This window comes from Taudactylus pleione, unplaced genomic scaffold (assembly GCF_031769625.1).
Source record: "Taudactylus pleione unplaced genomic scaffold, aTauple2 ptg000485l, whole genome shotgun sequence".
In the NCBI taxonomy this organism is placed as follows: domain Eukaryota; kingdom Metazoa; phylum Chordata; class Amphibia; order Anura; family Myobatrachidae; genus Taudactylus; species Taudactylus pleione.
In genome coordinates this window covers 1963277-2107455 of record NW_028284887.1, presented here as the reverse complement: position 1 = coordinate 2107455, position 144179 = coordinate 1963277, and the positions used below count along the sequence as shown (strand labels likewise).

The following is a 144179-nucleotide window of genomic DNA, read 5'->3' as shown; positions in this document are numbered from 1 at the left end:
TTCGCAGCACTATAGCCCTCCCAGACACTGAATCTGGGAGGTTGATTGTAGTGAAAGGCGCAGTGAGTATTATCTTCCTGCATGGTATGTGACTTTTTGCTAGTGCTGCCTGTCTGTGCTAATTTCTGCTGACTGTCATCTTATACCTATCCCTTTCCTTCTCCTACGGCTCGGCAGGTGTGTGAGGGAAGGGCGCTTTTCTGTGAACCTCACTTATATAAAACAAAGTATTTGTGAGGTCAGTCACATACAGTGGTGTGCTACTCAGTACCATTTTGTGGGCTGTTTGTGTTGCATACTTGGGAGTGCGCAGGTGTTATACGCCTCACCTCTTCTTGGTGATACATATTTATTGAAAATTTATTGCCATGTCTGATGAGGAGGTTGAACTCTCCGTGGCTCCTGTGTTGTTTTCCTGCAGACGCTGTTCTGCAGGGGTTGATATGGAGGATTTATCACAGGATGGTCTGTGCGGGCGGTGCCAGCTGGTGCCTGACCCCTCTAAACCCCCTACGGCGCAGGATCCTCCTTGGGCGATGTTTTCGCAGGTGCTGGCATCAATCGCGGACCGTTTAGCAGTCCTGACTGCAGTCCCTACTAGGACGTTGCCCCAGCCTACCGTCCCCCATTCCCCGGGTATTCCGCAGTTATTGCAGTCTCCCCCCGGGTCTCAGACTGGTCCTTATGCGGGGTTGCCTGTGTATGTTCAGTCTCCCCCAGTGACGTAGCAGTCCGTAATGCCCTTTCAGGGGTATCCTCAGGCAGTCCCTCCGCCCTGGGTGGATGTACTCTCCAGCTCTGTTCAGAGTTTGGCGGCCTCGTCTTCGGCTTTTCAGTCGATGTTAGTGACATGCCCCCGAAGGTGTCCAAGAGCCCCGTTATGGCTTCACTGGCTGCGCAGTTAACGGACATGGACGTGTCTTCAGATGACTGAGAAGTACATGAGGACACTGACTCGGAAGCCATGGCACAGGAAGTGGAGACTAAGTCCTCCATTAATGTGCCAGCATTGGTTAGGGCGGTACGGGCCACCCTTCACATAGAGGATGATGTACCGGCTCCTAGGTCAAAGTATCCTAATTTTAAAAAGGCTAAGGTAACTTTGAATGTTTTCCCCCTGTCTGACCAATTGACGGATCATATGGCGGGGGCCTGGCAGTCGCCCAGTAAGAGATTCCAACCACAGAAACTGTTGGCGTCCATTGAGGCTCATTGCAGGAAATGGGAAACCCCACCAGCGGTGGATTCCCATGTCACCCGCTTAATTAAAAGCGCTACATTGCCATTACCGTCTATCTCCTCTCTGAAGGATCCCACAGACAGGAAAGTGGAGACTTGTTTAAAGTCCATCTACTCTCTCTCAGGGGCAGTGGCCCGTCCGTCCATGGCCATCTCTTGGGTGGCTAAAGCCATTGAGAGCTGGGCCAACGCATTAGAGGATACTTTTCCAGACGATGCTTCGGATATCCAGAGATCGTTAATAGGACAGATGAGAGATGCGGCTTCCTATATTGGGGAAGCGTCGTTAGATGCCAGCCTGCTGACCTCTAGGGTTTCAGCTGCAGCTGTGTCGGCTCTTCGGTCCTTGTGGCTGAGGTCCTGGAGAGCAGATGCTAAAAAGGGCCTGAAGGCCTTATGGGGAGTTACTATTTGGCCCAGACTTGGACAAAATAGTGGATACTCTGGCTAAATCCAAGTCAGCCTTCCTCCGTTCGGCTTCAGCACCTGCTAAGGTGAGGAGCTCTGCCTTTTGGTCCTTTCAGGTTCAGGGTCAGTCCTTCCTGAGGCAGCCGGCGACCAAGGCCGCCTCTAAGCCCAAGAAGCAGCCTGGAGTGCGAGGCGCCCTTCTTCCAAGCAGGAGGATAAACCTGCCTGATGGGACGGGCCTCGCTCTGGGGGACCCCAGAGTGGGAGGCTGACTTCTTCAATTTGCCCAGTGCTGGCACAATACCACCACGGATGCCTGGGTTCGAGAAGTGGTCTCCCAGGGGTACGCCCTGTCTTTTCGGCACAGACCGCCCCACCAGTTTTTCTGCACGAGTCGTTCTCAGGACAAAACCAAAGCTTTGCAGATTCAGGCAGCTATAGAGTCCTTGCTGAAAGCAGGGGTCATTGTTCCTGTTCCTCAGTCACAATGAGGGACGGGGTACTACTCGACTCTGTTTCTGGTGCAGAAACCAAATGGTTCTCATCGCCGTATCCTCAATTTGAAGTCTTTGAACAAATTCCTCAGAGTTCCCAAATTCAGGATGGAAACGTTACGTTCCATCATTCTGGCGATGGAACCTGGGGATTACATGGTCTCCCTAGATATCCAGGACGCCTACCTCCATGTTCCGATAGTACCTTCGCACCAGCGGTATCTGAGGTTCGCTATCCTGCAACATCATTACCAGTTTCGGGCGCTACCCTTTGACCTCTCCACGGCACCAAGGGTATTCACCAAAGTGATGATCATGGCCGCCCATCTTCGGAGCCAGAATGTACGGCTGCTGCCGTATCTAGACGACCTCCTTTTGCTGGCGAGCTCTCTGGAGGTGCTGCTTCAACATCTCCACCTGACTATCGGCTTGTCTGCAAGCGCACGGGTGGTTGATAAATTGGAGAAAGTCCTCCCTGATTCCATCACAGCGGATGGTTCATTTGGGAGCCCTACTAGATTCTCATCAGCAAAGGATCTTCCTGACTCCAGAACAGGTCTCCTCTCTACAGCTGCGGATACACAGTTGCCTGAGCAGTTGCCGACTGTCTGTCCATTCGGCAATGAGAGTTCTGGGGTCCATGGTGTCGGCATTCGACATGGTGGAGTTTGCCCAGTTCCATTCCAGACCCCTGCAGGGGCTGATTCTATCGGAATGAAACGGGTTAACTCACCGGATCCGGTCTCAGATGCCGGTCTTGTCCCCGGAGGTTCGGCAGTCTTTAGCTTGGTGGCTTCAGACAGCTCATCTGGTCGAGGGGCGCACCTTTTGGATCCCGGACTGGGTCCTGCTTACAACAGATGCCAGTCTCCGTGGTTGGGGGGCAGTGACAGACTCGTCACTTCAGGGACGTTGGACTGTGAAGGAAGCACTTCTCCCCATCAACATCCTGGAACTGAGGGCCATGTACAGGGCCCTGCAGTCGTCCGGCACCGCTCTTCCAGGAATAGCGGTTCAAGTTCAATCCGGCATACATCAACCACCAGGGAGGAACTTGCAGTCGGGCTGCGATGTCGGAGATGTCTCGCATCCTTGCTTGGGCAGAGTGCCACATTCCAGCAATCTTGGTGGTCTTCATCCCCGGAGTCCTCAATTGGGAGGCGGTCTTCCTCAGCAGTCACGACGTGCATCCCGGGGAATGGTTGCTTCACCAAGAGGTATTTCAACTACTCGTGGACAGATGGGGACTGCCGTAGCTGGATTTGATGGCCTCCCGTCACAATCACAAGTTCCCCCTGTACGGGTCAAGGACAAGAGACGCAGGCACAAGTCTAGTGGACGCGCTGTCTATGAAATGGACGTTTCAACTGGCGTACCTGTTTCCTCCGATATCCCTGCTGCCTCGGGTCCTGAGTAAATTCAAGCAGGACGGCGGCACGCTCGTGCTGGTGGCTCCAGCGTGGCCAGACGTCCTTGGTACTCCGATCTGAGGAGCCTCTCCATCGACGCTCCGTACCTTCTTCCTCAGTGTCAGGACCTATTGTCTCAAGGCCCTGCCTTTACCCGGATCTGGGTCAGCTGTCTTTGATGGCGTGGCTCTTGAGACAGCCGTCTTAAGGTCTCAGGGCTTCTTGGGTTCGGTTATTAGTACCATGCTCAGGGCACGCAAGCCTGCTTCCGCACGGATTTACCACAGGGTGTGGCGCACTTAGTTTCTGGACTCACACCACTGAAAGTATGATCCTCAGGTGTTTCTAGGATCTTGGAATTTCTTCAATCAGGTTTGGACCTAGGCTTACGCCTTTCCTCCCTGAAGGTTGATGTGTCCGCGCTGTCCGTGTCGTTCCAATGAAGGATCGCTACACTGCCAGATGCTCACGCTTTTTTTCCAAGGTGTTCTCTGAATCCAGCCTCCCTTCGTGCCTCCTGTGGCTCCTTGGGACTTGGCGGTGGTTCTTCAGGTCCTGCAGGGTCCTCCTTTTGAGCCTCTTGAGTCGGCAATTGCTTCTGCCAGGAGGGTGTTGGAATTGGGGGCGCTTTCCTGTCGTCCCCTCTTTCCGATTTTTCACTAGGACAGAGCGGTGCTACGCACTTGTCCTGAGTTTTTGCCTAAAGTGGTTTCTAAGTTCCACATTAATCAGGAACTTGTTGTGCCAGCTTTTCAGTCTCCTGATCTTTCAGCTGGTGAGGCTTTCTTGGATGTAGTCCATGCTCTCAGAGTTTATGTGGACCGGACTGCTTTTGTTAGGAAGTCTGAGTCTTTGTCCTCTTTGTTGGTAGGCCAACCCCTCCTGTGAAAACCAAACAAACATTAGCCCGTTGGCTTTGTTCTGTTATTTGTGAGGCTTATGCACAGGAGGGTTTACGTGTTCCAGCCTCTGTTAAGACTCATTCCACTCGTTCTGTGGGTCCTTCTTGGGCTGCTAGACGTGGCGCCTCTGCTGTTCAGCTATGTAAGGCGGCCACCTGGTCTTCCATTCAGACGTTTTTGAGGTTCTATGCATTTGACACCTTTGCATCTCAGGATGCATCCTTCGGATGCCGGGTTCTCCTTTCTGCACAGGAGTGTCCCCGCCCTTAGTTGAACTGCTTTGGGACATCCCCAAGGTCAACCCTGTGGACCCCCTATGGACCCTGAAGTAGAAAACAAGAGATATGGTAAGAACTTACCTTTGTTATCTCTGTTTCTACGAAGTCCATAGGTTCCACAGGGCGCCCGGCCTGACGCACCTAGCTTCATATGGGCTGTGTGGCTGGTCACCGGTTTTCCATCTCTCATTTCTGCGAGTATGGTTTCTTGTGTGTTCCAGTTTTCCTTCTCTCTGTTTAGTCTCCTCCTCTGGCCTTGGCTGCTTACCAACTGCGGTGCCTGTGGCTCGGGGACGGAGTATAGAGGAGGATGGACCCAAGTGCATCCTGGGAGCAGCAAAAGCTTTAACTGCATGGTGCCCGTGGATCCGGCTATACCCGAAGGTCAACCCTGTGGACCCTTTGGACTTTGTAGAAACTGAGATAACAAAGGTAAGTTCTTACCATATCTCTTGTTATTACATGCAGGGAATCAGTAACTGCAGCACATAACATGCACAGTTACTGATTTGGCAGTTATCCTTCCACCCCAAGTCCAGTAAACAAGCCAAGATCAACACAGGCAGTGATAAGAAAAGAGTCCAATAAACAGGCCAATCAGAATAAACAAGCAGCGATCAGAACAGAGTCCAGTAAATAGGCTGAGGCTAAAACAGGTAGCGACCAAAAACTGAAATCCAAATACCAAGCTGAGGACAAGGGCAGGAGAGAGCTGTAGAGTCCAATACACAGTCCAGGTCACAATATGATTCATACAACAACAAAAAATATTCAGCCTACTGGTTCATTACGCGTTTTGGGAATCACTGTTCACTTCTTCAGACAATTCTTTTGGCTCATTTGAGGAGATATTTATAGTGTATGCTTGCTTAATTATCAAATTAATGTAGGGGTTAATTTCATTACGTAAATATAATTTTTTGAAAACAACAATAGAAACTTACAGAGTTTATTAAAAAGGTTAAAAATATTTCATGCTGTTAAACTGGTATATACGATAATATAGCAATGCCTTTGATAAAGTCACAATCACGTGATGAAATATATGTTAGACATTTCAATAGCTACACCACCACAGTACGGCTGCCACAAGCTCTAGATCAGAGGTGGCCAACCAGTCAGAGGCAAAGAGCCCAAAAATATCTGTAGGTATGTCAAAGAGTTGAGATCATACGCACGCCGAAGGTGCATGTGCAAAAAAACTGTTATGATGTTTGTGTGTATGCGCTTTTACATGCTTCTACAATCATCGTGGAGGTAACTATTTAAAGGGAAAGAAAAAGCCAGAACAATATAAAAAACATTGAAAAAGCCAGATCTACATAAAATACACTGAAAAATCCACATCCACAAAGAATACATTGAAAACAAAAAAACAGATCCACATAATTCAAGCCAACGCCCCCTGGTGTCACTTTAGCTGTCTACTTGTCACTTCAGCAGCGCCCCCCAGTGCTTACCCTGTTGTGACTGTCTGTGTCACACAGGTAGGCTCCGGCGTCTGTGACCACATCCTCCTCGTGGCTGCAGGTTCAGTCACAAGTTGAGCTCTGCCTTCTGTTTGGAGGCGTGACATCAGCACATCGCCCATACATGTCTCCGGAGTGGAACAGACTGCTTCTTCAAAGGATGTGCCTTCTCTGAACAGCTGTGCGCCTATCAGAGGACGCAGTCAGGGGAGCTGCATCAGAACAATGGAACAGCCGCATGTGGCTCAAGAGCCACAGGTTGTCCACTGCTGCCCTAGAGCCTGCACCTAACATTCTATGTTTCGGTTCCCGTCAGGAGATCGTATGAGCTTACTCCACGAACAGAACTGGTTCCAGCAATTCACCACCAGGGACTTATTATTTCATTGGAGCCATTTGTCCGTAGAATATTTCTTATCTGTAAATGTTCTGCACTGTACTACTATGACTGATCTCAGAGACTATGGATATATAATCTGAACCAATGGAGCAAGTTTCCTCTACTGCTGCCCCTCAGCTTAGATGATTAAAAATATCAGCTGGGTATTACAATGTGATGCCTGAAATGTACGATGAGACCCTACAAAAAGACATGAGTATATTTTCTATTCACATTTACTTATGTACTGTATACTAGAATTGATTAATGTTTCTAGGGCACAGGCATCTCCACTTACTTTCTGACACATGGATAGGTCAAATTATATCTGACAATGTCCTGATCTATTTTGCTATATCTGTAGTTGAATCTCCAAACAGGGACTGGACATGGTGCCTGAATGCGCTCCTCTTAAAATATTTTCGTAAAAAAAAAAAATTGAAGATGCTGAATATGCTTTTCAATGATCATACAGAAACCTTCACAGTAACAGTGTGAGAGGCACAATAAGTGCATATTAAGGAAGAGTGGGTTATTCAGTTAGTTCCTTAATACACAAAAGGAGGAGCAAAAAGAAGCCTTGTTACTTACAATTAATCCATAAGACTACCATGTATGAGGTGATGACGTTAGGAGCTCTGAATAAGCATATTGGATAATGGGGCAGATGTATGAAGCTCTGGAAAGTGATAAAGTGCAGAGTGATAAATGACCAACCAATCCGCTCTCAACTGTCATTTTTCGAACACAGTCTGTAACATGACAGCTGGGAGCTGAGTGGCTGGCCGTTTATTACTCTGCACTTTATCACTTTCCAGAGCTTCATACATCTGCCCCAATAAGAGACAGTTGGTCTTCTGCAAGTGTAGGAATACTTTCTTTGCAGTTAATAAGACAGGTAGGATACTAGAGAGAGACCGTAGGGCCCAAAGATCCTTAATGTATAATAAACAATAAAGCATTAAAACGGAGATTCAAAGTGCTTTTAACAAGTACTACATAAAGTGGTACAACATCGCATAGTCTCTCTCTCTTGGGAGGAATGTCAAGCTAGGGCAATAAAGAATCTGATTGGTTGCTATAAGCAATAACTCCACTTCTGAAAACCTGCACATTAGTAAATACTGTATACCCCCAGGTCTTTCCTAAGATCTTGGAGGATGAGCAAGTAACCTTAAAATAGGCCTCACCTCTTGGTAAGAGCCCTGGACAAGTACATACACATTAGTCTCCAAGTTTTCATTGAGGTCTCTGATGATTCACACTTTTTTAGGCAATGCTGTAGACTCATCGCAGTGTTTCCTAACAAAAGGAAGGACCTTACTCTGTGCTTCAGCTACAAATCTATTCCCCTTTTAAATATTGGTGTTCTATTGTATGCAAATTCATTGGCAATCATCTTAAAACACTCCTATCTGTTTTAATAATGACCAGGTGGATTTTGTACCCAGCTGAGAAGCTAGTGATAACACTGCAAAGGTTTAGCTCTCATGCAATACATCTCAGAACATTAGACACAAACTCTGTTACAGATGCAAAAAAAGGAGATTCATGTTCTTACCTGGTTATATCCTTTTTTTCAAAATCCATAGGGGACCCAGGCTTTAGACAGTGGGTGTAGGCTGGAGTAGGAGTCTGGTTAACATTTTTCTACCAGCAGCACAGCCTGCCTTCTCCCCTAAACCCCAGGAAGGCCAATTAAGATAGTAAGCCCAAGGCAGGAGTGAGAAGGGGGAATAGGAAGACCGGCACACACCTGGAATATACTGACAGGAACCGGAAGCAGAACAAAAAAAACACGTAAACCAGATGCATCAGGGTGGGCACCTGTGTCCCGTATGGAATCCGAAGAAAAGGATTTAACCAGGTAAGAACATAAGTCTCCTTTTCTTCAACTGTTCATAGAGGCCACAGACTTTAGACAGTGGGACATCCCAAAGCTATTCCCTAATGATACTGGATTAGAACCTCTATACACTCATTCCTATACCTTCTAATATCCTGCCTATACCTTCTAAGGATGACGCTAATTTGCTTACGCAGTTTATAAAGTAAATAAAGACTCCAGACTTGGAACGGTGGTTCCAAAGCAGAAAGTATTATTCAAGTAAAAGTACAGTCAGTTACACGCTACTGATCCATACAGAATTCGGCGTAAAGGAATTATACAGACCCAAGTACAGTATACATACGCAGCGCTTCCGGACCGGATCTTAGGCATCAGCAAGAAACCCTTCATCAATCAGCATTCAGCATGAAGACTAAGACCCAGTGTTGGAGCACACATATTTATACCCCCCAGAAATAGACAACACAATAGAGAAGTTTGTTGCTGATGCCATTGGTCCTCAAGGGGGATGCATCTGTTACAGAGCATTTAACAGGCTGGTTCAAATAGACACAACCCAGCCTCCAACAACTGAGGGTCTCTGGTTCCCCGCCCCATGCAACATCCTAACAGTTGTTCATATAATATACATTTTGTTGCTTGAAGTCTCTGCGGTCCATAAGTTGAGAATGCATGATGCGATCTCCACACCGATAATACCAGAATTCTGTTGAAAGAGTACGCATCAGTACAAAACCAAACACGGCTTACTTAGCATGTATAAAACCTTAGTTACCAAATAATCTTTATTTCACAGCATTTATACTAAATGCACAAACTTAAATCTTATCCCTTAAAGCTTATGGAACCTTGTATACGGATATTTTAATGTGTGAGTATGCGGGGTTTGATATAAAAATGCTAGTTAACTTGGAGCAGATGCGTGCGCATAAAGCTAATGAACAGCGTTTTCATATAGGATCTTATGCATTCACTAATATACGATTAGTTACCAGCGCAATTGTGCGTATTAATGTGTGTATGAGAAATGGTGCACTTAAATCTCACTTACTAAGTGAACACCTAGCAGTGTGGAATGCTGAGCTTTATAGTTCCACACGCCCCCTCTCTCAGCAGCCCCCACCCTTCCCAGGCTCAAAAGTAACGTCCTTTGTTCTCCCAGACTCTTGTGTAAAATGCAAATTAGCACAGCTACAAGACCCAAAACCTAAAATAACACTCTTGGCTTTGAAGGTATTTTATTGCAGGAAGCCTGCTAATGTAAGGTGTGTATTCGAGCAGGGCCACCTGGAGTGAGAGCAGACGTTATATTCAGGAATCTTGTCTACAAAGGCTAGTTGTCACGTGGCCATTTGCTCTGTTTAGCTAATGCAATATTTCCTTTAGGGGAATTATAATAATATACACTTTATCCAGAGCACCCAAACTACGTAAAATCATGAAATGGGCTTTTGGTGAATAGCCGTAACTTATGGCGATGGTCACAGATGCAATCGCATGATGCTAATAGTATTATCGCCACATGTACTAAAGTGTGAGTTTATCTAAAATGGCGCTTAGGCGGCCATTCGCAAAATGGCGTCTTGCGGCTAGTCGCAAGATGGTGTCGCTGCGATTCAATTTTAAACTGATCTTGTCTCAGCCAATAATCCAGCTTCGACACCCCCTAAGGAAGCGGGCGCTCCTGAGCTGAGCTCCCTTTGTCCGATATCCACATCTGCGGAAGCAAAGGTGTCAAATTAATAAAATTTGAGAAAACATAAGGGCAGACGACCATGAGGCTGCTTTACAAAGCTGCTCAAAAAGTACCCCTTGACCTGTCACCACTATGTGGCAGGAAGGTCTGCTGCAACATAAGCATGAGAGATGGTCAGACGCATCCATCTGGCCAAAGTCTGCTTTGTAACTGGCCAAACCCATTTGTGAAGTCATAGAGAACAAAAAGGGACTCCGTCTTATGTAAATCCCTATTCCTGTCCACATATATCAGCAGGAACCACGACCTTAGGAAAGTAGCTCAGTTGTGTCAGAGTGAAAGACCAGAAATGGGGAGCGACAAGACAATGCTCAAGTCTGATACTCGTCAGGCCGATGCTATGGCAAATAAGACAGTCTTCCACATAAGCCAATGAATGTCCACAGGGTTCAAGGGCTCAAAGGGTGATTATTTAAGAGCCCAAAGCACCAAATACAAGTTCCATAGAACCACTGGAGGAACCAATGTTGGCTGTACATGGAGGACACCCTGCAGGAAAGTCTGTATATCATGCATCAGAGCAATCTGTCTCTGGAAGAGGAAAGATAGGGCAGAAACCCAAATCCAGATCAGGGGGAAAGATGACATGAGATGTCATCCACTAGAAAGGCTCCCACATAACTGGTGTGAGAACAGTACTGTTCGGCAGCTGGTGGTTGTGCTGAGACGCCATCAAGTATATGTCCAGCAAGCCCCAGCAAACAACTAGGAGCTGAAAGGCATCTGGATGAAGCACCCACTCACCCGAGTGAATTTCCTGGCGGCTGAAGAAGTCCACTTCCCAATTCTGGAATCCGAGGATGAAAACCACTAAAAGAGTTGAGAATGCGACTCACCTGGGAGTGCCACACTGATGGTTTATGTAGGTGAAGGCTGTTGCATTGTTGGACTGTACCTGAACCGGACAATGCTGGAGGAGTAGCAGAGATAGGCAAAGAGCTCTGAAGATCGCTCAGAGTACCAGAATGCTGATCGGTACCCAACTCTCTTGAGCCATCCACCAACCTTGATTGTCTGTTGCAAGTCTTTCCGGGTGGTAAGCGGTAACCTGTCATCGGTAGTGAGGAGGACCCAGTCCTGAATCCAATAGGGATGGTCCTTGCCCAGGCGGGGCCCCTGCAGCCACCACAAGAGTGAGTGTCAGACCTTCTAAGAGAGGATGATCTTTTGTGTCTTTAGCTGCCAATGTGACTTGTTCCACTGGGACAGAACTTCCACATGAAGAGACTGGGAGTGAAACTGGACATACTCCACCATAGAGCTCCGGATCTACATGCAAGAGTTTATTGACACTCGGCAATTATGTGAAATCCTGGCCTATAGATCCCAAAGTTTTCCCGCCAGGAGGAAGAACCGCTGAATTGTGGAGTCCAGCAAGGCCCTCTGATGGCACATCTCCTAATATGGAGTCAAGAGGGATTTCTTCTAATTGATGATCCATCCTTGGCATTGAATAAGGTCTATCGTGAGATGGATGTGCTCCTTGAGGACCTCCAGTGATCGAGCGAGGATCATTAGGTCAACCAGATAAGGTAGAATCCTTATACCCCGCCTGCAAATGAGTTGCCATGATTGCCATGACCTTCGTGAAGGCACAAGAAACCGTGGAAAGACTAAGGGCCAAATGTAATAGGGTGAGAGTTTCTGACACTTTTTAAACTTTGTCAATGTAATAGAGTCCAAAAACAAAGTAACAGAGCGAACTTGCATGTTTTTTTAGACTTAGAAAACTCTCACGAATTCAAATCTCATTCAGATGTTTTCCCATTTTGAAGATAAAACTCAACCAATGTGAGAGTTTACTGCTAAACTCTCACATTTTCTAAACTCTCACCCTATTACATTTGGCCCTAAATGGCAATGCCCAAAATTGGAAATGTTCCTCCTAGACCACAAACCTGAGGAAGTGCTGGTGACTGAGCCGGATAGGAAAATGCAAATAGGCATCCTGAATGTCCAAAGAGGTCATGAAATCCCCCGCCTCCAGCACCAGAGTTATAGAACATAGAGACCCCATGCAGAATCTGGGAACCTGCAAGTACCTGTTGAGGGTCTTCAGGTTGAGAATTGGCCAGAAGGAACTGTTCGGCTTCTGAACCAAGAAGAGGTTGACATAAAAGCCCTAGGGGTAAATTTACTAAAGTTCAATTAGTTTTTTTGTGTGATTTGACATGCAATTTGCATTCGATTTTCATTCGATTTTGCAGTTGGAGATTTACTAAAGGCAAAATCGAATGTAAAATTGAACATAAAACTGAATTTCACTCAAATCCCACTCAAAATCGAACCTTGGAAAAATATCAGTGCTTTTACATAGACCAACACACAAATCCCTCATTTACTATTATTCTATTTGATATCGAACGCAAAATCGAACACAAAATTCCCAAATGAACAGAAATGCTTCATGCTTTCGATTTTAGCATGAGCAGGTCGGATTGACACAGATACATGCATCAGTGAGATGCATGCATGTATCTTACTGTAAAAAACTTAGAAAGAGTTACATTTTTTTTTTAAATTACGTGGGGTCCCCCCCTAAAACAGAACCAGCCCCAGACTTTTCATAGCCAGTCCTGGTTGTGTAAGTACAGAGGAAAAATTGTGTAGGGTTCCCCCTGTACTTAGCACAACCAGCACTGGGCTCTGATACTGTCCTGGTTCTGGAATTACAGGGGAAAAAATGCGAAGGGTTCCCCTGTAATCTCCAGAACTAGCACTGGACACTTTCTTGCAGGGGGCTGATGCCAGAGTCAGATGAGCTCTTTCACCAGGCCCCTCAGCCAAAGCATCAGCCCTGACCGCTAGTCAGCCCAGGCCAGGGATCTTGGTGTGTGTGTGTATTGTGTTTATTTAAACATTTTTTTACAAGTGAACTACAGGTACCAGTGGGCGCTTAATGCTCTGCATGCTTGTACTTGTGGTTCTCCAAGTACCAGCATGTGGGGGAGGCTTGCTGGGACCTGCAGTTCTACTGTAAAGACAATGTTTATACTCTTATTTTTTTTACACTAGACCTACACTATCAACCCACTGCCCAGTGGTGGCAGCGATAACCCTCGGGCTACCAGCCTAGGCCAGGGGTGCCCTGGAGAGGAGGACCCCTTTATTGGGGTCCCAGAGATCCCTGCCCTGGGCTGACTAGTGGTCAGGGCTGATGCTTCGGCTGGGGGACCCGGTGAAAGGGCTCCCCTGGCTGTGGCATCAGCCCCCTGCTAGAAATGGTTATGCTAAGTACAGGGGGAACCCTACGCAATTTTTTCCCTGTACTTACACAACCAGGACTGGCTATGAAAAGTCTGGTGCTGGTTCTGTTTTAGAGGGGGACCCCATGTCCTTTTTTTTTAATGTTAACTCTTTCCAAGCTTTTTACAGTAAGATACATGCATGCATCTCACTGATGTATGCATGTATCTGTGTGAAAACTAAATGCTCATGCTGAAAATGAAAGCATGAAGCAGTTCTATTGAGTCGGGGCTTGAAGTTTGTTTTGAAGTGGGATTTGCTCTTTAATTTGTACATGAACAACATGCCAAGTCAAACAGCAAATCACTGTTCTAAACCGCACCAAATCGAATTCGATTTAGAAAATGCTTTTAAAATCAAAGTTTAGTAAATGTGGGATTTGTATTTTCGATTTGAGGTGAGTTAAATCGAACATCACAACAAAAGTAAAATTGAACTTTGATGAACTGGAACAATTACTTTATGACTCCTGCAGAACTTCTGCTTTGCCTGGAATCATCATAAAGCCTGCAGAAAAAAATTGGTTCGGAGGCCACTCCCAAAAGATTAGGGCATGGCCAGGGAGACAATAGCTTGTACCCGGGCATCCAATGTGGTCGCTATCCAGGTCTTGGAGAAAAACAGAAGTCTGCCTCCCACGCTGGGATCCGCCTGTCATTTGGCAGGCTTGGTCGCAGGGCGTCTGGTAGACCAGAGCCGTTTAGCTCGGGACTTGGAACCCTTGCATAAGTAACCCTGGAACCCCAGGAAAGGCTTGCCCATTGCTTTTCCCTGCAGACAAAAGGAGAGAAAATTAGATGTTTGCAACCTAGGAGCTGCCACAGAAGGGAGGAAGACAGACTAGGACGCCGCCACGATCTTGTCCAAATCTGGACCAAAGAGAATGTCCCCTGAATAAGGAAGAGCATCCAGGAAAACGTGAACTGTGTGGTGTCCTGAGGACCGAGTTTGAGAACCACTGGTCTAGTGTGTACCCAGCCTAACACTTCCTGGTGGCTTTCTATAGGGTAGAACATACCACACACAGAGACGTTTGACAAGTGTTACTGCAATTTCTTAAAGTAGCGTTGTCATTTTCTATTTGTCTTATTTGTCAGTGTTATATGTGTGTGCCTGTGGTGTGTAGTGTTAGTGTAGGTTTTATTTTTCAGTGTTTGTATGTCTTATCTGTCTTTTGTTGTTCATTTAGATGGAGGGGGAGAGGAGGAGCAGAGGACCCACACACACAAAACCTGAGGACCCATCCCCAGCCTCAATTCCTAAAAGGAAACGATAATGTCCACTTATTTGCTGACATAAGTTTACATTTCAGCATACTTACCATTACAATATTTGTTTATTTATTGGTTATGTGAAAATAATATTTTGTAAACACCAAGGGGTCAATCCAATTAGGTGCAAGTTGCAAGTTTGTTTCATGAAACTCGTAGAGTTCTCACAAATATGCACAGCCGAGAATTCTCCAATCCAATTAAAAATGCCTATTCACGGTACTCGCAGTGGGGGTTTGCGATTTGTCTGCCAAATGCCATGTGAGAGATGTGCATGAAAAAGTGGAATGACCTTTTTGGACCCCCAAAAAGCTGACAATTTCATTTGCAGAAGGCTCTTAGGAGGCATAAGAAAGTACTGGGAGTATTTAAACCCAAAACAAACGCTTAGTAAATTATTGCCTAAAGTGCCCTATACATCTGCAGACTGTTTCCCCTATCGGACCAGAACCAACGTTAAGTGGCCATCGATGATCACCGATCTGTCGGGAATCTAAGAAGTTCATAATGATTTGCCAATCCCAATTCAATTTTGATCAGATGCCCCAACCCCAGCGTCTGGTGATCAAGGAATTGGCCCAATCCATCACAGATGTATAAGGGTCTTTAGACTCCTTACTAGTCATACATTATCCAAAATCTGTGTTCTTTTGCTCATTTTAACTTTCTCTTCTATTTGCTAGTTTCAAATATGGCTTTTTCTATACAACTCTACCTAGAGGACAAGCCACAATGTTCCTTGCCCTTATAAATGGCCTTCCATAATCAAAGTTATGTAATCTTGGATATTCCTAGAAAACTTTGAAGGACATCCAAGGTATTACAAATGATGCCCACAGTGGAAACTTTACTTTTGAAAGTACGTTCTGCCCCATCCAACCACTGCTTGTCCTTTAACTAGATTATTCAATAATTTTTGACGTTTTGTCAAGAGTGACAAAGAACTTCTAGCAATAGATGGGAAGTCTGTAATCCCCTGCTACATAAGGCACAGAAAAAATGAGAGTAATTTACCTTTGTTAACTCTCTTTCTTCAAAGTCCATAGGGAGATATTAGGTGGGACCTGGAGGACTGGACACCAACATTAAAGCTTTTCAATCCCAGGATGCTCTGGTCCTTCCCCCTTATACCCCGTCCACAGCCTGAGGGCACTTCAGTTTTGTTAACAGGACAGGATAGAAGGTAGACTGGCACACTGAAGAATCACACTCTCACACAGAGAAGAAAACAAGTGACCAGGAGAAAAAAATCCATAGAAGCCAGGTGGGTCAGAGCGAGTGCCCTGTGGACCCTACGGCCTTCGAAGAAATAGCGTTTAAGTTTTAAAAATAACTAAAATTTTCTCCTTCAGGATTCATAGGGTTCCACATGAAGACATTGGGGATGTCCCAAAGCAGTTGTACAAGGGTGGGAATGCTCATGAGCTGATAGGATGCTTCCTTCGGGCGTAGGGTTCTACTGAGAGGCAAATGAATCAAAGGCATAAAATCTAAGAAAGGTGTGGCCAGAAGACCAGGTAGTCATCTTGCATAGCTGTTCAGCCGAGGCGCCACGCTGGGCTGCCTCCAAGGGACCTACAGAGCGAGTAGCATGAGCAGAGACTGTAATCGGCACAGGAAGGCCCATCTGCATGTAAGCCTGTGAGATAGTCATACGACTCTATTTGGCCAGAGTCTGTTTGTTAGCTGGCCATTCCTTCTTGAGGAATTCATATAGAACAAAGAGGGAGTCTAATGTCCACATAGATCTTTAGATCATGGACCACATCCAAAGAGGCCTCACCTGCCAAGAGGCCTGGTGAATTACAGGCCGGAACCACATGTATTCAGGTGGAAGTGAGAAACTACCTTAGGAAGGAAGCCTGGGCGAGTTCGAAGAACAGCCCTATCCTGATGAAATATCAAAAGGGGGAGTGGCATGAAAGCGCCCCTAATTCTGATACCCTACGGGCAGATGCTATAGCCAGAAGAAACAGAGTCTTCATAGTGAGCCATTTGATATCAACCGATTCCAGAGGTTCAAATGGAGGTTCCTGAAGTGCTTTGAGCACCACTGACATATCCCATGGAGCCACAGGAGGGACAAAAGGAGGTTGTAGAACACCTTGCATGAAGGTGTGGATATCTGGCATAGAGGCAATCTTGCATTGAAACCAGATAGACAAAGTGGAAACTTGCACTTTGAGAGATGCTAGACAGAGGCATAGATCCAGTCCAGCCTGAAGAAAGGCAAGAATTTGAGAAACTCTAAAGACCCGAGAGTCATAGTTTTGAGTAACACACCATTGGAAATATAAATGCCAAATTCTGTGGTAAATCCTAGCTGAGGCCGGTTTACGTGCTCTAAGCATGGTCTGGACCACAGAGCTAGAAAATCCCTTAGCCGTTAGGAGGGAAGTCTCAAGAGCCAAGCTGTTAAAGATGGGCTAGGACCGGATGTAGACAGGGACCCTGAGACAAGAGGTCTACTCGTAGAGGAAATTGAAGAGGAACGACTATGGAGAGTCTTAGAATATCCGAGTACCAATGACGCCTGGGCCAAGCCGGAGCTATTAAAGGGACTCCTTCCTGTCTGAATTTCCGAAGCACTTGAGGAAGTAGGGATATTGGAAGAGATATGCCAACTGGAAAGTCCATGTCACCGACAAGGCGTCTATAAAGGCCATATCGGGGTCCTTTGTTCTTGCTCCATAAACTGAAAGTTTGTTGTTAGTCTTGAGGCCATGAGATCCACTTCTGGAAGACCCCATTTGTCCACCAGAAGCTGAAAGACTTCTGGGTCTAGAGACCATTCTCCTACATGCACGTCTTGACAGCTGAGGAAATCCGCTTCCAAATTGAGAATCCCCAGGATGAACACTGCGGAGATGGCTGGGAGATTGCATTCGGCCCATGTTAGAATGTGGCACACCTCCGTCATTGCTGATTGACTTCGAGTGCCCCCTTGATGATTGAGGTAGACCGCAGCCGTGGCGTTGTTGGACTGTACTTGTACTGGCCTGTTTTTCAGAATATTCTGAGCCAGAGCTCTGTATATGGCTCGAAGTTCCAGGATGTTGATTGGCAACATTGACTCGATTGGGGACCATTGGCCCTGGAAGGAGTGATGGTCATTTACTGTGCCCCACCCTTGGAGGCTTGCATCCGTGTTGAGGAGAGCCCAATCCGGGATCCAAAAGGGATGACCCTGGTTCAAATGGTGAGTCTGTAGCCACCAGGCTAGGGACAGGAGAACCTCTGGGAGGAGGCTCATTGTCTGGGATCTGAGCAGATGAGGTAGTCCGTTACACCTGGAGGGAATCCGGTGTTGTAGGGGCCTGGAGTGAAACTGGGCTAACTCCACCATGTTGGAGGTGGATACCATTGATTCCAAGGCCTACATTGCAGAGTGAATCGACAATCTGTAACTGTGAAGCAGTCTGTGTAGTCTGTACTGTATCACTGAAATCTTGTATGCCGTCAGGAAGATTCTCTGAACTCGAGAGTCCAGGAGGGCTCCCAAATATACCATCCTTTGAGAGGGTGTCAGGGAAGACTTCTTCCAGTTGATCAGCCAACTGTGCATGTGTAGAAAGGTAATGGTTACCTGCAGATGGCGTTGAAGAGTCTCTGGGGAGCTTGCCAACAGCAAAAGATCATCCAAGTATGGGAGCAGTCTGATCCCTTGACAACTAAGTGAGGCCTAAACTAAATGACTGCCATGATCTTGGTAAAAACCAGAGGGGCCGTTGAGAGGCCAAATGGTAGAGCCTGAAATTGGTAATGTAGGTAATGTTGCTGCAGTGTAGCAAACTGGAGATATTGTTGATGAGAAGGCGCTATAGGCACATGTAGATAAGCGTCCTGAATGTCCAGGGAAACCATAAAATCTCCAGGCTCCATAGCTAGGATAATAGAACAGAGAGTTTCCATACAAAACTTGGGCACCCCTATAAACTTGTTCAGAGATCTGAGATTGAGGATAGGCCTAAGAAAAGGGTAGAATAATAGCCCTTGCCCCATTGTAAGGAGGGATCCCGAACTGTTACTTCTGAATTCAGTAAGGACTTAATGGCTTTGTGGAGCAGCAGGGCCTTGGTTGAGTCCAATGGAGGAACTGTTGCAGGAGTCACCTCAGGAAGTAGAGGGTGTATCCGTGGGAGACCACTTCTCCTACCCAGGCATCTGACGTGGTCTGATGCCAAACCTGGGCAAATTGAAGTAGTCGGCCTCCTACCCTGGGAGCCCCCAGGGAGAGGCTCGCCCTGTCAGGCTTGTCTGTAGCCCAGGCCTGTTCGGCCCTAGGCTTGGAGGCCTTGGCTGATGTCTAGTGCCTTGGAAAAGATTGACCTTTGGCCTTTCCTTGAGGGCGAAAGGATGACGTCCAAGGCTTTGTATTATATGCAGAGGGCAGGAAAGCCATCTTGTTAGCCGCCAAGGTAGTCAAAATTTTATCTAGCTCTGGAGCAAATAGGATGCCCCCCGAATAGGCAAGAGACTCCAGAGCCCGTTTTGAATCTGAATCTTCTTTCCAGGAACAGAGCCAAACAATGCGGGCCACTACCGAAGTGGCAGATATCTTGCCTCACCTAAGTAGGAGGCTGCATCCCTAAAGTGAGATACATAGGAGAGTTGTTCCCGTGGAGCATCAGAGGGAAGTGTTTCATTTAGGGCTTTTGCCACCCAGGCCGTAGCCCTAGCAGGATGAGTAATAGCTCCTGTAAGAGACTAAATAGATTTATGACAAGCTTCTAGATGTCTGTCTGTAGTCTCCTTCAAGGAGTTAGCAGTGTGAATGGATAATGTGGCATTTTTAACCAAACGAGTTACATGAGAATCCACCGTTGAGGGAACTTCCCATTTAGTGCAATCAATAGCTGGAAGAGGGTACAAGGAACTGAATCATTTTGGGATTTGAAACCTTTTATCAGGCATGATCCATGCTTCACTCATGTGATCAGATAGCTGGTCTGTAAAACTACCGTTTGTCATTTAAAAAATTTATTGGGCTCATCCTCTTCAAATTGTAAAATGGATTTTACAGCTCTAACAACAGCAGGTATATCTAGCTTAGAGGGTGGCTCCTCTTCTCAGTAGATGGAGTCAGAGTGAGAGAGGTCTGCATCTTCCGCCTCCCCAGATAATATGTCAGAATCAGATAATTGAGTGGACTGGGAGGAAAACAGAGCTCGTTTAGAGGGTTTGGTAAGTAAAGGCTTTTCCTTGTGTAGCAGTTGCTGCAAGGCTGTAGAAGTAGTAGCCAAACTCTGTCTGAGGTAGACAGCATGTCTACCTGGGGAGGGAGGCAAAGGATTTGCAAGGAGTACCAGTTGTGACCATCCCACAGGGGGAGCCACTACGGGGACCTCTCTCTCTGTTCCAAAATTTTGCCAGCATTTGTGAAAAGGCAGCCCAGGGACTGTGTAGCAATTAGTGCAAAGCCCATCCTGAATAAAGCCCCCTGGGGCCAAACCCATTGAGTAGAGTTAACAGAACAGAATAGAGGCAGGATCCTGAGGCTATTTATTATTCTTATCTCTGCCTGCCATAGCACGAAGTAGTATGCAACGCTACATATGGCACAAGTTAGTTGCAAAAGTGCTACATCTGAGAGGGGGGGGAGGCGAAGAGCGCCTTTTTCCCTGGCTGACATTAACCACCGGGTCTCCTGGCCTTAATTATACCTCTGTGTCAGTATGTTAATGACCTGGTGGTCTAGTGAAGTGGTGGGCTGCCTCCCCAGTGTCCACATCTGCACTATTATGTGGGTCCACCTTACCTGTCCCCTGGATTCCGGGCTGCAGTCTGGAGGTCCAGGGAGCTTGCTAGTCTCCCTTGGAGCCCCGCCAGTAGTACCTAGCACAGGCTTGTAATCACATCACCATGGAGGGGTGGCAGCACAGATATCCGAAGGACAGTCTAGTGCTGCGCACCTTTTTGTTAGAAATAAAATAAAAGCTTGGGCTGCATAAGGCAGCCCCCATAGAATGGTGGTCCAGCTCCTTGCCAGACACCAATGGAACTGAAGTCCCCTCAGGCTGTGGGCGGGGTATAGGGAGAAGGACCAGAGCATCCCGCGGTCCTCCTGGTCCCACCTACACCCCAATGTCTCCCTATGGACCCTGAAAAAATCAGAAATTAAATGGTCCAGACAGAGGTTACCTATCATAAAGAGGAAGGACACTTTTGTAATTTAGAATTGAATGCTTAGGATGAATGGCATGCAGATATTTGGATGTTGAAAATTTCTTTACACATCCACATTTGGGAAATAACTTGTCAATTATGCACCATTACCTGACTGACATATATGATAACGTGTCTCTGTGCCTGTTATATTGGAAAGAACATGACACTATGGCAGACTGGTATACAGTAGAGGGCAAAATATAGAGTTATGGTAGACTTACCTAGATAACTCCTTTTCTTTGAGGTCCAAAGGGTTACCATGGGGGATATTATGGTTGGAAAACCAGGCACCAAACAGTTAAAGCTTTGGTTCCTAGAATGCCCTGGATCTTCCTCCATATATACCCCACCCCTAGCCATAGGACTTCTGTTTAGCTAACAAGCCTAAAGGCAGGAGAAGGAAAGAGAAGGAAGAACAATCATACACCAGAAACTTACACAAGATGAGGGAATCTGTGACCGAAAGAAAATCACCCAATGAAGCCAAGTGCATCAGGGTGGGTGCCCTATGGACCTCGAAGAAAGGGGTTACAGAGTTATTGTAGACTTACCTAGATATTTCTTCTTAGGGAGCCATAGGGATACCATGGAGATGTCCTAAAGTAGTTCCCCTAGGGTAGGGACACTCCTGAGCAGAAAGGTGAACTTGTCCCACAAATTAAGCATCCTGGGAAGCAAAAGTATCAAAGGCATAAAACCTAAGAAAAGTGTGGACAGAAGACCATGTGGAAGCCTTGCACAATTGTCTAGTAGAGGCACCACGACTGAATGCCCACGATGGCCCTACAGACCGAGTAGAATGTGCTGTCACCATGCTTGGGACAGGAATATCAGCCTGTGTGTACAACTGATAGTCATGCATAGCCATCTCGCCCGTGTCTGCTTATTAGCTGGCCATCCTCATTTGTGAAAACCGTATAATACAAAAAGACAATCTGATTTTGAATTTGTACGCTTCACATAAATACAGAGAGCACAAACTACATCCAGGGAGGCTTCATCTACAGAAAGGTCTGGAGCCTGAAAAGCTGGAACAACAATTTCTTCATTCACATGAAAAGTGGACAGCTTAAGAAGAACAGCTTTATCTTGGTGTAAAATAAAAAATGGGGAGCGACAAGAGAGCGCTGCCAAATATGAGACTGCGAGCAGAAGCGATAGCAAGAAGAAAAAGTGTCTTTGCTGTCAACCACTTCAAATCTAGAGTCTAAAGGTTAAAATGGGGAAACTTGTAGCCCCTTAAGAACCAAAGACAAAGTCCACGGTGTTACTGGTGGAACAAAAGGAGGCTGAACTCGCAGAACTCCTTGGGAAAAAAAAAAAATCTAACATATGGTAATGAAGCAATGTCTTCTGGACCCAGACTGACAGTGCAGAAACTTTCAAAGCGGCCAGGCGGAGACCACTTTCTAACCCTGCCTGCAGAAAAGCCAATATCCTGGAAATCATGAACACCTAAGGATCATATTCCTTATGGGAACACCATTGACCAAAAGAATGTCAAACTCTGTAATAGATGCGGGCAGAAGCAGGCTTCCTTGCCCTAAGCATCATCTGAATTACAGAACTAGATAGTCCCTTCACTTTTAAGATGGAAGATTCAAGAGCTACACCATCAAAGTCAGACGGGGCAAGTCCGGATATCGACAGGGATCCTGCCACAGCGAAAGAGTATACAGTCTGTCTACTGACAGATTCTGTATGTCGGTAAACCAATGACGTCTGGGCCAAGCCGAAGCCACCAGGGATCTTGTAGTTGTGGCATGACGCCATGAGATCTATCTCTGGTAGACCCCATTTGTTTACCAGGAGCTAAAACACTCCCGGATGGAGAAACAACTCTCCGGCGTGTATGTCCTGGCGACTTAGGAAGTCTGCTACCCACTTGAGTACTCCTGGCATTAATATTGCCAAGATGACCAGAAGATGACATTCTGCCCACATGTCACTTCCTTCTTAACCGCATAACTTCTTGTGCCTCCCTGATGATTGAGGTAGGCCACTGTAGTCACGTTGTCGGACTGGATCTCGACAGGCCTGTCCTGGAGCAGGCCCTGTGCCCTGACAAGTGCTTTGTATACTGTGATGACCTGTCACTGACCCCCATCCTCGAAAACTGGCATCTGTGGTGAGTAGCATCCATTTTGGAATCCAGGACGGGCACCCCTTGTTTAGATGCTCCTTCTTTAACCACCACAGGAGTGACAAACTTCTGGAGTGAGAAAGATCATCTGGGACCTTATTAATTGATGTTGTCCATTCCACCTGGAGGGGATCAACCTCTGCAGAGGCCTGGAATGGAACCATAGGCGGTAATACTGGGTTTAGGATGCGCTTCAGGGTGGTGGTGGTATGGGATATAGGGGGTTGGATGGTGGAGGGGGGTGAAGGTGTGAGGACAGAAAGAGGGAGGGGGAGAGGGGGTCCAGGTGTGGATGGTAGGGAACCATACAGTAGGGGGTACCTGATCCTACTATTGGATAGATTTGGTAAGATTGGATGGTACGTGTGCTCCTTGGTTGTGTGTGTATTGGTGGGGAGAGGAGGGAAAAAAACGGGGGAGCAGATGGCTGTGTGTTGTGGTGGATGTGTTGTGGTAGAACAGAAATACTGGAGGCTGGATGGATGAATAACAAATACGTTTATTTGTATCTGTGTGTGCACATAGAGGGTGGTAGTTGCTCAGTAGGAGGCACAGTGCTTCTGGAAGATAAATGTCTCTTAGATGGTTCGTGTCAGCACACACTGCCCAGTTGTTGGTGATTTGGGGTAACAGGGCGTATCCAGTGTGGGGAGTAGGGTCAACTCTTTTAGGGGGCTCCTTGACATGCGGTCCTGACTACTGCATGCTTCCCTGCTGGACCTATGGTCGACAGACTTTTGAACTGGGATGCCTTGTTTGAGGTGATCAGGGGTGCTTCCACTTTGTGGCGTCCCGCACTGGTGAGAATAGGTGCTGACCTACCGGTAGCTGCCCATGTCCGTTGGTGTGGGATCAGTTCTTCTCAAAGTCCAGTATGATGCCGCGATGGGGTACGTGCACTGTTTCAGTGGCTCACATCAGTGAATGCAGTGCAGGTGAAACCTGTGCTGCGTGCGGTGGTGTGATGAGCACGTGCAGTGCTGTCGCTTGGCAGAGGCTGGTGTGAGTGGGGACCAGCGTTTCGGCACAGGTGCCTTCTTCAAGGAGGTGTGCTGCACTGCACCTGCACTGCACCCACAGACGTGAGCCACTGAAACAGTGCACGTCCCCCACCGCGGCATCATACTGGACTTTAAGAACTGATCCCACACCAACGGACATGGGCACTTACTGGTAGGTCAGCACCCATTCTCACCAGTGCAGGACGCCGCAAAGTGGGAGCACCCATGATCACCTCAAACAGGGCATCCTAGTTCAGAAGTCTGTCAACCATAGGTCCAGCAGGGAAGCATGCAGTAGTCAGGACTGCATGTCAAGGAGCCCCATGAAAGGGTTGACCCTACTCCCCACACTGTGGATACGCCCGTCACCCCAAATCACCAACTGGGCAGTGTGTGCTGCCACAAACCATCTAAGAGACATTTATCTTCCAGGAGCACTGTGCCTCCTACTGAGCAACTACCACCCTCTATGTGCACACAGATACAAATAAACGTATTTGTTTCTTCATCCATCCAGCCTCCAGTATTTCTGTTCTACCACAACACACAGCCATCTGCTCCCCCAACCTCCCCCCATTTTTTTTCCCTCCTCCCTCTCCCCACCAATACACACACACACCCAAGTAGCGCACGTACCCTACCATGGAACCGAACATACCCCACCATATCGAAGGTGGATACCATTGATCCCAGCACCTGCATTGCAAACAGAATGGATACTCTTCGCTTGTGTAGCAGCTCGTGTATCCACATTGTTAATGCCGCAATTTTGTCCTCTGGCAGAAACACCCTTTGTGCCTGAGAATCTAGAAACGCTCCCAGATGTACTATCTGCTGTGTTGGAGAAAATTATGATTTCTTCCAATTGATGATCCAGCCGTGCCTTTGTAGGCAGGGTATGGTCAGTTTAAGATGGTGCTGCAAAACAACCAGTCTGTGCCAATATCAGATGTAATCCAGATGTGGCAGTATTCTGACTCCCTGATGCCTGAGATAAGCCATCATGACTGCCATTATTTTGGTAAACACCCGGGGGGCTGGAGACAGGTCAAAGTGTAGAGCCTGAAATTGGTAATGTTGCTTAAAGACAGCAAACTGAAAAAATTGCTGGTGGGATGGGATAATTGGAATATGCAGATATGCATCCTGAATATCAAGGGAACCCATTTAATCTCCCGGCTCCATAGCCAAAATAATTGACTGGAGGATGTGGAATGTGGGAACATGGATAAACCTGTTGATGGTTTTTAGATTCAGTATAGGGCGATATGTCCCATTTGGTTTCTGAACCATAAATAGATTTGAGTAATAACCCCTCCCTTGTTGTGACACAGGCAGGGACTGGGTACCCCTGCCTGTAGCAGGGAGTGAATGGCTTCCTGAAAGGCTAAGGCCTTGTCCACATCCGATGAAGGCCTTGTGGGGAAAAAAAAAAAACTTCTGGTGGGAATGTCTCCTGAAAGTGAGGGCATACCCCTGAGAGACACTTCTCTGGCCCAGGCATCTGTAGTTGCTTGATGCCAATAATCCACAAACTAAAAGTCTTCCCCCCCCCCCCCACCCTGGGATCCACCAGGAGGCCCACTAGCTCCATCAGGCCGAGGGCTTGTTGTTCGCCTTAGAAGCTGAACGTCTTGCCTGGCTAGACCTCTTAGTTTGTCGCTTTGACTTACAATAACTAGTCAGCCTAGAGGAAGCCTTTCCTTTAACTCATCCCTAAGGATGGAAGGACTGAAAAGAAACCTGCCTAGATTAACTATTTGCAGATGGCAGACCTGCTGACTTTGAAGCCGCCAGAGTAGTAATTAGGTTATCCAACTCTGCTCCAAAGAGAACCTTTCCATGGAAAGGCAAGATTTCCAGTGTTTACCCTTCTTTTTCAAGACCTCTGAATTTGCCCTGGCATGCTGTCAATCAACTTCTGGGCCACATACTGATTGATGGCTGGCCATTCTTGCCTAATCAATGCTTGGAGTCTGTCAGAATTTGTGGGTTTTTGTATGCTTCTTGACGATTGACCGCAAGTTCTCAATGGGATTAAGGTCTGGGGAGTTTCCTGGCCATGGACCCAAAATTTTGATGTTTTGTTCCTTGAGCCACTTAGTTATCACTTTTGCCTTAGGGCAAGGCGATACATCATGCTGGAAAAGGCATTATTAGTCACCAAACTGTTCTTGGATGGGTGGGAGAAGTTGCTCTTGTTTTGGTACCATTCTTTACTCATGGCTGTGTTCTTAGGCAAAATTGTGAGTTAGCCCACTCCCTTGGCTGAGAAGCAACCCCACACATGAATGGTCTCAGGATGCTCTACTGTTGGCATGGATGGCCTGGCGTCAAGAAGGGCAGCAAAGAAGCCACTTCTCTCCAGGAAAATCACCAGGGACAGACTGATATTCTGCAAAAGGTACAGGGATTGGACTGCTGGGGACAGGGGTAAAGTTATTGCCCCTGATTAATCTCTTTTCAGATTGTCTGGGACATCTGGAAAAAAGATTGTCCGGAGAAGGAAAGGTGAGCGCTACCAACAGTCACATACAATGCATTTGTAATATAATTACAATTGGCTCTAAATCAACTACAGCAAAGCAAAGGAATGGTAGGACCTAGAGCACCGTATACCTTAACCAAGAGAGGTAAACAAGGATACTGGCCCAGACCCTCCTAAGACCAACAGCTACAGGGCACACTGAGCGTGGACCGTGAGCGTCTCATACATGTGGAGGGTAGGCGGAGCAATCCAGCCATGCAAAACCCTTCGTAGGGACTGCGTCTGGGTCAGAGCTGCCAGGGGAGCGCCTACCTCCCCTAAGCTGCATTAACCAGCCAGATACACTGGCCTCGTGGCAGCAGATATGCGCTTGCTGCCGAACCCCAGCGTCAGACGATATGGCCCCGGTTGGTGTAGAGAGGACACTGACAATCGCTGGTCCTGACAGCAGCAGCTTCTGGTGTGTGTCTGGCATCAGAAGGACTGTAGCACACATTTCCCCATGAGCGGAGTTGTTACCGGACATCTCCAAGCATCCAATGCAGTCCGTCGCAGCATTGCTGCTAGCTAAGCTCAGCCGCGACTCAACACAAAAATCACCAGCACAATTACTGATGTTGTGGCCCGGTGGGGGTAGATGGAGTCACAGTATGTGCGTCTTAATACAGACACTCAGTACTGTCAACTCAAAAAACTTAAAATAAAACATTCAAATAAAAGCTTAGGACTGTATGAGCAGTCCCATTACAAAAGTGCGATTGAATCCTGCCGCACCAAAATGAAAAACTGAAGTCCTATGGCTAGGGGCGGGGTATATATGGAGGACCTAGGGCATTCTGGGAGCAAAAGCTTTAACTGTTTGGTGCCTGGTATTCCAACCATAATATCCCCCATGGTATATCCCTATGGACCCCAAGGAAAATACTGATCAGCCAGTGACAAGACACTTTGCACAGTTTAGGCACATGCATATTGTTTTACGCTATAAAATGATTGACCATATACCCACAGATGTTAGAAAAGACCGCAAGCAATCTGCTCCAATTGGGAGCAAAATGGACTGAACGAATAGCTGGGATAAAACTGCCTTTACTCTTCTGTCATGGTTCCTACATCTGCTCTTTCCTAGTTATGTTTTAGATATTAGTCCTAGAGGTGGCCCCTATAGCACTAATGTTACTATTTCCATTCCTTGTGGCTAGGGTCTACCTACATGTTGTACTTTTTCAGAGGTTGGGTACAGGATTCCAGTGGTCAAAATCTTGACAGGTTTAGGATACTGACACCGGTCAGTAGGTATCCTACTCCTCCCCCCCCAGTGCCTAAACCTAACCTTCCCCTAACCCCGATACTTACCTTCGGGATGTCGGCGCCAGGATTCTGACAGGTATCGTGATTCTAAGTGCTGACATCCCATGAGCCAGGCTATTGACTGGATCCCCTTTTCATTGATGTTCATTAGTCATTAGAAGTCTCTTTTATATTGCCTAAGATGCAGTGCCTCACCAATCATGATGTAGTGTCATGTGCAAGACATAGGTCTATTGTTTCTACCTAAATTACCTCTAATCTACTATATATTTAACATATTAGGATATAGAGTGAGCTGAGATGGAGGCATGAAAACAAACTATTAGGTGACAATAGCCCTACCCACTTATTAGTATATCACATGACCCTACACTATATTTATAGTCTTTCCTAGGTTTTCCAGTTCCCAGTGGGAGTGCACTTTGAAATGTGCTAGGTTTGCAAGCAGGTTACTATTCATGTAGAATCTGTAGAGTCCCACAGGGCATGTTTTTTTGTTTTTATTTAGTTTGCGCCTCACTGCACTGAAACCATTGGCAGCGGCTTCTGATGGGCATAGAGGAAAGGAAAATCACAGAGCTCCAACATAATCAAGGAAGCCATGAATATTGTATTTATCATATATGAAAACTGCAATTTTGGTGTTCTTTGCCTTAAAAACAAACAAGTGATAGAAATTAATCTGCCGTTGCATCAGTAGTGAAAGTAGACAAAAGGCAACCATCTAGTTTTATATGCATTTAATAGTTTACCAATTGGTACAATAAGATTTTTTTGTTTTTTAATATGCAGAAAACATGAATAAATTTTGTTTTACACAGTCTGAGAGCAACAAATCTTACTGTAAAACACAGAGCAGTATTATATACATTCCTTTACTGAATTTTATATTCGTCTTTTAATTGTGTCACTTTCTTCTCAGTTCACGCTTAGAGTCTTAAAAAAAAAAAAGTTTCCTCCAAAATAAAACCTTTCCGCTTTTCTTATGAAAATGGACACTTGTTTTCATGTCTGTGTCAAGGGTCAACTACGCTGAAGATCAAATGTTCTTCAAAAAACGAACTCAAGAAAAGGTGAGGAATGATGTGTGGGGTAATGGCAGCCTGTTAGGACAAGATAGTAGCCACATACATGATGGTGTGGGACAGCTAAAAATAAAAAGTCAGTTAAAGACATTTCAGTTGTGACTTGTAAATCCATAACCCCATGTACAAGAGGAAAACACATTTCTACAAACGCCCCAGAATTTACATTCGCCACACAATTTAATCTGTGTGTGTTTTAGTAACTGTATCTACAGCTTTGACAGATAGTGTAAGTGCCAGTTATTTGATTATATATATTTTTACCCTACATTTCCATCATTAAAAATTGCCAGGATTATCAAGTCACCACTGAACACCACAATCTCTTGCAGAGGGCACTAGTGGAGTGCTAGTTAAAGGATGAAAACACCAGAGGTTTCACATAGAGCAAGAAAGAGGTAAACAGAATAAAGGAGGAATTGACAATTAAGTGGACTGGGCTGTGTGGGTCTAGAGTCAGGTTCTTATCTACAGTGCTCCACGGCCCTGGACAACTTGCTAGTAACTAGATATTGTTTGATTAGTGCCTGGGCACATCATTGGTCACACCACACAAAAGCAGGACGGCTTAAATTTCTAAAGTGCAAGATACTATTCAACGTCAACTTTGCTTATAATTCAACCTCCCCACATTGCGGGGTATTGTTAGCACACATCTGCACTCCGAGGCGTAACTAGGACTAAAAGTGAAGTTTAGGTAACACAAGGCAAGCAAACGTCTGTCAGAAGGGAAACCGCTTAGAGGTGGGGCTTGCTGCCGTCGTAGGTGGCCATGGTAATCTTCAGGCTGATCACTGGAGAGACACTGGCAGCAGAGGTTCAGTGTTGCTGCAAGATAAAGGAAAAGCTAAGCGTCCATCTGAAGCACAAAGTCCATTTCTGTTCCACTTAAGTGTATAGTGCAAAAATGTTTGTTTATTTTTTTTTAATTTTTTTTACAAATAAATAGGTGCTGATGCTCTATACCACTAATGTGCTAATTTCCTTATTTATCTTACAATTTGAAGTCACTGTCCTGACCTAGCTATGTATTATTTCGTCACCCGATCTTCTTTTCCCTTCTCGTGCCTTTTGTCGCCATAATGCATCTCCATAGTCTTGTGATCTGCTGTTTGCCAGACACTATATTCCTTTTACCACAGGGAGCAGAGAAAAACATCCAAGTGACCCAAAAAGCAACAATGGAAGGAGTGATTTTATTTAGGATATGGAATTACCTTCTGGTTCTAGGTATCTAAAGGCATTTTCTGCAAGCTTAAGCCTTCAACTAAGCCTCTGCAGTAATGGTAAAAGACTGGCACTGCAAAGCAGATGATTAATGCTTCAACATACTATATAAAAAGTACCAATATATAAGTAAAGAGGCAATAAGGCACACTCACATTTGCCAATCATCCAGCACTAACATGACAGCTTACTGTATATTTGAACATCAGCTAAGGAATCCATTACATAGTATGCACACTGCTGACAACCTAAAGGCATTCTACAGGAAAGTATCCATTCGTACATTTCTGTATGTAAATGGAGAGCGAGAATAGCTTAAGAACATTCTTTTTTTTTTTCTATACAAAATGTATTATACAAATATTGGTAGCACAAATTGGACCTCATTCTTTCCATTAATGAAACGAACATACAATGATGCTGCATAAACCAGGATGTCAAAAGAGCTTTTACTGCTATTTGGGGGTAAAACGCTCACATAGGAATTAGTACTAGCTTTATTATCTCAACATTAGGCAACGGAAAAGGACTGTAGTGTGGGAAGGAGTCTAATTCCATAGCTGGATACAACAGGCCAGGTCCCCACTAAACATAAAGCCATTGTGCAATCTCTGGTGTAATGTTAACATTCACACTTAAGGGAATGCAGACAGTCCATGGCAGACAACTTATAACTGCATTAATCCAAAGGAAGATACCTGCCTGCAAAGTTATTGATCAAATCTGTAAAAAGCTATTTTAAGAGATATTTTAATTTAATAAAAACAAAGAAAGTCAATAGAAGTCACTTGAAAAAAAAAAAAAACCCTACAAAAGTGAATTTTACATTGTTCTAGTTATGGCCATGGTGCTGAAGACGTAATTTAGGATAATTCAACTGCTAGATACAGGAGATACTTTTTGAAAAGCAAAAGCTAGATCTTGTGTTAGGAAAATGGGACAACATTTCAGACCATGTACAAATATTTACTTCCCTGACAGTGTTGGTCCAGCATTACTAACAAGCTTATTAGCTCGATGATAGTAAATATTCTATACTAGCCATAAAACTAAATAAATATTCATTTTATGCCTTCTACAAGTTTTCAGTGTCACAAAGAACAATTGGAGAAGTTTATCCAAAACTACAAGGGAAGATTTAAAGGTTTATGGCTAAGCAGCAACAGATCAAGGGTGTAAAAGAATGATAAATGTAACACAGTCTGCCTGCATGTGCCGACAGATCAGTCCCCGGACTGTGGGCGCAAAGTGCCAGGAAATACAAGGCATTTCTCAGCAATGTTTGGATGGATTTAAGGACTAGGGCTTCAAATAAAAATGCCTTCTAAACAAGGGTAACCTTAGGTCACTTCTAAAATCTTTAAACATTTAGAATGCATTGCAGACCATGTGTCTCTTCTCATTAATTGGGACAGATAATTATAGGTAGCCTTTGGCTCTTCAGCTTTTTCTCGAGCGCCAGCTACAGACAATTTCTTAGGCTAACGGGCTGTGGAATAGAGCAAATGGCAAACTGCCAGCCACACGAGTGTAAAGCTTCTACCTTATGCCAGGAGTGGACTACAGCACGTTTCTAGATTATAAATGAGGCAGTGTAACAAGTGTTAGAAGGCAAGTTAAGGCGTCATGAGAGCACACACCTACCAAACTCAGCTCTATTACCTCATTGCAATAGCCAGGCTGGTATTAACTGTGGGGGTGATTATTATTAGTCACCTGTCACAAACTTCTATAACATTGAACCAGTAGTGCTAAAAACAATGAAGAATCCCCAAAATGTTGTCTTGGACGCTGGCTGTGTTTGAAATGAGGATGCTCACAAATCAAATTTGCGCCTGTCAGGGAATTTTCTATCACGGACAGCTTTCAGAACCTCTGCTCTAGATGACGGCATAATGGCAGCTAGTCCTGAGGCACACAATGGTGGATTGACGCAATAAATGAACAGATAAGACGTTACGCTGTTTTAAACATGCAGGTGGTTGTAATAATAAAGATCAAAACAATTAATGTAATTTTGACAATCTTGTTGCATAATTCATTTTTTTACCACTGATGAGAAGTCTTTGGTTACCATCCAACAATCTCCTTAAAAGCCATCAAGTGTGTAATGCCCCTGAAAGAACCCTAGGTGGCGATTATTAGACACTAATCAAACTGTTTAACATCCAAATCCTTAAAAAGGAAAAAAAAAAAAAAAAAGAGAAAAACAAAAACACGCATGTTGTGGGAAGTTTAATACCTGCAACAAAATATTTAGTGCTATGTCTTGCAGTAATTTTTTACATACATAAAAGACAAGTGCTGCCGCGACACAAAATCCGATTCTGCAGGCACTCCAACGCGAAGTGTACAATTTTAAAGCTCACTAAAATAGTGTAGTAGATCCACATTACTTTTCAAAAAAAAAAAAAAAGCCCCACAAAGATGTGCTTCTGACGTGAGCCCACTGATCCAGGGAACCACAAACGGAGACAGCGTGACAGGCACAATTCTGCAGGTAGAGTAAGGGACACCCCAGAATTACCCACTGCTTGCCTGTTGGGTCTGATGTGACCAATGCCTGCCCATGTTCTTAAACCTATGGTACTTCTAGACAACGTATGTAAATTTACAGTATACAATTTGGATTCACCATGCAGGAATACTTTTTGTGTAACATTTAATAAGCTCAATCTACATCCAGAATAATTTACATGAAAGGACAATAGGTATTTAACAGAGCTCAATGGGTAACCATGGTATCTGAGTGCATCCAGAGGAAAGGGGAGAGGCGATGGGTGATCCAAGGTGAATTCAAATCAACGGCACTCCCACACTTTTACTGTTTGATCTACGCTTCCAGTGACCACATACGGTGCAGTCTTGTGGAAATCTAAAAGGAGAAATAAAAGGAAACTCTTATTAAAGTATTAGTTCCTACAAAATAAAATAAAAAAAAATTAAAGTAAAAGTCACACAATTCTCCATCTATATAATTTACAGTGTGCACTCAGCCATGATTGTGTGAGAGATCAGGGTAGAAGGTTACAACCGGGGGGAAAAAAAAACCCTAATCGTAAATTTAGTACAAAAGAAAAATGTGTTTAAAGAGCAACTTGAGTTTCATAAACAACCTAATCACCTTAGATCAATGTTTCTTAAATTTGGTCCTCTTGGAACACTAACAGTGCATGGTTTCAAGGTATCCTCAGTAATAATTAGTACCACATGTAGATCTAATCTGTTATCCTAGTAACATCTATTAAAGTGCACTGTAAAAGTGGATACACACTACACCACAGAGGTTAAAAAACAAGGTCCTCAAGTCTCCAACAGTTCAGGTTTTAGAGATATCCATAGTTAAACAAAGGTGACTTAATTAGTACCTCAGTCAATTTCATTTAACCACCTGTGCTCAACCATGGATCTCTCCAAAACCTGAACTGTTGGGATGCCTTGAGGACCGTGTTTGGGAACCTCTGCACTATACAATATGTTGTGCAATCTTTGTAGTTTTGACCAAACTGCACAACCGTCATATAGTGTGTGCAACCAATCTGCAGTTAACACTAGTAGTTCATCCCATCTGCTGTGCTGCACGTGCAATGGGACGATGCGATGTATGATGTGGTGCACATTGTATAGTGTGTAAGCATGACTGCACAGGAGAAACCATTGGATACAATCCCCCGACAAGATATACGCATCGTCCTTCCGAAGACTCCAGAGTGTGTACTCTCTATACTGTGTGTTCTGGGATAGTAGGATTGTGACAATATTTCAGAAAACGCTCCAGTTGTTACATCATTCATCATGTGTACCTAGCTTTAAAAGCTGGCCACACATAAAAATTATTTTCAAACAACCAACCAGTTAGGTGGTTGGAACAAAAATCGAACATAATTCCATTTCATTGTGTTGATCTATCATGACCAGGAAGAAAATCTTGAGTCAATAATAAAAAAATGTATCCAAGCTTACCCAAAGAGGTAGCAAAATGTAGCGATGCTTACCCAAAGAGGTAACAAAATGTATCCAAGCTTACCCAAAGAGGTAACAAAATGTATCCAAGCTTACCCAAAGAGGTAACAAAATGTATCCAAGCTTACCCAAAGAGGTAACAAAATGTAGCCAAGCTTACCCAAAGAGGTAACAAAATGTTCATGCGCATTTAGGGTCTTCATGCAGCGCTTGTTCTTATAGTCCCAAATGCGAAGGGTCTTATCATCGGCACAGCTCAATATAAATTTTCCTCCTGGGTGAAACTGAACGCCACGTACCCAGTTATCATGGCCAACCTGGTGAGATAGTCAATTTAAGGTTTCATCAATGCAGCTAGTCAATAAAATAAAGGTTACTATAACATGGCAAGTACAAGTATTAAAATAATGCAGGAGTCTAAATGTATTTGTGTGTATTCACATTCCAAACATGATTATATACAGATCTGTAAAACTATATATATCACTAAAAGCAGTAGCACAGTACTACACTAGAAAGTTAAACAGCTCACTATTTCAGACAGCTGAAGACTTCCTACATCTTTATAGCATTGTACATATAATTCTAAAACGGGTCAAATGCTGACACTACAAAGCTAGTCCGCAAGGTTATCAGTCAGTCGGGGGGAATTCAATTCAGTGCGATGTTGAAAAGCCTCGGGGAGCGAGCTCCCGAAGCCAATCAATACACCGTGCTGTTTGGGCGGGCAAAGTATTTCTACTCGCACCACCCTGGGGATGTCAGGAGAAATCTGACAAAAGTGCCAGACACGCAGCTGTTTTACTGCTTAGCGAGGCGCTTTAAGCCGTGCGCCCGGCACTTTAGTCAGAGAATGCAGGTTCTTGTGCCTCACCACCCTTGTTAAGTCACGAGAACTGTCATTCTCTGACATAACAGCGCACGGAATTGAATAGCTCCGGTAGAACCCCCCAGTGCTATTCAATTCACGTTGAATTGAATTCCCCCTTTGTCTATTTAGCTAGAGGAGTGCCCTCCACATCCAATCTACACAGAAACCTGCTGCAGAGGTATAATAGCACATGGTGGACATATTTAGTTAAGCATGACACTACAGTTAAATTTAATCATTATCAGATATGCAAAATATATACTACATATCAAATAGTGTTATTTGCCATATTATATATATATATATATATATACATACATATATATATATACATATATATATATACATACATACATATACATATACACACACATACACACACTTCTACTTGTTAAAGCGTCCATACAATTATGGCAGTTGGGATTGGGCTTTAGTACAAATCATTGTCCACCTGCAGGGTCTGAAAATGACAATCTTGTTACTAGTGAGGGGAAAGTCTTCAATGTGAAGCAATGATATGGAATTGTTATTTGACATCCGTAAGTAATGGGCGTCTGACAGGCGATAATTAATTTGTCGATGGGAGGGGGTGCCACCCATTAGTCATTGCGCATGTCAAATACAAATGCACCTGTATTAGCTGAAGATTGGATTATAGGCGGGCTAAGTATTATCATCATGTAGAAGTTTCTTTTTTCAGTGGATTCTCTTCTGGTAGAAGGTGGATCCACAAAGTTTTTGAAACAATCTAATATTTTAAAATCCACGGGAAGTGGCATAAACCCTCAGAAAACATCTCTGCACAAACTCAAGTCATGTGGGCTTCCAATAAGAGTAATGTAACAGATACTTGAAAGGAACTTTTTGCATTAGCGCAACTAACACAGGGATAAACCAATGGGTGATAACCAGTTCCACTTACAAGGGTCATTAGGCACATGCCAGTACTGATATCCCACATCTTAATAGTCTTGTCTCTGGATCCCGATAGCAGAAAGGGTCCTGGCTTACCACTCTTCTTAGTCTGTGACAAACAAAATATATTGCAAAACACAGAACTTAAAAAGTGAAATCTACATCCGCTAAAAACCGTAATCTGAATAGAGCTTCACATAAATTTAGTCATGCTCACCAAAACCAGATACATGGAGCTGGCAAAGTGCTACTTCTACAGTAATTGAGGTTTTATAAAGAGTTTCTTTAACTTCAAAATACATTGCACTTGGCAAAGATTAATAGAACTCAAAGCAATTAATTATTAACTTAAAAAACAAAAAACAATGTTCACTATGAAAATGGTCAAAAAGAACCACAATTATTGTGGAGACTACTATGGACATTACAGAGTTGATGATGAAATAATGTAATGAGAGGATGCATTTACAGCGAAAGCAGAGTCTGTACCTCAGATCCTGTGGCATCCAATACAGTGGAATAGGAGCTTTCGGGAGCCCAAGAAATACACTCTACAACATGTTCGTGTTCTCTAAGCTCGGCTTTGCATTCTTTTGTTGCTACCACCCAAACGCGTACTGTTTGATCATTAGAACAGCTTGCAATCAATGTACCATCTTGGTTGGGCCTCACCATGCGGACCCATTCTCTGTGCCCTGTGAAAGTCTTCACACAATACCTAGAATGAAAACAACGAAGCCAGTGTCACTAGTGAAACAATTTCATACTTTACTGTTGCCACCATTTTATAGTCATTTTGTAGGTTTCTATTTCATTAACTTCTAGAAGAAAAAACCATCACTTACCCGGTCTGTACCTCCCACATCTTAATGGTTTTATCCCTTGAAGCAGACACTATATGATCTCCATTAGGCATTATAGCTACTGAAGACACATTGTGATCATGACCTTAGAAGAAGAAAAAAAAAAAAAAAAAAAAACACATTAAATATAATATGCTTGCACCCTGTAAATTTGAGCGGTGTTTGTATATCACCACTAGAGTTCTCAAAAAAAAAAAAGTTAAGATTTCCACCTCCCATAAAAAAAAATAAAAATAAATTTAAATTAGTACATAAAAAGGTTTTTGTTCTGGATAATACAAATAATGGGAGGGAATTGTCATGTGGTGAGCAGAAATGTGCGAAGAGTCCAGGACTTTCTACGTGTTTAGCCGCTATTCATGTCTAAACCCGGTTTGTTTAGGCGCGACAAGCAAAATTAATGGGGGCCAAAACAGTTTAAATACTCCAAGCGCCCATTAATTATCGCGCTGTCCAAAACAATTGACTTCCTCTGTGTGTGTCACTTATTACAAACCATGAGGGTGATTCAGTTCGGAGAGAGGGGAATAGCGTCAGGAATAGCTATTCAATTCACCACGCAGTTTAGTCCAACTACAATAAGTCGGAGAATGCTGGTTCTTGCAACTTAACCTGGTGTTTAGTTGCGAGAACTGGCAATCTGACTAAAGGTTGACCGAAAATAGCCTTGCAGCCGGCATTTTAGTCGGATTGCTCCTCACACCCTCAGGAGGGTTGTCTCCCTAAAAGCGCGCTAAATTGAATAGCTTCGGGATTTCTCTCCCGTAGCTAACAGAGCACTGAATTTAATCGGCCCCATGTCTTGAATACATTCATAACTCTATGATGCTATAGATTTCCAGGAACCTGCAACTTATATGTACCCTCCAACGCCTTACACATTTTAGGACTTCAACTAGGTGCTAGATACATATTTAACAATAAATCAAAGAAAAAAAATTATTAAATTTACAAATATGTAGTATCCAACGTAAAAATATAACAGTAGAGCATCCTGAGACCATTCATGTGTGGGGTTGCTTCTCAGCCAAGGGAGTGGGCTCACTCACATTTTTGCCTAAGAACACAGCCATGAATAAAGAATGGTACCAAAACATCCTCCAAGATCAACTACTCCCAACCATCCAAGAACAGTTTCATGACGAACAATGCCTTTTCCAGCATGATAGTTATCACTTTTGCCTTATGGCAAGGTGCTCCAAGTGGTTCAAGGAACAAAACATCGACATTTTGGATCCATGGCCAGGAAACTCCCCAGACCTTAATCCCATTGAGAACTTGTGGCCAATCCTCAAGAGGCGGGTGGACAAACAAAAACCCACAAATTCTGACAACCTCCAAGCATTGATTAGGCAAGAATGGGCGGCCATCCGTCAGTACGTGGCCCAGAAGTTGATTGACAATATGCCAGGGAAAATTGCAGAGGTCTTGAAAAAGAAGGGTCAACACTGCAAATATTGACTCTTTGCATAAACGTAGTGTAATTGTCAATAAAAACCTTTGGCACTTATGAAATGCTTTTAATTTTACTTCAGTATACCATAGTAACATCTGACAAAAAGGTCTAAAAACACTGAAGCAGCAAACTTTGTGAAAACCAATACTTGCGTCATTCTCAAAACTTTTGATCATGGCTGCAGACTGTGCCACAGGACAATTAAACTTATTTCAGCAAATACACAACTGAGTGATGAAGAAAAAAAAAAAAAAAAGACAGACTAGGTTTTTGAAGGGCCAAGTTAGAGTCCAGACATCTACCCTATTGAGATACTGAGGACCTGAACAGATGCATGCATAAATAAATGCCCTCAAATATCAATGAGCTGAGCAGTGTTTCATTACGTTTGAGATATTTTTTTCCCCCTCTGCAATACAGGACTGAAGCCCAGAGAGAAAACTCAAGCAGTTGCTGCTTAAAGGTGGTTCTACAAGCTACTGAATCATTGAGTTTACCTATGTTTACACATTTCTTCTCCTTGTTTGCTAAATTACACCTGCTAAATCTGTCTAAAGTCCTGATAAGGGTGCCCAAACCACAGACTTTCCTACATTTCTGCTCACTCCCTCAGGAGGGTAAGAGCAGAAATACCTGCGTATCGTGTCCATACGAAGCAACAATTGAAGTACTCCATTGGGCGCGCATCACTGACTGCTGCCAGCGCAACAAATTAAAATCCCCCCTAATTTGTGACAAACACCACATTGCAGATTTGCTTCGACAAGCCAGCCTCACAAAGGCCTAAAATGCAGCTATGTCCAGATATGCAACAAACTTTAAAGAAGGTATATACTACAGTGGTGTCGTCATGGGAAATTTAACTAGCGGAAGGACTTACTGCGGGTGTTTAGCTCCTGGAATAAGTGCCCGGGAGGTATGCAATTGCCGCCCATGGTAGCATCGTGACTAGCCTCGGAAGCACTAGTTGGGTGCAGAAATCTGCACTCTCTCAGGAGGATGCAAACAGAAATCCGCATTTAGTGCACCTTTAGGGGTAGTTGCCTGCAGTAATTGGATAGCCCTGGGCTCTTAACACAGGAGATAAAAACCCCAGGGTAAATTCTACAGCTAAATTAATCACCCCCATAGGCCGCATTGCAAATGGAGAGAAGAGGCTGGCTATCTGAGTTAGATCAAGTTAACTTAATTCACAGTGAAACTATGCTTCATAGAAAGCCAGCAAAAGGGTAATTTTTCACCCCAGTGTAGAGCCAATTTGGATAACTGTTTGAACTCAATTACTCATTCCTTTTCTGTAGTGTACACAAAATAGATCTTCAGGATTTACAAAATTTCAGAAAACACATTTATCCTTCTAATAGAGATAACAGAAACTGCTGTCCATTGTAAAGTGGTACAAGAGCACAAAAATGGGTTTAGGGCACCCGTGGGGGGGGGGGGAATTTGGGTTACGCACCCCCCCCCCCCCCCCCCGGGAGGGTTAGGGTCAGGCTAGGGGGAGGGAGGGTTAGGCACCCCCGGGGGGACTTAGGGTTAGGCAGCGAGGAATGGGGGGGGTTAGACACTTAGAGGGGGGGGGGGATTAGGGTTAGACACCCCTAAGGAGGGTTAGGTTGGATAGTACTTACCTATCCACGATCGGGATTTCCAGCGCTGCCGGGAACTCTGCTGTTGTCGGCCAGGTGCTGCCGGTAACCGAACCAAGCCATGCGGCCGGCGGTATTCCATACAGATTCTCTGTCTATCTATATATTTTTTTTAATGGTATACATCATTTAAAAATAATTTTTTTTACAAAATCATGTTGGATACATTTTAAAAATAGGTCCTTGACCCAATTCAATCATAAAAAAAAAAAATATATATAAATTTTCGGAGCGGTTTTTGGAAAATAAAATCATCAGTAAAGTGGTTAAAGCAAAGTCTTAAAGGGCAACCTCCAAGGTAAAAAATAAAACACTAAACGACCACCTCAGTAAATATACAAGATTCGCCTCATTTAAATTAGGATTGTCTTATTGTGGATGCAGGGGAGGCACTTTACTGTTAATGCCTGCTGATCTTTTAATTAGCACACAGAGGCAAACTCATTTGAAAAGTTGGCTAAGACTAAAAAGCGATCCTATTAATAAGCACATATCCTCCTCATAAAAAAGGAGGATGCCCCTGTGTTGCTCCGATTCATGAACAGAGAATAACATTCCCTCCACCCTGGGCATTATCACTGCTCATTATAGTACATGCATGTCGTGCGTACACATGATACAGATGCTGTTCTCTTTACAAGAAAACCCACTTGGCACAGTGGTGAGTTTTACTGTTCCCCATTTACTACATGTCTATTGAGACACATGCAGTTTTGAGAATGATCTTTGCTTCTTACCATGCATGGTCCTAATGCACTCAAATCCTTGAAAATCCCATAGCTTTATAGTCATGTCAGCAGAGCAGGAGGCCAGAAGCTTGCCAGAATGGTCAAATGAAATATCCTGCACAGAGTCCGTGTGTCCCTTGAGTGTGCGTTCAAAATCTCCCGTCTCATAGTCCCACACCTAACATAGAAAGAGAAATCTGTTAGCACTAGCCCGTGGCTTGACAGGTTGTGGAGGCTTCTATTTGCACTCCACAGGGTAGTCTGGCACCTCTCAGAATAATTAACACAAGGCACAGACAAAGCATGCTTGCTCTGGATTACCCATTCACCTCTGGGGTTTTCCACACAGTTGTTAACATTAAGCAGCACATACTGTATACACACTGCTGGCAACTAAACTGCAAGTAACAACATTTAACAATGATTAAAGTAATCATCACATTATGCTGACTGCTTCAGTATGTGTACAGATAGGAAATATAGGTACGAGAGGAATGCAAATTCATTCCTAAAAAAAAAAAAAAAAAAAAAAAAAAAAAAAAGCACCTAGACAGAAAGAACCAATTGCATTCACACGGTACAATCTGCATATCCCTTCAACTTTCTGTAGTGCAGAGCAAACGATTTTGGTTGTACACACAGATAGATATTTCAGTGAAGTCCTCTTTTAACATACAAATGGCCTGCATGTACGGATGACCATAGATATCGTTATCGTCCATGTGGGAACGCGCAAGGTTAGTCGTTCATTGATCGTTCGCTGCAAAAAACAAAAATGAACAATTTATCGTTGATCAATATCGTAATCATTCATATAAATCATACAGTGTGTACGCACCAGGATTTATCAAGTATTAAATATGGGGAATCCTGAAATTGTACATACACTATTTTATCCCCCCCAAAATATAAACAGTAGAATAGCTCGTCAGTTTAGACTTGAGCTGCGGCCAAGAAAAAGTAATTTAATTCCCCCTATAATTGTTTTTATGTAGGCATTTAGGCAATAGTCTTATGGTGTGTGCACACTGTACGATTTTAATGAACGGTAACGATATTGATAGTTCATTTTTATGCAGCGATCAACGAACGTCTAATGATGCATGTTCCCGCATGGACGGTAACGATATCTATGGCCGTCCATACATGCAGGCCAACTTGGACGATTTCAACACGATTTGCATGTTCGGAGTGGACTTCACTGAAATATCATAGAGATTAGTGTGTACACCCAAAATAGTTTGCCCTGCACTACAGAAAGTTGAAGGGAAATGATCAGTGATCTCATTGGTTGTGCAGGTTGTACCATGTGGCTTTGCTTTATGTCTACTGTTCTTGCTTTACAAAAAAATAATTCATGTCAAATAGAAACACATGACATCAGCATTTGGTGGTAACTGTAGGATTATCATTGCATTTACCTACTATAAACACTCAAAAACACAATGCAAGCACAGCCTAAGTAGAATCCAGAGTGGTCATGGTGAAATCCTAGATTAGTTCGTTTAACTAGTGTCAAAACAGCTAGTCATGTGCATGTAAAAGTTGCCAGGGGTTGTGAGATCTTAACGCTGGCACTGCAAGATAGTACTGCAAACCAGCAATTGTAATGACAGACTTGAACAATTATCGTTCAGTGTGTGTATAGCTATATCTATAGAACAATCTTAGATTGGTCTTCCCAAAAACAGGCTCTCCTCACTACAATCCATTTTGAATGCAGCTGCGAGGTTGATCTTTCTCACCAAACGTTCAGTGTCTGCTGATCCACTCTGTCAGTCCCTCCATTGGCTGCCGGTCTTCTACCGTATTCAGTTTAAAATACTTACACTCACGCATAAAGCTATTAACCAAACCACACCAACATACATCTCTTCACTTATCTCAAAATATCTTCCAACCCGACATCTCCGCTCTGCACAAGATCTGCGTCTCATCCCCGTGCATTACTTTTCCCATGCACGGTTACAGGACTTTTTTCGGGCTGCACCAACCCCGTGGAATGCCTTTCCACACACAATAAGATTTTCCACTAGTTTCCAAACATTCAAGCTCTCTCTAAAAACTCACTTCTTCAGACAAGCTTATCAGATTCCAGAACCGCCCACATAACCTTTTATAGCTTCCATATCTAACTCTCTTCTTATAGTAAACACCCATCACATCTTCTTCAATTTTTCTTCCTTCTAACCCTAGGCCAACTTTCCAGTGTGATTGGATCATACAGCCCACCAAGAACATCTGCAATCGGGCTGGACCAATTTGCAATATATAGCACCTATCCTTGTGTATCAACACCTATTTCCCTACAGATTGTAAGCTTATGAGCAGGGCCCTCTTACCCTTATGTATGTGTCTTACGTATGACATGTATGTATGGCTTTCACAACCCAGTAAAATGTTAATGTTGATTCAAATTGTAAAGCGCAACGGAATTTGCTGCGCTATATAAGAAACGGTTAATAAATAAAATAAATAGATAGATCTATAGCAATCCATCAACAGAGAGAATAGAGTAAGGCAATAACACTTAAGGTCACACACTTATAGTACAGTAAATCTATTTAAAAAGGTACTTATGTTGCTATGAAGAAAAAAAAACAAACTATAATTTATTCACATTTCATCATTGAGAACACTGAAAACAGGAGCAAATGCTGGCAATACAAGCTTTGTAAAGTATTTGTTTTCTGACTGGTATGAAAATGCCAGTGACACCATGTCATACACTATATGCTGTGGTAACAAGCGCTTTCACGGCTGCTGATCACAATTAATATAACAGGCTCCACCACTCCCAACCAAAAGCTGGAGGGGGACATTACAACCAATAGATTCTAATTCCCCCATCAGTTTGCGTGGCCTTACTAGCCTTAACCTCCAGTACAACAAGATTTCACCTATTTGCCAATTCAGCAACAGACAAGTGAAAAATACAGAGAGGCAGCTAAAATGGTTCTTTGGAATATTTTCTGTCAAGTATCATAAGTCCTACACTGACCGTTTCATATCAAAAAGAACAATCCATATTTGCCACAGCTCTATGCAAAGACCATGAATTCTAAGTAGGAATGGTTTATCAAAGCTTGGAGGGAGCGTTTTCACCTGCAGCTGTGAGTAATGGCCGCCCAACGGAATAATGCAATTGTTGCTTCGTTCGGAGGCAAATGCAGGGGGTTTACACATTTCTGCTCACCCCCTCCTGAAGTGGTGAGCAGAAATTTGCTAGAAGCCCTTGTTTTGGGTGTCCAAACTGCTGTTTGGGTGCGCTAACTAGGATTTTGGACAGATTTAGCCATTTTACACGACTAAACACAATTGATTATCGCCCCGAAGAGAAAATACCAACCAATCAGCTTCTGTCACTTTACAGTCTGCGTTTCAAAAATGAGTTAGGTGCCAATTGGTTGGTACTTACCTCTCCACATTTAATTGAATTTCCCCTGGTGAAAGGTAAAGTGATGTTGAATAGCGTCAGGAATGAGTTCCCGGAAATATTCAATTGGCCACGCTATTAGCCAGCGACTATCTGCTCGCACACTCCTAAGATGGACTAAACTAGTGCCACAGTGCTAGTAGTGGGTTTAGTGCACACTGTAACAGCATCGTGGCTGGCACTTAAGACTGAGAATGCCATTTACCGTGATTAAACCCCTGGCATTAGGCCCCATAAGCTGCAACTTGACTAAAGTACAGGGCACGATGAGGACAAGTGAATAGCTCCAGGCACTCATTCCTGCCACTATTCAACATTGCATTTAATTGTATTGCTCCCTCCAAGCTTTGATTAATCTCCCACCACAGTGTGAAATGGCTACGCCACAAAATGGAGACAGAAGCTGTACTAAAAAAAAAAAAAAAAAAAACCAGGCTGCTCCGTTGTCTACTGAGGCTATGTGATATAATCTGAATGATGGAGCATTAGTATGGAACACTAGGGACTTGTAGTGCCTGGAAGTTGAACAGGCGTACGTCAAGACTAAGCACAGGCACCTGGCACAAGGTGATGACATACAATTACTTCGGATGACTGACAAAAGAAACAAAAAAGGTTAACAGCATACAAATAGGAATACCTAAAACCATTGTGTTTTAATACAAGCCAAAAGGGGCCTAAAACTGCAAAGCTCCAGTATTCATATTAAACAATATTTAATTTGTCTTTGCTAGCTGCAACTAAGCATATTTCATCTGCTGCTTGGTTTCCAGACAAAAATTTCCAAAAACAAACAGCCTACACTGTGTTCATTTACCTATAAGGCTGCGTCACCTGCAGGATTCCCTGGGTGTAGCGTGTAGGGTCCTACAGGTGTCTAACTTGCCGAGATTGGTTCCTTGAATGCACTCTGACATTCCTTGTTTGACAATAGAAACATTGGTACCTAATTTAGAAAGTAATCCAAGTAAGCGTACTATTTTTTTTGCGGTTTAAGTATGTGCAATATACACTACCAAAGAATATTTAAAGAATGTATTTCTATATCTTACTGGATACTCCAGGTAACTTTCTTCTATTGTGTATGGAAATAGACTTCCAAACATGAGCAGAGTTTGAGGAGATCCTGAGCCAGGAATCTAATGATCCATATAAGACTATATAAGCTAATTTATCATTGCCTGGTAAGAGGCAACTTGCTTATTATTGAAATGTATCATGATGTAAGTGTTAGTTTCGTTCTTCATGACTGGGCACCCCTTATTTTATTCACAGAGGAAATAAGAAGAAGTGATACATCTAATAACAGTGACTGAAGAAATGAAAAAATATGAGATATGGTAAGAACTTACCCTTGTTATCTCTATTTCTACGAAGTCCATAGGGTTCCACAGGATACCTTGGGGTATAGGTGATGATGTCAGGCATCGGGCACCATAGAGTTAAAGCTTTCAGCCTGCCAGGATGCACTAGGGTCCCCCTCCTATACCCCGCCCCCGAGCCAAGGCATCTCAGTTACGTACCAAGCCATAGGCCGGAGGAGGAGAAGGGAGAGAGAAAAAAAAGATCTGGACACACACAAGAATCACATTCTCACCAGAGGGAGACGGAAAAACCGGTGACCAGAGTAAAGCCCATCTGCAGCACAGGTGCGACAGGGCGGGAGTCCTGTGGAACCCTATGGACTTCGTAGAAAGAGAGATAACAAAGGTAAGTTCTTACCATATCTCATATTTTCTACTTCAGGGTCCATAGGGTATCCACAGGATACCTTGGGGATGTCCCAAAGCAGTATCCTTTAAGGGTAGGGACGCTCCTGTGCTGAAAGGAGAATCCACCGCCCGAAGGAAGCATCCTGAGAGGCAAAGGTGTCAAACACATAATACCTCACAAAGGTATGGACAGAGGACCACGTGGCAGCCTTGCAGATCTGGACTGCAGAGGCACCACGTCGTGCTGCCCACGAGGGACCCACAGACCTAGTAGAATGAGCCCTCACAGAGGATGGAACCGGCAGGCCTTCATGAATATAAGCTTCTGAAATGGCCATACGGATCCAAACTGCCAAAGTTTGTTTGGAAGCAGGCCAACCCTTTTTACGGAAGCCATAGAGGACAAACAAGGCGTCCGACTTCCTAAATGAAGAAGTGCGGTCAACATAAGTTCTTAAGGCCCACACCACATCCAAAGTGGCCTCACCCACTGAAAGACCAGGTGAGTTAAAGGCCGGCACAACGATTTCTTCGTTAATGTGAAACCGGGAAACAACTTTGGGCAAAAATTCAGGACGAGTGCGCAGCACTGCCCTGTTCCCATGAAAAATCAAGAAAGGGGGTCTACAAGAGCGAGCCCCTAAATCAGAAACACGTCTGGCCGAAGCGATGGCCAGAAGGAAAACAGTCTTAGCTGTTAGCCATTTAAGGTCCACTGATCCCAGTGGTTCAAACGGCGGTCCCTGGAGAGCCCTCAGGACCACAGCCAAATCCCAAGGTGCCACAGGTGGAACAAAGGGTGGCTGAATGTGCAAAACGCCCTGCATAAAGGTGCGCACATCAGGGATTGTCGCAATCCAACGATGGAACCAGACAGACAGGGCAGAAACCTGCACCTTCAAAGAAGCAAGGCGAAGCCCATGGTCCAGTCCCGCTTGTAGGAAGGCTAGCACTCTAGACAGACGAAATTCCCTAGGTGCATAACCTCTCGGTCTACACCACTGGAAGAACGTATGCCACACACGATGGTAAATTCTCGCGGAAGACTGTTTCCGAGCTCTGAGCATGGTTCGCACTACAGAGCTGGAGAAACCCCTGGACCTCAGCATGGCCGTCTCAACAGCCACGCCGTCAAAGACAGCCGAGTCAGGTCCGGACGAAGACAGGGACCCTGAGACAGAAGGTCCGGTCGCAGCGGCAACCGCAGAGGACTGTCCACGGACAGAACCTGAAGGTCTGAGAACCAGTGCCGTCTGGGCCATGCGGGAGCTATCAACAGGAGCATCCCTCCTTCCTGTTTGAATTTCCGGATTACTCTCGGAAGAAGGGAAACCGGAGGAAAAAGATAAGCGAACCGGAACGTCCACTGGACGGACAGAGCATCCACCAGAGACGCCTTTTCGTCTCTTATGCGAGACCCGTACACCGGCAACTTGTTGTGCCGGGACGCCATGAGGTCGATCTCTGGAAGACCCCACCTGTCCACCAGCAGTTGAAAGACGTCCGGGTGCAGAGACCATTCCCCCGGATGAACGTCCTGGCGACTGAGAAAGTCCGCCTCCCAATTCAGCACTCCCGGGATGAATACCCCTGATATGGCCGGTAGATTGCACTCCGCCCATACCAGGCTTCGGGACACCTCTATGAGAGCCGCCCGACTTCAGGTTCCTCCCTGCCTATTTATGTAGGCCACGGTGGTAGTGTTGTCCGACTGGACCTGCACTGGGTGACCTCGGAGAACCAGATGTGCCTGCTGGAGAGCATTGAATACCGCGCAGAGCTCCAAAATGTTTCTGGGAAGCTCTGCCTCTGTTGTCAACAGGACCCAATTCGCCACCCAGAACGGACGACCCTTGTTGAGATGGGTCAACTGCAACCACCAGGCGAACCTCCGGAGTGAGCACTATCGTCTGGGATTTTAGAGACTGAGGCAGTCCATTCCATTTGGACAGGATCCGATGCTGTAGAGGTCTGGAGTGAACTGGGCATATTCCACCATGTCGAATACCGACACCATGGAGCCCAGTAACTTCATCGCCGAGTGCAGAGACACCCGACGGCTCTGCAGTCAACTGCGCACCCTCGACTGCAAGGCAGAGATCTTTTCCCCCGTCACAAAGATCCTCTGCTGTCCGGAGTCCAATAAGGCTCCGAGGTGCAGAATCCGCTGAGACGGGATCAGTGTGGACTTCTGCCAGTTTATCAACCAGCCGTGCCGTTGCAGTACCGCAATGGTCAGGTCCAAGTGGCGCAGAAGGAGCTCTGGAGATCCTGCCACCAAGAGAAGGTCGTCCAAGTATGGTAACATGCGGACTCCCTGCAGCCGCAGGAAAGCCGCCATCACCTTGGTGAAAACACGCGGTGCTGTCGCCAGGCCAAAAGGCAATGCCCGGAACTGAAAGTGCTGTTGATGGCGCAAAAGAATAGGGACATGCAGGTAAGCGTCCTGTATGTCCAACGACACCATATAGTCCCCAGGTTCCAGCGCCAGAATGATGGACCGCAGGGTCTCCATCCGAAACTTCGGTACCCGCAAAGACTTGTTGAGAGCTTTGAGGTTGAGTATCGGACGATACGACCCATTGGGTTTCTGAACCAAAAAGATTGGAATAGAAACCCAGGCCCTTCTGGGAGAATGGAACAGGCACTATAACTCCGGCCTGGAGCATAGTGTGCGCAACTTTCCGCAGTTCCAAGGCTTTGTTCCGGTCTGATGGTAGACCCGTGGTGAAGAATCGAGACGGGGGTCTGTGCCGGAAGTAGAGGGCGTACCCGTGAGAAACCACCACGAGAACCCAAGTGTCCGTCGTGGTGACTGACCAACACTGAGCGAACTGCATCAGGCGGCCTCCCACTTTGGGATCCCCCAAAGGGAGGCCCGGACCGTCAGGCCGCAGGTTTGTCATCTGGCTTAGGAGCCGGACGCCTGGTACTCCAGGCCTGCTTCCGGGGCTTGGCCGATTTTTTGGGGCCAGCCTGTCGGGGAAAAGATTGTGCTTTAGGACTACCCTGGGCCCTGTAAGGCCGACGTACCTGAGCTGGACGGAACTGCAGCAGACGGGAGACATGCTGATTTGGCTGCCGCCAGCGTGGCCACGATTTTGTCCAGATCTGGACCAAATAGGACTTCTCCGTTAAAGGGCAAGGCTTCCAGGCCCTTTTTGGATTCAGCGTCCGCCTTCCAAGATCGCAACCATAACGTGCGACGAGCCGCCACAGCAGCCGAAGAAATCCGTGAGGTCAGGGTACTGATATCCAAAGACGCTTCATTAAGTGGCCGAATCCCTGAGATTGCCTATCAACTCGGTCTGTTCAGCCGAAATCGAAGGACGCCTCTAACGTATATGCCCAGAGCTCCATAGCTCTGGCAACCCAACAAATGGCCATAGCCGGCCAAGCTGCCCCCCCCCCCCCCCCCGCAAGGGAATAAACGGACTTTAGGCAGATTTCCACCTTACGATCCGTAGCATCCTTTAAGGAGGACATGGAGGGCATGGGCAACGTGGCACTTCGGACCAGGCGTGTTACATGGGAATCCACCTGTGGCGGAGATTCCCACTTGGCAAAATAATTGTCCGCAAACGGATACGCCACTGCTAAACGCCTTTGAGGCTGATACCGTTTGCCTGGCTGTTTCCATGCTTACTCTAGGTGGTCCACTAATTGACCCGAAAGAGGAAACACTGTGGCATCTCCCCTTAACATCCTTGAAAAAGGCGTATTTGGATTTTGATATCGGAGGCTCCTCATCCTCAATAACTAAAGCAGTACGGACTGCACGAATAAGGCCAGGTATATAAACCTTAGACTTAGCGTCCGACTCTTTAGGACGGGGAGGTTCCTGGTCAGAAAGATCCAGAATCTCCCCATCATCGGACGTCCCGTCGTCATCGTCATAAGGAGCAGACAGACGCCACCGGCCGCTTGTGAGGCCGCATCACAGACTCCCCTTGCAACACTTCTGACAAATGCTGTACAGAGCTTGTTAACGAATTAACCCACGCAGGCTCATGAGAGACCTGAGGAGGGGAAATAGGGAGACTGTGGGGTACCATCAATTGTCTCGGGAAACCCTGCATGGGTGACGACACCACTGACTGCAGTGACAATCCCATCTGAGTGAAGGCAGGCTGCGGAGCTAACTGGCCCACTAGGGTTGTTAGCGCTTTGGTGAAACAAGCCCAGGGCGGCTCCTGTACCGGAGCCGTGACCGTAATTGGCCGCGTCAATGAATAACACTTACGACATAGCCCCTCCGCGCTACAGTCCCCCTCCGCTATAGCAGCATCCCCGGATCAGTACCAGCGTTCTGGTACCGGCGGGGGTGTAGGGAAGACAGCATGGACGTCAGGACTGACTATCTATGCTGTACTTCCAGATGTGCATCCACAGCTGCAAAGACGAAAACTTCAGGGGCTCTTCATGGCCCCCCTCTAACAGGTGCATCCGACTCCGGCCGGGCACCAAACTAAACTGAGATGCCTTGGCTCGGGGGCGAGGTATAGGAGGGGGACCCTAGTGCATCCTGGGAGGCTGAAAGCTTTAACTCTATGGTGCCCGATGCCTGACGTCATCACCTATACCCCAAGGTATCCTGTGGATACCCTATGGACTCTGAAGTAGAAACTGACTTTAAGGTGTCATTTTAAGTTTTCAATATCATGGTTGATACTACTCAGAATGCTTCTGTTGTACTCTCGCTGTACTCCTTATTGGCACCTAACACCACTGCATCTGCTACATTTCACCATTTACTTGCAGATCTAGTCTTTAATGGTCTAATATTTGTACTCTATAAAAGCAAAAAAAAAAAACTAATCTGTTGTATAAAGAAAATAAAAAAATAATAATCACTTTATCAAGACTAAAACAGAAATGATACCAACTACTGCAGTCTAATGTATCAAACCAATGATTTTTACGTATATACTGAAGCCATGAAATACACCCCATAACCTGTATAACAAGAGATATGGTAAGAACTTACCTTTGTTATCTCTGTTTCTACGAAGTCCATAGGGTCCACAGGGTTGACCTTGGGGTATAGGTTGGGAACCAAATCCGGGCACCACGCAGTTAAAGCTTTTAGCTCCCAGGATGCACTTGGGTCCACTCTCCCTATAACCCCGCCCCCCAGCCAGAGGCACCTCAGATTGTAAGTAGCCAAAGGCCGGAGGAGGAGAGAAAAAGAGAGAAAACTGGAACACTCTAGAACCATACTCACAGAAAAGGAGACGGGAAGCCGGTGACCAGTAACACAGCCCATATGAAGCCAGGTGCGTCAGGGCGGGCGCCCTGTGGACCCTATGGACTTCGTAGAAACAGAGATAACAAAAGGTAAGTTCTTACCATATCTCTTGTTTTCTACTTCAGGGTCCATAGGGGGTCCACAGGGTTGACCTTGGGGATGTCCCAAAGCAGTTCAACCAAGGGTGGGGACGCTCCTGTGCTGAGAGGAGAATCAGTCGCCAAAAAGGAAGCATCCTGAGAGGCAAAGGAAACCAATGCCTAGAACCTTAAAAAGGTATGGACAGAAGACCACGTGGACACCTAGTAAGGCAAAACAGCCGAGGCGCCACGACGAGCCGCCCACGAGGGTTACACGGCCCGAGAAAAAAAAAACAAGCCTCAACGACAGAAATGCCCACCCATGGGTAGGCCCCTGAGGAAGACATACGAGGCCATCCAGTCAACATTTCATTATAGGTCGGCCATCGTTTCCTGTTAAAACCAGAAACCGCAGACCACCAATAAGGAGTCCGCTTACCATAAGGAACTTGAACGGATCACATAAAGCCAAAGAGGCCGGACCACAGTCCATGAGGCCACAACAGCCGAGAGGACTGGGAACTGAATGGCCATACCATAAGTTCCAGAATAATATGGAACCTAAAAACCACTTTAAGAAGAAACACAGGGCGAGAGCAACTCACACCCTGACATGATGCCCTCCAGAAGAGGGAGCCACATGAGAACGCTCCCCATTCAGACACTCTCCTGGTTGATTTAAACACCCTGAGAGAGAGAGAGAGAGAGCTTAAACAATAGACCATGTAATGGCTATCACAACCAGCGGTTCCATTGACTGTCCCCGGAGGGAACAAAGAACCACTACTAACTCCCCAGGAGTCCCTAGGGAGGACAAGTGGAGACATAATCCAGAAAACACTCCAAAGGATGAACTGGATACCAGAGCGGAGCAATTCCATATCTTAACCATACCGACAGTGTAGAGATCCGCACTGTCAGGAAGGCCAGGCCAAGGGTGAAACCCAAGCCAGCTGGAAGGAATGCCAGAATATCTGGAAATCCTGGACACCGGAGGATCGTATCGACAGGTACGATACCATAAGAATTATGTATGCCACAGTCCGTGGCAGATCCCAGCAAAGTCTGGCCTATCTGCTCTAAACATCTCAATGAAGACAGAGCCAGGGAAGCCCGAGGACCACAGTAGGGGCGCAGTTAAAGACAAGCGATCCAGATCCAGGGAAAAACAAGGACCCTGAGACAACAGGTCCAGATAGTGAAGCAGTAGGAACGGAGCATCGAGGAGGAGACTCCGAAAATCTTAGTACCAGTGATGTCTGGGACGACCTAGAGCCCCCAGAAGGAAAGCCCCTCCGTCTCGAATTAAACTTCCGAAGACCTCGAGGAAGAAGGGAGACCGGAGGACACAGGTACACAAAGTGGAAGGACCACTTCACTGACAAAGAGTCACTGAAGGTAGCTTCAGTACTCCTAGAGCTGGACTGTAACACCGGTAATGTGTGATCGAGTCAGAAGGCCATGGGGATCAATCCCCTCAGGGAGGCCCCCTCTGCTCACCAGGAGTTGAAACCTCTCTTGGAGAAGAGACTAGTCCCCGGGATGCACGCCGTGACGGCTGAGGAAGCCCGCTTCCCAATGGAGAGCTCCGGGAATAAACACCGCAGAGTTGGCCAGGAGAAGACCCTTTGACTATGTCAGAATGGGTGACATTCCTAACATTGCCACCCAACTACCAGTGTTGCCTAGATGGAAGCCACTGTTGTGACACTGTCGGACTGAACCTATTCAGGTTTACCGTGACAAATGGGTTAGGCCAGAGTGAAAGTCCAAGACAGCTTAAAGTATCAACAAGGTAAGTGGCAGGGCAGAAGCGACAGACGTCCAACTGCCCCGAAATGAATGCGGACCAGACACTGTCTTTAGCAAAGAACACCCTGGACGAGATGGCCATAGCCACCCGGACAGAGACCAACTCGCCTCCGTAGAAAGTATCATCGTTCGAACAGCGATCCGATGGAAAAAACTCGATCCATCTGGAGGGGAGTCAATTATGGCAAGGCCTGGAATGGAACTGAGCACATTCCACCCTACCAAAAGGTAGACACTCTGGTAGACCGCGCATCACAAAGAGTAATGACATATGTCGACTGCGTAGATATCCGCACACTCGAAGTTGAAGAGTGGAGATCTTGTCTTACGCCAGAAAAATTCTCAGATTCTGAGAATCCAGCAGTGCTCCCAGATGAAGAAAACCCTGTGAGGGATGCAGGGAGGACTTTTCTGTGACGAGAAGAAGCCCCGGTTATCCTGACCTGGCGGTAAAGTACCTTGGTGATCCTGCTAAAAGTAGGAGACCGTCCAGAGAAAGGAGCATTCGGATACACTGAACAGGTGAACTGTCAGAAAATCCATAAAGCTGGTAAACCCCGGTGGAGTTGAGGACAGCCCCAAAAGGCAGAGCCCGAAACTTACAAGTGTTGCTGTGGCACAGCAAACCTGAACCCATGCTGATGAGAGGGCTCTGTATGTACCCGTAGGTACGTATCCTGAATACTCGGATATACCATAAAATCCCCAGGTTCCAAACATCGGATGATGGAGCATGGACGATTCCACCTGAGTCAAGGCACCGTTGGAATCTGATTCAGGGATTTGAGACAGAGTATAGGCAAAGGAGGACCAGTCGGTCACCGCCCCAAAAAGAAAGTAGAACAACCAGTCCCTCACTGAGATAGTGAGGTTGGCCGAAATAGCTCTGCTTACCACAAAGACTGTATAGCTTTCTGGGATTGTAAGGCCCTGATCAGTTCTGAAGAAGGGCCCGTGTAACAATGCCTGTGAGGAGGCTGCATGAGCAATGAGAGGCCGTTGAGAATCAGTACCTCACTCTGGAAATTCCCCAGATGTAGACCTGTCCCGTCAGGCTGAGGGTATATCCTCAGGTGTAGAAACAGGGTCGTCCGGAAGTCCAGGACTGCTCGGTACTGGATAAGGTGGCCCCCGTGGAGGCCGACAGCCTAGGAAAAAACAGGCCTTTAGGCTGACCCTGAGGACAAAAAGACTTAACAGAGTTAGTCCGAATGTAGTGGGAGTAGCTAAAGACGGTATCTCCCCATTAGTGATACTGCCAATGATGCAACGATCTTGTCAAGGTCAGGACCAAACAAGAACTTCCCCCTGGAAGGAGTGTGCACCTCTGCTTTCCCATAACGCAGCCATAGGGTACTGCGGCGGATACAGACGCCGCCGAAACCCTGAAAGTTAGAAGACCGGCATCCCATGAGGTAATCCCACATATGACCACTGCATATTTTGTGAGCGGCAAAAAGATATTTGAACCTCAGACGTGTTGGAGGGGAAAAACGTCACAAAAGCATCACCATGCGATGGCCATGGTAGGACGGGCAACAGGCCCTGAAAACGAGTACATTGATTTCAGGCAAAGTTACCACCTACGGATCCGTAAAATTCGTCCAGGCCGGGATGGGAGGCGTATTAATGCCTGTAACCCGATGATTAACATACAAATCCATCCCAGAAGGGGATTTCCATTACTTGTGAGGACCCTCAGGGAATGGGAAACAGGAGGCCTTTGTGACTCCTCGTATCTGGGGACAGCCAGACTCCCGCTATGAGATCCACCCGCTGGGCAGAAAACGGGAGATGTATGATACTGGTGCAGGATCGACATTCTCTATATCCAGAATGAGCCTGGCTACCAGCCCCAAAGCAGGGATAATAATACTTGAGATCGGCTCCCCCCCATGTGAGAGGGAAAGAGCCGAATATACCATCCAGTTCACGGCAGAGCCACTGGTCAGTAACCCCAGGGCGTATATCACGCCAATTAGTTATAAAACGACATCCACCAGGGTGGCCGTTGTGGTAATCCCTGAAAGGGGAATGACAGACCGATGTGGTATCGGAGGTAATTCATGTACTGTGAAAAACCCCGGCAGGGAGCGATAGTCTGTGACACAGGGGTAAATTGCAAGAAATTGCGAGATACCCAGAGTTCAAAAGGGCAGTATGGTGAAGTAACTCCAAGCGAGTGACGACAATGGGGCCCGCCCGGCGATCCTCAAAGGAGAGGATCCTGAGAAACAACGCCCTTTAAGGGGGTCGTGCAAGGGGCCCGGCACCAGATGGTGCCGCATACGAAAACCTTTCTGAGTTAAAATCCTCCGCACTAATTCCTGCAGGCTATGACTTGCAGGATAGCAATAATGGGTGCAGTATCGTGTGCAATCTCCTGGTCAGATATATCTGACTATCTTGACGGAAATATTAAGCAGCGCCATACCGGTCCTGACTGACGCTAAGATTAGCTGCAGGAACCCATTATCAGCGTACGCAACTCACAGTTCCATCTAAAATATGGCAACGTGCAGCACGCAACAGTATGTGACAAACCTCACAGATATTAACAAATATATATATGTGAGGTCTCAGAACCACCCCAGGTACACCTGTATTAGGGCAGATAAAGAAAAGGGATAGATATACACTGACAGGTGAGAGAAAAAGCAGACAGTCAGCACTAGCATAAGTCACATACAATGCAGAAAAATATATATACATACATAAGCATGACATATAATATACTGCACAATGTCGCTACATTCAACTGCCCAGATTCAGTGTCTGGGAAGGCTATAGCGCTGTGTACACTCACCCAAAATGGCCAGGTACGCAGGGGGACTGGGCTCACTGACATCCTAAGAGTTCTGCAGCACCACAGAGAGAAAATGGCCGCTGGAGACCTCAGAAGAAGCGTGGCCCGCGGAGGAAGCAGCTCAGCGACGCCAGACTGTATTATTGAAAGGCGCGCTGAGCTGAGGGGAGGAGCCGCTAGACAGGGAAGGCTTCCTCCCCTGGCTAGCAATTAACCCCCCGGGATGCCGGCTCCCGCTGCCGCTATAATCCCTGGTGGGCTGTGGACACGCGGGGTATGCCTCCATGGAGGGGGAGCCCGCCGCCACCGCTAGCGCCTCCGGTCTGTCCCCAGAGACCGGAGGCATAAGGCTGCATGTACACGCGGGTCACCGCAAGCGGTGACCACGCGACTTACCTGTCCCCGTCGATCCGGCAGCAGCCCAGGGATTCCTCCAGAGCCCGGCTAGTACAGACTCTGGGGTCCCGCTGCGATCCCCAGATCTGTACTGGCGTCGCAGCGCCGGCGGGGTGTAGGAGCGGCAGCTCAGACGTCCATTGGACAGTCTGATGCTGCCGCTCTGAAGAGTAGTAAAAAAAAAAAATAATAAAATAAAACTCTTTTAAGCTTAGAGGCTGCTAAGCAGCCCCCCTGCAGTAACGGTGACCCGACTCCGGCCGGGCACCAACTTAAACTGAGGTGCCTCTGGCTGGGGGGCGGGGTTATAGGGAGAGTGGACCCAAGTGCATCCTGGGAGCTAAAAGCTTTAACTGCGTGGTGCCCGGATTTGGTTCCCAACCTATACCCCAAGGTCAACCCTGTGGACCCCCTATGGACCCTGAAGTAGAAATGCTGCTATTGCTACTGTAGTCAATGCAGGATTATAGCTGTTTGCCACATGATTACCAGCTAAACCAAAAGTTAAATTTGCAAGCTGTAAAACAGCCCCTGTGATCTACATCCAGTAAGTTTTAGTATTTATTAATTGTCTTATATAGTGCCAGGGTTGTGCTTAAGTGGTCAATAATTAAAGAAAATGATATTAAACTAGCTGAAGTACCTGGCGTTGCACGGGTTTAAATCTTCAAGTTAAGTTTTATTACGTAATGTCCTCCAAATCCATCCAGTGGAAGGCCCAGAACGGGCTCCCCGAGTCAAAGTTCTGCCCAGCGTACATTTGGATCTCAACCCTTTAAGTATATCTTCTGGGATCCAATGTTACCACTCTGAAGTTTTAGTCCAAATCCACCCAGTGAAAGGCTCAGAACAGGCTGTCTGTGTCCAAACAGGCTCCCTGGGCCAAAGTTCTACCCAGCGTCCACCACCGGGAGATCCAACAGGAACCCTATCCCCCCCCTAAAACCTGGCCAGGATCCAACTGGACCACCTCACGTTTGTTTCATGCCAACCTGTTCAGGGGTGTCGGAATGCATAACTGGACAAACAGACCAATTAATTTTATATACATGACAATGATTTCGAAGATTACCTTTTACTGTTCAGTGTTGTTTCCAGGATTCATGTGATGGGTGCTGTACCCAGCTTTTAATTTTTTAAATGCTACCTGGCACTATCCTTCTCCAGAGGTCTGACGGCCATAATCAGAGTAGTGCTGTGCTTACGTTACTGTGACAGGTACAGTAACTGAGACCCCCTACACTATCTATAAGAGGCCAGGAGCAGTTTGGGCGGTGGGAACATTGCAGAAAAGAGTTGACAGAGTGCAGATGTGCACTGCATCTCAGGATGCATTGCTGAACACACTTGGGCAGTACCTGCAAGAATCTTTGTAATCTGTCCAGCCAGAGGTAATTTTTAGTTTCAGACAGTGCAACCCCAAAAAGTAATAAAAGTTCCTTCAAGCACACTCACTTTAAAATCCATAATATTGTTAGTGACTTCTATGAAGTCTAAGCAAAAACCATACAGGTGATATTAAAGTATAATGGTTTATTACCAAAAAGAACAATCATGATACACTAAATTTGAATGACCTAATACTTTGGTAACCAGTAATAGTTTAGCAAATTAAAACTACTACTTTCCAGTTTGTATGCCTAAGTATTAAATGGCTGCAGCTTAGAGACTTCAGCAAACAAGAGCAGTGGAAGTGAAAGCCAAGGGTTTAGCATTACATAAAGCTCATCAAAACCCTTGTCTGTCTAATGAACCTAGTGTATGTCATCTGTGACTGTTTTCCCACCACAGCCTGGAGGAAAAGTGAACTCAAGCTAGGCTCAAGAGATCATATATCCAAGTAGTGCATGTGTACACAAGCCAGCTACAGACAGCGGGGACACTGAGCCCCTCCACCAATAGGTAAAACTGCAGCAGTGTGTGAGAGAAGCAAATTTAGCATTCATTTTTATATGAAATAATCGATGGGCTGATCAGCACTAGAATACCATCACAAACACAATACAAACTTGCAGTCTTACTACTTTGTTTTCAGAAAGCATTTGCTCCATCATAAACCCAGTAGGTTTTAAGTTCTTGAAACTCGGCAGAGGTGTCGTGATTTTTATTTTCATTTATAGTTTACACAAAGTTGAGAAAAAAAAAAAAAAAAAAAGTAAGCTCGTGCCTGAAAGTTTGATTGAAATAGAAGACAGACCAAAAAAAATAAGTATACCTTAATTGTTGCATCCTCTGAAGCTGTGACCATAACACTAAACACTGGATGGAAAATGACACGAGTGACAGGACTCCGATGACCACTAAGTGCATATTTTTCAGGAGGGCGCGGTATCCACTCTTTGGGGTCTCTCTTCTGGCCAATCGGCCCCCCAGAAGTAAACTCTTCTTTTGCTTCATTTAGCTTAGATTCTAATTCCATAACCTTTAAAGGGGGTTACAAGCAAAACATAGAATTTATAAGTAAATGAGATATTCCTGCCTTCAGCTAGTTACTGAGACATCTTTGAACATTAACAGGTCACTGAGCTTTCCACCCATTGCTACCATAGAAAGTGACAAAACATGGTCAAATAAATAGTGGATATTGTAAATAACACTTCGGTTCTCTTTGCCGCTCTCTTTACGGACCAGACATCTGAGACGCTCATTAAAGAAAATACTACTAGTTGTGCAAACATTCGCTTTTATAATAAAAACCACATAACTATCACACTTGAGAAAGACAGGTTCTCAGAAATAAGACACTACCAAAACAAGAGAAAAGGTCTATATTTTGATTGGTTGCTTTCATCTATGTCATTACCTTCTTTTGTAATCTGATAACTGATGTCCATTTCTTTTCCAGCAGGCCAGCATACTTTTTATCTAGCTCTTCATTCTGAAATGTAAAATAAATGCTGACTGGGAGACCTTCACACATGGCAATAATGCTAATTAGTTTTTCATAAAGCAAAGCTTAGTGTATAAAAAAATATTTTATGCTTCAGTAACCACACTGGATCGGAGTACTTTGTAGAACTCCTAAACAGTACTTTAACCCTTTTGTGATGGACCATTCCTGGCAAGCTATCATTATTTATTACTGAAGTATAATGCTGGATACACACCTATACAATTGTCAGGCTGTTCTTTTGATATTAACCCATCCTTTCGATATCGCAAGTGTGTGTACGCACCTTCGATCATGTTATGTCAGATGAAAACCGGTTGAATTGAAGGATCACATTTTATGGGCTATCAGATTTGACAGGGCCTTATCAGACCAAAAGTGCAGTGAGCGAGCACCTTCAACAGTTCTTGCGGTTCTAACCAGCAGCAGCGACAGTCCCTGTGGGTGGTATTTTCTTTCGATATTTTAGCAGCCAGGGATCGAATGTTGCAAGTATAATTGCATAGGTATGTACCCACATATCGGCACTGTGGTTAGGTTGATCAAAACACATCGAAAGAGTGATCGCAAAAGTGTGTACTAGGCTTAATGTCAGCAGCAACATTAGAACCTCCACTTACCCTTTACAAACAATACAAATAAACAATTATTTTAAGTCTACCTACTTTAACTGTACTATTCCCATTGAAATACAGATGTGGACAGACCACCACCAGCAGCTACTGGCATTGTTTAAATTGAACACCAGACTCTCTCCTATATGAAAAAGGCTCTGTAGTCCTGTACTATGCCCAATACTAGAGCTCCAAACAGGCTTAAAGCATGGCTTGCAGCAGTCCTAGTGTATATAAGGAAGTGTGTTACTCCATTGCTGGGACAACAATGTAGTAAGGGAGCAATATAGATGTCCCCTTAATGAATTGATGCTTAGGATGCAGAGAAGGGAGATAGCTGGAACGTGGTAGGCAAATGAAAGAAACCATTTTATTGAAATGTTCATAGTTCAAAAAAAAAAAAAAAAAAATCAGACAAGATTTTTTTTTTTTTAAATCAATAGTGGACTTTGCCTTTAGATGCCTTATAGCTGCAATACTGCACAAATTACAGGGATCCAGGGCTTATCGCACAGAGCAGTTGCTCTCTGTAATGGTTTACCCATAATGCAGCACACTACTGTAAAAAAGAAAAACTTGTAGTAATCTAGTATTCTAAAAGAACAGATAAAAATTATGCTTTTATTAGCTTTTAATGCTAGTAAAAGCATGTGAACTGATATGTGGGTGGAACCTATTGGTTCTAATTTGTATATATAAAATTGAAGAGTGACCACCACATTGGCAAGCAATGAAAATTGGTTTGAACTCTGACTCCGCCCACCTGTTAGCAATGTTACTTCCAGAGTCCCAGCATAAAACAGGATTTTGGTACTTGCCGATAAATCCTTTTCTACGATTCCATAGGGGACACTGAAGTATTCATGACAGTGGGGTATAGGTGTGTGCTAACTAGGAGCTGGCACTTTCTTTAAAAACTTAGAAAGTGTGACTAGCTCCAGTGTCCCCTGTGGAATCAGAGAAAAGGATTTACCGGTAGGTACCAAAATCCCATTTTCTCTTTCATCCACTAGGGGACACTGGAGGTGCTTACGCTGGGGACGTCCCAAAGTTTTCCCAATGGGCGGGAGTGCTCTGCGGCGCCTGCAGAACTAGACGGCCAAAACGGTATGCCGAAGCAGCAAACGTACCAAATTTGTAAAACTTGATAAACGTGAGAACTGAAGACCAAATGGCCGTACGGCACAATTGTGACGTGGAGGCTCCTCTAACTGGCCGCCCATGACTCACCCACAGAACGTGTGGAATGAGCCAAAATGGACCAAGGAGGCCCACGGTCAGCACTAATATAAGGCTGATGAATAGTCAGCCGAATGCAACATGCCAAAATCTGCTTAGACGCTGGCCAACCCCTCCGAACAACAACATAGAGGGGGAAAGCCCTAACCATATCCAAGGTAGAAGAACCACCAGAGTCCTTCACCGACGACTGTACCACAAGAGGCTGATTGAAATGAAAAGCTGACACAACCCTGGTAAGGAAGGTGGTACCGTCCGGAGTTCCACCCTAGGTGGCTATAAGACAGAGCACCCAAATCTGAAAATCTACGAGCAGAAGCGAGAGTCAGGAGGAGGACAGGCTTTCAATCCTGGTGCTTAAGATCAACTTCCTCCAAAAGGTTCAAACATGGGCAACTAAAGAAACAGAAGCACCAAGTTTAGATCCCAGGGAGCTATTGGAGGTACAAAAGGGGGCTGCACACGCAAGACCTCTAGAAGAAATGAGGAATGAGGGCCAATTTCCCTTGAAAGTAAATGTAAAGGGCACAAACCTGCACCTTTAAAAGGTTCCCAGGCAAGAATCCAGACCTGTCCAAAGGAAAAGCAGAAACGAGACGAACGAAAAGTCCTAGACGGAAGACACCGACTGGAACACCATTTGAGATATAAGCACGCCAGAAGCGGTGATAATGCACAGCCGAAACTGGCGTTCTGGCGCGTATCATGGAAGGAATAACCGCAGAAAGAAAGTTTTGCTCTTTGTTGTTTCTAGGAATAACCGCATCTGGTATGCCTCTGCATCCTAGGCTATCGGTTTTAGAGCCACCCCGCGAAACGCAGTTGTGCTAAGATGGGGTGTATGAAAAGGGCCCTGCTGTAGAAGATCCGGGCGCCGAGGAAGGGGCCACGGATCATTCGACAATAGGGACCGAAGGTCCGACAATCAACTTCTCTGAAGCCAGATCGGAGCCACGAGAATTATAGAGGCAGTCTCTTGTTTATCCTTTGTAGAAGACGAGGAGGAAGCGGAATAGAAGGAAAAAGGTAAACGAAGTCGTAGATCCACGGACTTGTCAGAGCGTCTACTGCTTCCGGTTGCGGATCTCGAGATTTCGACACGTATACCGGGAGCTGACAATTCAGTCGTGACGCCATGAGGTCCACCTGAGGACCTCCCCATCGACGTATCAGCGCGATTGATGAAGCATCCATTCCCCGGGATGGACATCCTGTCGATTTAGGTAATCTGCTTCCCAGTTGTTCACACCCGGAATGAATACCGCCGACAGGATTACTGACTGGTTTCTCAGCCAACCGGAGGATCTGAGTTACTTCTCGCATAGCCATGCGACTCGAATGTTCCTCCTTGGTGGTTGATGTAAGCGACGGCAGTCGCGTTGTTGGCCTCAACTCTTACAGGACAAGCCTGTAGAAACACTATTGTCTCTATCAGAGCATTGTAAATCGCTCTGAGTTCCAACACATTTAGGGCCACGTCTGTTCTAGAGGAGACCATCTACCCTGAAAGTGGAAATCGAGGACTACTGCTTGCCATCCTCGGAGGCAGGCATCCGTGTTACGATGATCCAGTCTCCCACTCCGAATTTCTGGCCCTCTAAAAAATTGGTGGATTGCGTCCACCAGAAAAGGGCCACTCTGGTCACCGGGCTCAGACGGATCTATCGATGTAGAAGCAGATGAGACCCTGATCCCTGTGCCAACAGGTCCAGCTGAAAAGCCATCCGAACTTCAGTGCCTCAAAGGGAGCTACCATCCTTCCTAAGAGACGCAGACAAAGAAGCATTGACACCTTCCTTGTTCTGAGGACCAGCTGAACTAACAGGATATCCCTGGCCTTGTCTGTTGGAAGAAAAATCCTCTGTGATTCCGTATCCAATATCATACCCAGAAATAGAAGTTTTTGGTACGGATTGAGATTTGACTTCTTGAAGTTGACTATCCAACCGTGTTGGGTTAGAGTGTGATAGGTCAGTAAGGCATATCTAATAAAACAGATACCGATGGAGCCTTGAGCAACAGATCGTCCAAATAAGGGATTACGCGGGGAGCCGAGGATAACCCGAACGGCAATGTCTGAAACTGGCAATGATCTTAATTATGGCAAACTGCAGAAAAGCCTGATGTGGTTCCCAAATGGGAACAAGGAGATAAGCATCCTTGATATCCAGGGATAATAGGAACTCCCCTGGTTTCAAGCTCACAATGTTCACTCCTGATGACCGAAGGAGAGCGATCATGACTGACATGAGTTTGGACGATACATCTTCAGATACAGGTTTAAAGACCTAAGGCTTAGTATGGGTCTGACCGAACCATCCGGTTTGAGCACTACAAACAGGTTTGAGTAAAAACCCCATACCTCGCTAATGCTCCGGAACCGAAACTAGCACAGATGACACCACTAGAGACCAGAGAGCCTCCTGTAGAATTCGTAGTGAAGAACCGAGGTGGAGGTGGGGGCTTCGAAGTCTATTCGGTACTGTGAATCCACGGTTCTGAAGAGGTCTGGTTCCAAACCTGTTGAAATTCTTGCAAGCGGGCTTCCACCGCAGGAGACCCCAGGTGGGACGGAAGACCATCATGCCACCTGTTTCTCAACTGGTTTAGGCTCTGGTCTACGTGGAACCATGTGAGGACGACCTATAACTGTGCAGCCTTCGGTTGCATGGGAACTTTCTGGCTCTACCACGAAAGGAATGAGGTGCTCGAAAGGAATCAAACAAAGGTCCAGTATAAGGTCTTCTGGGATCCTGAAATAGCAGATGCAGATATGCGAGCACTAATCTGACTGGTCAGCCCAGCACACCACAGCCTTGTTAACCCAGGCGGTAACAAGGGTAGGTCTAAGTTGAGCTCCCGCTGCGGTATATATAGATCTTAGTGTTGTCTCCAACCCACGATCCGAAGGGTCCTTTAAAACAGTAGCTCCCGACACCGGAAGTGCTGTTTTCTTAGAGAGACGGGAACCAGACATCTATAGGAGGAGGTGTTTCCCACTTCTCCATCATGGATGATGGAAAAGGGAAGCTAGACTGAAACCTACGTGGAATTTGGAAGAACTTATCTGGCTGCATTGCTCAACAGATGCTGTCTTATAAGTACCGCGCATCGAGGAATTCTTCGACCGACTCTTCTGACTGGAGAACAGGCATTAGAGTAAGCTTTTGTGACCGTGGTTTTTTTTTTTGGTAGGAAGAGTGCAGGCACCGCTGCACCCCTTACCTGACCCAGGGTGTCTGGAGATTTGGTTAACCCAGCTATCCAGGGAGGTTAAGACCTGCGCGCCTCAGCCAACTTTGCTAAGTCTGGCATAACTCCTACCACATCAGTGGCCCATGGTGGTGTAGGAGAGTTCGTAATCGCCATCTGTGGATCCGTTGTTAGCATCACATAACGTACAGCACCTGGTATTCCCAGGCGGTCCCATCCAAGTACTAACCAGGTCTGACCCTGCTTAGCTTCCGAGATCAGACAAGATCGGGAGTGTTCAGGGTGGTGTTGCTGTAGGCTGGACACCGTGGCATGTGGCTTGGTCTGTTTGTTGTTACACTTGGAACAGACAAACAGCTTTTGAGAAGCCTTGGTTCTGTTGGACATGGTACACACAGTCACCCAGAGACACAGCATAAAACAGAAAAGACACAGACAAGATAAACAAGGCGGCTGTGGGACACAGAGGAGGAGAAACCCCCCTCCCACAGATCAGACTCCCCTGCACTTACAGCCTCTCTACCAGGATGTAATCAGGAGATGTACTTGTCCTGCAGCAGAGGAATAGCAGCAGAGGAGTCCAGTCTTCTGTGTCTCTTACACTGCAATCGTCTTGTAATGGAGATGTAGTAGGTATGAGAGAACGGCAGCCCCGCTGTTATACAGCCATTGCCGCGTAGAGGAGAGAGACCCGCGCTGCCTTTAAGCTCTGCCCCTTCTTTATGCCCTAAAGGGCTATACAAGATGTCTGGCCATTAACCTCTCCCCCACGTGCCTCACCACATGTACAGCGGGGATAGGGAGAGCAGGTGCAGCCGCGCGGTAGCCCGCTTAATTAGCTGCCCCAGTTAATCAGCGGGGAGAGAGAGCCGGGTGCCGCGCTGTAGCGCTCAGTTATCAGTCCCGCGGCTTGTAATAGCGCGGAGATAAGGAGACTCTGCATTAGCAGCCCTGCGCCACTGTAAGAGCGGGGTTCAGCGCCTTAACAGCGGGAGGAGGGAGAGCGCACTTAGTCAGCAGAGCAGGGAGCCGTCTGCATTAGCTGCCCAGCACACTAAGTTCCGTAAGAACGCTGGGCAGCGGCGGATGCGGGAGCCGGGGGTTGCGCAGGTGGTTACTCACCACGTGGTCCCCAATGGAGTCTCTCTGCAGCATTCAGCACTTCTCTTCTTCCTTGTTGAGAATGTGCTGTGGCGGTAAGGAGCTGTCAGTGCTTTTAGCATAAGCGCTGTGCACTCCTTCCTGCCTTCTATAAGGACAGGGCGCCAGGTACACGGACCCCACCTTTAGAGAGGTGGCGAAGGGTACCTAAAAGTGTTAAAAAGTTGCAAAAAAAATTAAATAACCTAAAAAAAAAATATATGTGTTGCTGGAGCACAGCAAATTGTGACCAGCTCCATGAGGCACATTTTCTAAACTGAAGGCTGATGGGGCATAGAGGGGGAGGAGCTTCACACTTCTAAATTAATTAAAGTGCCGGCTCCAGTTATCCACGCCTCTATACCCCAGCGTAAGCACCTCCAGTGTCCCCTAGTGGATGAAAGAGAAATCCTATTTTCACCTTCATTCACTAGGTGACACTGGAGTATTCATGACAGTGTGGACGTCTCAAAGCTCCCATAAAGGGCAGGAGAGCGATGAGAACAGCATGACCATATTGCAAGGCAGAGGTCGCGAACGTGTCAAATCGGTAAAACCGGACAAAGGTATACCAACCGGAGCAAGTGGCCACCCGGCAAAGTTGATCCATGGAAACATTGCAAGCAGTCGCCCACGAGGGACCCACCAAGCGTGTGGAACGCACTGTAACGGAAGCCGGTGGCTCCATAGGAGGCCACATAGGCCTGTCTGATGTCAGAAGGATCAAGCGTGCAAGTCTGCTTGGAAGCCCGCCAACCAGGACTAGCGGCATCATACCGGACAAACTGAGTCCGATTTCCGTAGAGATGCGGTCCTATCCACCTAGATCCTAAGGCTCTAACGACGTATCTGGATGCTGGCAAGTCCTCTGGAAGAACCGGCACCACAATAGACTGGTGTATGTGGAACGCAGAGACCACCATCCGCGTACGAAGTTCAGCCCTATCCGCATGGAAGTACGGAGGACGACAGGAGAGAGCCCCGAGCTCAGACACACACACACGCCTTGCCGAAGCCAGAGCGAGGACAAGTACCACCTTCCATGAGAGGTACTTAAACACGAGAGTCTTTAAACTGTTCAAACAGAAAAGACTCCAAGAATGAGAGGACGAGATCCAGGTCCCATGGAGCCATGGGAGGGACAAAGGGTGGCTGTAAACGGATAACCCCCTGCAGAAAAGTCTGAACATCTGGGAGTAAAGTCAGTTTCTTCTGGAAAAAGACAGACAGTGCTGAGACCTGAACCTTCAGGGATCCAAGACGTAGGCCCGCTGAGAAGCCTGCCTGCAGGAAAAGTAGGAGTCTGGACAACTTGAAAGTTGTAGTAGGCGATCCCCACCATTCACACCAGGTCACATAAGCCTTCCAAATAATGTGTTAGTGTCTGGAAGTAACTTCCTTACGGGCCTGGAGCATGGTAGGGATCAGTTGATGGGATCCCCTTCCGCCGTAGGATTGACCTTTCAACAGCCACACCGTCAAACATAGCCACCTTAAGTCTGGATAGACGAAAGGACCCTGCTGCAAGACCAAGATCTTCGAGGCCAATCTGGAGCGACTAACAGAACCGTGGCTTTTTCCCTCTTGATGCGTTGCAGAAGCCAAGGCAGAAGAGGAAATGGCGAAATCAAAATAGTCAAATCGGAAACACCAGGTTGTTGAGTGCGTCCACTGGCACAGCCTCTGGATCTCTTGCCAGAGCAGTACAGAGGCAGTTGACGATTGTGTCTGGACACCATGAGGTCGACTTGCGGTAGGCCCCACCTTTGAACAAATTGTGGAAACACCTAGGGATGGAGCGCCCACTTCCCGGGGTGCACGTCCTGACGACTGAGGAAGTCTGCCTCCCAATTGTCCACACGTGGAATAAATATTGCTGAAATTGCCACGGTGTATTCCTGTGCCCAGAGTAGAATATGGCTTACCTGTCATTGCCACCTGACTTCTGGTCCCGCCTTGCCATACGCCACCCCGTGGTGTTGTCAGACTGGACTTGGGCGGCTTGACCCCGAGATCAAGGTGATGCACTAGCTGAAGAGCATAGAACTCTTCCCATAATTCTATCATGTTTAAGGGCAGTATCGCTTCCTGTGGAGTCCAGCAGCCCAGGAAGTGGTTCTCCAGAGTCATTGCCCCCCACCCTATCAGGATAGCGTTTGTGGTGAGGAGAATCCAATCCCACACTCTGAACCTCTTGCCCTCCAACAGGTGAACTGAATTCAGCCACCAAAGAAGAGATATCAGAGTTCTGGGGGCCAGCTTCACGCGCTGGTGAAGGAATAGGTGGGTTCCCGACCTTTGAGAGAGGAGGTAAGGCTGAAAAGGCCTGGAGTGGAAACGGCTGTATGGGATGGCCTCCAAAGCCGCAACCATCCTCCAGAGTAGCCAGAGCAGCTGAGGGGAGATAAGTAGACTTACCCCCAGTAGCCTGGGAAATCCACTTGTGCAGTTCGGGCCCAAACAGGATGTCACGCATGAATGGTAGGGCTTCCACCGCCCTCTTTCATTCTGCATCAGCTTGCCACTGTCGCAGCCAAAGAGCTCTGCGAGCCAATACAGCTAATGCATAAGTCCTAGAAGCGGGATTACATAACTCTTTAGACGTCTCCCCGAGATAGGCGGCCAACTGCCCAATCTGTTCTGCTATAGGAATAAAGATACTCAGCGGGGAGTTCTGCCCGCAGACCCTCAGATAGTTGTTTTGCCAGGCTTCAACTGCCTTGTTGAGCCAGAAGCCCACCAGCGCAGGGTGTAGAATCACGCCCGCTGCTGTGTATATGGACATTAGACTGTTTTCCAATTTCAACTTCCTGTCCAAAGCCTCCATTAAAGGAGGTGGCCCCTGGAACCGGCAGAACAATCTTCTTGGACAGACGAGACACTGGAGGGATCTACCGTAGTGGGAGTCTCGCATAGCTTCCTGCAGGGAAAGGGTAGGCAGACAAAAGCAGACAGGATACCTGGAATCTTTTAATCCATGTGTTTCAAAGCCATGGCCAGGATAGAATCCAGGTCCTCTGATACTGGAAAGGAGGCAGCCAGTCGTAGCTTTTTTCCAAAGACAGACAGCCGTGCAGAAACTTGGTCCGCTTCCTCCACGTTTAATACCTGGCTTATTGCTAAAATGAACCCCTCTATACCCTAGGACACAAGTTCCAGCTCCTCCAGAGTCCTGCGGAAATTCACCCTCCTCTAGTGGGGGCATATCCTCATCCTCCGACTGCAGGACTGAGGGCAACAGCCTCTTCTTGGAGACCTGTGGTGAAGGCCCCACAGAGGCATGGGACGGGGGCTTTGGCTTTAGTGAGCCCCTCCACCGACTTTGCTAGGGACCGAGCACAGGCCAGTTCGTGGTCTGAGAGGAGGGCAATCTCCTGAAATCTGAAAACCTCTCTATCTTTACGAAAGGCTTCCAGTTCTGCAGATAGGTGTGACATAACAGTTGTGAATTGCGCCGTCCAAGCTGGTGGTTCCTGCGCCTGTGGTGATCTTTGAGCCTGTTGCTCTCCATCACAATTCTCACACAACAGGAAGCTAGATGTTTGTCTGTGTAAACTTTTCTGCACATTTTGTGCAAGTAAAGGTCTTGTGAAGCCTTCGAGCCCTTTCCAGCCATGGTACACAACATGGTACACAACACTGACACACAAAATACAGTAGCATAGTGGACAGTGTTAGGGTAAAGACAGATGTGCAGAGAGGCAGGAGAGAAGGGCAGAGAAGGAGGAGAATCACACCCGCCCTAAGAGCGCTGTTAGCGGTGCTAAAACGCTAGGCACAGTTAAATCCAGTAACTAAAGTGAACCCCCACTGAATGCACAAATCCTGGGTAGGCTGTCTCAGCAGCTATTGTTGTAATGGCCGCCATGTGACTGCTTACAGGAAGCGCCGGGGCAGCTGGTAGTAGACTCCCAGAGAAACTCAGGCCCCCCTGCTACGGCGCGGGCTTTTAACCATTAAATATGGTGCCAGTGGACTGCTGCTGTGGCTCCTAATGCAAAACCGCCATTTGTTTGTGCCTGGCAACCGTGCTAATCGGGGAGCCAGGCTATACTCAGACTGCCGAGGATGGCCAGTGGCGGTGTGACCGCAATTCATGCAGCAGTGTCCGGTACCACCCCATGTGTGAACCGCAAACAGTTGCAATAGGGACCTCCCCGACAGCTCCATCGTCGCAGATAGGCAGGGGCAGCCAGCCTGTTATGTCCTCAATGCTTGCTGTAGTCTATACAAAACTGAAATATGTCCTGAGGAGAAGCCCAAAGTATGACCACCTCCCTTGGGTACAATACTAAGACTGGCTTGTAGGGGGGTGGTGGGGGGGGGGGTATAGAGGGGGGTAGGGGCTAGTCACACTTTCTAAATTTAAAGTGCCAGCTCCCAGTTAGGTTACCCCACTGTCATGAATACTCCTCCAGGGTCCCCTAGTGGATGAAGGAGAAACACACAACTACAGTCTCCACACACTACTGTTATTTCCCATACCTACACACCTTAACTCTGATAACCACCCAACATTATCCACAACCAAAAATGTAAAAGAATGTAGCAAAAAGGAAAAAAGAAAAATAGGGATGCACAGGCAACATACAGAAAGAAAATAAGTAGATGATAAAATGTGAGGAGGTCCTATAAAAAGGACCTCCTCACATTTATTATCATTACAACAGTAATGATGATACATAAAGAAAATCAAATGAGTGAGGGCAGAGGTGAATAGAGAGGAGTAAACTGATAGTGTGTGTGTGAGTGTGAGAGAGTGTGTGAGAGTGAGTGAGTGAGTGAGTGTGTATTAACACCTGGTAACCCTATAGACCCATGGTCAGGAACAGCAGCAGCATCTTTTGGACAACATCTGTACCAGCTACTCATTATCACTACAGGCTGATGCAAGAGGGGTTAAGGGGGGGGGCTCCTTTGGTCAATGGTGCATCATTTACTGTACACCTCACTGACCAATGCAGATTACAATCACATTTGATATGTTCAGTGCCATTTACCCCAATCGCCAGTCAAAAGATAGAAAATACAGCTATCCTTGCTCATCTAGCCTCGATATGCCTGGCGTGAGTGAGCCACCAGCTCCCATACAACTACTGGCGTCAGACGTCTTGTTTTTGCCGCAAACGTGAAAAAGTCTCAGTGCGATGTGACCAGGATGCACCAGGAGACTGTTCGTTCATATGATACGTGACACATCTGTGTGCGACTCAGTTTGTAAACAGACCTTGCCGTGGAAAGAAGCTGCGGCAGCTGCATCGTAGAGCTGTGCATGCCGACTCAGAGATAGATAGATAGATATATAGATATATACATTCTCTTTCTATCTATCTCTCTCAGTCCCACGAGGGTCAGCACTCACTTTAAGCAGCAGACTAACAACACCTGGGGTGGCCATTCAATGGTGCTCTACATTGCCAAACAAACAAAGAACGCTCTTCAGGCTTCAAGAAATTATTTAAAAAGATGGCAGGTGTCCTGACATCTTTTAGCCTAACATGATGTGAATATTAAAGTAGGTTTTTGAAAAAAATTTTGAAGCCTGAAGAGAAGCCCTGGTGAGTGCTTTCTTTTTTCTCTATCAAATCAATCGGCAAAGTATTCTGGTGCACCCTAGTCGCATCACATTGCAACTTGGATGCATTTGCAACTAAAGAAAGAGGCAAAAAAGACGCCTGGTGTTAGCAGAGTCTCAGGGGACCAGGAGCGCCGATGAGGCACAACTGCAGCACAGATGAGTGAGGACATATTTGTAAACCACAAAGCAGTTTAGAGCATTACTGACGCATCTTAGCAGAAAAAGAATCCGCACATTTAGGCAAGAGGGACAAGGTTTTTCCCCATCTCCTTACAACAGGGCTCGACAAATCCCGGGCGCCAGGCCGCCACGGCGACTATGATTTTACTCCTGGCGACCGGGATTCCAAGTTCCCCCAGCCACCGCCACAGGGAAGCTCCTGCCGGGTGCCCGCTGAAATGTTACTGGCGGACGCCCGACTCCCCGCAGTGGCAGCCAGAGCTCACTCCTGAGCTCCGGCGTACGGCTCCCCCCACGGGCATTATGGGAGAGACGTCATGACGTATTTTCCATAGTTCCGAAGAGCGGCAGACGGCAGCAGACGGAGATTCGTGGTTTAAGGCACACTTAGAGGGGGCTTAGTCCTGGGGGTCACTATTAAGAGGTGGCTTTGTACTGGGGGGGGGCACTATTGCAGGGGGCTTACTACAAGGGGCACTATTTCAGAGGACTTACTACAAGGGGCACTACTTCAAGGGGCACTACTTCAAGGGGCTTACTACAGGGGGCACTATTACAGGGAGCTTACTACTAGGTTGTGGGGCACTGAAAGTGCATGTGTGGTGGTCTATACATGCTTTCATATATTTTGGTAATGGACGATGGTCTGGCTCCTAAACTTTTAAGATGGCTCCTAGATTTTACAAAAATTTGTCGAGCCCTGCCTTACAATGAATGTGTGCAGCCAAACACAGTGGTTTTGAAAAATCATATTGCAAAGTGTCTTCGTGTCTTTAAAGATTTGGAAATATTTTTAGCAATAGGGGATTGTAGATTGAGGTTTTAATCCTTCGACACAATCAAAATTTGAATATTGCCAAGAAAGTTACAATTAATACATGCTACAAGCAATGTATATCATATTACAATGAAGACGTTCAACTTACCATATCTAGCTCTGCCTCCTTTTTAAAAACAGAGTAAGCCTCTTCATAGCCATTGGAACGAAGATAGTCTGCTATCGCTCGATTTCTGAAAAGTGCAAAATAAATCATATTAGAAATGGGAAAACGTCCAAAAATTATACTTGTGTACAGGTTTTTTTTTTTTCTTTTTAATCTTGAAACTAGCTTGAGACACCCTGAGACAGATTTACCGCTGGTATGATAAAACTAGAGATACAGATAATCGATTAAGGAAACAATTTGTTCAAAATTATATTAAGCAATTAAACTAATATATGTGTGCTCCATTAATTCAGTCACACAGTTATGATGGATAACTTCTGGAAATTGGACAGTTATACTATTTGTTTTAGTTTTATTGGACGGAAGTTAAAAATGACAAGCCATGAAGTTTACACAACATATATTACATGATGTAACCATTAAAGCAACAGATCAGGAAAACTTAAATGGATATCAAGATATAGTGCAGCAACACTTGTCTAGAAAATAACCATTTCTGACTGAGACCTGAAAAGGTGGTTACAGACAATGGAAATTTCATAATTAGTAACGCTGGGTACACACTTGACAGAGCGGCTGATTTGGTAAGCTATATACACTAAAGCTGCATACACGTAAAGATTTTCTGTCCAACCTAGTTGGATGGTTGGACAGAAAATCTTTACGTGTGTATGCAGCTTAACAATTTGATAGCTTGATATGTCTGGCCAGACACCACAACTGGGCAGGCATTTAAATTTGCCTGCCCAGCTGTGATGTTAATGCTGGCAATTCCTGCGGACAGTGAACAAGCGGCCGGTGGGCCGCCCGTAGACACCTGCAGATGTATTAATATATCTGAGATTTATCGGCATCAGATGTGTTACAGTGTCGACCTGATATGTATGACAGTCGTTCAAAGTCATATCTGGTGTACACACCAGCCGATGCACTAGCAATATATCACTAGTTGTCCAAACGAACCGAGCGCTCGATTCAGACCCGCTCGCTAGATGCTCCCAGCGTATGCTAATTCAGCTAAGGGACAGCAAGGCAGGCGATCGCACGGCAAGGCATAAGCAAGCCCCCTATGTCTCGGCGTGCGATCGCTTTGTGTATGCAGACGCCCACTTGCGCAAGTGATCTCCACTTGAGGTTGACCATACCCTACCGCAAGCACTTCAGTAAAAAAACAGCCAGGTGACGTGTACTATGACGCTGCCTGCTAATTATGCACGCTTCTGAAACAGCATTAAGACGCTCAGGCACACCTGCGTTCGCACCTCCACTCCCCATCTTTTAATGGTCAGCCCATGTCACCACCCACAAACTGCTTCTCCTGACACTCACTCTGCTGGGCTGTCTATGCACAGCGAGCGAATGCTTCCTGATCTCTCGCACTGGTTCGCGCACAGCGATGCATACACATAATGCGAAAATAGTCTGGCTACAAGTGAACGCTTCCTAGCGAGCGGGTCTGAATCAGGTCCTATATACCAACAAGTGTGTACCCAGCTTAAGTTCTTGTTACTAAATTGGCTAATCACTGAACCGTGAGTGAGGTCTTAAATTAAGCTGTGTAGAAAGGTCTAGCTGCAGCATCAGTGTCCAGTTCGAACACATGTATAATGGAATAAGCTAGACACTTTTAGAATTACACATATATGTGTGTGTGTGTGTGTGTATATATATATATATATATATACACACACACACACACACACACATATACATATATACACACATACATACATATACATACACACACACAGTTAACCCTTATAACACGCTTACACTGGTTCAGCTGCACCAATTAGGTGGACCTTTGCTAGTAGAGGACCTTAAAATAGAAAAAAAGAGTGGGTACCTTTGGGGCACTACAACTTTGAATATTAATTGAATAGGAGAAATTTCCAACACTTAGGGGGATTTATTGCAATATTAGCTATCGGTCAATTAATATTGATAGTTGTAGCGCACCAAAAGGTACCATCTATCTATCTACTAGGCTGTTTCAGTGGGGCGCCCTGCCCTATTTCTGAAGGACAGAAAGCACCCTGCAATCCAGCGCAGCGCCCCCACTGAAACAGCCTGCAGGTTCTGTCCTCTACCTGCGGGCCGCAGTGTCCCGCAGGTGGGGAAAACTGCAGAGCAGCGGTCACCGACTATAAATGGATGCCGAGCGCATCCATCCCTTTTTGTCACTCTTGGGGCGGGCCCCAATCGCTGTGGTCACTGAATGGATGCTGGGAGCATGCGGCCAGCATCCTTTCACCGGCGGTGACTGTTTTCCCCACCTGCGGGACACTGCGGGGTGTCACGCCGGAGGGCAGAGTGCTTTCTGCCCTTTAAAAATAGGGCAGGGCGCGGCGCCCCGCTGAAACAGCCTAGTAGGAATGCACACTATATACACACACACACACACTATTGACCAACTCAACTCTGCAAACTATGGGCCTGATTCGGCTCGGATCGCAATTGCATAATCGCACACAATGCAGCTGCGAAAATATGCATCCGTAATACCTCACAATCCTGTGTATACTTCGGTGACATCTAAGCACATCGGCCAGTCACAAACAATTACAGCAAGTCTGACTCATTGCAGAAATATCAAGTCTCGTCACACGTAGTGAGTCCTCAAGCTGCGTAGGCAATCGCAGTGGCTAATTTATGCACGTCCAAGCAACTACGTTCAAGCGGACAGTCACGCTGGCGTTTCTGCAACCACTCCCCTGTCAACAACCCCCAAAAGGCTGCTATTCAATTGGTTTTTGGTGCCAATAGCTCAGATCTAAAATGACAAGAGCAATTCATTTATTTGCACATCCAGCCGAGCGCTGGTCAGTATTCTTGCACAGAAAACGCATGGCATTAGCAGCATAAAGCTGCTTCTGCAAAGCAAAATGCCAGCTAAGGTACGCAAAGCCGGGCGCACTTCAGTTAAGGCGCCCAAAAGCCCAACTTTGGGCAGATTTCGGCTCACTCCTCAGGAGTGTACAAGAAGAAATCCGCGATAAGCGATGGGTGTCCAAAATAAATCGATCACAATTATAGACAAGGGGTGGGGAACATTATTTCTGCCGAGGGCCATTTTGATATATATATATATATCATTTGTGGGCCTGGTGCAGGACACATCCCCTCCATGTAAGGTCACAGGGACGGGGCCACAATCACCAGTGACTACAGCAATCCCTGGAGCATCCTGAGGATGCTCTGGGTAGCTGTAAGGGCAGCGGTGTGACTGTCTATTGCGTTTTAAGGATACTCCAGGCAGCACTGCTGCATAGATTCTGGCTGCAGGGGGCCATTCTAGGCACCCTGCTAGCCAGGTGAGGCTAGTAGAAAAATGCTCCAAGGGCCAGATCAAACGGTTCTGCGGGCATTATACGGCCCCCGGGCTTGAGGTTCCCCATCCCTGCTATAGACTGTAGCTATGGGCTCTATAACCAAATATATATCTATAGGTCACACTAGTTGATTTATCCACCACTATTCCAAACACACACACCCACACTTCAAATATCACCAGCACAGAACTGTAATAACTAAAGAACTCTGTCCTCAGGAAACACAACATTACTTGGTTATGGCAATAGCAGGGTAATCACTTTTACAGTTGTGTCATTGAAGGTCAAAAAAAAACAAAAAACCCTGTCCCAATCCAAAAACCACATCTGTTGAAGTTTCTTTAAAACAAATACTTATTCATGCTAAATAACCATTTTAGAGAAAAAAAAAAAAAAAAAACATTATGCAGGCATATACACAAACTTATTACATAACAGGTTGACTGCAAATTCCAGTAAGCATTTTTATAGTCTTTTAAATTCAATGTCAATGGACAATTATGGTCCCAAGCAAGATAAGCAGGCTCGACAGGATCCACTTTACAGGAAGAGGTACAAGATCAAAGATCACAGCAGGTACAGACCAACCCATCACCTACAGATCACATGGTCTATCTAAGCTTCTGAAAAGACTAAGGCTGGGTACACATTAGACAATATCTAACGATTTGGCCGATTCAGACACATCGGATTGACAAATAGTTAAAAATGTGTAGTGTGTATGCACTACATTGTGTAATGCGCGCACCCGTGGGGTAGTCAGCCTCATCGCCTGATCTTATGTGCAGCATGTAAGATCAGGAGATGTGGCTGACCATCCCATGCAATGCTACGCGGGGAGCCAGCATATCGGGCGGTTGGGCACCGGTTCGCCAGATATGTCAGCCAGTCGGCGCTGTGATAGTCTGCCACATCGATGGGTACACAGTTTAGTGAGTACCCAGCTTAAGAATGTCCATGCATAGTGTATATGGGAAGATTACTGGGGGGGGGGGGGGGGGGTACATAAAACAGTATTACAGCTCAGTTACAAATGGCCGTTTATCCAGAAGTACATGAACCACAGGGCACTTAAGATAAGGGGTGGCCAAGGTAAATAAGATTATAAATAAATGTGTTGGTAACCCTCTCGGCAGCAGCTTCCCCATCCACTCTGTGCAGGTCTGGTGTAGGTCGTCTTGGGGCAGGCTGAGCAGACACTATGGTTTATCTGTACTTTGTGTAATATGGCATGATGTGATGTGTACATGATGGGTGTTCACTTGTTCCAAACCATTCTGGGAGAACTTTGATACCCACAGAAGAGGAGAATAAAGCCATTCTATTTTTAAATAAGTTTTCTTAAATGAAGACACTTTTGCAATACACTATGTTGCTGTCAGACATCTGGACAAAAATGCATATATGCAGCATGTTCTGATAATATCTAGCAAATCCAGTTCAGAATAGATGAAAAATGTACCATCACAAACTACTGAATTATTTATTAGAGAATGTTATCTTGTGTCATTGTCCTTATGGTTCCCTAAAGGCACCATTGTGGAAATGTGGAAAAAGATGTGGTCTTGTGTTTGGAGATATATCCAACTCATTTAGAACATGTACATAAACTGTAGCAATAACAAATATAATGGTGCATTAGTGTTCACTCTAGCTCTGGCGGCAGACAGAGGGCGCGCGAAAAGGTGCCGTAGTCATTGAAAAGGGGGGCGTGTCTATAAGACGCATCCCCTTTTCATCTCTTGGGGGCGGGCCCAGCAACTACGGACACGCCAGGCAGCCCCCAAACACAGGCAACAGGTAGAAGAGAGGCCGGGCGCATGCGCCCAGCGTCTATTCACCGGCGGTGACCAGGTCACCGCGCATTTCCCAACCCTCGGGACACTGCGACCCGCAGGTGAAGACAGCATCTGCAGGCTGTCTTAGCGGGGCGCTGCACGGTGAGGGCAGGGCGGTTTTTGCCCTCCAGAAGGAGGACAGGGCGCAGCGCCCCGCTAACAGCTTAGTGGGAACACTAGTGCATACACGGTCAGATTTTCTGTCAGATCTGAATGACGATTGTAATAATCGTTCATATCTGAAAGAAAATCTGACATGTGTGACTGCAACGGTGAACGATGAACGATGCGCGCTCCCGTTTGTCAGCTAACAATATCTGACATTGATGTGTTTGTAGCCAGATTTGGACGATTCCATTCATTTAATACTGTCTGAAATCGTTCATCCGACATATCTGACAGTTTGTATGTACCATAATTACATTTACAATCAGCTTCCAATTACATAAACATTCTAAGCAGGCAAGGCACCTTCAGAAGACTTGTCCATTTAAATAGTGAAAAGAGTTGTAAAAACTAAAATAATCCTTAAAAAATAAATAGAAAGTGTTTTGCTTTGTTTTAACAAAACTGCATAAAATGGATGGAAGAAAAAAAAAAATCTAAATCTAAAAAGGGATTAATCATAGCTAGTTAAAGCATTTTTTGGGGGGGAAAAAAAATAAAAATAAATTACTGATGATGTTTGCTTTGCTCACTGCTCCAGGGAAAGCATTTCTAAAACCACATTGGTGCCACATGATTAAAATAGGATAGCTGGAGGCTTATTAATCAGACTGGATATTTGTTATGTATGAGTTATACATACTATAAAATGAAACTAAGTGTGAAATTGAAAGGGGCAACATAAATTGAAATAGCTTCTACACACAATGCCATCTGTACAGACTTGAACACACATTCATAAGGGGCAATTGTGACTGGGAGCTATCAATTGTTTTGGGCGACCAGCCCAGAGGCTGCTTCTATCACAGATTCCTGCAGAGGCGCGGGCAGAAATCTGCGTAAAGTAGGGATTCGGAGCTGGTCATGAGTATGGGAGCGCCCGGCATTTATCACAGCTAATCCCATAAATCAGGATGCTAGAACATGCCCATCTCAGCCTTAGCACCCTGCAACTTATTAAAAATGTTGCGATACTGGATCCTCTTGTACACCTCGGCCAATGAATAATTAGGCACTTGAGAGAGTGGGGGGGGGGGCATTCACTTTCTTTATCTGCACTAGTTAGTAATAGGTGCCCGAAGGAGCTATTCAATTGTTGCTCAGATCAGGAGCGAATGCTGCTGGCACCCACATTTCTGCTCGCACACTCATTTCGTGGTAAGCAGAAATCCACAAAAAGTATAGCTTTTGTGTGCTCTAACCAGGACTTAAGACGGGTTTAGCCGCTATAAGTGGCTGAACCCAGTACAGAAGCGACAATTGGCGCACGCACCTGACTGGAGCAACAATTGAATTGCTCAGTCGGGCACCCATTACTTCTAAGTGCACAATAAAACAATTGAATTCCCTATTTGGATCTATTTAAAATAGCACAAAATGGCCAATGCAGACAAATCACTTCTCAGGTAAATTTCTCTAACAATAAAAAAGCTAAAAAAATATGGGTAAATTATGTGGGACAGGATTGTGGGGGTGCTGCATTTATGGGAAAGTGCTTTTGAACATGATTGGGTGAATTAAAAAAGTTTTTTTTACCAACAAGTTGTCCCCCGTGGACAAAAGGATTTTACAGGATTTTACAGAACAAAAATACCAGTTTCGCCTACTTCCATGGAGGAAACTGGAATCATAGGACGTCCCAAAGCTGTTCCCTTAAGGGAGGTAACCTCCTCTGCTGCACTAGTATCTCTAGAGGTGAAGGAGTCTAACATGAATTATCTGATGCACATATATGTAGAGTACAACGCAGAGAACTGCCAACGTTGTTCCACAGAGAAACTCCGCCAGCCCCCCAGGAAGTACCCACTGACTGAGTGGAATGTGCTCTAACCAAGTCCAGAAGCAGTTTACTCGAACAAGAGAAAGCTTAATGACAAAAAATTAATCAGACTTATGAAAATCTGCACTACAGTACAGCGAGGAAGGAACAAGTGTCCTATGACCCATTCTGCAGAAGAGGGGGCACAATTTCCAGGTTGATATGAAATGGAGAAGCCTCCGTAGGAAAACAATCAAAACTGGTGCGGAGGATGGCCGAGTCCTGCTGGAATCAAAGCACTGAAATGAGAAAATCTGTCGGGCAGGAGAGAGTGTGAGATAGAACACCAGCTTTCCTGGGGGTCAGCAGAGATCCACTGAAGCCAAGACTTGAATGTTTCTGTTAAAGATTGTTTCACTTTCGTCCAAACCACACAGTGCAACCGGGGGAAAGAAAGGAGATTGAATCTAAAGAACTCCCTGGAGGAAAAACTGAACAGCTTTCCCAAGAGCAATCCTACCATACAAACAGACTGGGTCAAGACGTACCCCTTCAGGGAAGAGAAACAGAGACCGAAATCCTGCTAGCAAAAAGCGTAAAATCTAGAACAGCCAAAAGGCTGCCAGATTCAGATTCTGTACTGAGCACCAGACCAGGTAGGTACGCATCACCCAATAACAGGCTGTGACCCTGGTTCAACAGCCACCCTGCAAAGACGATTCAGTGAGCTCAAGGTGTTGCTTGGGCCTTGGCCCGAAAGTTAAGTCCCAGAGGAAAAAAAAAATAAAAATCAGAGGGGGATGGGCTACAACTTTGTGGCAACAGTTTGGAGAAGGCCCTTTTCTATTCCGACATGACTGTGCCGCAGTGCACAAAGCAAGGATTATAAAGACATGGTGTAATGAGTACGGTGTAGGAAAAACTTGACTGTCCCGCACAGAGCCCTGACCTCAACCCCTTCGAGCACCTTCGGGATGAACTGGAACGGAGATTGCGAGCCAGGTCTTCTCATCCAACATCAGTGCCTGACAAGTGCTGTACAGAATGAATGGGCACAAATTACCACAGAAACACTACAAAATCTTGTGGAAAGCCTTCAAAGAAAAGAGGTAGCCATTATAGCTGCAAAAGGGGGGGACACACACACAGCAGGTAAAAAGGACTGAACGCAAACATTTTTCTCAGTAAATATATTTGTAATGGGGCTATTGTAATGAAATGTTAACCAAATGTCAGCAATAACCCATGTAATCTACACATAAATAACTCAAAACCATAAATGTCCATAAATAATTTTTATAAATCATAGAAGTCTATAAATTGATTTCTTTGCATGGGTTGTTGCTGACATTTGGTGAAAATGTCATTACAATAGCCCCATTACAAATATATTTACTGAGAATTTACCCGCTGTTTATGTATATAAAAAGGACAGGCTTAACCCACGCGGCACTCGACCATTTGGGGGGCTCTTGGTATGTGACCACACCAGCTACATAAAAATAATTAAAAAATTATATATATATATATATATATATATATATATATATATATATATATATACATACATACATATATACACACACACACGCACACAAACTCAGCACTCACTTTTCAAACCAATTCCTTTGAATACTTGGAATGTTTATATCTATCTCTATCATTTATTTTTTTCACAATAAGTATTATATTCAAATGTTGAGGAATGGAGCCTTATGAAATATACTGGCAAACCGGAAAATGTAATCTGTTCAGGACAGATTTACACAAACACCCGTACTATTGCTGAGGTGAGAAGGGCAAGGTTGCTTAGAGGTTGTCTTTTCATAGCAGTAAATCTGTGCGTTCTGGCTGCAGAAATGCTGGAATTGTACTCAGAAAAGCAGACGTCCATACAATGCACATTATTTATCTTCTCTACTGATTACATGAATGGAAGGAAAAAACCTAATAGCAGCTCGCAAGTTTGGCACAAGATTGGATCAATAATGCATCTTAATAGTTTGGACAGAAAGAATGCAAAATGTAAGAGGTTGCACTAGCAAGTTTCTAAAACCAAAGTAATTTGGGGGTGGGGGTGATGCAATTACTAGTGTTGTGCTACCGAACATCGCACAATACTCAGATGCACACATAGGCCAATTACAGTGCCGCCAACATCGCAAGTTTATCTACGCAACTCTATGGCATTGTGATGCGTCAAGTTGAATTCCCCAATTAAATCCAAACTACAGAGAATTGTGGGGGTTTTATAAAATTGTGATGTGTCAGATGCAAATAAGTTTAAGTATACAAACTCAAACATGATTCATGGCAAAAGTCATTATAGATCTATAGTATTAAAGGAAAGCTTTTTATGGGTATTACGTGTTGTTGAGATGTCCATTTACAGATGTGTCCTTACATGTTTTTGCCCCTAAGCGTGCCAGATCCCGTGAGACACTGCTAGCACCAGGTGGGTTTTTTATGCCAAAATGCGTCTAATCCGCAATGCAAGGCAACTAGGACGCACCAGCAGACTTTGCAAATTAATTTTATATGCAACACTTGTATATCTGTGTGCAACTGAGCCTCAGAATCCATATACAAAGTGCTACCATGTAAAGGCAGCAGCTTTTTTCATTCCAGGTTCTGTTGCGCTTCATATACAGACTCAGCTGCACACAGATATACAAGTGTCTCATATCACCTTAACCAGCAGTCTATTGGTGTGTCCTAGTCACTACACTTTGATAGATAGATATCTATTTTTGCATCTGACTTGCCTGGCTCACTCACGCCAGGCAAGTCGCGCTGCGTGGCTTATTGAGGCTAGGATGTATGAGGACACATCTGTATGGAATAAAGCATCACAATATCCAATGAACACCAGCATCACACTATGAGCCATACTGCAAGAGAAAATCATTTACTGGAAAAGCATACAAAGAAACAGGATTTTGGTACTTACCAATAAATCCCTTTCTCTGATTCCATAGGGGACACAGGAGGTTTTAAGACAGTGGGGTATAGATGGTGCTAAGTGGAGCTGGCAGTTTAAATTTATTTAGAAGTGTGACTAGCTCCTCCCCCTTTATACCCCACTCCAGGCCTCAGTCTTAAGGCTACAATCATAAATTAAGAAGAAAGTCCAGGAGCAGAGTATTTTGTACCTAATGGAACGGGTCATGTTGGAGCATCTGCATATACATGTAACAGAAGCTGTGGCTGCAGACTCACTAAACTAGAATAGTGTAATTCACATACAACTCTGGCCATTGTATTTTGTCAACCACTCCCAATTAAGTATCTGATACAGAAGCTGTAATGAGGTTTTTAACCTCAGCAGATTTGCGGACACTCTTTCCCGCCCTTAAAAAGATAACCAAAGGGCATCATGCTGGTATCCATTACAGCAATGACCTGAGAATCCAGATAATGTCACTCACATGCCATTACGGTTTGTAACAGATTCCTCTAATCTGATGGACGTAATCTAAAAATAGGATTTTGGTACTTACCGATAAATCCCTTTCTCCGATTCCACAGGGGACACTGGAGCCTCAGTACAATGGGGGTATAGGAGTGTGTTAACCGGGAGCTGGCACCTTTAAATAAAAAACTACTGGTAGCTAGCTCCTCCCCCTCTATACCCACCCAGGTCAGTCTAAAAACAATTGTGCCCGAGGGTAGCTGGAAAGTAAGGAGAAGGAGACAGAAAAGCTACATTAAATCACATATACATAAGAAAAACACATACATGAAAACAAGAACAGGTCAGTCAGACATTAAACGCAAACTAGCGTCTGAACCTGTAAAAACAGTAACAATGCAGGCAGAACAGCGTAGTGGTGGGTGTCCAGTGTCCCCTGTGGAATCGGAGAAAGGGATTTATCGGTAAGTACCAAAATCCTATTTTCTCCTTCATCCACCAGGGGACACTGGAGCCTCAGTACAATGGGGACGTCCCAGAGCTTAGACCCCGGGTGGGAGAGCGCCGAGAGCCCTGCAACACCGCACGGCCAAACTCCGAAGCGGAGGCAGCAAAAGTATCAAAACGATAGAATTGTTGGAAGGTATGCATGCCTGACCAAGTGGCTGCTCTACAAAGCTGGTTTAAGGAAACCCCGCCAGCAGCCGCCCATGAAGGACCTACCGAGCGCGTAGAATGCGCCGTAATAGGACTCTGTGGTTGTTTGGAAGCCATCACATATGCTTGCCTGATAGTGAAGCGAATCCATCTAGAAATGGTCTGTTTGGAGGCCGGTCAACCTGGACGGGCCACATCAAACCGAATAAACAAAGTATCCGATTTACGGAGGGAGGCAGTCCTCTCAACATAAATCCGGAGTGCTCTGACTACATCCAAGGATTTTGAATTGGAAGAGTCATCCTTAAAACACCGGAACCACAATAGGCTGGTTTATATGAAAAGCTGTCACCACTTTGGGAAGAAAAGCCCTTTGAGTACGCAGCTCCGCCCTATCTTCATGGAAAATAAGATAAGGAGGGCGGCAGGATAAAGCACTGAATTCTGACACATGCCTTGCCGAAGCGAGAGCCAACAACAGAACCACCTTCCAGGTTAAGTACTTTATCTCCACTCTCTAATTAGCGTTCCCGCTAAGCTGTTTTAGCGGGGCGCAGCGCCCTGCCCCTCCTTCTGGAGGGCAAAAAGCACCCTGCCCCTCCAGGAGGAGGGCAAAAAGCACCCTGCCCCTCCAGGAGGAGGGCAAAAAGCACCCTGCCCCTCCAGGAGGAGGGCAAAAAGCACCCTGCCCCTCCAGGAGGAGGGCAAAAAGCACCCTGCCCCTCCAGGAGGAGGGCAAAAAGCACCCTGCCCCTCCAGGAGGAGGGCAAAAAGCACCCTGCCCCTCCAGGAGGAGGGCAAAAAGCACCCTGCCCCTCCAGGAGGAGGGCAAAAAGCACCCTGCCCCTCCAGGAGGAGGGCAAAAAGCACCCTGCCCCTCCAGGAGGAGGGCAAAAAGCACCCTGCCCCTCCAGGAGGAGGGCAAAAAGCACCCTGCCCCTCCAGGAGGAGGGCAAAAAGCACCCTGCCCCTCCAGGAGGAGGGCAAAAAGCACCCTGCCCCTCCAGGAGGAGGGCAAAAAGCACCCTGCCCCTCCAGGAGGAGGGCAAAAAGCACCCTGCCCCTCCAGGAGGAGGGCAAAAAGCACCCTGCCCCTCCAGGAGGAGGGCAAAAAGCACCCTGCCCCTCCAGGAGGAGGGCAAAAAGCACCCTGCCCCTCCAGGAGGAGGGCAAAAAGCACCCTGCCCCTCCAGGAGGAGGGCAAAAAGCACCCTGCCCCTCCAGGAGGAGGGCAAAAAGCACCCTGCCCCTCCAGGAGGAGGGCAAAAAGCACCCTGCCCCTCCAGGAGGAGGGCAAAAAGCACCCTGCCCCTCCAGGAGGAGGGCAAAAAGCACCCTGCCCCTCCAGGAGGAGGGCAAAAAGCACCCTGCCCCTCCAGGAGGAGGGCAAAAAGCACCCTGCCCCTCCAGGAGGAGGGCAAAAAGCACCCTGCCCCTCCAGGAGGAGGGCAAAAAGCACCCTGCCCCTCCAGGAGGAGGGCAAAAAGCACCCTGCCCCTCCAGGAGGAGGGCAAAAAGCACCCTGCCCCTCCAGGAGGAGGGCAAAAAGCACCCTGCCCCTCCAGGAGGAGGGCAAAAAGCACCCTGCCCCTCCAGGAGGAGGGCAAAAAGCACCCTGCCCCTCCAGGAGGAGGGCAAAAAGCACCCTGCCCCTCCAGGAGGAGGGCAAAAAGCACCCTGCCCCTCCAGGAGGAGGGCAAAAAGCACCCTGCCCCTCCAGGAGGAGGGCAAAAAGCACCCTGCCCCTCCAGGAGGAGGGCAAAAAGCACCCTGCCCCTCCAGGAGGAGGGCAAAAAGCACCCTGCCCCTCCAGGAGGAGGGCAAAAAGCACCCTGCCCCTCCAGGAGGAGGGCAAAAAGCACCCTGCCCCTCCAGGAGGAGGGCAAAAAGCACCCTGCCCCTCCAGGAGGAGGGCAAAAAGCACCCTGCCCCTCCAGGAGGAGGGCAAAAAGCACCCTGCCCCTCCAGGAGGAGGGCAAAAAGCACCCTGCCCCTCCAGGAGGAGGGCAAAAAGCACCCTGCCCCTCCAGGAGGAGGGCAAAAAGCACCCTGCCCCTCCAGGAGGAGGGCAAAAAGCACCCTGCCCCTCCAGGAGGAGGGCAAAAAGCACCCTGCCCCTCCAGGAGGAGGGCAAAAAGCACCCTGCCCCTCCAGGAGGAGGGCAAAAAGCACCCTGCCCCTCCAGGAGGAGGGCAAAAAGCACCCTGCCCCTCCAGGAGGAGGGCAAAAAGCACCCTGCCCCTCCAGGAGGAGGGCAAAAAGCACCCTGCCCCTCCAGGAGGAGGGCAAAAAGCACCCTGCCCCTCCAGGAGGAGGGCAAAAAGCACCCTGCCCCTCCAGGAGGAGGGCAAAAAGCACCCTGCCCCTCCAGGAGGAGGGCAAAAAGCACCCTGCCCCTCCAGGAGGAGGGCAAAAAGCACCCTGCCCCTCCAGGAGGAGGGCAAAAAGCACCCTGCCCCTCCAGGAGGAGGGCAAAAAGCACCCTGCCCCTCCAGGAGGAGGGCAAAAAGCACCCTGCCCCTCCAGGAGGAGGGCAAAAAGCACCCTGCCCCTCCAGGAGGAGGGCAAAAAGCACCCTGCCCCTCCAGGAGGAGGGCAAAAAGCACCCTGCCCCTCCAGGAGGAGGGCAAAAAGCACCCTGCCCCTCCAGGAGGAGGGCAAAAAGCACCCTGCCCCTCCAGGAGGAGGGCAAAAAGCACCCTGCCCCTCCAGGAGGAGGGCAAAAAGCACCCTGCCCCTCCAGGAGGAGGGCAAAAAGCACCCTGCCCCTCCAGGAGGAGGGCAAAAAGCACCCTGCCCCTCCAGGAGGAGGGCAAAAAGCACCCTGCCCCTCCAGGAGGAGGGCAAAAAGCACCCTGCCCCTCCAGGAGGAGGGCAAAAAGCACCCTGCCCCTCCAGGAGGAGGGCAAAAAGCACCCTGCCCCTCCAGGAGGAGGGCAAAAAGCACCCTGCCCCTCCAGGAGGAGGGCAAAAAGCACCCTGCCCCTCCAGGAGGAGGGCAAAAAGCACCCTGCCCCTCCAGGAGGAGGGCAAAAAGCACCCTGCCCCTCCAGGAGGAGGGCAAAAAGCACCCTGCCCCTCCAGGAGGAGGGCAAAAAGCACCCTGCCCCTCCAGGAGGAGGGCAAAAAGCACCCTGCCCTCCAGGAGGAGGGCAAAAAGCACCGCCGGAGAATAGACGCCGGGCGCATGCGCCCGGCATCTATTCTCCCTTTCTGCAGCGCTTGCCAAGTATGACGAAAGGGTACGCGTCTTATAGACACGCCACCTTTTCATGACCACGCCCCCTTTTTGGGCGCGCGCCTAATGTTACCCTCTCTAGCTCCGGCGCCCTGCCTGCCGCCGGAGCTAGAGTGAACACTAGTAATGGCTCAAAAGTATCAGACTGGAGGAAAGCCAACACCAAATCCAAATCCCATGGTGCTGTGGGAGGTACAAAGGGGGGTTGAATCCTCACAACTCCCTGGAGAAAAAAAGGTCTGTATATCCGGAAGCAAAGACAATTTCCTCTAAAAGAAAATGGACAACGCGGATACCTGTACCTTTAATGAACCCAGACGAAGGCCTGCTGTGAGACCAGCCTGAAGAAAAAGAAGGAGACGTGATACCTTAAAGACTGAAGGAGGAGAATTAAGTCTCTCACACCAAGCCACATATGTCTTCCATATGCGGTAGTAATGTTGAGAAGTGACTTCTTTCCTAGCCCGAATCATTGTGGAAATTACACTAGACGGAATAACCTTCTTTCCGAGGACGGCCCTTTCAATAGTCAGGACGTCAAACGAAGCCGCCTTAAGTCGCTATAAACAAATGGGCCCTGACAAAGGAGGTCGTCCTGAAGAAGCAGTGGCCACGGCTCGTCTATTAACAGATTCTGTATCTGGGAGTACCACGCTCGTCTGGGCCAATCTGGCGCTATCAGAAGCACCTTGATCCCTTCCCACTTGATTCTTTGAAGCAGGCGTGCAATGAGCGGAAACGGAGGGAATAGGAAAATGTAATGAAAATTCCACGGAGCAGTCAATGCGTCCACTGCAGCTGCCCGTGGATCCCTTGTTCTGGAGTAGTAAACTGGTAGTAGGTAGTTTAACCTTGACGCCAAAAGGTCGGCTTGAGGACAGCCCCACCTCAGAGTTAGTTGCTGGAACACCTGAGGATTGAGTGACCATTCCCCTGGATGAACGTCCTGCCGACTGGTAGTCGGCCTCCCAGTTTTCTACTCCTGGGATTAAGATCGCAGAAATCGCTACTGCGAATTCCTCTGCCCAAGGCAGAATCCTGGTTACCTCCCTCATGGCGGCTCTGCTTTTGTGCCGCCCTGCTTGTTTATATACGCCGCTGCAGTGTCGTTGTCCGACTGGACTCTAATTGCCTGCCCCTCCAGCAGCGGATGCGCCAGCTGGAGAGCATAAAATACTGCTCTCAACTCTAGGATATTTATGGGCAATCTGGCTTCCTGCTGCGTCCAGTGCCCCTGAAAATGCTTTCCCAGAGTCACTGCTCCCCAGCCCCTCAGACTTGTGTCCATGGTGAGGAGGGTCCAATCCCACACTGCAAACCTTTTCCCCGCCAGCAGGTGGGAAGGGTTCAGCCACCAAATGAGAGATGTTCGAGTCTGAGGCGCCAGGAGAACTCTCTGATGGAGAAATAGGTGGGATCCTGACCACTGGGAGAGGAGATCCAATTGAAAAGGACGGGCATGAAATCGTGCATACTGAATCGCCTCGAAGGCTGCCACCATCTTCCCCAGAAGGCGGATACAGAGATGCACAGACACTCGGCGATGTTGTAAGACCAGGCGCACCATATGCTGAATGGAGGTAGCCTTGTCTTGAGGCAGGAAAACTCTTTGCTGCACTGTGTCCAGTATCATTCCCAGGAATAGTAAACGCTGTGTGGGGATCAGGGAGGACTTTTTGAAATTTAGTATCCAACCGTGTTGTAGAAGGATGCTCCGAGTTAAGCGAATGTCCCTTAACAGCCGAGCTTCCGAAGAGGCCTTTATCAATAGGCCGTCTAAGTATGGAACAATGACGAACCCCTTGACCATGCAGTAGGGCCATCATTGCCGCCATAACTTTTGTGAAGACTCTTGGAGCTGACGAAAATCCGAAAGATAGTGCCTGGAATTGAAAATGCGACTCTAGGACCGCAAAACGAAGAAAGGCCTGATGGGGGGGCCAGATGGGGATGTGGAGATAAGCATCCTTTATGTCTAAGGACACCAGAAACTCGTTCCTGTCGAGACCCGCTATAACGGATTGGAGAGATTCCATCTTGAATTTGAAAACTCGAAGATGAGGGTTTAAATCCTTGAGATTGAGTATGGGTCTCATGGAGCCGTCCGGCTTGGGCACCACGAACAGGCTGGAATAAAACCCTTGACCTCTCTGATGGGTCGTAACATTCACTATTAGCTGGGACAATAACAGTTTTTGTATTGCCCCTAGAATTTCTCGTTTTTCTGCAACCAGAGGTAAACCGGTTTTGAAAAAACGAGGAGGAGGATGGGCCCTGAAGTCCAATTTCAGGCAACGAACAATGATGTCCCCGACCCAGGCGTCCTGGCAAGACTGGATCCAAATATCCTTGAAACTTAAAAGGCGCGCCCCAACCCTGGGATCCCCCAAATGAGAAGGGCGGACGTCATGCGGCAGGCTTGGCAGCTGCCTTGTCCTGCTGAGTATTGGAGGTGGCTGATGCAGAAGCTCTACCTCGGCCTCTGGAACCTCTGGAGAAGGCCGGACCTCCTCTGGAAAATCTTCCAGAGGCACGAAAGGATCGAAAGGAGGGACCTGCCAAAGATCTTCTAGTAGGAGGAGGAGCTGCAGATGGTAGGTAAGTGAATTTCCCACCTGTAGCTTGTGAGATCCACTTATCTAATTCCGATCCGAAAAGTACCTCCCCAGTGAAGGGAAGGGTCTCAACCGCTCTTGGACTCTGCATCTGCCTGCCATTGACGCAGCCACAGAGCCCTTCTAGCAGATATAGCTAATACAGAAGATCTGGCGGATAGATTACAAATGTCCTTAGATGCTTCTCAGAGGAAAGCAGCAGACTCTGCGATCTGTTCAGCTAACTGAATTAAGTCGTCAGATTGCGTACCTGTCTTAATCCCCTCAGCCAGCTGCAGCGCCCAGGCTTCCATGGCCTTATTCACCCAACAACTGACTAGTGCTGGACGCATCAAAACCCCTGCAACTGTATACAAGGATTTCAATGTGTGTTCCATCTTCCTATCCGAGGTTTCCTTTAGGGAAACCACGCCAGGCACCGGAAGCACCGTTTTCTTGGAAAGACGGGCTACTGATGGGTCCACTGCTGGAGGAGTTTCACATAATCTCCTACTGTCAGGTGGGAAAGGGTAATAAGACAGATATTTCTTAGAAATTTGACATTTTTTGTCTGGGTGTTTTCATGCGGAAAAAAGATTCTCATCCAGCTCTTCAGATGCCGGAAAGGTAACAGACTGTTTAAATCTTTTACCAAAAATCAATGGTTTTTCAGTAACCTCTAAATCCTCTACATGCAACACCTGCCGTACTGCTGAAATTAAAGCATCTACACCCCGAGATGCAGGTTCGGGGTCTTCAGGAATGTAAGTTTCCTCTTCCTGAACCTCGCCCTCTTCAGTGTCCTGCAACTCCTCATCTGACTCATCCCAGTGTAAGGGATTATGAATCAATCTCTTACTAAGGACTTGAGCAGGAGAAGAAGCAGCAGGTGGGGCCTGGGACATTACTTTTGTAAGTCCCTCCACAGATCTGGCCAGAGAGCTAGCCCAATCTGTTTCAGCTGCTGTTTGTCTCAGCCTCTCCCTGTCCTTACGAGCTGATTCCAGCTCTGATGACAGATTTGATATAACTGCAGTCAATTGCTCAGACCACCTAGGCTGGACTTCAAGATTAGTATCCTGAGGTAAAGACACACATTTATCACACAGTAAGGAAACATTAGATTGTCCCTGTGTGAATTTTTCACCACAAGTCTTGCATGAAAAAGACTACTGTGCTGCTTTAGACCCCTTGGTAGACATGTCTGTAGTACAGACACCACACCCACACACAGAGAAAAGGACAGTAATGCAATAACAGATTTTTCAACCACACCACACAGAGACCTGACAGGGGCACAGAGGGAGATAAACTATAATGCTTGCAGCGCTAACCGAATAGTGCTGATAAGAATAAAAATGCAATTGCTGATACACAGAGTACTAGCCTGACTCCTGCACAGCTCTCTCCCCACCCTGCAGTTCTTGTGCGTTGTGCTTAAAATGGCCACTAGCGTCCTTCTGGAAGCGCTGAGGCTGCTGGGAGGCAGGAGCAGAAGGGAAACTTAGGCTCCGCCCCCCCGCTATGGCGCTCTCAGAGCTAGCGGAGCGCACTATGAATGCCCACCTAAATACATGTCCTGGTTCCTCTGCTAACCAGGGAGCCAGGAAACACTAACCTTAGCCCTGCCTGTGCTGCCGGCGGCGGGCATATGCTACTGGGTCCCGCGAAACATGCACTGCATGCAGCGCGTCTATGGGAACCCTAGAGACTGAGGTCTCTGTAGTAGGAGACCTCAGCGCAAACCGCATGCAGCAGCGGTGAGGATCTCCCCGGCAGCTCCCTCGTCGCAGACAGACGGGGGGCAGTAGGCTGTTTGTCTGTTCTCAATGCTTGAGTATTTTTCCGGAGCCCTAAGGAGGCTTACGTCCAGCTCCCAGGGCACATTTTTTAGACTGACCTGGGGGGGGGGGGGGTATAGAGGGAGAGGAGCTAGCTACCAGTAGTTTTTTATTTAAAGTGCCAGCTCCCGGTTAACACACTCCTATACCCCCATTGTACTGAGGCTCCAGTGTCCCCTGGTGGATGAAGGAGAAATTAAGGAAAACCCCACTGTGTAACAAAAATTTAGAAATGTAGATTCTCACATAGGAACCATTCTTATAATGCAATATAAAAGGAACAATCAAATTTTGTGGAACATTAAAAACAAACAACTTCCTAGACCTACTGTATAATAGTCAATATTATGGCTTAGCTTGTCCTTCTATTTGCTTTTTATTCAGTTATTAGCCAAAAAGCGTGTCATGCACATTTTATTCAGAAAAGAACAGAAGTGAAGAATACAATTCACTTGGTGGCAATGGCCGCTGTGCACATCACCAATAATTACAGTAGCCCAACATTGCAAATGCTGGCAATCTGTTTATAGCCTCCAAACAGATTTTATTTCTGAACCTTAATAGGAAACAGATCAATGGGTCTATTTACTAAGCAGTGTTAGGAGACAGAGTGAAAGTGATAAGGTGCCAGCCAATCAGCTCCTAACTCATCTCACAGGCTGTGTTTGAAAAATGACAGTTGGGAGCTGATTGGCTGGCACCTTATCACTCTGTCTCCTAACACTGCTTAGTAAATAGACCCCTAAGTTCCTTTGAAGAATACATTGGAAAAAAAAATTAAAAACTAAACTGAAAAAACACAAGCAATTTAACATTTCTGATTAAAACGGTAGGTCGAAATAATATACTAAACTGACCCAAATGTTGAGATTTAACGGCAGCCCAAATCAAGTTTGTGACGGCCTCAGAAACCACAACATGGAAAGATCTGTGACATAAAGCAGCAGTAATGGACATTTATCAACTGCTCAAGGGCAAAGCTCTCACTGGTCTCTACATATCCTATGACAATCGCCATCATGGGGCCGAATGAGCAGCAGTGTGCCACCAAACACCCCGCAATGTCAGCTTGTTACGGTAGACTTAACAGTGCTAATTTTCTTGCACACCTACGAGTTGCGGGGAACAGTCTGCAATGTTGTGGGTGGCCAAAAGGCATTCTGGTACTGCACATCAATGACAAGCAGCTAATTAAATCACTCCTCAAGTGTAAAGAGACAGGTGTTCATGTACCACAAATTAGCACAGTACAAAACAAGCTTTCCAGACTTTCCAAACTGTGCACATTTCTTAATCTGGTTACACATACATATTCCATGATAAACTAGTCACAGGGTGCATGCTTACCGAGATGAAAGATGGCTGTGTCTGTGCAGTGCAATATAGTATTTTTATTTTATTTTATTGATATAAACCATGGCGTTTGCTTAGGCAACTGGTGATGTGCAGCTCCATTTATACTGACTAATGACATAATTGCATGGGAGATGTTGCTGATACTTGCTCGATGCAGTTAAGTATAACCACACTTTCTAAATCATTTCTCCCAAACTGCATTTCATTAAACTGATGTCAAACTGCATTATGTAGGATAATTAAAAAAATAATAATCAGCAGGGAGGTATGCAAGGACCAACGTTACCAGACACTAAACATTGAGGGATTGTTTATAGATGCCATTTTATACAAGGAAGAAAATATTAAATATTTAAGTCTGGCTTGGTCACCCAAGGGGAAAAGACATCTTACACATTGTGGGTGATTCAATTGTTTTCACAGCGGCTATTTATTTTGGACAGCCAACTGTCAATTCAATTGTTGCTACATTCAGGAACGTAGTGTTCACTCTAGCTCCGGCGGCAGGCAGGGCGCCGGAGCTAGAGAAGGCACGTGCACGCCCGAAAAGGGGGTGTGCCCACTGAAAAGGGGCGTGTCTAAGACGAGTCACCCTTTTCGTCACTCTTGTGGGCGTGCACGGCACTTGACCGAGAAGGGGGCGTGGTCATCGGGAAAGGGGCGTGTCTATAAGACGCATCCCATTTTCGTCACTCTTGGGGCGTGCCCGGCACTTCCGGACACGCCGGGCAGCCCCCAAGCCCTGCAGACAGGGAGAATAGATGCCGGGCGCATGCGCCCGGCGTCTATGTTCCGGCGGTGACAGGGTCACCGCATGTTTCTCCACCCGCGGGACACTGCGTCCCGCGGGTGAGAACGGGTCCCGCAGGCTGTGAGGGCAGGGCGCATTTTGCCCTCCTCCTGGAGGACAGGGTGCTTTTTGCCCTCCAGAAGGAGGGCATGGCGCCACGCCCCGCTAAAACAGCCTAGCGGGAACGCTATAATTGCCCGCATTGAAAATAGATTTGCAATGTGATTCAACCGCATATGGAACAGTGAAGGCTTTACAGTGACTAACCAACTGTCATTAGACAGTAACCTTGGCCAATTGTCGTCATACATTATAAAATGTCACTGGAATTTGTGAACATTCTGTAAAACGGATTAGAAACTGGGGAATGGCAGCATCAAGTGGTCTTCGGTTTTGAGACCAGGTACGCCACCTAATAAACAGCCATTCCTCTGTCTACCCAAGCAGCTGCCCAGGGACTACTAGTGCACCAATACAGGGATTTCTATTTCCCACCAAGAACAACTACTCTCACGCAGAAGTTGTGCTTCTCAAGTCTTCAAGCATGTCATATAATTTTATAGAAAAAAAAACAAAAAACAAACATTTAAATGAACAGCACAATCTGCCATTTCATAAAAAGTAAGCCTGTTGAGCCTGTTTAAATTCTGTATCTAGTCTACTACACCCTGACTCACCTGAAGGCCATGGGCAGGGCAGAACACGGAGATGGATACCGTTCCTGTACAGTGTGACATTTATAAGCCCAACCTGTTTTTGCTAGAAGAGCATAAACTGCAGATCTAAAAATAGTCCACATACACATGAACCCCTTTATATAACAAAAGTGTGTTAATGATTTCATAGCGAAAGTATAAATTAATTATAAGCACACTGTTATAGTTATTAGGTAAAAACTATATGTACATATAATACTTTTAACATCCTTGTTAAAACTACTTACAGCTCATCTCGTTGTCTCTGTGACAGGACCATGATGAATGAAGTCCCAGGAGATCAATACAGCAATGGAGACCTTCAGGAGTTCACAAATCCTAAGGAACTCCGAATCTGCGATGAATTTGGCCACAGAGTGGCTTCAGCTATAGGAAACCTCGTCGCCGCAAACAATATCCCAGAGAAAGCTTGGAGTCATTCAACATGGACCTTTCATTCCACCTGAAATTTAAAACAAAAAACAATGATTGCTTTGTTCAACATAAGTTGCTGTGACAAAAAAAAAAAAAGTTAAAGAATCAGATTAACAGATACGTCCGATACATTTTCTAAACCAGTAATTCACAGAATGTTACTACACAGGTGCAGAATGGGCTTACTGACTAGAGCGGATTACACACACTTGCCAACATATCGCTCAGTCGACAAACAATATATCGCTAGTGCATCGACAGGTACGTACACCTGTCATATCTATGAATGTCGTCGCTCGCATACATATTAGGTCGGCCCTGCAGCACAGCTTATGCCAATATATCATGCAGGTATATCTGCATTTGTGTATGGGGAACCAGCCGACCGTCAACACTGACATCACGTGGGCGGTCAAATATAAATGCCCATCCGGTTGTGATGTATGACCAGACATTGCACAGCCGATTCGAAAACTATACACACTTGCCAAAATGGCCGCTCAAGTTGGGTAAATGCGTACCCAGCTTAACAGTTAATAGGACTTTTAAGAAAATCAGAGGGAGAAGACTTATTCAAGGGGCGGAATTCAATTATTTCTAGCCGCTATCGCGCCCGACGGAGATATTCTATTCTTGCTCCTGTCGGGCGCGATCAGTTGCCAGCGCTACATTTCAGCTCGCACCCCCTGGGGGATGAGAGCTGAAATGTGCGAAAAGTTACATGTTTGGGCGCCCAAACATCACTTTTCCCGATCGCGCCCAGCACTTTGGTTGGGTTTAGCTGCTTTACGCGGCTAAACCTGACCTCTATGGGCGCGATCAGCGCGAACATCTTGGACAATTGTATAGCGGCCCGCGATCTCCTGTCACTTTAGACGGGAGATGCGGGCCGTGAATACAACTGAATTCCGCCCAAGCAGTCCAACAGTGTAAAAAATAAAAAAAAACACCATGGACCTCAACAGTTGCCAGTTAAGTCGGAGAATGCCGGTTCTCGCTACTTAACCTGGGTGTTTACTTAACCAGCATTCTCTGTCTAAAGTACAGGCCGTGCAGTTGTTAGCAGGAAGACAGCCGCTCGGCCAGAACTTTTGTTGGATTACTCCTCACACCTTCATGGTGGTGCGAGAAGAAATTCTTTAGTCGGACCAAACATTGCAGTGAATTGAATAGCTCCGGGAGCTCCCTGCCGGGGATATTCAGCATCGTGCTGAATTGAATCAAGCCCATTGCGGTACCAAAATCATGATCTCAAGAATATCCTGAGCGCACACTGGCCAGGTCCAGACGTAAGAAAGCGGGGAGATACTATACTACTCCAGCTGCTGTGGAACTACACATCACAGCCCTGCCATGGTTTTAGCATGCCCCAACATCAAAACCGTGGAAGAGCATGCTGAAATGTGCAGCTCCCACGGCAGCTTGAGTGCTGCAGGTTGCCTGCCCTTGTGCCAGCTTATCCAAGTGAATGTCATTACATTTGGGAAACGGAGGAAGTAACAGAATGAGTGATTCTATTCACTCAGTCCCCCAGAATCCACCATATGTTCCCCCATCTATGCAAAAAAAAAAACCACCAAAAAATATTTATAAAAAAGGGTATTTTAAAACTAAATTAGTTGAGCCCAAATTAAAATCTGTCATTAAGCCAGTATGGGGGCAACAAGAACTGTACAATAACTGCTCCTGCTAAAGTGCTAAGACACTGCATGACATACTCCTGACCCAGAGCACTTATTTCACAGCACTGTATGACAAAGACAACATAATAAACACAAACTAATGGTGCACACACTCAGCTGTCATACAAACATCATCCAGAGCCTGGTACACACTATGCGGATCACTCGGCAGATCAGACAAACACTCAAATCCTTGGAGAGATTATCCGATCTGCGTATACCCCATACAGACTAAGCCAGAGGTTCCCAAACTCTGCCATTACTGTCCAGGTTTTAAGGATATCCATACTTGAGTCCAAATGGTTACATCAAATTGACTGAGGTACTAATTAAGTCACCTGTGCTCAAGCATGGATATCCTTAAAACTAGGACTGCCATTTCTAGCACAGATGGATCAAGAAGTCGGGCATCTTAAATATCAAACTGATCATAAGAAGCTGCTTCTCGATCTGACAATTAGCTAACGCTACTGTAGACACAACTTTATTATTGGGCTGATCAGCCAGCTAGGTGTATACTTTAGAAAAAAAAATTCTGCAATATCAGACTCTCAAATTCACATACCAACGTTACACTAAAAACAAAAATATCCCAAACTATTGTTACACGCCACAGTAGTCTTTAGCATAGGGTTTGCTGGTTTAAACCAAATGGATTTTTTTTCTTTTAAAAACCTATAATAAGGGAATCCCCCTTGAATTCCACATTTTTGTTGCCTGTGGCCTTCATTTTAGTGAGCTGAACCAATACAGTAAATTCACATACAGAGAAATAGGGAGGGTGACCCAATCAGAGTTGTACTAAATCTGCCTAGCATCAGCTAAGACTCCACAAACTCCTCTCCTAAAAATCCTTTAGGACAGGAGAAAACCACAACTAAAAAACTCAATCTTAGAGGCTAAACAAATCCAACACAGTAAAGTGGTAATACACAGAGCAACACCTTATGGTTCAATCTCCTTCATGTTTAATTAAATTCAAAAACCTACTGAGATGAATGGAAGGAAGAAAAACTAAAGCTCGCCATACACCAGACCAATTTTCCTCTAACCAGCCACCTGGTTGGTTGGTTGGTTGGAATGAAAATCCAGTAATGTATGGGAATAAATGCCAATCAGCAATTTGCTTCCAAACCAAAAAAAAAAAAAAAAAAAAAAAAGTCATTCAGGCAAGTTGGTTAAATAGGTTTGATTTAAACAACTTGTCTGAACTACAGCTTTCATCTGTTTTTCAGTCCACTGTTCAGCAGCAGCAGTCTCCCACGTCCCACTGCAGCCAAGCACACAGCAGCGTGTGCTAAACTGCTAACAGGAAGCTGGCACTATCAGGGATTTATTTTTTACCTGCCTGAAAGCAGGTAACACCATCCCCGACAAATGCCTTTTTCGCAGCCACGATCGCGAAAACACATGGATCCAGGAACTTATCCGGGCTCTATGGGCTAGATTAAATTCAACGTGAATTGAATGCCAGGAGGGAGCTCCCAGAGCTATTCAATTCAGCACAATGTTTTGTCAGAGAATGACGGTTCTCGCGCCTTAAACAGGGTGTTTAGTCACGAGAACGGGCATTCTCAGACAAAACTGCCCAGGGCAATGCTGTTTCCGGGGCGCTAAGGGCAGAAAACAACCTGGAGTTGTCGGATTTCTGCTCGCACCCTAGGAAAGATGCGAGAAGAAATACTTAGGGTAAACAGCGCGCTGAATTGAATAGCTCTGGGACCTCCCTCCCGGCGCTATTCAATTAGTGTTGAATTGAATCGAGCCCTATGTGTTTTCGCCTGAAAACAGATAAAAAAATTTGTGCGGAAAAACGGAGGGTGATTGAATCACCGGAAAAAATAAATAAGTTTGGGGTAAAGTGCGGTTTCTACCGCAAGAAGTTTTTTATGTGGGTAATTGAATACCCCCCTTTGTCTGGCTCTTTTGATGATAAAAAAATCCTAATAACTTTGAATTATTAATGCTAGAAAGCATTAAAATATGGTTGATCAAGGTCTCCAATACATAGCAATGTTTCACAGTATTAATAGAGCAAGCAGGATTCCATTTTTTTTCATTAAAACATTAATGCTTTAACACTATAGAAAAATGTCCTTTACAATTTTCTTCTAAATGGACATGCAGAAGGTTTCCCCATTAAGTGCTATTGGAAATATTAATTTTGATAATGTAAATAATACTAAAAATACCTGCTAACACTTTCTGCTTGGAATCCTGTGTCAGCAAAATCTCACCAGCACTCCTAGGTTTCATTGTGTGAAGCGCTGTGCACCAGTAATCACTTCTACGTGCAGTGCAAGACAATTAGATCTGACATAGGATGGAGCATTTCTATACTGCATCTGACAACCTGCTTACAGAAAGGCTCATGTTTCTAGTACTCTACCAAGTAACTCGCTAAGGATCACAATAATATTATAAAAAATAATTAGAGGAAAGCACCCCGTTTCTAGTCCTAAGTATACACTGACTAATGCAATACATGTTCTATTGCATGGTAAGTGCAAGTAAACATACATACAAACAGCCTTAATGTATGGCTCTGACAAGTATCATTTTTTATTTATTAAACTTGCATCTGGACGTTATGGTCTAGCTGAAGAGCACGTACAAACTCTTTTAAATGCATCTAATGGGAGTTTTAAATGCATTCCCATTAAGGTTTTTGAAATGTGTTACATGTAATGAAATAAAATAAAAAAAGAAGGGTTTAGAAACACTGCAGCACATCGTTTATACACCAAATCGAAACCTGTAAGGTCTCATTTGCTTAACGTGTAAATACTCACTACCCCTCAAGTCAGCACAATAATGGTTTGTCAGGAAATCCATGGATTAGGTTTCCATGGCAGGGTAGCCGCAAACAAGACTAAATGAGTCTACATACAGGACGACTTGTCAACGATATGAACGATAGTTATCGTTCATATCGTTGACTTTAATACAAACGATGCGTGTTCCCACATGGACAATGAAAGATATCTTTCATCGTCCATCCTGCCTGTCCAACTTCGACGATATTGTTGTTCTATTCGTTCATATTGTTCATTCTGATGTTGATAGTTGGTGAAATAGTGCATAGATTGTTGACGAAATCGTTCATAATGTTGAACGATATTCATTTTTAACACTGAAAATTTCAAGAGAAATCGTCCCGTGTGTACACAGCATAAGTTTACAAAATGCAGTGTCAGACGTCATCTGGAGTGTTGTACAACACATGATTGGAAACACATTCTCTGTACTGACAAATCACGCTCCACCATCTGACAGTGTGAAAAATTAATCTGGTAACGCCAACACCCAATGTGTACTGCCAATTGTAAAGTTTGGTGGAGGAGGAAAATCTAAAGGACCTTCGTTCCTTCAAAGGGAAATCTGTATGTTATAGCATTCAGTGGAGGGGGGGGCTATTCAACTGTCTTACACCCACACCACAGCTCCCATTCCTTATCGCATAAAATGGTTAGACCCATGAAACCTACTGGGTGCGTTGTCCAAACGGCAGTTTGGGCACCCTAAAATCCAATTTTGAGCAGATTTCTTGCTCACCACATGAGGAGGGTGTGAACAGTAATAATGGGCGCCCGTAGCAAACAATTGAATATCGACCGCCACTTTAGACAGGAGCCCAACAATTGAATTCCCCCAGTAACATTCCTGTAATTGTGCGCTTTGTGGGAAAAGGCTCTTAGTTTTACCATGACAATGCCCTTAAGCACAAAAGAGGTCCATCAACAAGCAAGAAAAATAGCTTGCAGAATATGGTGTGGAAGAACTTGACTGGCTGTACTGAGCCCTGACCACCAGCACTTAAGGGGTGATGCGATGGTGTCCACACACACGTGGTCTTGCGTTGTATGTATTTAAAAGTTAATTATTTCACTGTGTAAAGGTGCCTACACACTAGACTATTTTACACGATTCACCTGATTTCAAAACATCAGAACGACAAATCGTGTAAAATATGTCCAAATCGATCCACTCACGATCACGATGCTGGTCGTACAACGCATGTTCAGATCTTGCCTACTGCAGGCAAGATTTGCCAATCTCATGCATGATTTTGTGCACTATAGATCTTAAGTCAGATTGGACACTTTAGCACCATATCGTGTCCTGGAGTGCTACTGGGAAGAGTTCAAGGGAAATGGCTCACGATATCGCATCATGAGCACATCGTCTAGTGTGTAGGCACCTTCAGATGTATTTTTGAGAGAACCATATTGGGAGGCATTGGAACAGAAGTAGTCATGTTAATTAGAATCTCTTTTGAAGCCAGTTTGGTGACCGTAAGCAGTCTGCCAAGCAATAACCTATCTGCTTTTTCGCTTTTGCATACTAGTTATCATATGTGCCAAATTTCCCATGGAAATATTCTATTGAAGTTATTGTAATAAATTGCAAATTTTAGATCATGCACAGACTTATTGGTGCCAGGCTGCATTAACAGTTTGGAAAAACTACATAAAAACTAAGGCAGTAGAGCCCATGCATGTATATCATCTGGTCTACAGGCTAATCACAAACTGGTGTAACTCATCAGGCCTATCCTTTGAGCAATAACCAACAATCTGCTTACAAGATTCTGCTTGATGCCCGATGTCAGCTGTGACCTACAGATAAAAGTCAACACTCCAACCTGTTCGTATGACCTGTATTGAACCCAGTATGCTTGGACAGCTTACACTTCACTTGTCACATATAAGTCACTGATGCTTTAAACAACCATATTATAATTAAAAAAAACCTAGAACACAATTGTGGTACTTACCAATAAATCCCTTTCTCCGATTCCATAGGGGACACTGAAGGCTTCAATACAGTGGAGTATAGACATGTGCTAAGAGGGAGATGGCACTTTAAATTTTAGAAGTGTGACTAGCTCCTCCCCCTCTATACCCCCCAACAAGCCCAGTCTTAGGAAACTCTGCCCGAGGAGAGCTGGGAAAAAAAGCTGAAGAAGAAGTGGAGACGAAACAAGTACACAGAACAATTAGAAGTGTGAAACAACAGTAACACCACAGAAGACATCAAACAGTCGTCTAACAGTCATAACATAAAATGACCACAATCATGACAGGAAGGAACAGTGCAGGGTTGGCGTCCAGTGTCCCCTATGGAATCGGAGAAAGGTATTTATCGGGAAGTACCAAAATCCTGTTTTCACCTTCATCCACTAGGGAACACCCCAGAGCTCCCATCACGGGCAGGAGAGCGCCAAGAACCCTGTAAAACAGACTGACCATACTGCGCTGCAGATGCCGCAAACATGTCAAATCTATAAAAACGGATAAAGGTATGCCAGCCCGACCAAGTGGCCGCCCGGCAAAGTAACTCCATGGAAACCCTGCGAGCAGCCGCCAGCGAGGAACCTACTGAGTGGAATGCGCTGTAATAGAAGGAGGAGGCTCCCTATATGAGGCTACATAGGCCTGTCTGATTGTAAATCCTGTGGAAGAACCGGTACCACAATAAGTTGGTTGATGTGGAAAGCCGAAACCACCTTTGGAAGGAAATCCATTCTTGTACGTAGTTCCACGCTATCCACATGAACGACAGGAAAGAGCTCCCAGTTCAGACACCCTCCTGGCTGAGGCCAGCACAAGAAGAAGTGTTACCTTTCACGAAAGGTATGTTAACTCCAGACTCCAAAAGGTTCGAACAGAGAAGACTAAGAAGGAAAGGACGAGATCCAAATCCCATGGAGCCGTAGGAGGAACAAAGGGTGGTTGTAACCGTACAACACCTTGCAGAAAAGTCTGCACCTCCGATATAAAGGACAGCTTCTTCTGGAAGAACACCGATAGAGCTGAGATTTGAACTTTCAGAGAACCCAGACGCAGTCCGGCCGAGAAACCCGCTTGCAGAGAATGCAGAAATCTGGCTAGGTTTGAATTCTGTAGGGCAGGGGATGGGGAACCTCAGACCCGAGGGGCCGTAAAGGTCCCAGGAATCATTTGGTATGGGCCTCTGAGCTTTTTTCTGCTAGCCTCATCTGGCTATCAGGGTGCCTAGAATGGCACCCTGCAGCCAGAGTCTAAGCAGCAGTGCCACTTGGAGCATACTTAGGACGCTTCAGACAGTCACACTGCTGCCCTTACAGCTCCCTCGAGCATCCCCATGCATTGCTGTAATCACCGGCGATTGTGACTACACCTCCGTGAGACATCATGCGGAGGGGGTACCATACATACATATATATATATATATATATATATATATATATATACACACATACACACACACACTATATATATATATATATATATATATATATACACACACATACATATACACACACATATACACATAATATGAGATATGGTAAGAACTTACCCTTGTTATCTCTATTTCTACGAAGTCCATAGGGTTCCACAGGATACCTTGGGGTATAGGTGTGACGTCAGTCGCAGGGCACCAAAGAGTTAAGCTTTCAGCCTCCCAGGATGCACTAGGTCCCCCTCCTATACCCCGCCCCCGGTCCAAGGCACCTCAGTTAGTTACCAAGCCATAGGCCGAAGGAGGAGAAGGAAGAGAGAGAACAAAGATCTGGACACATACAAGAATCACATTCTCACCAGAGGGAGACGGAAAACCGGTGACCAGAGCAAAGCCCATCTGCAGCACAGGTGCGACAGGGCGGGAGTCCTGTGGAAACCTATGGACTTCGTAGAAATAGAGATAAGGGTAAGTTCTTACCAGATCTCATATTTTCTACTTCAGGGTCCATAGGGTATCCACAGGATACCTTGGGGATGTCCCAAAGCAGTATCCTTTAAGGGTGGGGACGCTCCTGTGCAGAAAGGAGAATCCGCCGCCCGAAGGAAGCATCCTGAGAGGCGAAGGTGTCAAACCTGTAATACCTCACGAAGGTATGGACAGAAGACCACGTAGCAGACTTGCAGATCTGAACTGCCGAGGCACCACGTCGAGCTGCCCACGAAGGACCCACAGACCTAGTGGAATGAGCCTTCAGAGAAGGAGGGACCGGTAGGCCTTCATGAAGATAAGCTTCAGAAATAGCCATACGGATCCAGGCTGCCAAAGTTTGCTTTGAAGCAGGCCAACCCTTTTTACGGAAGCCATAGAGGACAAACAAAGCGTCCGACTTCCTAAACGAAGAAGTGCGGTCAACATAAGTCCTTAAGGCCCGCACAACATCCAAAGAGGCCTCACCCACGGAAAGACCCGGTGAGTTAAAGGCCGGAACAACTATTTCCTCGTTAACATGAAACTGGGAAACAACTTTGGGAAGAAACTCGGGCCGAGTGCGGAGCACTGCCCTGTTCCCATGAAAAACCAAGAAAGGGGGTCTACAAGAAAGAGCCCCTAACTCAGAAACACGTCTGGCCGAAGCAATGGCCAGAAGGAAAACAGTCTTAGTTGTTAGCCATTTAATATCCACTGAGCCCAGTGGTTCAAACGGCGGTCCTTGGAGAGCCCTCAGGACCACAGCCAAATCCCAAGGCGCCACAGGTGGAACAAAGGGCGGCTGAATACGGAGAACACCTTGCATAAAGGTGCGCACATCCGGGATTGTAGCAATCCTACGGTGAAACCAGACAGATAGGGCCGAAACCTGTACCTTCAAAGAAGCAAGGCGAAGCCCATGATCTAGTCCCGCTTGCAGGAAGGCGAGAATCCGAGACAGGCGAAACTCCCGCGGTGCATAACCTCTCGGTCGACACCACTGGAAGAACGTATGCCACACGCGATGGTATATCCTCGCGGAAGACGGTTTCCAAGCTCGTAACATGGTACGCACCACAGAGCTGGAAAACCCCCGGGACCTCAGCATGGCCGTCTCAACAGCCACGCCGTCAAAGACAGCCGAGTCAGGTCCGGGTGAAGGCAAGGACCCTGAGACAGAAGGTCCGGTCGTAGCGGCAACCGCAGAGGACTGTCCACGGACAGACCCTGAAGGTCTGAGAACCAGTGCCGTCTGGGCCACGCGGGAGCTATCAACAGGAGCGTCCCTCCTTCCTGTTTGAATTTCCGGATTACCCGTGGAAGAAGGGAGACCGGAGGGAACAGGTATGCGAACCGGAACGTCCACCGGACGGACAGAGCATCCACCAGAGACGCCCCTTCGTCTCTTGTGCGAGACCCGTACACCGGCAACTTGCTGTTGTGCCGGGACGCCATGAGGTCGATCTCTGGAAGACCCCATCTGTCCACCAGTAGTTGAAAAACGTCCGGGTGCAGGGACCATTCCCCTGGATGAACGTCCTGGCGACTTAGAAAGTCCGCCTCCCAATTTAGCACTCCCGGGATGAAGACCGCTGATATGGCCGGAAGATTGCGCTCCGCCCAAACCGGGATCCGAGAGACCTCTACGAGAGCGGCCCGACTGCGAGTTCCTCCTTGCCTGTTTATGTAGGCCACGGTGGTAGCGTTGTCCGACTGGACCTGCACCGGGTGACCCTGGAGAAACCGCTGTGCCTGCAGGAGAGCATTGAAGACCGCACGGAGTTCCAAGATATTTATTGGAGGCTCCGCTTCTGTCGGCGTCCACCTGCCCTGGAACAAGTGTGGACCCGAAACTGCTCCCCAGCCCCGAAGACTGGCGTCCGTTGTCAACAGGACCCAATTTGGAACCCAGAACGGACGTCCCTTGTTGAGGTGGGTCGTCTTTAACCACCACGCAAGGGACAGGCGAACCTCCGGGGTGAGCACAATCGTCTGGAACTTCAGAGACTGAGGCAGCCCGTTCCACTTGGACAGGATCAGGTGCTGCAGAGGTCTGGAGTGAAACTGGGCGTATTCCACCATGTCGAACACCGACACCATGGAGCCCAGTAACCTCATCGCCGAGTGTAAGGACACCCGGCGGCTGTGCAGACAACTGCGCACCCTTGACTGTAAAGCAGAGATCTTGTCCTCCGTCACGAAGATCCTTTGCTGTCCCGAGTCCAATAAGGCTCCAAGATGCAGAATCCTCCGAGACGGGATTAGAGTGGACTTCTGCCAGTTGATTAGCCAGCCGTGCCGTTGCAGCAGTGCAATGGTCAGGTCCAAGTGGTGTAACAGGAGCTCTGGAGATCCTGCCACCAATAACAGGTCGTCCAAGTACGGCAACATGCGGACTCCCTGCAGCCGCAGAGAAGCCGCCATGACCGCCATCACCTTGGTGAAAACACGTGGTGCTGTCGCCAGGCCAAAAAGGTAACGCCCGAAACTGGAAGTGGTCGCTGCGGATTGCAAACCGAAGGAACTCTTGATGGCGCAAAAGAATAGGGACATGCAGGTAAGCGTCCTGTATGTCCAATGACACCATGTAGTCCCCAGGTTCCAGCGCCAGAATGATGGACCGTAGGGTCTCCATCCGAAACTTCGGGCCCCGCAAAGACTTGTTGAGTGCTTTGAGGTTGAGAATCGGACGATATGACCCATTGGGTTTCTGTACCAAAAATAGATTTGAATAGAAACCCTGGCCCCTCTGGGAGAATGGAACAGGCACTATAAATCCAGCCTGAAGCATAGTGTGCAATACCTTCCGCAGCTCCGTAGCCTTTTTCCGGTCTGATGGTAGACCCGTGGTGAAGAATCGAGCCGGGGGTCTGTGCCGGAAGGAGAGGGCGTACCCGTGGGAGACCACCTCCAGAACCCAAGTGTCTGTCTTAGTGAACGACCAACACCGGGAGAACTGCAGCAGGCGGCCTCCCACCCTGGGATCCCCCAAAGGGAGGCCCGGACCGTCAGGCCGCAGGCTTGTCATCTGGCTTGGGGGCCGGACGTCTGGTACTCCATGCCTGTTTCCAGGGCTTGACCGATTTCTTAGGGCAAGCCTGTCGAGGAAACGACTGTGGTTTGGGCCTGCCCTGGGCCCTAGATGACCGAAAGGACGATGGTCCAGAACCAGTAGGAGCAGCGGCCGACGGGAGACAAGCAGATTTGGCTGCCGCCAGCGTGGCCACAATCTTAACCAGATCCGGACCGAAGAGAACTTCTCCGGTAAACGGCAACGCTTCCAGACCTTTCTTGGAATCTGCGTCCGCCTTCCAGGATCGCAGCCACAAGGTGCGACGAGCAGCTACCGCTGCTGAAGAAATTCTAGACACCAGAGTACTAATGTCTAGAGCCGCCTCGTTGATGTAGGTGGCCGAATCACGGAGATTGCCAATCAACTCCGCCTGTTCGGCCGGACAGTCGGATTCAAAAGAAGCCTCTAATGAATCCGCCCAGCGCTCCATCGCTCTGGCAACCCAGCAAATGGCCATAGCCGGCTGTGCTGCCCCCCCTGCAAGGGAATAAGCGGACTTCAGGCAGATTTCTACCTTGCGGTCCGTAGCATCTTTAAGGGAGGACATGGATGGCATCGGCAATGTTGCACTACGGACAAGACGGGTCACGTGAGAATCCACCTGTGGAGGGGATTCCCACTTAGCAAAATAATTATCCGCGAACGGATAAGCCACCGCCAGGCGTCTCTGCGGCTGGTATCTTTTGCCAGGTTGTTTCCACGCCTCCTCTAAATGGTCCACCAACTGACCCGAAAGAGGAAAGACTGTGGCATCGCCCTTCACATCTTTGAAAAAGGCATACTTAGACTTAGCCGCTGGGGGAACTTCGTCCTCAATCACCAAGGCTGTGCGGACCGCCCGAATAAGTCCAGGAATATATACTTTGGACTTAGCATCAGCGTCCTTAGTATGGAGAGGTTCCTGATCGTAAGGATCCAGAATCTCCCCATCATCAGACGTCCCTTCGTCATCCTCATAAGGAGCGGACAGAGACGCCACCGGCCTTTTATGAGGCCGCATCACAGACTCCCCTTGCAACACATCCGACAAGTGCTGTACAGAACTCGTCAGGGAGTTAACCCACGCTGGCTCCTGAGAACCCGGGAGCGGGGAAATAGGGAGACTGTGGGGTACCACCAATTGTCGTGGGAACCCCTGCATGGGTGACGACACCACAGACTGCTGGGACAAACCCATCGGAGTAAACGCAGGCTGCGGAGCTAACTGGCCCACTAAAGCTGTTAACGCCTGAGCGAAACAAGCCCAGGGCGGCTCCTGTACCGGTGCTGTAACCGTAATAGGCCGCGCCATGGACAAACACTGCCGGCAAAGGCCCTCCGCGCTACCCTCCCCCTCCACTAATGGTACTTTGCACGTGGTACACTGTAGCCGGAGGGAAAAATCACTTTCAGACATGATGGCACCACGTATGTGACCTCTCTCACCAATTAAGTATTAAATAGGCGAGAGACCACCCTGCAGCACCGCACTGCAAGAGCTTTAGCAGAAAGAACAGGGACAGTAATAAAGCTGACAGTTTTGAGAAGATAAAGTTACAGGCATCAGCGCTAGAACAGTCACATACAATGCAGAGAAATAACAATTCCTGCACTAACAGCGCTGATCACTCAACTACACAGACACAGGGCCTGGTAGGACACAGCGCTGCATACACAGACCTGAGCCACAGCGGAGGAGAGGTATGCGGGGGGACCCAGACCACGATGCTTCCTTCCAGGCTTCCAGCAGCGTTCACCATGCGTTGCAGAGAAGATGGCCGCCGAGGAGCAGAGAGAAGCTGGCCTGGGGGAGGAGCGCTGACACAGGACCAGTCAGCACAGTGCAGAGAGGGCTGTGTGCAGCGGGGGAGGCGCCGGCTGTGAGACAGGGAAGGCGCGCTCCCCTGGCATGCATTTAACCCCTGGGACGCCGCAGCGCTACCGCTCTGCTGCGGTCCGCTGTCCCAGGGGGTAGTGGAAAGCGTAGGTTCAGTACCTGGCTCCACGCTGCAGTCAGTCCCCAGGGAGCCCCCTGCCTGGGGACTTAGGACCATGTGACCAGCGGGGACCCACCGCGGGACCCCGCTGCTTACCTTTGTCCCCCTTGGATCCGGCCATGGCCTGGAACATCTGGGGTCACCGCTAGCTGTGACCCCAGATGCTCACCAGCATCCCCGGATTGGTACCGGCGTTCTGGTACCGGCGGGGGTGTAGGGAAGACAGCATGGACGTCAGGACTGACTGTCCATGCTGTACATCCAGATGTGCAGCCACAGCTGCACTGAAGAAGCTTCAGGGGCTCTTCTAGCCCCCACTCCGACAGGTGCACCCGACGCCGGCCGGGCACCAAACTAAACTGAGGTGCCTTGGCCCGGGGGCGGGGTATAGGAGGGGGACCTAGTGCATCCTGGGAGGCTGAAAGCTTAACTCTTTGGTGCCCTGCGACTGACGTCACACCTATACCCCAAGGTATCCTGTGGAACCCTATGGACCCTGAAGTAGAAGAAAAAAAAAAAAAATATATAATATATATATATATATATATATATATATATATATATATATATATATATATATATATATATACATACACACACACACACAAAATGGCCCTTGGCAGAAGAAAAAAGGTTCCCCACCCCTGCTGTAGGAGGTGACCCTCACCGTTCGCACTATGAAACAAAAGCTTTCCAAATACAGTTGTAATGTTTCGAAGGAACCTCCTTCCGGGCTCGAAGTATAGTAGGGATTGCCCTGGATGGGATCCCTTTACGTCTTAAGATGGGCCTTTCAACAGCCACGCCGTCAAATGTAGCCGCTTTAAGTCTGGATAGACTAAAGGACCCTGTAGTAAGAGATCTTCTCTAAGGAGGTAGGAGCCACGGATCGTAGATCAGTAGTTGAAGGTTGGAATAGCAAGCTCTGCGAAGCCAATGCGGAGCCACTAATAAAACCTTGGCCCTCTCCCTTTTGATGAGTTGTAGAATCCGAGGGAGAAGAGGAAACGGTGGGAACAGATAGACAAATTGGAACTGCCATGGCGTTGACAGTGCGTCCCACTGCCACCAGGTCTCTTGTCCAAGAGCAGTAGAGAGGCAGTTGATGATTTTGCTTGGATGCCATGAGGTTGACCTGCGGAAGACCCCACCGTTGGACAAGCTGTTGAAAAACCGGATGATGTAGCGCCCATTCCCCTGAGTGCACGTCCTGCCGGCTGAGGTAGTCTGCCTCCCAATTTGACACCCGGAATGAAGATTGACGAAATTGCCACTGTGAACTTAAACCGCCCAGATTAGAATTCGGCTTACTTTCATAGCCGCCCGACTTCTTGCACAGTCTTGTCTGTTTATGTATGCCACTGTCGTGGCGTTGTCAGACTGGACCTTGAGTGCTCGGTCTCGCAGCAGGTGATCTGCTGTCTGAAGACTGCTGATAAACATATTGAAATTAAGGGCAGACTCTTCCTGTAATGTCCAGCGGCCTAGGTGGTGTTCCCGAATCACTGCACCACAGCCTCTCAGACTCGCGTCTGTTGTGAGGAAAGTCCAATCCCACACTCCGAATCACTTTCCCTCCATTAGGTGTGCAGAATTCAAACCCCAAAGAAGGGATATCAGCGTTCTGGGACTTAACCTTACACGTTAGTGAAGGAAAAGATGGGATCCTGTCCATTGTGAGAGTTGGTCTATCTGAAACGTCCTGGAGTGAAAATGTCCGTAAGGAATGGCCTCGAATGCCGCAACCATCTTCCTCAGAAGACTAATGCAGACATGCACAGATACCTGACAATGTCGAAGGACCGTCCCCGCCAGCTCCTAGCAGTGCTAAAAGACGCTAGGCATAGAAGTAACCTTACTGTCTGCCTTAAATTGCTCTCCTGACCAGCCTAAACCTCACTGTTTACTTACAGTTTAGGTCAGGCTAACAGTTTCATGCAGTACCTTTGCTTAATGCAGCAGTCAGTGTCCCTCCATGTAATGGCCGCCAGCACACTTCAATCTATAGGCGCGCTGTGCGAGGGAGACCTCACACACAGTATATGCCGCTTGGCTGCCCCGCTACTCGGAGCAACCTGCTGCTGTAAATAACACCTTTTAGGGAATACTCACTCCGCTGCCGGTGTGAATAATGGTGGACCTATATGCGCGCTGCAAGCATCGGCATGCGGAACCCCCTTTAAGAGACAGTGGTCTCTGTAGTCGTGGCCCCAGGCGAACTGCAAGCGGGTCCCCCCAGCAGCTCCAACGAAGTTGACAGGCAGCGCAGCCCGTCTGTTCCTCATATGTATTCTTCTTTACTTCAGCGCAGCAGGGATCTTACTAAGCTAAATCAAAGACCCTGAGGAGAAGTGTAAAAACACTACCAGCTCCCCTCAGGCACAAACTTAAGTATCCACTAATAGACGGAGAAACGAGAGCATGATTACGACATTGTAATCGTGCTGTCATTTCTCCGTCTGTGATGTGCCTACACTGAATGTTCAGTCGTTCAGTGTAGGCACATCAATCATCCCCGAGCATACTGAACCTGACGTGATCATCGGGTTGACCAGCATGTACGGGCGATGATAGATGTCGGAAACGACCAGGGGTCGCGTTCATCACTGGTCGTTACCGACATAAATGTGCCCGATGGATGCACGATTTACACGCGATTGAACAATGTCGTTATTGTTCAATTGCCTGCAAATCTCGCTAAGTGGATACGCACCTCAAGACTGGGCTTGTAGGCATGTATAGAGGGGGAGGAGCTAATCACACTTCTAAAATTTAAAGTGCCAGCTCCCACTTAGCACAAGTCTATACCCCAGTCTTGAAGCCTCCAGTGTCACCTAGTGGATGAAGGAGAAATCATGATTACATGTACAACTGATTAATTCGTGTGTTCTTGTTGCCACAGACCAGCTGCTTAGATACTACAAGGTAAATGTCAAGGCTTTGGTGGCAGTAACATTTGATTAAACCTTCACCAATGGAAGTACAGATACTCCTCACTTAGCAACCTACCTGTTTAGCGACCGGACTTACGACTCCTACACGCTTACTGTGACTTGCAGTGATAAAAAAAAAAAAAAAAAAACTGCCACAAGAGGGGGCCCTGGCTGTGGCCCGGGACACACGGGACACCTTGCCTCCCATGAGGGAAAGGAAGGTGAGGATGAGGCACTCTATCGGAGGAGGAGGTGGGGCACACACAGGCACATGTCACCCTCAGCCTGTGTCCTGATGCTTCCCGGCCACTATACATCCTCACTTAACAACCGATTCGTTTAACGACCGAGTCATAGGAACGGAACTTGGTCATTAAGTGACAAATGTCTCTACTCCAGTTTGTCTGATCTCAAATAGGACAGAAACTACTACCCCTCTTACATCGGTCACATACAACTATAGCAACAAGAATATGCATGCTGTACATATGCACTTTTATTCACACATGTATAATATTTTTATACACTATTCACAGACTTCTTACTCTATCATTCACATGTACAGTATCCCAAGCCCTAGGACGTCAGTAATAACCATGTACAAAATGTTCTTTGTGCATTATGGGCCAATTAACACATGTGCCCTAGAGAAGCAGTTTTATATTTTTTTAATTAACTTACACTAAATTGGTTACTTGAACTCATCAAATTCTAATTACCCAATACAACAAAGCATATGAATGGACTGCTTAGGTTTCTTGTATTAAGAGAACTTCCTAAAGAGGGTAAATTAATGCCTTTTACTCAACATGATATCTCAATTTCATAAGGATACCATTAATATTAGTAGTTTATAGACTTAAATACAGTAAACTATGCTGTATGCATTTACTTAATGGAATTTTGCATATAACATTTATGCAAACAATGGGGGGGGGGATATTAGTAAATTCAGGGGGAGTTTGGGAGCGCAAACTAGCAACTTAAATATTTTTACTATCTCACAACTTAATTGTAAACAGCCATTCCCGGTAATTTAGGCTAGTGTTCTCCCCAGGCTGTTTTTTGCGGGTGCACCACCCGGGAAGAAACAGCCTACCACCCGGCACTTTGGGAGCCTGCAAGATGGGATAATATCTGGGAGCTGTATAAAAAGGACCAGATCCTACAGACTTTGCAGGTTTTTCATAATCAGACGACTGGGCCTCTAATAAGAAGGAGAATTAATATATAAAATGTTATTTAAAATCATTATAAGGTCAGGGTTTAAACATTTTATTATTGCGAAGGCCCCCACCTGGCTACTTCTTGATGCCACCAATTTTTCTGGGGAGAACACTGTAGGCAATATCGCGCGTTCATTCTACACACCGGGCACTTATGGTAGAGCCGACGTCCCCTCTTCTATGGAGCACGAGGGAAAACTTGCAATGCCAGAAGGAGGGGATGTGCCATTACAGAAAGGCACAGAACATCAATATCGTTAACTGAATTCCCCTCAGTGACTGAAGCATTGACTCAAAGGCTTACTATATAAATTAAATTTGCCACAATTGGTTTCTCCTTAAGGCAGGGCTTGACAAATTTTTCTAAAATCTAGGAGCCAGGATGAAATTGTAGGAGCCAAACCACCATCCCCCCATAAAAAGAGGAGCACAGCTCTGTGTGTTATACACACTATACTAGTCCACAAAATGGTCACAGTTGAATGGATACAGTAAAATGGAGGCCCACACTACCGCTCTGCACAGCTCCGCTGCTCCACCCCCCCCACTGCTCTGCGCTGCTCCACCCCCCCCCCTTCCAGTAATAACGGACCACATTTCACATAAAATAACGGGTGCCAGAAAGTACAACAAAACCCCCCTCGTGGTCACTCCATAGACCCTACTACCGGAGAGCTCTATACAGCCGGAGATAGGAGACAGTAGACATCTGGGACATACAGGAGGATCAGCATAGACTGGGACAGGCAGCATGGATCAGAGCAGGCCAGGATGGAGAGGTGTCAGTGCAGGACGGACACAGGCACAGCAGTCACCGCAGGCGACACTCAGCACATGCACACCAGTGCATGATATGAACACCGCAATAATATAGGCACGAATTTCCGCCGTAGCTGATGAGGATCTGCTTCCTCCCTCACTGCCAAATCTTGTAGCCATGGCGACCTGGCCCCCGGGATTTGTCGAGCCCTGTCCTTAAGGGGCCTATATATTAATAATCGCAGAACTGCCTTGATTATTAAGGCTCAGTATAAGTGATTATTTTAATTTTTTATGAAAATCCCCACTATGTAGACAGAGAATCTCACAGGGACAGGGCCAGGTCTATAACTGAGTTTCCCCGAGTTATAGCCCTGACATTTTGTTTAAGTCTTTCACATTTGTGAAAGACTTCTCTCATGTGGAACCTGACACTGTATGCGCGCACAGAGTTTAAATTTTCACCACCGGCCAGAGGCTGTGAGGGAGAGATCGGAAGATCCATCTCCTGGCTGTAAGTGCGATAGGCCTAAAGCAGTTTACACCATCTGAAGGCGACAAATTACTGGGGCCAAACACCAAAAACTTTGCTGTTTGGTACATAGGGGTCACAACTTAGTCCCCATTTATAATAATGGGGAATACGATCTGCAATGCTAATTAGCACTCTGCCAGAGATTTCTGTGAAATCTACTGCTATGTGCTATTAGTACATAACATGATGGCGAAAATGCAGTTACTGCATAGTTTTATGGAAAAAAGCTTAATACAGAGTCTAGGGTAAGGAAAGGGAAGATACAACAATCTTAAGGGACTTCTACTATAAAACAATGTATAGTAGCTTGTACTTAATGTAATATGTACAGGACTTTAATATGCAAAATGCTTGGGTTGCGGAGTCCAGTCATTAATATACTGTAGCCCCTTCTCATTAAATTACGTAGCAGTGCTCCTCAGTGACCACAGGAAGATTTGCTCGCTAACCATATGTGCATGTACAGCAGGACTACAAAAAACAAGTTTTCAATCTGTTACTTCGAATCTATCTGGTGACACTGCTCACCATTAAACAAAAGAGTCAGGTAGTTATCACTTAATTTGGACTAATTCTTTATAAAAGTTCCTCCCCTATACCTTTCTCCTTAGGAAAGAGTCATATTAAGAGTTCATTTCTGCTCACACCCTCCTGAGGAGGTGAGCAGAAATGTGTGAAAAGTCCGTGGTTTGGGCAGGTTTAGCAGTTTCATGCGGCTAAACCTGGTTTAATCGGGTGCAACAAGTGCAATAATTAATGGCCACCTACAAACAATTGAATTGCACCATAGGGCACCCATTAAATACCTTGACTTAAAATAACTGAATTGCCCACTTGAAGGAACAGGAAATTAAATAAAACAAACAAGTGGGAACAGAGTGTCCAACAGATTTAACGTTAAGTACCAAAAATCTTAGTTTCACTGCTCACCATGAGTATGTTCCAAATTCACTGCTAAGGGAAGGCTATGTTCAGCTAAAACTGAACCAAAAACTTTCCATCCACAGCAAGGATCCTCTGAAGTCTTATTATTATTATAAGTCTGAAAATAGAATTTTGTAAATGCGTAGATCTACAACCACACTGTTGACCAACACATCTGGCTATAATGTGTTTTCGTGCCAGTCATCCTCTTTTCTGTGCATTGTATAGAACAAACGAGGGAAAAATTTAATTGGTCATCAATGCAATGTGCTGTTCTACAATGGTACACCACATCCCGCCGGTATCGCAAATTTCCCCTTGCTACAAGGGAAAGGAAAATTTGTAGTGTCTGCACTACCGCAATTGGTCGATACGCATGCTTCTGGGCATCGGCGGTATATTGCGCAAATGTAATCTGTGATCTAAAGATCCTGTTTTGAGGCCTTCTTTTCTCTGCAAATATATATATTTAAAGCTCTAACCACATCCAGCAAGACCAGCTGATCCTGCCTTGTACAAGCTTCTGCCGTATTAAACACTAATAACAATCACCTAGATTAGATAGAAATTAGATACAATCTTTAGTTGGAAAGAAGGGCTAGTCCTTAATACTGCCCTATAATCATGGAACACCAATAATGGGGAATTTTGAGACTCTTCTAACCTGAAGCGATTAACTACCTTCCAGGGGGGAGTTTCAATTCAGTGTGATGCTGAAGAGCCCAGGAAGGAGTTCCAGGAGCTATTCAATTTACTGCACTGTTAGCCCAACTAAAGGATTTCTTCTAGTCACACCCTCCTGAGAGTGCAAACAGAAATCAGATTAACGTGCCGACCGAGATGGTGTTTTTCAGCTTAGTGCGGCGCTAACATCGCAACCAGCATTTCAGAAAATGCTGGTTAGCGTGTCTAAACACCAGGCTAAAGCCCCGCTAACCAGCATCTCCCAACTAAGTGCCGGCTGCAGGGGAAAACTGAATAGCTCCAGGAAATCCTTCCCGGCGCTATTCACATCACGTTCAATTGGCTTGCCCCCACGTGACTAGCCACATATCCACTGACTACAATGGATCAAATGGAGGAAGTGGGGAGAGCTGTAAGAAACAGGCTGAGATCCCATGGCTCAAATGGAAGAAAATATTGTGGCTGCATACGTGTAACTCCACATAAAAAGGTTTATACGTCCATCAGTGATATCAGCCTATTTATTTTGGTAAAACACAACGCAAAACTTTAACCAGGGCTGTGGAGTCAGAAGAACTATACAGACTCCTGCTTCAAGATAAAAATGTATCATCTATATAATAAGCGAGAAAGAGTGTTTATCCTTTGCACAGCCAGAGTTTTGGACCGAGCTCCACCCAATTTGGCAGGGTGCTGTACTTTGACCAGGACTAGGTCTTTGCCTAGGTTTGAATTTAGTCAGGGCCACATGCTGTCAATCCCTAAAAATGGGGAAACTTCAATTACACAGGTATTGGGGCTGGTTCAAGTGGAAATTGTCAGTCTGCCAAAATACCTGTGTGAATGCTACAAATGTATCTTTTTAAAATCAGTCTGAGCAAGTGTCAAACTCATGCAAGTTCATATCAAATCCAGAGTTATGCTGCGCATCCACTACCCGATTACATAGAGCGATTGCATGATTACGACATCGTAACCGTGCAATCGTTCAGTAATCGGGCACACATCAGGGATGTAAATGTCGGAAACGACCAGTTATGCGCGCTGCCGCTGGTCGTTTCCGACATCATCGCCCGAACATGCTGGGCATGTTAGGGGATGACTGATGTGCCTACATTGAATGACTGATCCTTCAGTGTAGGCACAGTACCAGACATAGAAACGACTGCACGATTACAATGTTGTAATCGTGCAGTCGTTTCTATGTCTGCTAGTGGATGTGACCCATTAGTCCTTTTTAAAATTACCATATTAGTCAGTCCTCTGTGGGGCGGTTCAATTCAGCGTGAAATGAAAAGTGCCGGGAGGCAGTTCCTGGAGCTATTCGATTAAGTGCAATGTTGACTCGGACGCAGTTTCTTGCAACCTGGGTGTTTATTCTGAGAATGCTGGTTCGCTCGACTAAAGTGCTGGCAGCGAGGCTGTTAGCGCTGCGCCAAGCTAGAAATCAGCCTCAAGGCCGGCACTTTAGTCAGCTTTCTCCTCAGGATGGTGCAAGGAGAAATCATTAGTCTGACTAAACAGCGCTCTGAATTCACGCTGAATTGAATCGCCCCGTGTTTGCATGTAAGGGCGTAACTAGAATTTTGGGGGCCACATAGTAAGATCTTAAAAGGGCGCCCTGGATTTGTGGCCAAGTTGCCAGCTAAATACAGCTGTCACACAGAAAGGCAGTGCAGACACAGATGAATTTGAAACCGGTCTCGAACCAATCGGAGATTGCAGACCGACAGCCAGTCAGGAGCCACTCTGGACCAGCGGGCCCACCGTGTGTGCAACTGGGTGCAGGAGTAGCGGTGGGCCATAGAGGCAGCTCGGGCACCATAGCAGCTGCACCAATTGCAGCCACGGTAGTTATGCCACTGTTTGCATGCATGTTAGCAAACAGTGGGGTCCTTTTCAGGATCAACAAATTAGGTCATAGGCAAGAAGAATGTAAACAAAAGATGCAGGTATACTTCAGGGTCCAGTCTTCAAACCAGGCAACGACGGGTATCCCAGCAACTGCACTAACACATGTACAGGAAATAGGAGGAGTAGTAATGATGGCCTGATTTTTTTGCTTGCAGTGAAATATCAGTCAGCTCTATTTTTACACTGCATTTTACAGTTCGACTAATCTACACCTTCATAACAACTTTACATTATACTGAGCTTTATTCATTTTCCCCTTGCAATGCAGATTGGTTTTTCCAGGAGCAAATTGCACCCAATTTACCTCAACTCTAAAGCTAGGTACACACATGTACAATCTTCGGGCCGTTCTTTCAATTCCCAACCCATTCATGCGATATCTTAAGATTGTGTACGCACCTCATGTTCTTTCGGAAGGATCAGGTTTTATGTACAGTTTAATTTTCATCTGATTCTATAGTACAATATTGGCCAAAAAGTGTAGCGTGTATGTACTTTAGGTCACTCTGTTCGATTCTTACGCCCAAACTTAGTCAGCAGCAGACCTGTCTCTTTTTGGCTGATATTTGAGACAGATGTGGGTCGAAGATAGTTAGACTGTATAGGTATGTATGTGCTTATCAGCACTATGATCGGAACTTTCAAACGCAAGTGAAATCGAAAGTAAAATCGCATTGAAAGTGTCTGTACAGGAGTGTACCCAGCTTTAATCAGCTTCAATGTTGTTACAGATGAGGATTAGCAGCATCATGCATTATTTACTGGAGACTACATGACAGTGACAGCATGTATTTTGCTATACAACATGGGGAAAGACTATAGACACAATGGGCACGATTCTATCCTACACGATGTGAATAGCGCACGATTCTATTCTACACGATGTGAATAGCGCCAGGAATCAGCTCCCGGAGCTATTCAATACACCGCGCAGCTAACCCCGACTCCCGGCGCGAGGCTGTTTTCTGCCCTTCGCGCCTGGAAAACAGCATCGCGCCGGCAAGTTAGGTCAGGGATTGCCCGTCCTCGTGCCTAAAAACCCTGTTTAAGGCGCGAGAACGAGCCTTCCCCGACCTAACATCGCGATGGATTGAATAGCTCCGGAAGCTATCTACCGGCGCTATTTACATCGCGCTCAATTGAAATCGAGCCCAATGGGCGGTATTCAATTGTTGGCGCCGGCAGCTGACCCCCTTCGTGCCCGACAGCTTTTAAATCAATGCTCCTGTCAGGCACAAACAGCTGCTGGCGCCGGCATTTCAGCTCGCGAGCTGAAATGCACGAAAAGTGGCCCATTTGGGTGCCCAAACTGAACTTTTCGCTTTTTCAAACACAGTGTAATAGGTGGAAAAAGGCATCCCAGTCAAAAATCCCAAGGTATTGACCTAGCATCTACTACCGCTACCAAAGGGTCCAGGGAACTGAAACAAAAAAAAAAAAAAAAAAAACACACATTTGATTGTGTAGGATGCCATCAGATCCATATCTAGAAGTCCCCACTTTTCCTGAAAACCTCTGAAAAACAATCTACCTAGAGAATAGTATGTCAACTTCATAATCAGCTTACCAATTTTGTATTCCTAGAAAGATTACCACCAAAATTGTTGGCATCTGAGCCCTTGACAGAATCCTGAAGGTCACTCTTCTAGCAAGGGCACTCCTTGTGCTCCCTGAAAATGTATTAAGGTCACCAAGTGTTCCCACTAGCTCGTTTTAGTGGGGTGCCGCGCCCTGCCAGATTTAAAAAACTGCAAAATGCGCCCTGCCCTTTTAGCGGCACAACACTAAAACAGCATGCCCTGTGCCTTCCCCACCTGCGGGCTGCTGTATCTTGAGGATGGGAAAAGTTGCAGTGACCAATACGCTGTGCGCTTGCACACGGCATCTGATCACCGTGAAGGGGGCGTTTGGGGGAAGCCCCGCACCTCCGCAAATGCTGGGCATGCACCCAAGTGTGACAAATTGGAGGTATCCCAAGGACACACCCCTCTCCACCACACCCCTTTTTTGGCGCGGACATAGACTCCCTGCCGGCACCCACAGCAGGACGCCCGCACTCTAGCGGAAACATTACGCCAATGCTGTAGACTGGTCAGATAGTATCTGGAACAATCTTCGCCTTCACTCTGTCTCTTCTGAGCAGAGCTCTTTCTACTGCTGGCTCCATGGCTGCACGCGAGCTCTCACGATGCTTGAGAGATCTCAAGCATGCCCAGTGGAGCCAGCTAGGAGGTGCTGTGGGCTCTGGAGGGGATCGCCGGAAGAGGGAGTTTCCACTCACTCAGACAAGAGGTTTATACATCTCGTCGTTACAGTTTCTGCGCTTCGCACCGGTAGAGTCAAAGCAGGAAGTGTTAGAGCAGCACGATGTGTGCCGCTATAATACATCACCCCCCCCCCCACCCTAGTGGCTTCTGTGTTTGCACCAGGTATTCAGTTGGTGGGCAGTTTACAATAGCTCCTTCCAACTCTGCCCTTCAGTGTCTCCTGGTCCATTGATCTATTATTCCTGTTTTTTTATGCTAAGAGCACTAGAGGCAGTTGCAGCTCAAAGAATTGTAGAAGCCATGTAAGTTATCCTGGGACGGGTAAAGTGAAGCCAAAATATCAGCAAATCTATACTGATGGGGCCTAGATCTTCTAAATACATATATCCCGGTTCCAGCCAGCAGGCAGATTTTCGAGTTACCATGGTGAACGAAACTTGTCAAACCCCGAGTTAGTTTTATGTAAAGGGACCATAGTGCCTATTAGCACAAGTTCCACACCAGGCTAAAAAGTAAAAGCTCCTCCTAACATTGCTGCCTTGCCCTCTCTTTATTTGCCTCGACACTGACCCAGCCAAACCCTATCACACCAGCAGACAGGTCATGATCTTCCACAAAACTAGGTTTCAGCTTGCATGTCTCCTGAATTACCACTGTTAATATGGTAAATCCCTGATGTTCTACACGTTATAGCAGTGTTTCCTATACTATCTTCAAGGCACTCTCAAGCTGGCCACAAATCTAAAGATTATCTGTCCAACCAGCCAACTAGTTGATTGGTTGGAATGAAAATCTGGTAAGGTATGAAAGCAAATGACAATCAGCAATTTGCTCCCAAATGCCGGAAAATGGACAAAAACTGTTGTCTGAACGACCATTTTCATCTGTTTTCTGGCATTTAGGAGCAAATTGCTGATCATTTACTCCCATACATTACCAGATTTTCATTCCAACCAATCAACTAGTTGGCTGGTTAGACAGATAATCTTTAGATGTGTAGCCAGCTTAAGAGTCCAGGTTTTCAGGAAATCCATACTTAAGCACAAGTGACAATTAGTACCTCAGTCAGTTTTATACTATGCACAAGCATGGATATTCTTAAAACCTGGACTTTTAGGGTGCCTTAAGGACAGAGTTTGAAAACCCCTGTGTTATAGCATCATACAATTCACAGAAAGTACAAGTTCTTACACTATCCAAACACTTAAAGGACTGGAACTTGTTACATACTCCCCTCCAGTACAGTACAGAAAATCAGGAAACAGTCCATTTACCAATAACATGAAACCTAGAGCCAGCTCGCCCAAGATTGTGCTTATAAGAATTCACTGTATATATTTTAATATACCTGAAAATTAGTTATTTGCTATACAGGAGGGCCCATTTAATTAACAAATCTGGACTAAAAAGGTGGAGTTGTCCTTTTAATACTCTTTTAACCTGCATAAGAATCACTTGATGCATGCTAAATTTTCAGATGAGAGAATATATATTGATATAATGGTAGCTATGATCTTCTAACTATCTGCTCTTGCAGAGGCCATAAATGCAGAAATTATCAGCCAAAGGGGGAGATGTACCAAGCCTTCTAAAGAGTGGAGAAGAGGTCTGGTGTAGAAGTTGCACGTAGTACCCAATCAGCTTCTATCATTTTATAGACTGTACTAAATGCCAGTTAGAAGATAATTGGTTGCTATGGGCAACTTCTAAACTCTTTAGAGGGCTTGATACATCTCCCCCAAACCACAGATTTGATTTTCAAGAGTGAGTTTCTGACCAAACATACAGCAAACGTGGCCAGCTTAAATCCACATAGAAACACTAGAATGCCAGTTTGTAACAATTGAAAAGACACATGCAAATGACTTTAGTATGTGTTTCTACTAGCACTTTAGAGCACACTATGGGCTTATGGGAGAGTTTACATTTTGTAAACAGAATTTAGTAGTATTGCAAAAATACACCCTACTCCCAAAAAATTTAGTTTCAAAGAAATAGAGGAATTCGATTTCTGTCGGGCGCCTGCCGCTCCCACCTAAAGTGATGAACTACATTCAATTGTTTTTGTCACAGAGTGGTGAGGGCGTTCATATTTCATCTTGCACCCCCTGTGGTGGTGAGCAGAAAACTGCCCAGTCCGGCTTTAGGCAGTGCACTCAGAAGTTTACACATGTTTAGCCCCTATTGGCTAATCGTGGTGTATTTGGGCGCCACATATGCGATAAGTATTAGACGCTCACAGCTCACGCCAAGCGGCAACAATTAAATATCGGCTGTCACTTTATAAGTGAAGTAATATGGCAGTTTATGTTTACACCTTTAGGAATGTACAACAAACTTTCAAAGAAATTGCTATGGCAACATGAGTAAGCAAGTGGCTTCCTCAGTAAAAATGAATTCAATTACTGGCAACGTGGCACTGAGCATGTCCGCAATGTTTTAATGTGTACATATCAACCAGTTACTGAACCACTGACATTGCAAGTTTTCATTGGCACCCCTATGGGCCGCAAGGCAAAGCTTGCTATGTGGATAGCCAATATGTGCTGTTCCATCAACCCTCTAAAACACTATGGGGGGGGGGGAATTAAAAGCCATGTTAAATAGCCGCGGGAGGGAGCTCCCAAAGATATTCAATTCAACGCGGTGTTTGAGCGGGCTAAGGATTTCTTCTCACACCCCCCTGGGGATGCGAGGAGAAGTCTGACAAATGTGCTGGGCGCGCCGCTGTTTTACTGCTTAGCATAGCGCCAACAGCCACGCGGCCAGCACTTTAGTCGGAGAATGTCGGTTCTTGCACCTAAACACCCAGGTTGTCGCGAGAACCGTAATTCTCCAACATAACAGCGCGCTGAATTGAATCGTTCCAGGAGCTCCCTCTCGGCGCTATTCAATTCCAGTTGAATAGAATCCCACCCTATGGGGAAGATCAAAGCTTGGAGAGATAAAGTACCAAAACAATCAGCTCCTGTTATTTTACTGTTTGAAAAAATTACAGTTAGGAGCCGATTGGTTGGTACTCTTATTTCTCCAAGCTTTGATAAATCCTCCCCTATATTTCAGTTCACCATCGTAAGTTGCAGCGGTTCTCAAACTTAACCAAAACCTACTTTTTTTATTTATTTATTTTAGCTCATCACATGACACATTAGATAGCGGGAACAGTTACTCCACCTATGTTACTGTGAAGAAATACATAAAATATGCACTGTCTGTAATGCCTGTAGACAATTCTGAGAACCACTCATCCACAGAGGAAACTGTTTTCCCAATTTTAATTCCACTTCTATGAGGTCAGGTTTTAAAAACAAATCTTTCATTAAAGATTCTTCATGGTTTGAAGGTACTTGACTTCTGCTACATTTACATACATTTGTATACTATGCACAGGGAACTCAACAGGAGTTCAGCCCAGCAGTATTAAATGTCAATTCTCACACGTGCAATAGGTTTAAGTCACATATCACACAAATGCATTCAATACGGACACGGAAAATGTTAATGAACGTTAAACATCAGTGTTCATACACATGATGCTTGCCCTGCAACAGTGTTCAGCTGCATGTGTAAAGATCACCCCAAAGTAAAGAGCATTACTTCCTGTGAAATAGCTGGTTCAACAAACTTTGGATTGAAACAGAATACAGGAAAATGGTGCATTTTGGACACAAACATTGCTGCAGGCAGTGAATGAGCAAATCTAGTATGCCAATTCAATATTAAAATAATAGTAATTAAAACAATTAGACAAAATTTGAAACATTCATCTCTCAGATGTATCTGATAATACAACAACTATTTGCAAAAAAATAAAATTGAACTAGCTGATGCATTGTGGACATCTATGAGTTAAAGCCAAAGCATTCCTCATATTGTCTGACTTGTCAGCAAAGTGCTCAGAGTGGTACATGGAACCCAAACTAACAAATAACAGACTTCTGCCAATATTCCAAGATGATAACATTTGCTTGATCTGAAGTAATAAAATTAATTTGGAATACATAGCATTTAAGATAATGTATACATTCAGGTACTACAAAATTTATATCAAATGAAGAAAAAAAAAAAAAAAAAAAAAAAAAAGGTTCCAATTTGGAGAACTGTACTATTAATGTTACCTCATTTCTAGGGACAGAAATGGAAAATACTAGTATGGACTGCCTCAGATGCTTTGTACATTAGAATATGAAAGCCACTCTCAGGCATAACATCACATAACACATGCCTAAGAGCAGGTGTCAAACTTCCTTTGTGTCTGGGTGAGAGGTGGGGGTGGACGGGGACCACAAAAGAACCCAGAAATCACTGTCAGTTATTAAGAAAACCAAGCATAAAAATTACAAAGGTAAATAACGATCTTTATGATATTTAAGCTACAGAATGATGCAACACAGAACTTTCAAAGCATTAGGCAAGCACTGCATTGTAGGAGTGGCATGTAATAAGACAAAGAGTGAGGGCTTATAAACAGAACGACAGATGATGGTACATAGGTGGATGTGGTGCAAGGTACATCCTAGTTAGACAAAACAAATCTGCTTTAAACTAAAATAATTTTACAATTATTACATCTTTAAAATAAAACTAAATTTTCACAGGGTGCTGCTGACTTTAAACAGTATGATAGTGTTAACCGTTTCATTTTCAGAAAGCAAACATTAGTGAATATGCATTTCTGAAGAACACAATAGAAGAAACTAAACAGAAGAAAAGAAACGCAGAACAGCACCTTTGTACAGACACTTCACAAAGAGGGCACGTCACTATGTATGAAAGCATCGTTTTAAAGTCCATGCGACAACCAGGAAGTGTACCTAAACATTCAGCAATATTGTGATTAAAACTAAGAGCAAAGTTCAAATAAAATCAAATCAGCAAACATCAAACATGAAACATATTGAAGATGCAATACAGCAGAGGGAAAAGTATCAAACACAGGATACTATCTATAAACTTAAAAGGAGAACATTTGACAAAGGCAACAAATTATCAAAACATAGCTGTACAAATCAATTAGTTTAATAAAACAATAAGTCAACAAGTGTGTAACAAAGTGGAAAGCAAAAATTTCCCCAAATTGTCTCACTTTAGTCAGTTACATTAATTCTATTCAGGACACTATACATTTATCTGAATTCTCTACAACATATGCAAACACAAATTATGTATTCCAAAATGTGATGCTGTTTTCTACGTTTGCAGAGATGCAATGAAATCATAAGAGGCTAACAGCCATTGCTAAGCTTCTGCTCCCTTACTCCACCCAGTCTCCACTGTCTCTGCACAGCATCCATCTGTGATACCACAAACAAGGTCCAGACAGGGTGGAATTGTTTATTATTCACTTGGAGCAGTATGAGATGCTGCCAATTAGATTAAATACTAGTAAAATCATTCACAATATTTAATTGTAAAGAACAAATTAAATTAAGCTTGGGGGGAAAAAAATTGTCATCCTCCTGAAACATTGTCAACTGATTTACTAAATAAAAATCTTTCCATGTTCTGCACATGGCACAGAACAACAGCATCATCTTCATGAAGAGGTGGCATAGCCAGGGTATAAAACAAGGGTGTGCACACACCTAGGAGTGATTCAGCCATCTCCCACTCCCCGCCTTTGACAATTTCACCTCCAACACATGCAACAGTCTGGAATACTGCAAGTCACCCTGCTACAATAAATGCTTTTACTGGATTATAAGACCACACATGACATGCTGTCAGAAAACGCATACATAAACAAGCACTGCAGAGGACAACCAGTAATGGGTCTTTATGATATGGGTGCAGCCTTTCAACAATCCAATTCAAGCAAGTCCAAGACAAGTCAGGTCCTCTAGCTTTGCCCCTTTGGTTACTGACTTGCAGTTTAGACTAGAGCATCCCCTGGGATGATACTGTAGGTCTGCAGTGGTCCAACATCATCAATCTGTGTATAACCAGATTTGCTTTGTTAAACTAGTTAAGAGGTATGGAGATTTACTACCCTTCATAATTAAAGATTAATCCAAAAATAAAAAATTATAATGCGTATGAATTATGCCTCTTGTGCCTTTATTTTTTTACATCAAAGTCCAAATCCATACTTGAAAGAGAAGAGCTGGAGGACGACCTACCTTATCAAGAAACTGAGTGCTGCAGTTAGTCAGGCAATGTCCCGAAATGCTGCACGCCCGTACACCCCAACCCCTATTACATAAGGCATGATAAATCTATACATACTAATAATCACCATGGATGCATATGACAGCAAAACAGCCTTATGTAAGCTGCACTGGGGCATGGCACTTGCAGCAGCATGGAGGTAACATATGTTACATGAGGAAGAGGTGGCCTGGCCCCCCATATGCTGCAGGCTACTAGGAGGGACACAATGGCCGATGATGATGTGAGGTCACCCGGCTGCATCAGGGGTGCAAGGCTCAGCCCGGGCGTGCACGGGAAGCTGCCATGGGCAGGCTGGGGGTCACAGGCAGGGTGTACCGGCCCAGATCGCAGCCAGTGACCCAGCCAGGCGCTGCCTCGCCCCAGCATCCCCCCCACCCCCAGAGGCAGCCTCCTCCCCAGCAGCCCCCTGCGGTGTGTGAGCAGTAACGGCTGGCCGCCATTTTGAGAGGGAGAGAGAAGATGAAGGAGAAGGCGGCGGCAGCAGCCACATCGCCAGCACCAGGCCTGGTCCCCCGTCCCCTCCCCGCCGCTTCCTCCGTCCTTCACAGGGCACGTCACACCGCACAGCTCGGTACTTACCGGAGGACTCATCCGACGGGCGATGGCCGCTGCAGGGCCGGCAGCTGAGGCTGGGCGGGCACGGCTCCGGCTCACACACACAGAAGGGGGTGGGGGAGCACTGACGCAGGAAAGCCGGTGTGCGGGACTGGTGATGAAGGGCTGGGCGCGGCGAAGCGCGTAATCAGGGCCCTTAGCACGGTGCGTGTTATTCTCCGCAGGCGGTGAGCCCACCTCCTCCTCCACCCTGCTCGGTGTCCCGCGTCCTCCTCTCCGCACCGTCCCTTCCGCCGGGCACTCTGGGCAGCCGCCGCCGCGCTGTCAACGAAACGGGGATCAGCAGCAGCGCGGTGACGTCATATCAACCGCTGAGGGGGGGGGGAGGGAGCGAGCGGCCGGCTGCGGGAGGGAAGAGGGCGGGGCCAACAGGACGCGCAGGCGCGGGAGCAGTTGCCGCTGTCTAGGCGTGGACGGCGGGAGGTGGGCGGAGGGGTGACAATGGCCGGTGACGCAGGAAGGACGGAGAGCGCATGCGCAGTGGTTATGGCTTGTCATGTCACAAGGCTGGGTGGTGCTGCTCAACCTCATCCAGATTCCAGAGCTGTCAACTCAATTGTCATCCACCAGGCAGCAGCAGGTCGACTCGGACACTTCCTTGCTGCTGTGGGGCTCAATCATTCATAGCAGTCCCGCTGGGGCTTACAGTCGTACATCAGCGGCAGGCTGCCTCTCTCAGGTGTATACTGTAACATCGTCCCATTCAGACACTTTAAGGGTGACAACCATGTGTTACTGTACAGTAGCTTGGGTTAATTATTATAGATATACATGTTGACTTCGAATAAATAGTTTTTGCTATCAGAAGTATGTAATGCTGAATCGATGGTTAGGCTATTCTTATTGCTATCTGGTGACACCAACATTAAATAACAGTGGCACTTATACGCATGTGTGAAACTCCTGTTTGTCTATTCCCAGATGCACCACAGATGCAACTCCCTATAGATTGTAAGATTGCGAGCAGGGCCCTCTTACCGCTTTGTCTGTTATGTAGGGGTCTATTCATAAAGAACATGAAGTGGCTCACGATAAACATCACTATATATCGCATCACATCGATGCGATATACAGTGATGTTTAGTAGCCATTCATGTACACTTACCTGTCCGGCGTCTACGATCCCTGCACGCAGTGAGAATAGAGATATCGGGAGCCCGATATATGCCTGGATTCTTACTGCACAGGCGCCGGCGTCCCAGAGCAGCAGGTCAGGTCAGACCTGCTGCAGTGGGTGATGGGAAACGGGGGCGGAGCCAGTGCCGGGCAGACAACAGGCAAGCATGCTACTTCCCTGCTCTGTTCGGGTTGCAGTACAGATAACACCATCCTCACATGGTGAGTCTGTACCACAGGAGAGAAATGGAAAGCTGAGCTTTCCGTTCCTTTATGAATCGCACTCTCCATAAAATAGTATGGTGATATCGATGCAGGCATGGAGCGGCTACACCGCTGGAGAAGTAATACACTTCTCCACGGTAACCTCCTCTATGGGGGGTATTCAATGTAGATTCGAAAAGTCGGAATCGGCGATAAATTATCGCCGATGACATTATTTTTGCATGTTTCAATTATTCCTGTATTCAATTACAAAGACTTTTCGCTGGTTCGAAAAGTCTTTGGAAAAAAACGGAGATAAGTTTTCACCATATTTTACATGGCAAAAAAGACTGCAGAATTGGGGTTTAGGGGTGTAATAGCCTGCACCCCTGGGAATAGCCCCTAAAAACGAATTGTTTAAAAAAAAGTTTTAAAAGCAAAATAGGGACACCCCAAAAAAATTATTTTAATTTTGGGGTATAAAAAATAAAAGGGGAACAGTGTTTAATAGCGCAATAGGTTCAGGGCTATTCTGTAAGCATGCGGCACGTGTTTTCTAGAATAGGCTATTAGCGGCAGGTGCATATATGCAGAATTAAAAAAAAAAATAAGTTTAGGGACTTAAAAATATGTTAGTACCCATTTTCATGTGCCCCAAATTTGATGGGAACACTTTTTAAAACGAAAAAAAAAAAACATAAGTGCTCGTCTGCATCACTTCTTTAATGTGGGGAAAAAAACACCTGCCGCGGCTATTTAAAAATGCAGAACACATTCTGCAGGGCTAAACGGGGGTACCCACAGTGATCCCCCATTTCTGGACATCATTAGGGGGTAGTGTTCACTCTAGAGGGCTAGAGAGGGCGCGCGTCCGAGAAGGGGGCGTGGTCATCGAAAAGGGGGCGTGTCTATAAGACGCATCTCCTCTTCGTCACTCTTGGGGGCGTGCCCGGCACTTACGGACACGCCGGGCAGCCCCCAAGCCCTGCAGACAGGGAGAATAGATGCCGGGCGCATGCGCCCGGCGTCTATTCTCCGACGGTGACCGGGACACCGCATGTTTCTCCACCCGCGGGACACAGCGTCCTGCGGGTGAGAACGGCACCCGCAGGCTGTGAGGGCAGGGTGCTTTTTGCCCTCCTCCTGGAGGGCAGGGTGCTTTTTGCCCTCCTCCTGGAGGGCAGGGTGCTTTTTGCCCCCTCCTGGAGGGCAGGGTGCTTTTTGCCCCCCTCCTGGAGGGCAGGGTGCTTTTTGCCCCCCTCCTGGAGGGCAGGGTGCTTTTTGCCCCCCTCCTGGAGGGCAGGGCGCCGCGCCACGCTAAAACAGCCTAGCGGGAACGCTAATTACAGAGAGTGGAGATAAAGTACTTAACCTGGAAGGTGGTTCTGTTGTTGGCTCTCGCTTCGGCGCTCGGCGTCTATTCTCCGGCGGTGACCGCACATTTCTTCACCCGCGGGACACTGCGACCCGCGGGTGAAGACAGTTCCCGCAGGCTGTTATGGCAGGGCGCTTTTTGCCTTCCAGAAAGAGGGCAGGGCGCCGCGCTAAAACAGCCTAGCGGCAACGCTAAGGGGGGTCCCAGGATTAATTCCCCTATTTTTCCCGATACTTACCTTTCCGCAGGCTCCTTTTTTCGCCGGCTCCAAATTGAATATGGGGATAAAGTGGGCACGCGCCCAATACTTTATCCCCAGAAAAGCTCGGATGTGGAGCAAAAAGTCCAGCATGGACTTTTCGCTCCCTAATTGAATTCGGCCCTAAGAATCGCCGAAAGCAGTGAAAAGCCCTGTTTTCAGCTAAACAGAACTTTTCACTGCTTTATGAATAGACCCCCATATACCTTAAGAGAAGTGTAATAGCTTGCGAGGTGAAGGCATTCCTTGCGAGTCTGCCTGTTTTTTTTAAAGTGGCAATTTAAAAGGCAAAACCAGATGTATGTGGATGCCTCACAGGCTATTACATTGCACCCAGTTTTCTTTTATTACTGTGTTCATCCCTTATGCATTATGCTGGAGCGATATATAAAATAATCTCCTGCTGCTACAACGCCCCCTGATTCATAGCTATTTGCATTGCTAATGCGAAAAAATTCTATTGCCGCAGGAGGTACCACCATTGTAGATCCGAGGGCTGAGGGCCTGATTCAGACCCGGACACTAAGCCGCGGACGCATGCTATTGCCGATAATCGCACGTTTGCGCATGCATTTCCGTCAATATGCGCATGCGCGAGTCACTCACTGCGCTCGGGAATTGTACGCCCGTAGTACACAGACTGGACGCTAATCTGAGTGACAGTGCCATTTGTGGGTGGTAACAGCATACTTGCCTACCCTCCCGAAATGGTCGGGAGTCTCCCAAAAATCGTGTGTCGCTCCCGACCCCCCGGAAGCGGTCAACTCTCCCGGCCGGCGCAGCCCGCCTGCACCCCCTGCTTCCGTCCGCTCCCCACCCCCGCTAGCATCACCACTTACTTGGTCAAAGTGGCTGGGTCGGGGGAGCTGATGACGCGATTCACGCTGAATCGCGTCATCGTGACCTCGCCCCGGCTACGCAACGCCGATAATATATGTGTTGTGAAGCGGGGACGGGGCCGCGATGACACGATAAAGCAGCTACGCCCCCTGTTCCGCCCCCAAAATGGGTCACGCCCCCTTTCCCCCCTACTGCAGTGCCGAGCTGGCTGCCTCCTCCCAGAAGAGGCAGCCAGTTTGTCGGCAAGTATGGGTAACGGGAAGGTGCTTGTGAACGGGGGAGTGGATTTGCGAACGCAGGCGTGTATGGGCGTCTAAACAGCGTTCTATGGGTGTGCATAATTAGCAAAGAAGCGTCATTATACACGTCACTTGGATGTATTTTAGACAGCACTGAACGCAGTGCTTATGGTGGGGTAGGGTCTGCCTCAAGCGCTGCGTGCAGCTCCGATGGCTCTCGATGTAACTGATTAATCACACACTTCCTGGAGATGACGAGTGCTAAGAAAGAAAGGTTGGCGTCTTTATACTGGCATACGTTCGCTCTGCCGTCGCTCTCTAAGGCATAGAGGGCGTCCTTCCACCAGACAGTGCGATCGCGGCATTTGCATACCCAGCCCCTTTTGGCTGCGTGAGAGCGCAGCTTAGCGTTCTTGTCTGAATCGACCCCTGAGTCTGAAGATGCAGTATCGGACAGCCATCGGCCATCTGAGTAAGCCAAGGTTTATTCAGAATGGTCGCCAGAGCTTCTGTGCCAGGCCCAGGAAATTTGTACCCTTTGTACCTTCCTCAATGAACCTTTTGTGGGGAAGCACAGCCCTTTCTGTAAACTAATTGCACAAGCAAAATGGATCATTGCGTCTCATTGGTTTTTCGCTACAGTGCCTCTGAACACGACTATTGCTCAGATTACAAATATAAAAAAAAAAAGATATATGATTATATGAATTTTTGTTGCACTTAGAATCTGGGAGCCCTGGGTTTAAAATGCTCCATGAGGCCAAAAAGGGGCGCTGGTTAAAAATTTATGGTGGGGTCCCATACATTGTGGTTCAGGAACTGCAGCAAAATGCACTTCCACATGACTCATTGCAGAAAGCCATGTTGCACAAAGCACCATGCCCCGTTCTTCACTGCATTTTGAATGGAGGCATCTACTGAATTAAAATATAAGGAATCAGAGGTTTCTGCTACAAATCATACCTGCAAGTCTCTCTCACGGGTGGAGATGCATCAAACTTTCGAAACTAAACAAGTGGACAAGTTGTCCATAGCAATGAATCAGATTCTACAGGAAGCTGATCGATTGCCCTGGGCAACTTCATTTGTCCTCTTTAGAAGGTTTGATACATCCCCCCCCCCCCTGCTGCTCCATGGTCATCTCCCAACTACATTTACCAATATGTACAATAATGATCCAGTCAATTTAGTTTAATTATCAGTGTGCATCATGTTCCTTTTGGGGCTATATACGATAACTAATATTTATCTTGCAGCAAGGCTGGGGAACACTGGACCATGGGATTGTAGGTTGCTGGAGCTGGCACTTAAATTAAACTAGCTTTAAATCCTAAACTCTTCCCCCCTGCAAACCCAGTGTTTTCTAAGTGCCTGAGGAGTAGGGCACAATTCTACTGGGCTGCTACGCAGCTCTTTATTGTAGCTTAGATTTTCATTTTATCTGTAATATTTATTTTTCCTTTGAAGCTAGGTAAGTTGAGTGCGGTGGCTGCTGGATGTAGTCTGCGGGCCAGCGGGGAGGGGGCTTAGTGGGGACCCCCCACAGCACTCTGGGCCCGGGTACCAGTGCCGGCGGAGGGAGTGGTCCCAGATGGCGGCTGCAATTTTGCCGGGCTTTAGCGGCGGATCCCTTCCCATGCACGCAGGGGGTGCGTGTACGCTGACAGGCTGCTCAAGTGAAGCGGGCTTGACTGGATTTTTTCCCCCCGACACTGGGAAGTATTCCAGGTTTAGGGAGTGTGGAAAAGGAGTAGGCGGAGCTTGCAACGCTGCACTCCCCCTCCGGCAGCAGCATGGAATACGCACCCTGCCTTCAGCAGGGAATGCACATGGCGTCATCCATCTGCAGGCCCTGCTAGATTCTCCTGCATTTCACAGGACGTTAGAAATTGCTGCCTCACCGCATTGTGGGTTTGATTCCCACCACAACCTTAACTGTGTGGTGTTGGTTGGCAGGGATGTTGCTAGTTGGGCTCATGCACAGGGTAATGTGCAGTTGCCTCATGGGCCTGGTGTGTATAGACCTGTGACGCGCAGGCATCTGGGGTGCTGTGTCCGCCATGGATGGACAGTCGTGGGCTCTGGCTCTCAGCAGGTCCGTGTTTACCATGGCGAAGCCGATTGTGCTTCACAGGGATTCCAAGTACAGACTTTGGTGTTCCCTCAGCTGTGTTGCAGGCCTCTTTCCCTCTATGGTGTTAAGGGCCTGATTCAGACCCGTTCGCGAGCGCTGAGCGCTCGCAAGCGGGTCGATGTTGGCCCAGTGCACATGCGCACGACGGAGGCGGCTCCGTCGTGCGCATGCGCGAGACCCGGATAGCGACGGGCAAACCGTCGCTCCGGGTCTCCTACCAAAAGGGGTGTGCTGTCGATGTTGAGTGACAGCACGCCCCCTTTGGTGGGCGGGCCAGGGCTTGGCTGCCCAGATGGAGGCGTTCCCATCATCTGGGGCCGGCCCCACTGACATCACAAGTGATGTCAGTGGGTGGACTTCTTGCTCTGTAAGAGCAAGAAGTCCACTGGGACTTGCGGCAAGGAGACCCTACCACAAGGGTCTTGTCGCAAATCCGATGGTCGTGATGGTCTTGACCATCGCGACCATCATCCTGGCCGCTTGCACTAGCTGTGGCTCTAAAAATACAATAGGCGGGCACTGATTCAGAGCGAACGCTCTGAAAGAGCGTCCGGCTCTGAATCAGGCCCTAAGTTCCCAGCTATGGTATGTCCCGCTTGGGCTCCGTGCTGTGCAACGTCAGGATTTAGGGCAGGTTCCTCTCATTTGGCATGTTTTTGTCAGGGATCCTCTGCTGTGCAAGGCACAGGTGATGATTGGTCTTGGAGGCGTCTTCCTCTTTCCAGGGCTTCATAAGCAGTTCCGCATACGTAGGAACTTGCAAAGACTTGAGATCTCTCTATGGGAGAGGATCTAATGTCCTCTTCGACTCATTGCTGCTATGATATGGATTCCAAAGCGTTGGCGACGGGAAGTCATTACTTCCCCTTTGGAAATTCTCTCTCCAGTCTCATCAGGGAGGCTATGAGACGCCAGATTATGAGGTCTCCATTCCCTGCACATTTGCTTCCAATGAATTATGTATCCAGGTGGGAGCACCTCCCACGGTTGTTGCTGCGGCAGATCTTTAGCTCCACACATGCCCCTTCCTGTTTGGAGCTCAACATCCTTTAGGGATTTGCTAACTGAACCTTGGAGGGTTTTCTACTGTCTGTTTTCATAGGTTCGGGGGACATTAGTCGGCCTTGGCGAGCCTTGACATAGGTGGTGTCGAAGCTGGTTTAGTGGCTGAGACAGAATCAGTGTAAAATTAGCTTGGAGCGACGCCATCTTGTGAATGGAAACCAGACTCCATCTTAAAAATAAGAATCTGCACAACGCCATTTTAAGTTACAACTCACGAGCTAAGTAGAGATGGCAATGTTTTTGGTAATCTCTTTAGAAGCCATGACAGGCCCATCGACGTGACAAAATTTATCACGGATTGTGTATTGGATGGTGACGTTCACTTAACAGATGAAGTGAACCAAGGTAACATTTCCTGTATTATTTTCCAGTAGTATTATTTTCCGGTAGTAGTTAACTGGAACAAAATTTTCACCATAAGGCAAAAGGAGAGTGAATCTGCAGAAGAAGTACACTGGGTTAGAAGATATTAAAGATAGCACTCACCACAGGGGAATGATTGTCACTATACTCATGGACGGTCTTAAAGAGAACCTAAAAACCCAGGTTCAGACCTCACAGCCTGGCTGGAGGGGAGTCACAATAGATACCCTCGTAGAATCCGCCATAGAACATGATAAAAACATCTCAAAGAAGTTAGAGATCCAGAGCGAGAAACTACTGGCCGTTAGTATTTAAGCTCTAGAAGTAATGCAAATAACACCTCAACACACTTACCACACACGGTCAAAATACACACCCCACACAACATCCAAACTCATATCCTCATGCGCAACTTCAATCTTTTCAACCTGCCAATGGATCTGTTCTAATGTAAAATGTGGACGATTTATTGTTGTATTTAGGTCATGTTTAAATGATATTAAACTGTTGTGCTTTATCTCTCACACACAGGACACAAGGTTGCTAAGGACAAACGGCAGCCATGCCAGGCTAAGGTCAAATACTCGGAATACTGTCCAACCCAGGGGCCCAGGCAATATTTAGAGCAGTAGCTATTGATAACAGGATTTAATTGCAGGAGTTTGGATGCAGATACGATATCCCTAGAATTATTAAAAGTGATAGGGGTACTCATTTCACAGGTGACGTCTTCCAGAACATGTGTAAGGTGATGGGTATTAATATCAATATCATCCCAGACTGTCTTTTTATCTGTCCCCCTTTGAGATATTGTTTAACAGGCAGCCTCATGTAAAAAAAATATGATAATGAGGTTACTGTGCAGTGTCTCACGAAGATGAGTAAGAACAACTGAAATTGAAAATGTTATTTTCTAACATGTCTGATGCAAACTGTCATGATGTCAAACCTGGGGAATTTGTTATGATCTGAATTTCTTTAGCTCAGGTTGTTTGACTGATCGTTGGGAAGGTCCGTATCAGGTGTTACTGAAGGTGGCCGAGAGAGATACCTGGGTCCATTCCACTCACTGTAGAAAGGTCAACCAACCGGTGGAGATACGGGGCGGAGTCGAGGCAGATAACGTGAACCTGTCGATTGCAAGCCTGTTCCGGGAGGGTTAAAAGGTGCGGTGAGATACCTGAGCTAAAGAGATGTGTAGATCAGTGTTTCCAGCAATGGAGTGGTCTGCTGTGGTCATCCTAGTACTTTCTTCCAGAGTTTCTGTCGTGATGATCTGTTTTGGGGGTACCCAGTTTCTGTGATGGAGGACCGAGATGGGAGCTGATGGCAGTGCTGATGGAGTGGAGTCAGGAGGAGGAGTGCTATGCCAAATCAGGGGAGTGGCTGACCAATCTTAGTACCATAATTGTTGTGTTATTTGGGAAGACTACTTCCAGAAATTATGACCCTTACACATGGTGAAATGCTTGGTATTCATAAAAACACACCATCACCATATCTTCACACACAGTATGAACACAGAGACCAAAGAAATATGATACCTGGTGACGTGCATAAAGCCACTCAATTAGTGAGACAACTGGCTTTCAAGTTTTAGTTGCATTGGATCCCACCAGGATCGCTCCGGGTACACAAAATTTTAGATATATCCAAGATCTTGCTAAATTGATAGATAATATCACCTAGATGTATGATGACACCTTCAGGTATACAGGTAGAGAATTGCAGCGTATAAGAAAGAACTGGTGCAACACAGGCTAGTGTTAAATTATTTAACTGCTGTCACTGGAGGATACTGCGTAACTTTGGCCACCCAATTTGGAGTGAAGTATTGCACCTATGTCACCAATGATACCAGCGATCCCAAGGAGGTGATAGACCGGAAGATGGATGAAATTCTGCAGCTAAAATGGGAATTTCGTAAGAACCACAATGCTTCAGTGGCTGAAGTAGAGGAGAAGGTAGAGGAATGGGTGTCATGGTTGAACCCCATGAAATGGTTCTCAGGTCTAGGGGAGTGGGTACAGGAAATGATCGCAAGCATAGGTAAACTCCTGATCCTTATACTGGGTGTCGTCATAGTAATTGGCATATGTGTCAGGTGTGTTCCTAATGTGTTGAAGTGTGGGAAATGTAAAAATAAGGTAAACCGGAAGGGCGAAATAATGATGGTGGTTAGTAGTGCCCATATGAATACTAAGGTAAATGTAGAACTGCATTACAACCCTGAACTAGAAATACCATCATATAATGTATTACATTTAGAAATGCGTAGAATGTATTATTAAAATGTTATTTTTCTCATTTAAACATCTCAGATGATGTAAGTCTCTATTCCCCTTCAAAACTTCCTTTATAGGACTGGTGCATCCCCATATCTTTCCCATGATCTCCCAAGATCCACGGTGTGCGTATAATGGTAGTTTTATGTTCCCCCCCTAGAGACCCATCCCATAAAAATAACGTTAAAATAATACCCCATATGCAAGCCTAAAATTAATTTTAAAATCAGAGTATGATAGCATGTTGTTTGCTATCAAAGGGTGGACTGTCGAAGCTGGTTTAGTGGCTGAAACAGAATCAGTGTAAAATTAGCTTGGAGCGACGCCATCTTGCGAATGGAAACCAGACTCCATCTTAAAAATAAGAATCAGCACGACGCCATTTTAAGTTACAACTCATGAGCTAAGTACAGATGGCAATGTTTTTGGTAATCCCTTTAGAAGCCATGACAGGCCCATTCTGGGGTCAACCTTGCATAGAAATATACCAAAACAAACACAGTATCAGTTAGCAACTAGAAAAACAGCTTCCTGAGAAAAGGAATTAGAAAAAACAATACACCAGGAACTGTGGGTGTTTTTGCATGTAAAGGGAGAGACCCCACATGTGGACAGGTGTAGCTGTGGCATTTGTAATATGGCCCAGACACTTGAATTTGACTGAATGAACAATGGTAAGAAATCTGCTCTTTTAAACTCACTGTCAGACAGGCTGGCACCAGCACGGTTGGGGGTCTCCACCCTGTTTGAGAGTGAAGCTCACTGCCCATAACACATTTGCATTGCAGTTTAAAAAAATGTTAGTAAGAAATGTTTTATATATATATATATATATATATATAACATTTCCAGCATAGGGGTGCATTTGAGCCACACCAGTCCGTTTCCCAGATAGCAGGCAAAAATATTGTTCCATTGGAAGCACTCACAAGTTAGATGTAGCAAAAAAGATGATCATCAAATACATGAACATTGTACAGCCACAGTTCTTTGAGCTGTGGCTGTACAATGTTCATGTATTTGATGGTTGCTATCGTTGACATGTGATGCTGGCTTGAGAAAGGTCTGGATTTGACCGAAACGTCGCTATACAATCTAACTTTTTTGCTGCTGGAATAAATAATCTTTTTTGCTACATCTAACTGGTGAGTGCTTCCTTTGGAACAATATATATATATATTAAATCTATCATAAATAAAATCACATGCATAAACACCGCACATTACGCACAGTTGCGCTGTTAACATGACACACATTAGCGAATGCACAATATCCTGCATGCAAACGCTGTTTATTAGCTGCATGCGTGCACATCTGCCCCAAATCAGATAAACCTAACTAGCATCTTTTCCCAAACCCCTAATACTTACATAATGCACACTCACATAAAAGGTTCCATAGCTTTAAAGTATAAGATCTAAGTTTTATTCATTTATTACAAATGCTGTGAAATAAAGGCTATATTGGTATCTAAGGTTTAATACGTGATAAGTAAGCCATGTTTGGTATTATATTGATCTGCACTTTCTCAACAGCTTTCCGGTATCATCGGTGTGAAGATCGCAACATGCATTCTCAACTTATGGACCGTAGAGATATAAAGCACCAAAATGTATTTTGTGAAACCAACAGCCTAGATTTGCATGCAGGGGGAATAGAGGAGGCAACGAGCTGTTAGAGGCTTTTCTGTGTCCATTTGAATCAACCTGTTAAATGTCCTGTAACAAACGCACCGTGATGGGGAACCAATGGGATCAGCAACAAACCTCTCTATTGTGTTGTCTGTTTCTGTAAGGGTATAAATGTGTGTGTTGTGACCCCAGTCTGGAGTCTTCTTGCTGATTGCTGATTGACGGAGGTTTCTTGTTGATGCCAGTATCTGGTCCAGAGCGCGTGCGTATGTATAACTGTATCTTGGGTCTGTATATTTCTTTGTGCTAAATTGTACTTAGATCACAGCGTGTAACTGACTGTACTTTACTTGAATAATACTTTGTGCTTTGGAAACACATGTTCAAGGTCTAAAGTCTTTATTTTACGGTATGACTGCATACGCAAATACCGTAAATTTTAGAGGTTTATAGGCAGGTTTTAGAAGGTATAGGTAGGAGCGTATAGAGGTTCAAATTCAGTATACTTAGTGTGTGCTACGGTCACTTCTGCTGACAAAGTTGTTGCAGGACTTTACAATGGTTCGCCCTGGGATTCCCTGCCGGATTGGCGGGACATATTCCCGGCTGACTCTGTGTGGGAGGCCATGCAGGTCGGAGCATAGGTGGCTTATGGACTTCAGCAACTGCTGTTTGGGATCAAAGAACCTTTTGGCATTCATAACCAGATTGTTCCTTACAATATTTTCTGTTTGGTAGGAACGTTCTTTTTTAGCCAGTACTGAATGCCGTATTCCACACAGGTTGAGAAAACACTTTTCTTCTGGCAGCGGTCCCTACCGGCGGGGTCTGCGTTTCCGAGTTTACGCTCCTCCTTTCGGGGTGGTGCGTCCTGGCAAAGTCTGTCTGCCACAAGCTGATTCTACCTGGGCAGGGGTTCCAGAGGCAGTTTTGTTGGTACCACTCACCGTTCTGGGGTCATGGCTCCAAGGTAGCCTTGTGCCTAATAGGGTATTTCACCCAGTTTGAATGGAAATGGTATGACGCTTGCTCCAGTTCAACGACCATTGCGTGACATCCTCAGGCACCAGGGTGCTAGGAATCATTTGCTAGGGTTCCATCATGGACCTTGCAGGTCAACTGCCAAGGCATTGCTTTTTGTTTTTCAACATTGCTCTTCCCAAGGAAGTGGTGTGCATGGTGGCATTGACTGTGTTATCTTTCCACTCCTCTTGACCGGCATTTTTGCTCTAGTTCAGGCACGGAAACTGGAGTTCTATCTACTTTCTGGTTCGAACGAATGCCGGACGGCTCATCTAGGCCGACCTTGTACCTTCGTGCCTTTAGCACCAGAGGATAGGTAGTTCAGTTCGAATGGACTCTCTATGATCAGAGCTCCACAGCATGGAGGACAACACATGCTCGCTTGGCGTCTGGAACGCGTATTTTTCACCATTTTGGGCAGGTCGTCTATCTTCCTCAGTCAGCAGTCGAATCTGCCTCCAGTCTGTGCCAGGCCCTACTGTTCAGTGGAGATCCTGACCTCTTCCCTCCCCCCCAATGACTGTGACACTCCTCCGTTTTGGGTAACGGAGGCTGTCGCCGCCCCCAAACAGCAGCAGACTGTCAATCACTGACAGGAAACCATCAGTTATGACGTCTCTCCCATGGTGCAGAGGAGCAGCCGAGCAGACTTGGGCCCTCATTCAGAGGTGGTCGGAGGATGCAAGCGGTCGCTCAGAAACTGGGCGGCCGCTTGCATCCTTACTGGCCGCCTCTGTTTCGGTCGTTAGGCTGTGGGTTTACACCCACAGCTCTAACGACCGCTAGGGTGATGGTCGCGATGGTCATAGACCATCGCGACCATCGGGGCTTACGACGAGACCCTAGGGTAGGGTCTCACTTGTCGTAAGCCCCGGAGAGCTTCTGGCTCTGTCAGAGCCGGAAGCTCTCCACAACGCCTCCCCCAAACGGCAGGCGTTCCCATGGGAACGCCTCCGTTTGGGCTGCCACCCCCCCCCCGGCCCGCCTTCCAAATGGGGCGAGCTGTCAATCAACATCGACAGCTCGCCCCCTTTGGAAAGAGACCCGCTACGATCGGCGCTGTCGGTCATAGCGGGTCTCATGCATGCACATGAAGGAGCCGGCTGCCTCATGCGCATGCGCACTGGACAAACATCGAGGCGGCCGTGCGGTCGTAGACCGTACGGCCACCTCTGAATGAAGCCCTTGGTGTGGACGGCAGCGGACACGGGAGCAGCGGCTTAAGGTAAGTATTTTTTTATTTTGTGCCAGCGACTCTTTTACTGGGGGCATTACTCGGAGGGGGGCATTACTACTGGGGGCATTAGGGGGGCATTACTCGGTGGGGCATTACTCAGGGAGCATTACTATTGGCACCACTTCTGGGGACTCCCCTCTTGGGGGCTTTATTCGGGGCATTACTATTGGGGCACTACTACAGGGGGTTTTATACAGAGGGTACTACTACAGGGGGCATTACTACTGGTACCAATACCACCAGGGGGCATGACTACGGGGGGCATTACTACTGGGGGCACAACTACAGGGGTATTGCTACTGGGGGCATTTGTACATGGGGCATTACTACTAGGGCATTACTATTGGGCACACACAGAGGGCATGACTACTGGAGCATGAATACTGGGGGAGCATTACTATTGGGGGCACAACTACAGGGGTATTACTACTGGGGGCATTACTATTGGGGACACTACCACAGGGGGCATGACTACTGGGAGTATTGCATAGGAGGCACTGCATAAGGGGCACCACTCGTGGGGGCACTGCATAAAGGGCACCACTACTGTGGACTCTGCATACGGGGCACTACCACTGTGGGCACTGACGCTACTGGGGTCCCCATTGCGCATACCCCTAGTTCATCACATTTAATAGGGGCCCCCACTTGTTTGTTGCCCAGGGGCCCCCACAGACCTTAATCCAGCCCTGATGAGCTGGCTCTGCTAATTGGGCTGAGCTCTGCTGATTTCCTTGGACACGTCTTCCTTGGTACGTCGCACTGTTCTCTGCAGGTTCTCTCGACGCGCATGAACATGGTTGGCCGGCTACTCAGCAGACCCTGGCGCATTGGATCCGCTCGGTCATCACTCATGCCTCTTCTGGTGCAGGGCGACTACCACCAGACTGGGTGTCAGCGCCTTCAGCCAGGGCGGCTGCTATCTTATGGACAGCGTGACGCGTGTCCAGCAGCACAGGTCCGTCGTCCGGTTATCTGGTCCCCTGTCCGCATGTTTGCTCATTTTTGTGTTTCAGGTTTTTTGCCTCTGGCAGCACCGACTTTGGGTGTACAGTTCTCCGGTTAGGCAGCCTGAGCTTTCCCTCCCCTGGGGGCGGCTTTAAACGTCCCATGGCCCGGTGTTCCCCACCCTTGCTGCAAGAGAAAAGAGGATTTTTGGTCAATTTACCTTTGAATCCTTTTCTCTTAAGCAGGCTGGGGAACACTGCGATCCCTCCCTCATGCTCAGTCGTGCAAGGTGTTTGGTTCTTGACTGGTTTTTTCCCTACTGGTTTGGTTCCTCTAACAGTTTTACAGGGTTCCTGCTACTCCTCTCCGGACTCTTTTAAAGAAGTATTGGGATTGTGGAATTGCAGGGGAGATTTAAAGCCACAGTTTAATTTAAGTGCCAGTTCCAGCCACCATGGTCCAGTGTTCCCCAGCCTGCTTAAGAGAAAAGGATTCAACGGTACGTTAACCATATATCCGATTTTATCTTATAAAATACTTGTTTATCATGGATCGCTAATATACATTTTAAATCACTCAGCACAAACACCTTAGGGCCCCACATACATTCCGTGGTGGGTAGCCAGGGCTGCTAAGAGCCACGCCGGGACCTGGTGACGTGGGCGTGGCTTAATCGCAGCCGATGAGGCCACGCCCTCCTAAAAGAGTGGAAAAATGCTAGTTGATCGCGGGAAGAGGGGCGCTGTGAGCCCCGAGCCCAGCGCAAATCCGTGGGGGGTGCAATCAGTGTGATTCCTCCCCTCCACTGGCTGATACTGCAGCAAGTAGTCTTCTACTGCAGCCCAGCACACAGCAGCATGTGCTAGGCTGCTGACAGGGAAGGGGGAGCGGTGTCAGACCCGGAACCAGGCCAGGCCCCTCCAGCAAGCCTAGGCCTGGGTAATTAGTACCCGCTCCCCCTCCCCTCTGTGCACCCCTGAGGGTAGCAGTGCAGGTGTCCGCTTTATGTATATGCAGGAAGCTCGGTTGGTGTATTGTATAGCATTACTGTTTCACAGCACAGAGGTCTTGGGTTTTTTTTAATGGAGTTTGTATTTTCTCTCGTGTTTGCATGGCATTCCTCTGGGTACTCTGGTTTTCTCCCAAAACCCATAAACATACTGGTACGATAATCAGATTGTGACAAAAAAATTAACCCTTCTGTACATGTGTGTGTTATAGGGAAAGGATTGGGGCAGGGCAGGGACTGATGTCAATGGCCAAATATTCCCAGTAAAAGCACTGTGTAATATGTGTGTGCTATATAAGTAACTTAATAAATAAATATATGAAAGTGAAAACTTTGTTTGCATTTCTTTAATTATATTTTTGAGTTGTTTCTTGTTTGCTTTGCCAACTACTACTCCTCTACAACGTGTTAAGAAACTTAAAAATATATATATTTGTTTCCAATGAGACAAGCCTGGGATTTCCAACCCGTTGAAATGAATGCTCATTTAAAATACATTATTTAATTGGCTACAGATTTTAAATAATATTAATGGAAATTTCTCCTTCTTTGCCGTCCGTTTTAATGGCTCCAACTGTGAGATGCACTTCAGGTAAATGAAATTAACTTCTTTCCCTATAAACTGTAAGCTTGCATGCAGGGCCCTCTTACCTCTATGTCTGTCTGTTATTACCCTGTTTTGTTCTATAAATGTTTCCAATTGTAAAGCGCAACGGAATATGTTGCGCTATATAAGCAACTGTTAATAAATAATAATACCTGAACTGTTCTCCCATAATGAAATACCGAAATATGGCCTGGCAGTTTAATAGTCATTCCCCCCAAAAGAGAAGAAAACGAAGGACAACACTGCTTATGCATGTTACTTCCCCTGTAAATTATTAAATGTGAGGCCAAACATACCCCTACTACTGTGCCTTATAGTCTCTTAAAACCATATAAATCAGGCTCCCTTGTATAGGCATTGCATTTAAATCGCATCAAAAAACATTTGCCTTTTTTTTTTTTACTTATTATCATTTATTTATATGGCGCCACAAGTTTTCTGCAGCGCCTTACAAAGTACATGAACAAATAAGTAACCAGTGACTTACAATACAATACAAAGCAGGACATGGACATGTATAACATTGCTATATTAGCGACCTTTACGCCCACATAAGCAGCCGAGTAAGAGATATATTAAATTACAGTAGGAAGAAGCACAAGAGGGTAGAGGGCCCTGCTCGAAAGAGCTTACATTCTTTAAGGGAGGAGCAGATGAACAGGAGTGACACAGATGGGGATGGCATGGTGATTTTGCACGGTTTACATAGATCCCATGTCACAAAAAATGGCTTTCTGCTTTGCAATCTGCTGTTTGAAGAAAATGCTCCCTGATATGCAACTTTTCCTTTAATAAACTATACATAAAGACACATTTTTGTAAACAAACACCTTTTTATCTAGTTCTCTTTGCTTTCAGACACACTGGAGCAGCACAATGAATTGGGGAAAATGCAACTACTTTGGCACAGACTGGCATTTTCTGAGCTACAGACGATGAACCAGTCTGTGCCATAATAACCCACCACTCTATTGTCATACAGTTGGAAGTGACATTTGCCATTCACATAGAGCAATTGTCGATACTCTACAGCAGAAAATTCAGTTAATTAAAATGAATCTTATACAAGGTGTGTGTGTTTTTATATTACATTTCCAAAACGGACAGACACTGCAAGGTTTTGACCGTGTTATACATCAGACTAAAAAGGAATAATTTGGAAGTAAATAGGAACAGGAGGAATGGGTGCAGAGGAGTTACCGCAGGGAATATTGATGTGTGAAATGAGTTGGCTATACAAAAGATATCCCCTATGTGTGCCTCACTCTCCTCCACACCACAATGTTTATTTACTCACCTCAAAAAAGTCTCCTTCTGCCTGTCATCCTCTAGATCCACAGCTCCCTGCTGATCTTCTACTCATGTTTATTCCAAGTAAAATTTGTTGTTTTAACAAAGCACTGGCTTTCCAAGTCTAAAGCTTACAGGGTCAGTTCTGTTATTATATTTTTATACATTTTTTAGGCTGATTTGTCAAAATTCTCAACAACAGAATTTTTTATGTATTGTTATTCTTGTTTTTTTTCCCATTCACATTTATTTCCCTTTAGCACTCACAGGCACTTTGTATGTGTTTCTGAAGTATCAGAATGTACCACAAAATAGGGGAAACTGGCATACAGTAGATGCTGTAAATCAGGGGTGTATCTACCCCCCTTATACAGTGCCCCCAGTAGTAATCCCCCTATGCTGCATTGCCCCCAGTAGTAACTCCCCCTATACAGTGCCCCCAGTAGTAATCCCCCCTATGCTGCATTGCCCCCAGTAGTAGCCCCCCTATACAGTGCCCCCAGTAGTAGCCCTGCTAGACAGTGCCCCCAGTAGTATTCCCCCCTATGGTGCATTGCCCCCAGTAGTCCCCCCTATACAGTGCCCCCAGTAATAGTACCCAGAAGTAGTCCCCCTATACAGTTCCCACAGTAATAGTAGCCAGTAGTAGTCCCCCCTATACAGTGCCCCCAGTAATAGTACCCAGTAGTAGCTCCCCTATACAGTGCCCCCAGTAGTAGTCCCCCCTATACATTGCCCCCAGTAGTAGCCTCCCTATACAGTGCCCCCAGTAGTAGTCTCCTATACAGTGCCCCCAATAGTGGCCACCCCTATACAGTGCTCCCAGTAGTGGCCACCCCCATAAATTGCCCCCAGTAGTGGCCAGCCCAATACAGTAGCGGACACCCCCCCATAAAGCGCCCCCAGTAGCGGACACCCCTATTTCAGTGCCCCCCCATGCCAGGCTTACACACACAAAGAACGAAAAAAAATTCAACTTACCTGGTCCCCGCTCCTGACGCAACCACCGCTGTCCGAGTCCCGGCCCGCTCTTCTCCTGCATGGGAGAGACGTCATGACGTATGACGTCTCTCCCATCACATGCTGCGGGGGAAGCCGGCACACGGAGCTCATTAGTGAGCTCCAGTC

General features: G+C 46.4%; 1 protein-coding gene and 1 pseudogene across 1 annotated transcript; both read right to left on the bottom strand.

The window, feature by feature from the left end:
* Window positions 1-28534: 28534 nt before the first annotated feature.
* On the bottom strand, window positions 28535-125768 carry PAFAH1B1 (platelet activating factor acetylhydrolase 1b regulatory subunit 1). Its single transcript, XM_088449468.1, has 11 exons — window positions 125391-125768; window positions 93785-93999; window positions 71839-71923; window positions 58862-58936; window positions 58274-58480; window positions 40578-40746; window positions 36718-36820; window positions 36362-36590; window positions 35880-35981; window positions 34247-34403; window positions 28535-32998 (listed from the first exon to the last, which is right to left on the bottom strand). Exons 2-11 carry the CDS (start codon window positions 93814-93816, stop codon window positions 32925-32927), a joined length of 1233 nt encoding a protein of 410 aa, XP_088305594.1. The 5' UTR covers window positions 93817-93999; window positions 125391-125768; the 3' UTR covers window positions 28535-32924.
* Window positions 64197-64313, bottom strand: LOC148502708 (5S ribosomal RNA; annotated as a pseudogene).
* Window positions 125769-144179: the final 18411 nt, after the last annotated feature.

Coding starts and splice junctions, on each gene's coding strand:
- PAFAH1B1 (XM_088449468.1), bottom strand. CDS start 93,816: ATGGTCCTGTCACAGAGACAACGAGATGAGCT. Junction 71,924..93,784: donor CAGAGACAACGAGATGAGCT/GTAAGTAGTTTT, acceptor TGCACTTTTCAG/AAATCGAGCGATAGCAGACT. Junction 58,937..71,838: donor AGGAGGCAGAGCTAGATATG/GTAAGTTGAACG, acceptor TTTACATTTCAG/AATGAAGAGCTAGATAAAAA.